This window comes from Pleuronectes platessa, chromosome 15, assembly GCF_947347685.1.
Source record: "Pleuronectes platessa chromosome 15, fPlePla1.1, whole genome shotgun sequence".
NCBI classification, from domain to species: domain Eukaryota; kingdom Metazoa; phylum Chordata; class Actinopteri; order Pleuronectiformes; family Pleuronectidae; genus Pleuronectes; species Pleuronectes platessa.
In genome coordinates, this window is record NC_070640.1 from 10,714,639 (window position 1) to 10,836,534 (window position 121,896).

Below are 121,896 nucleotides of genomic sequence, written 5' to 3' on the forward strand. Positions count from 1 at the left end.
TAGTGGGCGTGTTGGAGATGTATCTTACATGTGATGGACGCAAAAGTGTAAAAAACTAAGGAATACAGTGATCTCAGGTTGAAAAGGAGTCATTCAAGAAGAAGGCGGCGATGAAGTTGTAAACCTGGAAAGACGAAGAGCTTTTGGTGATAAGGGCCAACGGCGCTGTCAATGTGCTGTAAACAAAAGCACACAATCTATCCAGGTGCCACTCCTCACCTGAACGCCCGGGACATTTTCCAGTTGGCTGACCTCCTGATCTCCTGCTGTGTTCTTCACATGTGAAAGTCATCTCCAGGAAATGTCCACCCCCAATATTCTGGACATTTTCCAGAGTTCATGTGTGAAAACAGCTTTTAAGAAAGAACAGTAAAGTACTAATTCATACACCAGCAACATTACAGGCAACGTCCCTCAAGGGTCCATTCAGAGGATAATTGTGTCTCTGCAGCAAAGACTGGCTTCACTTTCAGTGAAGGAAATTCTTAATGCTCCATTATGCACTGATACTTAGACAAAGCTTCACTGTTTAAAGAGGATAGTGCACAGAGTTGAAATTTAAGTTTGGAAAACTTGACGGACCTGCACAAAGTCCTGACCTCCACAACACCAACAGCCTTATGGTGTAGTGACTGGGAGTCAGGCACTTATCCCACTTAAGAATGGTCTTAAGAGCAAATCCATGGTACTTTTTCCCCACAAATCTGCTAGAGAACATTCCCTGGAAAGTGGTGGTTGTTATGGGGGAGGGTTAATGCTCATGGTTTGAACGTAAACTACTTCAGAAACAAGACAGGATATGAGTAATAAGATGTTTCACAAAGTTGGGTTGACCTGTTGACCTCCCATAAACAAAATAAGCATAGGCAAGATGGTCCACAAGCTGTACAATTTATTGATCGGACTAATTCTTATAATATGCATTGAATAGGGTTTGTTCCATTCCCGGTGGTATTTCTTATAAATATCCAGAGTGGGCAAACTCCACCAGTTCATATATTTTGCCTCTAAGAAATCCTGTTTTCTTCCTTCCAGTTTTTATTATGGAGAGAGACAGGATGTGTCTGGGAGGTTGGGGGCAATCACAAGCCACAAAGGTCCTCGTCAGGATTCAAACACGGTTACATGATACCTGCTGGAGTCAAGTGAGCCTCCAGGATGCCACGAGGAAATGTTTGACCAAAGCTCTGCCTGCTGCAAAATAAAAGCTCCAAATAAATCACGAAGCAGGGAAAAGCCTGTTGCACACTCGGTTTATTTTTATCAGCGGGTCAAACTCCTCATGTGGCTGCGGTATGAGGCCTCTTAGCAGAAATTTATGTGTTGAAATAAATGCCAGATTTGACCTGTGACACTGTGCTGTGCTACCTCGGGTCAGACGGACCTTTACAGAGAAAGTCAAAGTACACAAATAAACCAGGTAGAGTGGAAGTCATAAAGTAGATAAGAGCTGTGCTAAAGCCAGCTAATGCTACGGGTTTGACTGCTGACTCAGCCGCAGAGTGTTTATGTCATACCTGAGCGTGTGTGTGTGTGTGTTTGTGTGGTTGTGCGTGTGTCAATACAGCGGGACTGACGAGCACAGATTTGACTAATGATTAATTGGATGTTACACAAGTTTTCACTGAATTGTCTCAGAAAGTAATGAGGTGTGTGTGTGTGTATGAGTGTGTGTGTCTGTCTGTGTGTCTGTCTGTGTGTCTGTGTGAAGCTATTTATTTCAATGAAATCCCACCTTTGTCTAATTAGCACAACAACAAGGTTCAATAACATTAAGACCGCTGTCCCCTCCCAAAACACAAGTATCTTACATTATAATCTGCCCACACTAACACACACACACACACACACACACACACACACACACACACACACATACACACAAACACACATAAGAAATAACAATGGTGAAAAGTAAGATTGTGTTTTCAACATCTTAGTTTCAGATGCAGGAAAACTCTGTTAACCTGTGTAACAAGATTTATCAACCCAGAGTTTCTGATAATTTTAACATTTAAGAACCTTTAGAGTTTTGGTTCCAGTTTCTGCCGCTGTCTGTAAATACATATGTTTCAGACATACATTATTTTAGATGTTTTTGTCCAGTGTCTTTCCTCAGTTTTATGCACTGCACAATGTTGTGAACACTTTTCTTGTTTTACGTTGGATTGAAATTCTGTGGTTTTCTTTGGCACATTTTTATGAATAAATAGAAAACTATATTTTGTGAAAGTTGACAGAATCCAACCATATGGATCCAAACATAATTAAATACATAGAAATATGTTGATTCACAGATGTTACAGAACAATTTACAAGAGACAAAAACATTTTGACAAACGTGGCTCACTAGTAAAGCACTAAAAAGTAAATCACCTCACCAACATATAACTTCTGACTTTAAATGTTCTCCCCTCCTGTATCCAAACACTGCTGATAGAATCAAAATACCTCAACTTCAGATCTCCCCCTTTTCCAGGACCAGACCCTCCATCCCACCTCTTTATCTGATGACATCAGTGATATGGTGGATCCCTCCCGACCCTCCCAGCGCCCCCAGGTCCAGATAGCATTGATAGCCGGCTGCATACTGATGTTAATGCTAATGGGGAATACCGAGGCTGGTTGGTGCCTGACAGCTGATAACAGATTGTGGAGGAGAATGAGGTGATATCGGGGTAAAGGATAATTGTCCGGGTGAGGTGAAGTTGGGTGTGTGCATGTATGTGTGTGGTGGAGGGAAAGTGAGGTAGAATAAAGGTCAGGAGGAATGTGTGAGGCGTGGCGGGTCGCTCATTAGTCCACCTCACAGCAGGGACACATTATGGAAACATCAGGACCTGTTTTCATTTAAATTCCGACTGTAAAGCTAATGCTCCTCTTCAGAAAGACCATGTCAACAAGAGAGCGTCTTACATTAAAAGAAACTCTTTTGTTTTAGACCTGCAGCCAGACACAACTCTACTCCGGGATCCTAAAAGCCTACTTTTATTAATCGTGGCTGGAAAGAGGAGCGAGAGGGCCGCTGAGGATTTTAACGTTGACCCAGGAGATCAATACACATATCGGAGCACATATCAGGTGTGTTTGACAGACAGCTCTGACAATAAACCGTCTATTTGCAATGGAGATAAATGTGAGGACGTCTTGTTTTCTTTTCATTTACGAAATGTTTGAGTCCAGCACTCATTTGATTTGTAGCTCGGGAAACAGCAAATCAGACCACTGGCTAACACTGTGTGATCAGTGCATCCAAGAGATTAAACACTGTGATGAACATAAAGTCGAGTGAACAAGCATCAAAACTCAGTGCAGACTTTATTCCTTATGCTGACATTTTGGCACAAGCATGAGCTTAAATATTAAACTACATCACATCATAAATATAAAGATTAGGTGGCAGGAAGTGCCAGTGAATCCGTGTCTAAAGGAAAATTACAGCAAATAAAATCTTAAGACCATATCATGTATCCTTCAGTCCCACACAGTGAACTAAACAATTTCTCAATGTGAGATTTGACAACTGAAATTTTAAATGTGTTGAATGTAAATACAGTGTAGATTGTGCATTGTAGAAAAACCTGTCATTCTGTGCAGTAGTAGAGCTCCTACAATCTCTGAAAGGAAAATGTTGAATGGGGAACCTATTACTTGAATATGTAAATGTGAATGCAACATATCTGTCTTTCCATCTAGAGCTTCTATATAAAGCATGAGAGATGCCCAGGTGCAATCAGGACTGAAGTGTGACACTGTTATCGCTGACTTGAAATGACAGATCTGCTTTTTTGTTTTCTTTCTCTATTTTTAAGTTTAAAACAATGAGATGAGTTTCTCTTCATGTTTTTGTATTGTGAAAAAGTTAATAAAACATTTTTGAGATGAACTAAGGCTACCACACTGAAGAAAGGAAATATACCTATAAACACCAATAACAGGTATCACTATGAAACCTCTCATTGGTGCGTCCTTATAGTGAGTCTCACTATGAATCTCATAGTGAGTCTCATAGTGAGTCCTTGTGCCTTGTACATAAGAATCTTTTTATTTCTTAGCTGATGTATTCATCTCTTTCCGTTCATCTGTCACCAGAGTGTTTACTTAATATCCTGGACTTAAATCTGAGTTTTAGACGATTTCCCCCGACCTAGGAGCTTGTGTACAGAACACTGAAGGGGTTTATTTCCATTTTTCTTTCCATTTCTATAAAACCCTACCGTACGGGTCAGCTTCGTGAACGTCTGCCCGCCCACGACCTTAAGGCCATCGACTCCAACGCTGAAGCTCCCATTGTTGTGTGTTTGTGTTAATCATTACCTGCGATGTTCGCAACACAATGGGACAAGCTGAGAGTACGGGCTTTGTGATGCAGGGTGAGCGCTGCTGCCAAAACACAGAGCTGAAAGAGCGGCGGAGGGGGAGGGAGTAGGAGGAGGCAGAAAGAAAGGAGCAGAGAGGGCAGGGAGGAGAGTCCCACAGCAAGAGGGCTGCTATTAAAACATGTCATCTGATGTACCGGTGCTCCTGTCAACACAAACTCATGCTGTGCAACCAAACTTTCGGTCAACCCTCAGAACTTCATTACAGAGTTTAGAGGAGATTACAAAGTTTCTACAGATACCAAATATGTCACAGTGAACATTCGGAGGAAATGTCTTTATGCAAAATAAGACATCCAGGTTAATACTTGTAGACTGTGGCTCTTTAGTTTGGATATTTCACTCAGTGTAAACGTCTCATACAGGAGCTTTAATGAAGAGCTGGAACCGGCTCACACAGTGTGGGCTACATCCAGAACGTGAAGCAAGAGAAGTTCTGCTGGGTTTTCTGCACATGCTCTTCACAGAGGAGTTCGAGTCCCATTTTCAACTGTTGCTCAACTTCTTAATAAAAAGCTTACATGGGTTTTGACGGTTTTCTGCACAAAATGCAGTTGGAAATGTGAGATTTTGAGTTTTGATCCAAACACCAACCCAGCAAACAACGATTAAATTATAAATACGTATGAAAAATAAACTTGTTATGGTTTACAGAAAATGTACAGGATAGAATTAGACTAAATGAATTCCCCAGAACATAATATGAAGTATACAAGCAACAAAACAACAAGACTATACACATATAAGTTAGATATTAGATATTGTTTATCCATACAAAGTTTTCAATTTGCCGTTTTCTCAGATATGTGATAAAGAAACATAGCAGTTACCAAAAGACCCCTCTTATGACGCGTCCTTGTTTCTTTTAGACCCATCAAGCCGATCACGTCACATAACGTGTGACACAACAGCAGTGGCGTCATGAGCAGTACATTCTGGTTCTCCCTTTCACACAGTCACTAATCCGGCTCTGCAGAACAAGCAAGGCTCCCTCATTCATACCTTCTTATGCCGGACGGCCAGGCGGAATAATGGCACAATGTTCCTGCCATGAACGGGCTGGGCTAGGGGTCAAAGATGCACACACCTTCACACACCCAGCTGTTTACATGAAGATGGATATCAATGACAGCCACTATTTTCCCTGCAGCAGGGGAGACCCATTCTCCCCTCACACACACAGAAGGCTGAACCCTGCCTGAACCCTGCTGCTTTAATTAATCTCACTGACTTTGTTAATTATTTGTTTGGCTGGCTGGCTGACTGCCTGTGTGTGTGTGTGTGTGTGTGTGTGTGTGTGTGTGTGTGTGTGTGTACCCCCTTTGAAGTATTTGGGACGTATGCCACGGCTGAAACAACCCCACTGGCCCGGCACTGATAACCCCGAGCAGCGGAGGAGGAGGAGGATTCCCTCTCAAATTTTCTCCTCTGTGACGTCACTTTTTTCTCCTGCTTATCTGCCGAGGAGAATCTCACCTGTTCTGGTTTGTTATTGGGAAAACTTTATGTTTTAAGTTTTAATTATGTGTTTGGGTCTGAAGTGATTTGCCTCTTGGACCAGGAGACAGTGATCGACAGCATATGTATGAATGGATGAGGTCGACATTTGTGTCTTGATGTTGATGTTGTTAGAAAGTTGAAAATAAAAGTTTTCGAGTAGATGATGTGAAAATCCTACAAACGGGCAAAAAAACAATCAATTATTAGATTTTATTTTCTAATATATCAATGTCCGTATTGCCAAAGCTTTGGTCTATTTGCAAATTTAACAGTGTTGTTTTATGGTTAGTGCTTCTCTAATGAGATCTTCTTGTCTCCTGATTTACTGATTGTGTTACATTTGACACCTAAGAGAGTTTAACATGCTGGGAGGTCACAGCCCCATGGAGGTGGACAACATAAATATGATATGAAGGTTATAAATCAGACTGGAGGAGCTTGAGGATTTCTTTAGCTTTTACATTGGCCTATTGGGGAAGAACAACAATATTCCAGATTATCAGAAAAATAATCTAACACTGAGTCATCCACTAATACAAATTAGAAAATAGAAAATGGTATAAGAAATGTTAAATTATAAATGAATAATAAATGAATTGATTACAAAGGTTTTGAATGTTTTTGACTTTATAATGAAACACGACTAAGTCTACATCCACACTAATAATCCTCGGTCCAGATGAGCGTCTTAGCTCCGAATTAAAAGCTGATCACATGACCTCTTAGCTACACATGTAGGTTTTGTGCCATTATAAACAAGAAGCAGAATCCCGCAATGCTGCCAGAAAGACAATAAACAACTTGACCACCCAAACAAGTTTAAGTAAGTAAGTATTACCACCATTTTATACTGTATTTCAATTTATAATACTTTACAACACTACTTATTGGAAATAACAATTTTCAGGGAGCAAGCATTCAAAAGAAAGACGAGCACAGGATTACTTTAGATTTAATTCCCCCCAAAATGATCAACATCAAACATGGAAAACCAGGAAAATAAGTATAAACCTGGGGCCACAAAAAGATGTAAACCGAACAGAGCTATACTCTGAAAAAACAGGACATTGACCCAAACAACTGACATGAAAAACAGAAGGATTGATATAAACTGACTGATCAGACAATTTGGAAACGACAGTGGGAAACAAAATAGACAACGACTTCAAACTCGGAAACCCTTATTCCCCCCATGCTGATGTAGCACATGGTCCTGTCCATTTACTGGTCATGTGTATTTAAACAGGCTCCACCCACGGCCTCATCTTTTGGCTGAACCATGAAGAAAGATGGATGCTGGAGACAAGGTAACTCAAAGGAAAAGAAGTAAACCAGTGTAAACCAAATGTGCCTCATTCAGAACACAATGTACTGTCCAAAATATAGAAAAAGAAAAGATTTAAAAACTGAAAAACAGTATTTGTGAAGACTTTCTTTGTGATTCACCTTTTTTGTATAGACCCTTCACATCCAGGTAAAAACATGTATTAGTATATAAAGGTAACATAGGAGACATATTGTAGGAGAAGTGTTCTTGTTCTCATGTGCTCCATTGTTTTGTTTTTCCTTTTCCTCCGAACTGTACAATGCACAATGAGGACCATTCATATAGAATACAGAATTACACTCTGGAAGAAAGGCTAGTACTAATATACATGTATGTACACACCGTATGCTTGCTGTGAAGTGTCTGTGATGTATGTTTCCATGCACATAAAGGGATCCTTGCATGTAGTTTATTCACGTGTGTTGTTCCAGATAGACGGCCGGCTGGCAACAGAGGGATTACAGTCGTCCAAACGCACTGTGTGATATACCCAGGATGTACGAGCAGAGACATGTTTGGTTAACCTCAACACTGGGGCTTGAGTGAACACAGACTCCCGGCTGCAGCATTCTGGAGGAAATCCGGTAACGTGTCACATATGGGGGGTATTATTCATGATTACAGTTCAATAAACAGAGAGCGAGGATGGAAACAGATCTGGGGTCTTACTCTTCCTCTTGACCTTAACTTAACTGGAGAATCTTCTGCTTCCTTTCCTGTGCTTTTTTTTTGGTCCTCTCTCGCTGGGACGGTCATGAATTTCTCCATTTCATCTCCCCGATACAGCTAAAAATAATGTCGCAAGGCTGTTTTACAGTAAGAAGTTATTCTGGTCTGAACATGAGTTTTCACTGGAAGAAACCTGAATATCATCTGTACAATGTTTTAGTTTCCTTGAGGCTCACAGCTTCACGAAACGGGAAAGGGAGAGGGTCACAAAAGCAACACACAACTAGAAATGAACTGTAGAGAGAGCGCCAGACCAAAAGTCACATGTTAGTTTTTTTATTTATATTCATGTGAGTTTGCTGTTGGAAATTAAGAAAGCCTTGTCTCAATTTCTGTCGTTTCCAAAAAAATGAAATAATCGGAATTCGTCCCCAACCTGTAATAATCCTTTGACCACTTTATTCCTCGGTGGAAACAAGTTGTACCCTCAACCCTGACTTATCCTCACTTCCTAAATTGATATTGGAAACTTGTTAGTGTCATGATCAGGCGTTTGACCTGCTTCCTGCCTGGACTCTTATTATTTCCTGTTTTATTTTGAAGATGTCTGTCTCCTCTTGTTTTATTTTCTACCCTCATGTGTGTTTCCTGTTTGAATGATTTCCTGCCCTCTCCAGATTAGTTTCACCTGTTCCTAGTTACCCTGTCCTCTCTGTGTTCCCCTTACTCCAGGTCAGTTTGCTTCCTGTATTTGTTCCGCAGTTTTCCCCCCAATGTACCTGCTTCCTGTTTGGAGTCAATTTTGAGTGTTGTTGCCCGTGTTGTCTGCCAGTCGACTCATCTGCCTGTAAGCCTCTTTTATTATTGTCGGAAGTATAAGAACTGTATCTACCAGCCTTTGTTTGTCAGCACTTGGGTCCAGATATCACTGAACTCTTAAAGTCTGTATTTTACTGGTCAAAAAACTGACAAACACCAAAAAACATCTGGATTTTCTGTAGTGGGAATTGATACAATCAGCATTCCCTGAGGTAGACAAAGGTTTTTATTGTTCTGGCTTCGATGGGTAGTAATGGAAACGATATATTCAGATGAACCTGCTAGTTTGGCAAGTCTGTGAGTTGAGAGAGAGTCAGTTTTTGGTGCCATCGAACATGATGCACCTAGGGACAACAACTGAAATTTCTTCCCTGGCAGTCGAAAAGACATCATTTACCTCTTTTTAGCAGATTAAGACACATTTAAATAAACATTGTATACTTGCTAATTTTGGCAAAACATTTTGTAGGAATTTGTAATTTCTTTACACAACCAGCAGCCATTTGGCGGCATTATCATTAATTTGAATGTTTGTGAATGAATATCCAACAGTCACTGCTTTAAGCTCCATTTTTGATCACTACCAACTCTGGCTTTTTAGCTGTTGAAGGCTCCACTATGTTCACTGCTACTGTGTTGAACTGCTGTTTGCTAGTAAGAAAGAAGTGCAACAGTTTTAAAGCAGTTGCCTGCTGTGGTGGAAAACGACACTAGGAGAGTGAATATAAACAAAGGAATGGCTGGACAGATAAGCGGTTAACTTAATCTGGCTTTAAAGCTGAGGAAATGAACAGAAAACACAGATGTAACATAAGATGATACTCCTCATCCATTCCGTCTTTACCTCCCATATCCCCACCCTCACGCCCATAAGGACATCCTGCTTTAAGTGTTCAGCATCACACTGCCAATTAGTCTTATATACTTTTTTTTTTTAAAGCCTTTTTCCTTGCCACAGCTCCTCCCACTTCAACAGCATGTTATTGATCTGGGCATTTTAAATATCACAAAATCACTCTGAATAACATCAGGTCTGACGAATAATTATCTATGTTATGTTCTTGTGTTTTAAACGAAAAACATAGTATATGGATGCAGCCTGAGGCCCCTTCTTTGTAGCAGAATTAAGCACTTATCCTTACAGCATTTCAACCTGCCATTGCTTTAACCATCCTCTCATATATGCTTATATGTTTCCGGCGTTACTACACCTTCTATCTCCCATCCCTGGATCTATCCTTTTACTTTACTCTTCTTCCCTGCCTTCTTCATCCTCTCACCTCCTCCCCCTCGAGGATGCCCCCTCTCCATGGTAGATCTCTTGCAGTAATCCCAGGGATCAAGCCCCCCCCCCCCCTCATCTGAGCCCTCCCCTCCTTATTAGATCAGGCCCTCTGTCAAAAAGCAGGGATCTGGGGCCTCATTGTTTGGCCCCTGATTAAGAGCTTCTCACACTGGAGGATCAGGTCTTTACACAGAGTGAAGGAGAAGGCGTTGGGTCAAGAAAGAGAGAGGATCTTTCTTTCTTTTTGTCTGGGGGGGTCTTATGAGCCACATTGTTGCCGGGTTCAGAGAGGGCTTCTTTTGAAGGTGGGCTGGATTTGAGAGACAATGGGAGGTTAGACGATGAGGGATTTAAATCTTAAGCTCATACTTTCAGGGCCTGTGGCTGTCCATTTGTCCAGGAGATGTCCCAGTCCATCCTCCGATGCTAAGTGAGCTGCTTTGGCAGATGATAAAGGCAACATCTCAATATAAAGTGACTGGTCACATCAAAACATTCCACTATAAATAGATGGATCGTCTTTGCCGGAATCCTTTTAGAGTCGAAGGTGGACAATTACCCTATTTCTTAAAAAACATGGCCTTTTAATACAAATCCTCACAAACAAGTAGTTTTTAAAACAGAGCTTTTCTCCTTTTCCTTCAGACTAAAGCTGAGTCTATTAAAAATGGAGTTCCACAAGGTTTTGTTTTGGGCCATGAATGGTTTTCAGAGATTTATGACAAGAGTAGCAGTACAAAATATACATTTCATTTCGGAACGTAAAGATAATTATTTTATACAAAGATGTATTTTATATCATAAAAACAAGACAGTGGCATTGATGTTCTCTTTTAAGGCACATTTTAGCCTATAATGATCATATTTTGGTAAATTGGTGTGGATGATGACGTCCTCTAGAAGTGTGTATAGCTTCGATTACCTCCTCCCTAGTCTTGGATACAGTGCATAAGAGCATACCAGGTGTAACAGGTTTGTGTTGTTACCGTAACCAAGATGGTGTGTGACCGACCTGTGTTTTATCGACCTACCCATCCGCCTCAATCTCCTTCTCATATGGACTTTGTTACTTTTTATACTTCCTCACCTGACTTTCCTCTTGCTCCCGTCATATTTACTACGCCACAAGAGGTAACCTAGCTGTAAAACCTATCAATGTTATCATAATACACTGCTGATCTATGTGCTAGATTTAGCAGGAGATCAGTCTCTCGCTTTTTGATGTCGTCTGAAACTATTATTTAGTGAATATTTAGGGATTTAGATTACTATAAAACTGTAATGCAGAAAAGAAGATGGGGGGGAAAAATGAATAATGAGCAAATGGCTTAACTTCCATTCATCCATCCATTATGTATGCCCATTAAACCCTTTGCAGGGTCACAGGGGGAATGAGCTTATCCCAACATGCTAGACCCCAGACACGCTGCCAGTTGATCACACTCACAATTATAGGAAATTTGGATTTTCCCATTAATATATTAGTGGAGGAGCATGTAACCTTAGAAACAACCTAAAGTGAATAAATTATATGCTTAAATAATAAAACCATTATTTAAAAAATAGCTTCTTTTAGCAGCAGCATGATTGCAACAATATCAACAGGTGGCAAGTAATGGATGGAGGAGCAAATTATATTTTTGACGGAAATTACAAAGAATGACATGAGCATAAAGAACAGAAAGAACTTTGTATCGAACATCCTCATTTTAAGTATTATTTTACTTTTAAAAATATTGCTTGCTTGAGGAAATGTCGTCTTTTATGTTCGAGCAGTTTAAAGCTCAAGCCTGGTGTTTGACGGTAAAGTGAACATTCAAACCCAGAAATCTCAGAAACTATTGATGACCAGCCTGCAGGGCTGTGAAGATATGCTGGATAGTTAATGGGATCTTTTTGTGTTAACTTGCTATTGTACCAGGATTTTTATTATGTGGAAACGTAAGCAGTCCTTTGACCCTCCTCTGGTCCAGACTCGTATTCTAATGAGGCCTGGTTGTAAAGAAAGACGTTAGTTTGAAGGGACAGTGATGCAGCATTCCAGAGGGATTGGGAGGCCATGTGGGAAAAGCAAACTGAGGTGTTAATCTCAGAAGAGTGACTCCCCTCCCTTCATGTTCTTAATCCTACAGTCTCTGTGGCATCAGCGCATTCACTCCCTGACATGAACCGAGGCCTCATCACCAGATACACAAAGGGTTAATTAAAGCTGGTCAGGCTGGAATGCAAGTGGTCGCTTCTTGTTTAGTTTATGTAGATACTGATTTTCTAGACGTCAGGGAACACATGTAGAAAAGAGCTTCAGTTTGTGCTTCAGTTGGAGAGTGGATTGAGAAATATGTGAAATTGAGAGGAATTTGTGGATGATGACGTTAAGTGGACTTGGTTTGATAGTGTGATAAAAACTTGGGCCAGAAAAGATAGAAGTTGATCGAGTTAACAGTGATTTAATACAATGCTGATATGGTAGTGGAAAAGTGAACAGGTAACAATTAAGATAACATCATTAAGATAATACAGTAACTCACTGTGGCAGCAGACCAGGCCGGGGGGGTTTCACCACAGCAGCCAGAGACAAACCATTCAGGTTTTAAAGCTTTAACTTTCTTTATTCAGAGACCAGGTGCAAACATAAAGTTAAAACTCGACACACAGAGGAAAGCAGTCTTGGCGTGTTGGCTTTGCAGCTCAGCACTAACGTCTCTCATGAGTCTCGTGCTCCTCTCGTCTCTGTCTTTATTCCTCTTGCCCAAGCGTCTGCGTCTCACTCGTGTGTGTCTGTGTCTCTTAGTGTCTCCCCGAGGCAGCTCAGCAACTGCCTTTTAAACCTGAGGATCAATCAGCCCTCACCTGCACTGAGTGATCCTCTGTACAGGTGAGGGGTGCTCTCCCTGTCCCCCCCCATTTCCACACACACACACACACACACACACACACACACACACACACACACACACATATGCATTGTTTCCTGTGATTAGTTGGGCAGTTACACATTTCTTATTTTACACATTAAGGTTTAAATTAAACGATGGGTGCAATACTAACTGTCAGAAGTCACAGATCACACCAGTGTTTTCAATTCACTTGACCCGTTCAAGGCGTCAGTGTAAAAACTAAGTTTTTCATTTAAATAAAGTCACATATGGTCATCGGCAGTGTTGTGCTGAAAAAACAAACCACACATTGTCATGGAAAAAAAAGTTGATGTGGTATGAAGGAAAATCACAAGCATCCAAAAACACTCCAAAGTCTGAGCTGTAATTTGACTATGGTTTGGATAACATACTGTGTAGCATAGACTATACAAGTCTAGTCTGTGTGTGTGTGTGTGTGTGTGTGTTTCTCCTCGGCTCATGCTGTGTTGCTGTTGTCAGCAGGTGTGTTGTTGCAGGGTCCACAGATCAGAGACGCCGAATCACCCGGTTTATAAAGGCACAAAGCGCCTGCTAACCACCAGGCTTATGCGCACACACGTATACACAAAGGCCCTATCATTAGGCCACACACTAACGGCCTGTGTGTGTGTCCATGCCACACTAACACAACCACGTATCTCTAATTATTTAAAAACTGCTACACACATTCAGAGGTAGATCCCCACCTGAGAGACCATCAGGGCCTCCAGCAGGTCACAAGGAACCAAGTTCACAGGTTCACCAGAAGGTTCTGGTTCAGTAAGAGGAAGCAGCTCGACTGGTGGTTTCTAAACAGATATAAGATGAACTGCTGTGGATTTTGCTACAGACATTCATGTTCCCCAGGAGATGAATTCCAATGACTCCCGTGATGCCCTGACTTCACCTCTACCACACCCATGAGGTTAATGGTTTTCTTCCTGAGGGAAACAATGTCAACACCTGATGAGTATCTGAGAATGAATCATTGTGAGAAAACAAAGCAGAACGACTGAGTGTAGCCAGGAGTGGTTTCATTGCCATAAAGTGAGCGCTCATCATCGAAGGTGCACTGAAGTCATGTCATGAGGATTCCTAACAAAATCATGAGCCTATTATCATAAAATTTGGTGAAGGGGTGGAGCATGACTCAATAAATAACGTGTTCAATTTTGGAGTGTTCTGGATCCAGGGATTTCTTTCCCTCTCTTTGACATGGCGAGATGGAGCGTTAGCTTTGTAGGAGGTTTGCACTCGCCAAGCAGCTTTCTAGTTGGGATATACAACTGTCAACTCTTTACCAGTTTTGCACACCTTCTATTTAGAAAACGGCAGATCTCCTGTTTGTGGTCTGACCGCTCGCTTTCAGCTGCAGCATTCGGTACCAATCAGCAGACAGACACTGGTGGAGATTAGCTGGTGAACACAGTTGAGCATTTACCAGATAGAGAAGCTGATATTTCCCTCAGGAGTTAAAACAAAAAGGCTGGAGAACCAAACGGAGCTAAAAGAAGTGAATATTCATGGTTATAATATTAATAATAATAATCTATTATCACACTCACACTACTTAACTGTTAAATAGGGGAGAATCAAGCCCCCCCCCCATACAAAAATCTCCCACTACTCTTTCCCATCCCTGACAAAAGAACCCCATCTCTTCCCTCCCCACCACTGTCATAAATATCTCAGTTCGGAGGTTGACAGTTCAAGCTTGATTCATTTTCACGCATGTACATATTTGTATTGGATCCCTGTCAAAAACAATTATAATGGTCCCCCCAGGATTTCCAACCCCCTCTCCCTCCTGAGAGGCGTCTGCTGTCAAAACTGCTTGGATGATTTTCCGGAGTCGGGGTGTCCACATCTGTGACTGATTAGCACAACAATAAGGCCCAGCAACCCCGACTTAATGAGAAGGCATCTTCAGCCCGGGCTCGAGGACCCCACTGACAAAGAAGCTATACAACCACAACACAAGTATTTTCCTCCAGATCCATTAGGGAGAAACCTGCCACTGCTGCAAAACATTTTTTTTTTTCTCTAAAACTATGAAACGCGTGGTGATTCTCAACCAGAAAACGCTCCTGTGTGCTCCGACCTGCATGAGAATGTAAACTGGAAAATACAGCGAGGGCAGACGTGGAACCAGTAGGAATGAAAGCATCACCCACCGCCAAATTAGAGGGGAAACCTGGCTCCACAATCTGCTGCATCAATCTTTACTTTTTCATTTAAATGGCAGCTTGTGATGCTCTGTTTTCCTAAAGTCAAATTACCAAAAAACTTTCCCATCTGTGCAGCCTGTTGTTAAGGTCACCTCCGCGAGAGTCTGAGAAGGCTTCTGTGTAAAAGTAGAATACAATTACACAGGAGATGTATTCCGATGCACAAATATACAGACACACATGTTTAAAGTCCTGGTGTTTGACTCACGCTGTCTATCCGAGGGACTCACTGACTGAGGAGAAGTCGAGCTTCTCTACAGCTGCTTTCAAACGTGCACTGAACTGTATGTGAGAACGCAAATACAAGTCAGTTGCTCCAGACATGTTCTAGAACCTTTCCCAGCAGCCCTCTGGTGAAATCTTCATTTAAATGTCAATGTGAAAACATGTGAGAATACAGAACTAATCAAAAAAATATTATTTACAAATGTGAATATCTCAGAATGAAAAAGAAGTGCCACATGAGGAGAAGATGTCAACTTGGAAAAGAAAAGGAGATATAAGAGCTTCTGGGCAAACGGGTTAACACCGATATCCTGTAAACAAAAACAAATGATTACCTCAGTGGAATTTACGCCATGTCCTGCCTCCTTCCGTCCCTCGGCTGAATGTTCCAGACGTTTTCCTGTTGTTCTGAATTCATCAAAGTTATACAATCTCCTGCTGCGTTCTTCATGTGTGAAAAACAGAATCTAAAAAACATGTCCGCAAATTGGGTGCAGACATCGAAAATCGCCTATGACGACTGGCTTTCCATCCAACCATTGACTGTGGCCATTTGGATCATTTATAAACACTTTTGCCTTTTGGCATGATCGAACAACACATCGTTTGTGGTATTGTGTTCATCAGAGTCCTCATAAAAAGTACAAATGTGTGTGGTTGAAAATAGTCAAATCATAGGACATCAATACGGTTTCAACTTATTTCATTTCCTTTATTTTTAATTTCAGGCAGATTGTTTTACTTTGCGTAGCAGAGGTTTAATTTGAAACTCTCTTTGAAACACAAATAAAACTCTGAGCTGTTCCTCGTGTCTTTGTCTGGTTGTCATGTTGTCCACTCATCTTACACTGCACGCTCTTTGTGTGAAGAGTTGTAAAAGAGACCAGCAACTGATTATTACAATAATCGAAGCATGAATATAATTGTCCCACAAAAGTTTTACATCAAGATAAATACAAAGCAGATGTTTGTGGTTCTCCTGCTCCACACTTTTTAATCTTATTTTAAAGATGGGAGCCATTGCAACAAACAACATTGAAATATAGGTATTTTTTCTTCTTTTGAGAAACCATTGACTGATGTTTGACTTTTCTCTCATGCTAACCAGAAATTATACCAAATTGTGCCAAAGATGACATTTGGGGCCAGAGTCTGCACTGTAGCAATTGGGCGATGGAAATACATGCGGTCGACCAATCTGGAGTCCGTCTCATGACATTTTACAATGCTCTTGTAATTTAATGGAAAAATGAACACTTGAACAAACCTCATTGTGATAATAACTACCTAAAATCACAGAAAGCAAGTTTTGAAATATTTATTTTTGAATTATCGTTTGTATTTTCACTTTGAGGGAGCTGTCATGGCGTCCATCTTCATACACAGTCTATGTGAGAAACGATAACGCCTTCACTAACTCCTCAGCTTTCAAGTGTTTTTCAAGTTTAACCCATAATCTTTGTCGTTTACTGCGTTCTGGCACCATTTTAATTAAAGCAACGCCTCTGAATATGATATTACTACACTTTTCTATACATTGTTTCTGGTGTAAGCAACACACAAGCTCAAAGTCAACCCGGCTGATCCAGTCAGCAGAGTTTACCCAGGCTGCCTCCTCCCTATTGTTGTAAAGGGTCAATTAATCAAAATCTCTCAGCTTTTATTGGTCTCCTTTAGCTAAATGAGTGTAGACTTCTCCTCCCTCTCTTGGCCGTAAAATGAATAAATGGTGTTGGGAAAAGAGACTTGCTGATTGGCACTGGCGCCCTGTGTGGCCTTGAAGGAGAGACGGGAGGTGGGGAGGTGGGGAGGTGGGTTTCTCTGTCAGAAGGGGAGTTTTATGAGCCCCTGTAATCACCAGGCGTTAAACTCAACAATTAGGAGCTGCTATTTTGTCGCCGCTTTATGGCCGAGAGGCTAGTTAGCTGCTGGGATCTGCAGGCGAGGGGGGGGGGGGGGGGGGGGGGGGGTAATGGTCTGAAGCGGAGTAAGGGGTGTGGAAAGAACACAATGCGGGATTTAATTGAAAACACTGGAAATGATCTCAGACTTTGGTTTGATAAGGATGCACAAATAAAAGTTTATTTACACGTGTTGTTTGTCGGATCTCTTAAATCTTCTGCTTGTCAGCATCATAAGAGTTTGCCTTTCTGATTTTTTTTCTGCTGACACATGATTCCCTTCACAAACACACGGGAAAGTGAGGAGCTCTCTCACCTTAACAATAAGTGGATAAACCTTCATGGCTACTTCAGCACCAACAGCCGGAAGGTCAATGTCATAACATTGCAATATCTTGCCTTCCAAATTAAAGGGAATGAACTTAGCATGTTCATCCGAGTGTCATGTTTCCATTTCTGCCAATCGGAGCCGATAAAAACCTGCGTCAGATGCAGAGTCATCTGAACTGGGAGTGAATGCCAAGTGTTCCCATTCATTGCAGACAACAGCAAGTTGTTTGTGGGAGTTAGTGGTTTAGTTGTTTCTAAAAAACTTTTATCTTATTTGTTGAAATCCTCTTCCTGTACAGACAGTCATGAAATTAGTCGCTGGTGTACCTGTGTGCCACTGAAGCTGCTTTCAGACATGCACTGGACTCTGCAGCTCCTCCGTATCCGACACACACTCACACACACACACACACACACACACACACACACACACACACACACACACACACACACACACACACACACACACACACACACACACACACACACACACACACACACACACACACACACACACAGACACACACACGCTGGGGTCAGTGAAAGGATCGGCCTCCACTCTAACAGTTGCAGGTGTAGCTGGGTCCACTCAGGCCTTGGAGGCAGGAATGTTGTGTAATTACATGTTTCATTGCGTGTAATCGTCTGCGTGTAACGGAGACGATCTCATGCAGCAGCTCACTGACTTCAGCTGGTCACAGACGTCCTCACTTCACCGCACCGGACTTCACTTTCTCTCAGGTAACGTCCGATGAGGAATGTTAGTGGTTTCCAGCTCTTTATCTGTGGAGACTTACAGTATCTGCTTTCTGTTTTTTGGACAAGTGGAGAGGATCAGGGGTTAGATGAGCACTTCCCTTCAACCCACTTGTAGAGAGAGGATCAATCCTGCTGCCTATCTGCAGACCTAATACTTGCCATTTCTTATACATCTAATAATACCGATGAGTCAAAACCTGCAAACTAAATATGCAAATTATAGTGTGGTGTTTCCTAAAATATCTTTCGGACATACACACATAGCATTTTATGGCTTTCATATTGCATAATATATTTCTTCAGGTACTGTTCTTGCTGACCTGACTGCCATCTGGACGTTACCATTCCTCAAAGACTGAGAACTGTCTGAACATGCAAACTGTTGCTTTAATATTCATAATAAATTGAGCAATATTGTATTAGTGTCTCAGTCTCTAGTTTAGACTGTTTACTGACTAGAAGTATTACATCTATTATAGTAATATCTTGGGTTTGTAGTCATTTCTAAAGTCGGTTTTCTCTTGGTATGTTGAAAATGTGGAATCCAGAGTTTCCTCCCTTGACCTTTATTTATCTAACCTCCCCTCACCCTGAATGACCTGCCTGCACCCTCCTCTCATGATCTGCCTCTTTCAGGTGACACCCATTTCGCACCTGTCACCCAGAGGTGCTCCAAGTTAAAAATCCCCCCCGAGCAAACACATCATTCTTCTCTGACTGTCCACACTCACGATGTAAAGTTGACACCTGCTGACATTTTGTGAGAAAATCAATCTTTTGTAGTTTTTCAAGTGAAGAGCTGCTAAACTTATTGCTTAGATATTGGTTAGAGTTAAATTGTCTTATGGAAGTTTAACATGCAAACAGCAACTGTTTGATTGCTGAATGGAAAGTTGAAGCATATCCCGACCTGCAAAGACCTTATTTCCTTTAGATTTGGCTTCACTGTGTTCAAACTGTTGTGCCCTTGCTCTGATCGAGCACTTTAGAAGTGACTCAGTACAGCTGCAGTCACGCCACCTAAGCACAGACTATATGGAACATGATAAACAAGATGTTAAGAGTAAATTACCTGAACTATCACAAACTGGCTCTTATGCAGCTCTGATACTGATGAATGGAAGGGATGTGTGGTTGTTTCGAGTGAAGCTGAAACAGAACCATGTGGTCAGATCTGTGCAGCTGAACTCTCCTGGGAGTCCCTCAGGTCACAGAGGTCAGGGGTCAGAATGCACATGTTTACACATGTGCACGATTCCACCCATGGAAGCGTATTGTAGTCTGTGCGTATGTTGGTCGGTTTAAGTGAGTGTCTGTGTGTGAGTGACATGCTGTCATCGCTGTGTGCAGAGTCACAGCTGCAGTGCAGCTGATTGGTCCTGTGGGACAACGACAGAGGAGCTTTCTGTTTCTTCACTTCTCACACACATTGCTCTTGTCTTAAAACATGGTGATTTGCTGCAGAGCAGGAAGCAATGGGATTTATGGGAAATTTGGTCTTTGCTTCGAAACATTCAACTTTCAGCTGAGACACCTTTTTACTACATTTTCAAAGAAATGAGATGATACAGGTTGGTCTTGGTTATATTAAGCTGCTAAAAAGTACTGATGACTCTCTGCTGCTTTCAGACATGCACCAAACTCTGAACGATGAATGTGAGAACTCTAATGTCTGAGTCTGTTGCTCTGAAAAAAAATTCTGCCAGCCCTGAGGTAAAGTGTCTGAGTGAGCCCATGTGAGAATACCACTAAGTGGGTTGATGACGTCTCTTACATGTGACAGACACAAAACTGGAACAACACAAATATCTGAGGATGAAAAAAAGGAGTCATTCACTAAGAAGATTCAGATTCAGATGTCATCATTTGAGAGTTTTAGGCTAAAAGGGCTGGCGCTGAAATCCTCAAAAAAACTGCAACGACAGCAGAAGTGTTGGTTTGAATTTGGATGTCATGTCCTGCTGAGTCCACCGAGGCTCCACGCCTAACCTGAATGCTCTGGAAATTATCTTGTTTCTTCATATGTGAAAAACTGCGGATGATGTCCAGATCCAATTTTCCAGAGATTTTTTACCACCAGATTCAACAAAGGACATAAATGTGCCATCTAAAGGCCCCTTCTTTAAGTTGTCCTTCCAAGGAAGGTAGAGCGGTAAAATAAGATTATCCAGCTTCACACATGAGGCCTGTAGCTTATCTTCAGTTCTCAGAGATGCCAGTTCAGTGAGAATTATATCTAGAAGATAAGATAAGATTATCAAATACCAGAAAATGACCATGAATATTTAAAATTCTCCAAACTGCTTCAATTTGCTTATTTAAACCATTTTCCGACATGGACTCAACATCTTAAGTTATTGATCGTAATCTCATACTGCCTGATTTTCAGTGTCGGGGAATTGAAAACAAAAAACTTGATGGTTTGTAGTTCACGTTTACACAAAACACTAAATAACACCTTAAAGACTCAGCTGCACTCTGACCGGAGATGTCAGACTCCCACCGGACAAAATGACCAAACTGTGGCATTAAACACAAAATACACCTCACGCCACACAACCAAAGGTAACTCAAAACCACAGGCAACGTAACCAGACTTCGGGAGACATAGAGAGTTGCAGAGTTCAGTACAGAAGCACTTTGGTCTGAGAGGTGAACCGTGTAGTTTCTTGGTGCCATGCGTCTTCCCCGGTGTTGGTTTATGGATGTGTGGCAACATAAGTGATTCCAGGCGTGTGCGGTGGTGCCGTGACGCACGTGCAGCCAAAGGACTCCCCTCAGACAGACTGTGTGTGTGTGTGTGTGTGTGTGTGTTGTTAAACCTTTATCTGTGAGAGCAATGTGTCAGAATGTGAGTGTGAGGGTAATTGGTTTGTGTACTGGTGCTGAAATAGGGACGTTTTCTTAATTTCGTCACATTTTAAAAGCTGTAAACACTTTTATTTTGGTCAGATTTACCAAAAGATACGACATCGGAATAGAACAAAACGTATCCCAGGCTAATGTGTGGAGGAGGATCACTACGTCCATGCACGCACGCGCTCCCCCTTTTTTTCCCCTGCAGAATTGCTGTCATTATGTCCATTAATTACCTGTGAAATGGCTCTCAGGCGGAGGCGGGCCTGCTGCATTCAGGCTGCCAGCAGGCGATTTGGGCTGGCACTGAGCCATAACCAGGGCAACGCACAGATACATGTTTAGATTTGATACTTCAGCCCTCAAGCACATAAACCACAGCCATTTAGTGTGACTGCTGAAAAGCCTGTTATAACAAGGAGAGCTCAGAATAAGAAATCTCATGTGTACGGCTATACTTTTGCAAATGGAAATATGCTTTTTTGTGCCGTTGTATATTTTCTTTGAGGGTCTTTACATTTTATTAACCCACCAGAGACTGAGGGTATCAGCCTGTAAACCTAAACCTGAAAAACATTTTCAACAACAGACGGCACAGTGGTGCAGTGGTTGGTTCAAAGATTCTATAGGTTTAAATCTCACTGACTTTCTGTGTGACTTGCTGTCCACCATGTCCAGCCCCGTACAGGTGAATTGGGAGAGATGCCAACAGTGGGACACAAAGACTTGAAATTACACAGGAAAAAGTGGGGAGGGTACAGTCGAACAGTGACAGCAAAGAAACTGTATCTAAACACAGACACTTGTCCCCATGGTTTGGATGAAACCACCTTAATCTACTCACTCATGAACAAACAAACACACACTTCGAAATGGCCACAAACGTTTACTCGTTTATACACAGTAGCCAGCAGAATATATGTCTGTGACAGTCTGACCACACACATGGAGAAACCCAGTGGAGCTACTTGTGTTTAACGTGACACACACACACACACACACACACACACACACATACAGATATCATATTGGCTTACATTGATTTCCTGGGAACTTACTGTATAGCTAACCATAGTTGTACTTTACTAACCCTAAACCTTACCCTGACCTTTACTTTAATCTAATCTTAACCTACGCATAAATCTAAACCATCCCCATAATGTGACTATGTAAATAGATTTGGGTCCTCAGACTATAGAGTAACACCTGTACCACACACACACACACACACACACACTAACACACATACACACACACACACACACATTAAGTTCCACCATTGTTGAAATTTGTTGGTCTCGCTTGAACTAATAGCTCCACTGCCCCCCCCCACGAGCTGCAGTGGTACTGCCCATTTCGTCTGTTACGTCCTGAGATCTCAGAAGACGCACACAGATACGGACAAGATGAACGCAGAACGAGGACAGAAGGTTCTCTCTGTCTCCGTACACATCTCTACTGTTGAGCATAGATGAGCATGATCTGGTTTTATTAATCTGTTATCATGAATCACAGAATCTAAACAGAAACCGGAACTTTACCACCGTAAACTTTTGTCTCAGTGACTGTCTTCAGAGTGCCCGGGCCCCTCCCAGCATGCAGTGCAGTGAGGCCCTCAGCAGCATGCATCCTCTCAGTGAAAGAGCAGCCAGGTGGAGAGGCCTATTCACTGCAAACTGACCTTGACAGCGTTTGATTGAATCCCGCTTCCTCTTGTTGCTTCCCTCCTTGCTGCCCAGATGGCAGGGGGTCCCCTGCCCTCTCCTCCCCCTCTCCCCCCCCTCCTCTCCACCTCTACCCTCCATCGTTCATTCACCTCCGCTGACTGACATGTCCCATCAATGTGCTTTTTGTTCCCGGCTTGAGAAGGTTCTCCCTCTGTGTGTGTGGGTGTTCACCCGCTTCTATGTCCATCTTGTTTATCTCTTTTCTCCGCCTTTCTCTCCCGCTCACCACTTTCTCTCTGTCTCACCCCCAACAGGATGAAGATATTTGATACGCTCCACTGGTTCTTGTCTGCGTCCTCTTCCTCTGTCCCTACATGCATCTCTCTGTTTGCTCTCTGTCTCCCTGTCGTCCACTCTTTCCTCCGGAGGATTGAGACGTCTGTTGCAAACTCTCACTCTTTAATCTGACGTCACATGTACTGCTTGATGTTCAAAGCAGCCACGTTTTTTAAATAATACTAGTTCATTTATCATTTCTTAGAGTGACACACTCAAAGGCAAAATGAGTTTGAAGAAATTTTACAACTTTGAAGAAATTACTTTTTATGTTTGTCATGTGCATTTAAATGGTTTTTGATGGGTTGGTGTTTGTGAAACCAGTTGATGTTTCCCATCATTTAATGAATAAACCCACCAAGAATCCATCGATCCATTGTCTTCCTTATGTCCAGACTCGAGTCGTGAAGGAAGCTGACCAAATATCTCTCTCCCTCCAAGCTTTCCAGCTCTTTCTGGGTGATCCTGAGGTGTTCCTATATCTGACATATGGGAGATGGAGTCCCATCAGTGAGTTCTGGGTGGACCACGGGGTCTTCTCCTGGTTGAAGGAGCAGAAGGTGCCTAGGAGACATTCAGAGTAGAGGCCCAAAACACCTCAACAGTCCCCTTTCAACATCGAGGAGCTATTCTAGTCTAAGATTCTACAGTCTGAAATCCTCACCCCTATATCTCTAGGGCTGAGCACCCAACGTGGAAAAATGAATGTCAACCACTTGTATTGTGTTTTCGTTCTTTTGGTCACTGCCCAGAGCTCGTGACCACAGGTCGACCAGTAAATCCAGAGCTTTAAACCGGCAGCAGGAGTTGGACGGATGGCCATTGTCAGTGTAAAAAACAAACTCATGTAGCTGAGGCTCCAGAACAGGCCTCACAGATTCATGTGCTGCTCTTGTGATTCTTCCAGGTCTTTTCTGATCCAATCTGGACGTGGAGATCACAACATGGAGTTGATAGTACATTTTTCTCCTGTCAGACTAAAGTCATATTTCAAGATGACGTTTTTACTTAAACTTAAACAAATGTTGTTTTGGAGCATTTGCTGACTTTTCCATTCCAAGTGAGGGATGAGAAATATTAAATGGCATTTATTGGAGAATCCCATATATAGCTTCTTTTTCTTTTTTTCATCTAGACAATTTTCTTTATGTTGCACTGATTTAACTGGTAACAGTGTTTTTCTGTTTTGGCTGTCAGTCCACAAAAGATTAAGTTTGAGCTCTTCCAAGGTGTTATGTTTTCAAATAGTTTTAGTGGCCAGTGAAACCATTGTTTTCGGAGGGGCAAAAATGAAAGCAAATTCTCGGGGGTAACATGGGCTTAGTCGAGGCCTGAGAGGAAGGAGGGCAGACGAGTGGAAGTGACGCCAAAGTGAAAGTAGGAAGTGTGACACGTTTACGTCCTGGATGCTGAGGACGGACGTCTGTCGACTGGCGCTTGAAGAGAGACAGATAAAAAAGACAACGAGGAAAAGAAAAGAGAGAAAGATGGAGAGACAATAATCCAGGGGTTAGTTGCTGCATGTGTTCAAATGAAAAAAATCAAACACTTTGATCTTTTGCTCAACAAGTTAGGTAGAAATATACTGCCGGTTCAGATTTGGACGTTTTAAGAATGAATACCTTTCACTATTGAAAACACAAAAACCTTGGGAATACAGTCACATCATGTAACACTCGAAACTACATGATGTTGTTTTCTAAGCCTTTCCGAATGCATGTCCATGAATCTTTACATCTCGACACATATTTAGCTTTAAATATGTGTGTTTGTGTTGTGTTTCTCTCTGTGCCCTCTTGTTATTTAGTGAGCGTGTGTGGAGCCCTCGCAGCCGGCCGTTATCAGCCCTGCGTGCGCTCGCTGATCGTCTGCAGCTGCTGGAACAGGCCCACTTATCAAAGAGGGCATGTGTGTCCCTGTGATGTGGCCCTTCACGTCCATATCACAGGAAGAGAGTCCCCCCCCAATCACCGGCCAAGACGCCCTTTAGGTGGGCAGTTTTATCATGGAGCATGGCGGCATAGTGGGAGGGGAAGGAGACGAGGGGAGGGAGTCAGTTCTGGAGTTTGAAGGGAGCATTTGTGATACTAAATTACTTTCCTCCCTTTAAGTAAATCTCCTTTTTTACGATATGTCTAGTTCTCAGTTAGTGAGAGGAGAGCGAAATATGTTTGGTGATCTCCGACCTTTGGTGAATTTATCTTCAAGCAAACGCCTCTAATCCAACAAGACCGCAGGAGATATAACATGAGTTTAATTCATAGGCTACAAAGATAAGGATAAACGATTCACCTCCATTTCAACCCACTGTACAAACATGTATAGTTAAATTATCACGGATACAGGTGCGGACCTCTCGCGTTTTTCATGACATTTTGAATCTGCACAGTAGTGATCCAGGCATGGAGCCAGGGTATCAAGGTCCTGCCGCTACGAGTGCTCGACCAATCACGAGTCAGCCTCAGCTGCTAATGGTGACGGTTCATTCTGTTTTTAAAGCATCATATGACCTAAAAACAAAAAAAACACTTGAACATAGATCAGTTTGATGAGGACAACTACAATGACAGAACCCATCTTTAGAGGAAATTTAATTCACCTGTAGTCTGACCTTCTAGTTTGGCCCAACTGGTAACATGGAGGAGGCAACCTATTAAGACCTATACTGCGGCCAGCCACCAGGGGATGATGCAGATGATTTGGCTGAGTCATCCATCTTTATACACAGTCTATGATTTATCCTTGTCTGAATCAAGAGGCTAAGGTGCCACATGCTGTACAGATTTAAAAGAGTGTTTTGTGATATTGGGCTATAGTAATATAATTATCCTGATTTCATCACTGCAGGATTGTTTTTGAAAGCCACTCCATTAGAAAGCTCACGTTGTTTTAAAGTACAAATTTAAACAACATGAACAAATTGCTAGTGTTCGATGTCATATTGATTTCTTTAGAAATAGAAAAAAATAAGTTGTTTGGCTCAGCACTTGGCAGCAGACACAAAACCATGACACATGTTTTAAAAGTGCGAGTCACTGTCGGACCTCTAAGGAGGAAGAGGAATAAATCACTGCAAGAAAACCGGACTGATGTGAACCTGTGATTTCTACAGTGCACACGTTAGCTCTCACTCAGCCTGATGATCAGTCTGAACAAAGTGACTGAAGATTTAATGTTGAGAGCTTCCATCCCACCAGAAAGAACAAACGCTGATCGTATCCCTCATTGTTCCTGTTCGCCAGACGGTGAAGAGACTCAATAAGCAGCTGTTTCTTCTCAAAAACATCTGTGTCATGTGGACGTGGAGTCCAGCTTCACATATTAGACAAATGCTGACTCAACTTACGCCATTTCCTCCTGCAGGTGTAAATTTGCGGTAAACACTTGTAGTTCTCTGGTGATGTTTTGGTCACTGTTGGAAACACGTGGACATGAAATCCAATAAAGAACAATTGGCTAATTCTTCAGAGGAATAAGATTTAAAACTTCTTTGACTCCAGACGTTTGACCTGTGTTTGGTTAAAAGAATTTGGTTCCACTGTCGTTTCCCATTGATAAATCTCAGCAAGCAGCGTGAGAGACAAACCAGGAGGAGGTCTCCTACTCACAGAGATAAACTGTGGTATGTCCAACACACACACACACACACACACACACACACACACACACACACACACACACACACAGAACTGATAACAGCGCCCTGCTCTTTTATGTGGCTCCTCAAGGGAAGAAAGATTGAGAAGAAAAAGAGAAAAGAGTTATCCAGAGGGAGGGAAACCGAGAGAGATTACAGGACTAGCTTCAGGGTTGTTGTTTTGTGTTGAGTTACAGACCCTCAGCCTCTCACTCACACACACACACACACACAATTTAACTCTTATCAGTGCACCTTCATCTTCTTTCCTTTCAGGTGGAAATTGAGTCATCACAAGTAGCAGCTTAGAACAGATTTTAATACTGACGATGTTTGGTGGCCAAAAGGCTTTTTCATCAATCCAGGAAACGTTCTGGTCCTAGAGTCTGGATTTTATTTTTCCTATGTCAAGAAAGACCATTAAATTAGTTGGAGCAGAACATTTGTATTTTTCATGCCTAAATTGTTGCTTCCTTCCTGTATGTTCTCTTCATTATTCTTTTTCAGTTTGTTTTTAAGCCTGTAAAATATTAGAAATTCCCTTATGAAGATATGTTTTCTAAATAAGATCATCTTAGGAAGTCACACTTGATGATTTTGGTGAGGACATGAAGTAGTTTCTTCAGTTGGTTCAGTCGACCTCTGTCCCGTCTCAAATACGCTCCCTCATATTTGACATATTTCTCAGGTTCATGTTGTGGTGTCCCACATACGTCTCCATGGCGACCCCTGCATACACAGACCTGTGTATATAGACACTTTGGACAAAAGTATTGGAACACACCTCTTAATCATCACATTCAGGTGTTTCATTCAGTCCCTTTGCCATTGGTTGGTTGGACTCTGTGCTTTAGTTTCAGTGAAGGGAAATCGTAATAATCTTAATTTACCAAGACATTTTGGACAATTCCATGCTTCCAACTTTGTGGGAAAAGTTTGGTGAAGGCCTTGTTCTGATCCCTGACTTTGCCTCAGTGCACAAAGCAAGATCCATCCTTGCATCCTTGATGGGTGAGTTTGATGTGGAAGAACTTGACTGGTCCGCACAGAGCCCGGATCTCAACCCCATCAAACACCTTTCGGATGAAGTAGAATGCAGAGATCAGTGGCTGACCTCACAAATGCTCTTTTGGATGAAGGGGCAAGAATTCCCACAGACACACCTCTTGTAGAAAGCCTTCCCAGAAGAGTGGAAGCTGTTATAGCTGCAAAAGAGGGTGGAGTAATTTAGGTGTAGGAGTTATATGTAGGTTCCTTTGTCCATTTAGTATATGTTTTTAGGGTTCAGGGTTACTGGGCTAGACACACAGCAGCGTTGATCCCAAAAGAACAACATCACATGAACAGCAGTTGGTTTCTTAAGAAGATGTGCGGGTGATCGGATATCATCGATGTGAAATCACTGATATCACTGTTACCGTTTGCAGGCTTTAGTTTAAAATTGGTAAATATTCAGCCCTTGTTAAATCTTTTCTTTCTTCATCTCTGTCTTTTGTCAGTAATACGTAATTTGTGCAAGACCACACAGCGAGCCGTTTTATCAAACACCGAATACGTCGTCTGTGAGCCTGGTCTCGTCATCTCACTGAGGCCTCACAGAGCGAAGTGTTCTGTTTCCTTTTTTGGTTCCTTTTTGGACCTGTGTGTTCACCTCAATCGGGACTTTGTGGTACATGTTGTCGGCCTGTTGTGGTTGTGCTTGACAACAACAATAAAATACAAAAGGAACGAGTTGATGGACCTCAGGATCTCTCTCTCGCTGTCGTGTTAAAAATGCCTTTTCCACGGATTCAGCAGAAAGCAACGTGTTCCCCAGAACCGGGTGAAGAAAACCCAGTGTGCTCACATTGTTGGAGTTTTATTAATATGTGAGAACTTTTGCTTGATATTCGAAATAGATTTAGAAACACAAGATAGAAGAAGAACTTTTGGGGGGAAATAATAATTAATGATTTTATTATTTCATCAATTTTTCCTAGATCTCTTAAGGAAGTTGTGGTTTTGGTAAAACCATCAGCATTCAGCCATTTATTACCTACATTCCTCTTGAATCTTGAAACTATTTTAAGTGTGCGAGATGTATCATTCCCATAAGTTTCTAATAAACCAGGAGTTGGACGAGTAACTGCTCAATAAATTTAACTAACACAGTCTCTCTCACACACACACACACACACACACACACACACACACAGACGTGCATACCTTCCTGCAGGATGTTGTGCTGTGAAATTTGAGTATGAAATGAGAAAAGGGGGAAAGGTGTGTGCGTGTGTGTGTGCGTGTGTGTGTGTGTGTGGGTGTGTGTGTGTGCGTGCGTGCGTGCATGTGTGCTTGTTTACTTCCTGTAGGATGTTATGCATTGACCTCTCAGGATGAACCTGGAGTGAGTGCGGAGGCTCTTCACTGCATCCTGACACTAATAAGATACCTCCGTTTGTGTATGTGCGTGTGTACATTTGTGTGTGTGGTTGTGTGTGGCTGAAGAAGCCTTGATAAGTGTGTGTGGAGTGTGTGTCTTCACTGCTCAAGTATCTTGATAAACAAATGCCCAGTTGAAAGCAACACAGGCCCAAAATAAACAACCAAATATTTTCTATTGGTTGTTTACACTTGCATGTCCTTCCTCTAAGTAGTCATATCCTGGCACACTTTAGTAGAATTACGTGGTTTTTATATATAACCAAACTAACTACCAGAATTTAATTAGTTTACTCACTTAAACTATTTATTTTCTTGATTATACGTTGTGTTAATCCAGGTCATTGTTTTTTCTTGAGAGCATCCTCCAAACAACATCACTCTCGACACGGTTTTCTTAACTCTCTTCCTTCTCGCCCTGCATTCATCCCTCCATCTTCTCCTCCCGCCCTGTCAGCGCCTCCCCTGGCAGGAAAAATAAACTTGACCCCTGCATTCTGGCAAGATGTGACCTTCCGCACCTCAGCAACCCCTGAACACACACACAAACACTCCTCATTCCTGCCCCTCGCCTTTCTCCTGCGCTTGAATTTCTTTCATACGCGCTTTATCTGAACCTCAGCTGTCTTCTCCTCTCCTCCCTGTCACCCTCTGAGTCTGAATCGCTTTAATCTTCTCTCTGCCTTATGTCCAAAATTAAATCTTTAGCTCTTAAAAGGCACTTAAGTGCATTTACCCATCTCTCATGAGGGAGGAGACGAAAGGCATCCTCCAAGCAAAGTGCTTTTCAGATCATCTGAAACAGACACTGGACAGATTAAGCCTGATTTAAACCTAATTTTAGAATTAGGGTGAATTTAAGACGGATTGGTTTTCAGTTAAAATGCAGTTAGAGGGAGGCCATGACAGCTGATTGTCACCCTGATCAGCGATTATGTGTTAGGTCATTTATCTGAAATTTTGTTCAGCTGTGTTTTAGTTTGTATACATAGACCAAAATACTAGTTTCAAATAAAAAAATTGCAGCAACAACTTTGTCTAATTTTAAGACTTAGTTTTTCAACGGATTAATACAAGATCATTTGATTTAAGAATATTTATTTCAGCTGGGCAGTGTTATTGAATTGATTTTTGTTTTAATGACATTTATTATTCAGTATCCAGTTAAAATGCATACAAAAAACACAAAAAGATTTAAATGAACACACAAACACACAAAGAAATATATATACAGTATATATAGAGAGAGACATATGTAAAGAAGGATGGATGGATAGATAGATAGATACATCTAACTAAAATATTGTTGTAGTATTATTTTAGAAGCTGGCTAAAAATGGAGAATTTTTCTATGACTGAACTTCACAAATGATAGATCATAGTAAGTCTGCATCTTCCAGTCCCTGCGGCTTCTTTTTTGTCCTCTTATTTTTTGTGATGAAAGAGTTGCACAGTAACATCAGTTCTTCTTTTACTCAACATTGTCCAGACACAGCTCTCTTATCGGAAACAGGTTTTTAGTGGATTTATGTTAAATCCACTGCTCGGAGTGTTATCATTATACCGTCCCAGATTCTGGCCCAGCAGCAGATTAAAACACGTAGAATGAGTTAACGCACGTCAACAAGACGAATGGACAATGAGAGAATGTTGTCCACTTCATAACAACTGGTACAGAGGTTAGAAAGTCTGCAGGGTTTAACACCGCTCACAAGCTTCTAACACCCTGAATGCTTTCAATGTGAGACCTTCTTTTACAGCATGTGGTGTTAGCCCAGCTTGTACAGTTGATGTGTCGAGACTAGAAAGACACAAAAGACACCGATTTGCTGGACTTTCTGAAAGGCGCTGCAGCCAGGAGCAGGCTTTTCCCATTCCGCCTGTGAATGACCATTCAGAGCAAGTGTCAACACTTCTGCCATTAGACATGGTCGGACAATTCCTCACACACACCGGTTTTATTTCAGGTCTACAGCGGCTTTACAGAGTCGTGGAGACGAAGTGTGTAGAGGCAGAGATGCTGTAAAACCTGACTTCAGTCAATTGAGGAGAAAGAGTGGAGGAGGTAGAGGAGGAAACGGAGGAGGTAGAAGAGGTAGAAGAGGCATGGAGAAGGTAGAGGAGTACAGCAGCAGCAGCAGCAGCAACACATGGTCCCAATTTCCCAGTTGTGGACGAAGGAGTGCCGGCGGATGCAAGGGCAGGAACAGGCCTGCAATCTGGAGACAGTAATACCTCAGTAATAGTCACATTCACTTCCACAACCGGGAAACTGCTCCTCTAGACCTATTCTGTATGTGTATGAATTTGTGTATGTGTTTGTGTGTGTGTGTGTGTGTGTGTGCGTGTGTCTGTGAGGGAGTGTGTTGCCCTCTACGACACAAATTCTCTCCACTCTCTCCTCCTGGCAAACACACCCACTCCGTTGATTTCTGTACACTTTCTCCTTCCTCACTGCCAGCCACTGCTTTACTCTCACGCACACACACACACACACACACACTGAGACAGTGCAGACCATAACAGAGTGGTAAAGGCATGTAGCGGGGCAGAGCAGGACACAGAGCGCCAAACTTCCTGTGCCTCGTGTTCTTCCTGAGCTCTTAATAAGATCTGTTGCAGTAAACCACCTCCTCCTCTTCTTCATCCATCCATCCTCCAGCCCTCCTCTGCCTCCTTCTTTTTCCGGCTCCCCTCAGTCCCCAGTTCTCCTCAGTGATACGTTGCATTTCAGCAACTGGATGTCACATCTGCTAACTTCCCTGCGTTGGTTCACTCTCACTGATCTTATCAGCGCTGCAGCAGGAAGCTGTTTTTAGTGGAACGGCTCTACAGTCCCTGTGAACACCACCTGCTCAGGATCAAACAGCCGACAGACACATTCAGGGACAAGCCGGTGACCTGCACAGGAAGATTTAGAAGCTGCGGAACCAGATATCTGTCTTGAAAACTTGGTACAAAGCAAAGCAGGAGCAAAGAAGAGAATCAGTAATCCACTAAAGTTTGACCCCAAAAAAGGACATCATCAAAGTTTTACTCAACACAGAAACCGGGGGATAGTTTTCACTGCTACACTTGTGCAATCTACAGACCTGCATTATCAGCAGAGAGAAGTAAGATTTTTTTAATTTTACTAAACAATTGATAAGAAAAGTTTTGGAATACATTTCTTCTTAGAAAATATGAAAGAAAACCTTCCTAACTGGCCAAAATGTAAAAAACATTGATACTTAAAAACGTTTTCCTACATTTGTTGACTCACACTGTGCGAATTATCAAACTGAGTCGGGCCGTCACGGGAAAGTAGTTTTTCTCTAAATGGTTTGAGGAGATTCAAAGTTTCATACATCAAATGGGCCTCTGTTCCGTGTCTGACTCTCAGGAAAAACGACTTCTATCACGAACACAGAGACACACACATAGACCCGTGGTGTCCGTCAACACTCTCACCACTGTGTGCGCCACTGCAGCGCCTGGACTGTACCGGAGGCATTTCATCAACGTCAGGGCCGGTTTGAAAAACGTCCTCTGTCAGGCCACACTCGCCGGAGACGCCGGCTGTTTAAAGAGAGCCGGAGACCTGGAGACATGCTGAAAGAAGCCCTTGGTATGTCAGTGGAGTCGCTCACTGGGAGAGGGAGGGGGGGGGGGGGGGGGTGGAGAGTGGATGTAAACAGAGAGAGAGAGAAGTGAAGGAATAAGTCTGATAAAATCTTTCAAGTGGAGTAAAATCGTCTGCTGTATTTTCTACCCCATCAATATCACTCCTCTGATTCTCTTATGGGTTTGATCTAACATACCCACATCTTTTAATACACAGTAGGATAAATGCATATTATACCACATGACAGTCCTCACCTCATCCACATGACAGGTACGCTAACACTTGAGCTTTAGTTTATGTATTATAACCTGACACTTTATTGCCCCCCACACCCAGCACTCGTCCACATAACTCAACCTCTCCCCCACCGCTCAACCGCACGCGCTCACATGTCGCTGCTGCGTCAGCTCAGGCCCGAGTGGCGTCCTGCATGCTGTTGGTTCAGACCACAAAACACACACTCCTCAATGGTCGCCCTTTAATCGAAGGACTGACACACGCCCACAGCGCTCCGGGGGCCCAGGCCTTTAATGATGCAAATAGCCTCCAAACACAGAGGAGAGAAGATTCCGGTGGTGGCACTGAAGCTCTGAAATCGGTCAAACCGTTCAACCAGGAAAAATGTTTGGCTTTCATCAAATGTATGACTTTGGTTTTTTTGTAGACAAACCAATCAACCACCTTTTTTTGGTTTGTTTTTCCTATAAAAGTCGAACTTTTCCAAAACAGTCAAACGTGTTTAAAGAATTATCAAAAATAAATTGTATCAATGGCTTTAAAAGTGACGATTTCGACAGTAGAAATTCATCAATCAAACTGATTTGTGCTGGAAACTAGTTTTATTAGGACTCAACACGAACATCAATAACGATCAGATCATGTCTGCAGGCAGATTTGATTGAAATCTTGACCCTGGATCTTTCAGTTGAGGAAGAACCTTTGAATGTACTGCGGCTCTGTCCTGAAGCAAACACAAGTGTCCGGAGTGATGAGGGCCGGGCTGGAGCACAGTCACATCTCTGTGGAGCTGACACATCTACAAACATGCAAGGATGATTTAGAACTCCGACCTGAAAGCCTTGCTGTGGTGTACAGAGTGGAGTAAAGAACCATTCATGCATGCACCTACTAAACTGTAAACTTGATATGTGTCATACATTTTCTGGAGTTTGCCTCTCACATATGAAGGACACAACAGGAGATTGTGTGGGTCAGACGTGTTCATAACGTTTTTTCTTTACGCCAAATCGACCCCTTATTGCCAAAAGCTCTCAAATCTAGTTGTGTTTCCAAGTTGTGTCTTTCTCGTGTACGGTTCCTCTTTTTCAAACTAAAATATTTGTATTCCTCGTGTTATAAGCATTGTTGACACATCCACTCACTGCATTAACTCACTCAGACATTTCCCGGACATTTTATTGGGAGCTAGCAGGAAAAGTTTCCAGAGCAAATGAGTCGGACATATCTATCCATCCATCCATCTATCTATCCATCTATCCATCTATCCATATATCCATCTATCCAGCCATCCATATATCCATCTATCCATCTATCCATCTATCCATCCATCCATCTATCCAGCCATCCATATATCCATCTATCTATTTATCTATCTATCTATCAGGCAGTGATTTAAAATAATGGGGGTGGAGGTTGGAGGGATGAGGGGGACAAAGTCTGGGTCTAATTTATGGTCCTAATAAATCCCCCTCTCTTTACCCTCCAACCCCTGAACCAGCCAGGCAGCTCCTTAAAATCTTAATCACTCCCCTGCCGGCCCCCTCCATATCCTCATGGGGCGAGAGAGAAAGGAAAGAGGGCGAACAGTGGCCATATTATTCTGCTGTAAAACCAAATGGCGTCCTTGTAATCACCTGACTGCACCATCAGCCAGACAGCCAGCGGAGCAGTGAGCCGGTGAGACACTTTAGTTATTCACGGAGCTGTAGGTCTGGCACCCTGGCTCGATGACTTATAGAGGCTCTTTTAGCTTCAGCACACACACACACACACACACACACACACACACACACACACACAATCACACAGATTTATCCAAGGTAATTTTCTGCTAATCCCAATGGGATAAATCGGAAAATGATTTTTTCTATATTAATTGTAGCCCTTCAGTCACACCCTCTGCTACAACTGAGCCTTTTACTGCAGGTTAATTTGAAAACGGTTTCTCAATGAAAGGCGGCTGGAAACATTTGCTCTGTGTTTCAAAAGCACTGAGGGGTTTTCCACCTGGTAAGGAAATGTTATATTTGATTTGGTGAGTATAAGCTTGTGATAGTTTCCACTACCGTTCGTACCATTTAGTTTCTCTCAACAAAATGTTAGGACTGTTCCTCGGCTCCAGTTGATATAGATGCATCACTGAGATTTACAGGACACTGAGATCATTAGTTCGAATCCCGGTTTGGCTGAGTCCTTCCTGTGTGGCGTTTGCATGTTCACCACGTGTCTGCGAGGGGCTTCCAACAGTCCAAAGTTATGTTTATTAAAGTTTAGGTTAATTTGAGACTCTAAAATTGTCCGTAGGTGTGAATGTGCCTGTGAATGATCGTTGGGTTGTTTCCAGAGTGCAGCCTTACCTTCCATCCATATGTGTACATAAAGGAAAGAAAGGTGAGAGTTTTCAAACAAACTTGACGTTGACGGATAAGCACGAGAAAAAACAGGCTTCCTCATTCCTTTCAACGAGGGTACATTGACACTGCAGGGTTCACACCAGACATCCTCCCAGAGACAAGTGACCAAGACGCTCAGATAATGAACATGTAGTGTACATTTGCAGATAATGTAAAGAGAGGTGCAAACAACTGTAATGGTGCCGGGCACGCAGGCTGCTGAATGCTGCCCTTACGATTCCCTCACCAACAGGCTGGCTGTTTGTTATCTGACTGACAGCAGCACTAAGTGAGCGGCCGGCGTCGTCCTGCTCGTCTGGCCGCCCGGCCGGCCAACCTGTCTGCTTCGCTGTCAGCCTGCCTGACTTACTGGACTCACAGACTGACTTGTTTCCTGGCTGGCAGAGTGGCTGTGTCAGAGTAGATTTATGTTGCCTGGCTGTGGTGATAACTCATTTCAGACACACTGAGCTCCCCACAGGGAAGCAATTAAGACCCCACTAACTGAGTTAACCTGCCTCTCCCGGGTTTAGTGAAAGCACGCCGGACGGGAGTTGTTGACGGTCACTTTTCACTTTTCATCGGTGGCTGATATTTTCATTCAAAGTCCCTGAAATCAAGACGAGAATGAGTTAAAGTCAGAATCAAACCAGTGCAAAGCAAATAATATACGTCTCCATCCTTATGATGTTGTTTTTAAGATGTTGGTCATCGTATGAAATTATACTGTTTTTCATTTATAATGATCTTCTCAGCTTCTACACACACATGATTGACCGCACTTTCTTTCCTTTCTTTAGTTTTGGGTCAAAACCATACTTATGTTTCACAGGTAATTTGTTTACCATGTCAAGGATAGTGTGTTCAACATATTGATTAATGCAGTATTTAGTCATCCAAAATATTTTGGTGAACTCTTAAAAACATTTAATACTATTTAATGATGTAAAGATGAGAAGCAGCAGGCGTTAGCATTTGTTCAGTGCATCTCAAAGCTCCTGAGTCAGGAGGTTCGAGTCCTTGACCTTCAAGGACACAATCACAAAGGACGTTGGCATTTAGGAGTGCGGTGTCTGAGAGACCCAGTCGTGAGGAAGCTGCAGCTGTAAAGACAAAAGAGGAGCCCACAGGTCTCATAAATCACATGGTTTTTTTAAATGCAGCCCTCACACCCACTTTCAACAACAACGACAGGCCCTTCCGTCGAGGAAACCACACGCACCAATAACAAGTCGGGAGGAGGATTCTTTCAAAGAGGAGCCGGATGTTTGTCTCGTCTGCCGGATCATCCACAAAGGCCCGAGCACGGCACCGACAATGGCACGTTGAGAGGTTTGATACCTTAAAGTTTACTATGTCAGGTGTTTGTGAGTGGGCCTCAATCTACTCTCACTGTACACAGACCACAGCAGCTTATTCTGGGTTTTAAAAAGAAACCGCAGATGTTTACGTTTACAAGCAGGTTGGATTCCCTGTGATTCTCTGTCTCTTCCTGTCGCCTCAAAGAGGAAACAAGTGGTTTGGTTCTTCCCAAAAATACAGGAAGTTAAACCCACTCGTTAAAAAACTCTCCTGCAATTAAGACATTTAGTGAAAACGTGTCTGTGTTGTGATCGATGAAAACACCTGCAACAATTCTGAATGTGCACATTCAACAAGGCGACGGATGAAAGCTCACAATCCTTATGCAGGATGCTGAAAGTAGAACTGCACAACAAATCTGAAGCTACAATTTCACCCACAACAGAAACTCAAAGGCCAAAACTAAATCAAAACCACAGCCGTGTTGTGTTTATAATGTGAATTTGGTTTTTAATTGTAAATATACTGAATTTGTTTAGTGCTTTTCCATTCTTTTTGACTACACAATACACTTTACATTACAAGTGAGATTCATACAACATTCACTATTTTTTCTACACACACTATGACACACACACAAACACACTGAGTCGTGTCTCCATGAATTCAGAGGACATTACATTGACTTGCATTGGTTTCCTGGGGAATTACCTTAACCATAGTTACTACTTGGCTTATCCTAACCCTTATCCCAACTTCAACATTAACTTATTAACCTTAAAACATGCAATGATCATGTTGTGGTGGATTTTTCTTTTTGTCCCTATAAGGAAAAGCAGTCCCCGATAATATGACTGTGTACACAGGATCGTGTCCCAACAACATGAGTAATACCCGGACCACACACTCAGAGCGGATCAGAGAGTGAGGAACAGCAAAGGCGTCTTCCTCACTTTCCCAAAATATCCACATTCTGTCGGTTCTGAGCTAAAAATTGTCCTATTTGGAATTCAGTATCTTTTCCAAGGACATAAAACCATTGAATTTCCAGTAAGTGGACGACCCACTCTACCTCCTAAACTCTCTATACAGAAATCTCTCATGCAAAATACACAAAACTTTAGGAGGAAAATGTCCTATTACTTACAGTAAGGCGGTGAAGAAACAGGTTAATTATTATATCATAGTGAGCTAATTGCATTAATGGTATCATAAATTACTCAAGAACAAAACTGTGAACACTGGGATCTTTGTCATGCGACCTTCACCCTGGCAACATAGGGTTGTGCACTCAGTTTAACAACAGCTATACGTCCTTTAATAATGTACATTTGTAAACAAACAGGTTGTCTGGAGCTTTAATGAGTCATTACTGAGCTGATGTGAACGTTTAGCGTCCGCTGCAGCCGGGCAGGCCTGTAATCGTTTGTGTATGGAGCCCCGAGGATGTGACTGATTGGACGTCATTATGTCAAATGTGCGTCAATGGACATGTAGAAAGTGTAATCCAGTCCAACTCCCTCCGTCTCAACCCTGCACTTTCTCCTCAGAGGGCGCCTAATGGCTCGGGAGGTCCAGGTGGCAGTTTAGGCCTCTCCAGTTTTAAATGCTTCCTACTGTACGGCACACACACACACACACACACACACACACACACACACACACACACACACATCAAGTTGTTGCTTGCTAAACAACACAAGTGGGATTGACATTGCAAATCCATCACCAAAAGAACATTAATCAATAAATATATTTTTACGTTGAGATTAGAGTATCTTGGTATAAGCAGGATATGACCAAGAAATATGTTCCTGTGACTGAATATGATGTTTTACTTTATGTAGCAGAATTTTATTTGTTTAGAAGGGTCCTATTTTCTGAAAATCTTTTCATAGATTATCATAAATTTGTTCGCTTCATCTAAACTAGTTTTCCTAACAACACTGTGTTCGAAACACAAGATAATTTTATCTTGATAACTCGTGAAAATGATTCTGTAATTTTCTCAAATAACCTGCCACAATCAAGTTCCACATTCCCAGGGGGTGTTCTGACAAAATCTCAGAGTATCAGAGTATAAGTTCAATGAATTTAAGGAAAATTGTGGCAACAGCTGTGCTGCGTTCCCGTGCCGTTGCGTGGGAACGTTTCTCTGAGTCCGATCTGGAAAGCCTTCGCTTCCAAAGCAGACTCCTGTAGACCAGAAAAGCGACTGAGGCACCAAACAGATGATTCAGATAATAACTCTCAGTTTCACGCTGTTACATCCACGTAACACATGAGGAACATTTTGGATCCATTTGGATCAATTTTGCAAGGAAGATTTGTTTTATTTAGAAATAAACTGGCTTTTGGCAAAATTGTTTCTTTAATTTAGCATAATTACTAACATACATTTAAATACAGTCTCTGTGCACCACTCAGTACACAGTTCTTTCCCACATCTAAAAAAACATGTTTTCTTGTGTGTGTTCATGCTCGGAGTGTTTTCTGCTCTTTGCTCGTGATGTTTCCTGATGTTTTTTGAAACAACTCACTCTGGGAGGTGTCGGTCTGTGTGTGGACTCTGTGACTTGCGGGCGCGGTCGTGTTTGTGGGTTTCATTCCGTGTTGGTGCCTCTCTGACAGCGAATCGAAAACATGTTCAAAGACCTCTGGAGGGTTTTATAACGCTGCCATTCCATGAGACTTTTTAACGGCCGAAGTTTACAACACGAGCCGAACACAACAAAGAGCTGAGAGTGTTTCTGTATATGGACCAACCAAGTACAACAAATCCTTTGTGTCTGTAACCACTGTCTGTATGTGTTCCTTATTACAGCTTTGCAAGACTAATCCTGGCTCTTAATTCTCATACTTCGATGCTCACACTGGCCAGTTTGTGTGCATGAGTACATTCACACCATATAATGTAAATGAGGATATATGATGCGTCTTCACTTCCTCAGATTTTGCAGAAATTACGGCAAAATATCCCAGATACAATCAAATTTTTTGTACATCTCGTGCATTTGAAGCCAGATGCGATAAGGGGATGTAGCCGAAGTAGTGAGGTCCGACAGAAGATGCACACACTCAACAATAGTCTCAGTTGTTAAACGCAATATTTCACCCCATTTTATAGAACAAAATAATTAATTACATTTTTATTTTTAATTGTACCATGTCCCATCCACGAACATGGAGGAGGCAGGTGGTGAGTGGGACACTGTCTTCACTTTTGAGAGACTGTCATATTCCACATCTTTTAAAACAGTTCACATTAACAATTGCAGCAATGTGTGGTTCACTGATGATGCACTCAAATCGGTCAAAGATTTTGAAAAGTTAACGAATATATATTTTTTTTAAAAAGGCATCAAACCTGATTCCAGGTGGAACCATGGAGAGGGGAAAGAAAAGGACATCAACCTATTTTCGAACAGCCCGGGAAGGACATGTCATGGTTATATTTATGAGAAAGTAACGTTATAATATGATTTAAATTGTGCTAAGCAGCCTGAAGATATGTTGGTAGGAAACAATATCGGTCAAATGTTCATCATTTGCACACAGACTGTAAATAAAGATGGACAACTTGTCTCCACGTCCTCCCACTATCCACAAACAAAGCCAAAATATCCCGGATTCCGTCGTGGCCATTTGTGAAGCGACAAAATACAGCATGTGATTATAGTTTCATGTACTTAAACACCCAGGACAGACAGTACAGACAGGAAGTTCAACCAAAGCATAACAAACAAGTGTCTAATTAAGTGAGGACTGCAGATAATGTTTTTTATCACTGAAAGCCGGGACAGTTATTATAATACATTACAGAGTGAAACACAACGCAAAGCCTCCGAGTCTCTGTGAGGCCGAATGGAAAAATAGGAAAGAATATAAAGAAAAAACAAAGAAGAAGAATAAGGCTGTCATCACCCGCTCCTCATCCTTCATCAGTGAAATATATAATTATCAGTCCGGAAGAGCAGACCTCCTCCTCCTGTTTACATGTTCTCTTCTTTCCTGAGTGAATGTGTGTGTGTTTGTTTTCTCAGCCGCCTTAAAACCACTCACTCTCTCTCACACACACACACACACAAACACACACACACACTCACACTTCATAAACAGACATGTCTGATCCTCTGCTGAGCTTCAGTTCTTTGTCACAAGCACTATAAAACATAGTGGCATCAAGAAATCTCACAGCCAAGAGCGGCTCATTCCTCCCTCTCCCACAATAATCAAAATCCACTTTTTATTCTCTCGCCCACATTTAACAACAATCTGTTATGATTGTGAAAACAGACGATTCTAAGATCTGGATTTGTGGGACACAGTATTTTTAGCCACGTTGGGGACGGGGTTCTGGAGATGCTGTTATTGGTCCACCATGTTGTACAGCCACAGATTTCGTGACAATGAAAACTACAGACTTTGGTGAGCATGAGTTTTCCTCCAGCAACACCGGCTGATCAGATTTGCTTCATTGCTTTTCTTTTCTTTATACAGTAAGAATGTGAATGTGAGGGAAATGTTGCAGGTTGAAGGAATAACCTTTTATTTCCTGGAGACGGATGATGTCTTGAAACAGTCTCTATTCCCAAGATTAGGCTGATGAGTCGTTCAAACATTCAACAAGTTAATCAAGGTTTTATTACTATCAACAAATCAGAACTGTCCTTACAAAAACAGATTATAAAAAGGAATTTTAAATTGACCAATTAAGCCACGGTGGCCACATATCATCCATCGTAATTATAATAATAATAATAAATAGCTAATAAAAGTCATAGATATCCTATGAGAAAAGCTTTTTTATGAAGATTAAGATCTTAAGAAGTGAGATATCAGGTAACCAATTCTACAAGCCTAATCTCTTCTGGTAGATTCTTCAAAGTGAAGGAGCAAAGGCTCTGTGTCCTTTGGGTTTCAGCCTATAAAGGACAAATATGTCTCACAGTTGGACCGTCTCACCAAAACCATTGTTGTGTCTTCACTATTTCCTTCTGCAGAGATATTCCAGTTGTTATCTCCCGAGCTTCCGAACTCAACCTTAAAAAAATGATTGCAAGAGTGAAAAGGGGACTCAGATATTTCAACATGGATTTACTGTCATCCTGGATTAGAGAGGCCCCAAAATAAGACGATGTACTAAGAATAAAACTAAGTTCTCAAAATAGACAGTAACAGACTGACAGCATAGACCTTAACAGTGATCCCCTGGCTGACGTGCCACACAAACATCTGGAAGTGATCAGGCTAATCCAATGAAATTCTGACCACAGTTAATTCCATCTGCTCATACACTTTCATTAACATGTGATTTTACTCATCCAGGGCTGCAATAGAGGGTTTACAGCTGAGCTTGAATGCAGCATCTGAGGGATGGATCGTGTTTTGGGCAACACAAAGATCTATTTAAACATTTATTTAAAAAGTCTATAATATGGAAACTTTAACACCAGGTATAATTGTGGTCCGTGTCTCGTTTCCAGTCGTGTCTTTTTCGGTTTGACCAAGTCGTCGCTATTTCTATAAACGTTGTGTCGAGGGGGAATAAAGTTGAACATTTTCATGACAACTACTGAAAACCGAAAATACCAGATCACTTCAGCAGACAGATCAGGATCAAGGTCCCACATCCTGTCCCTAAAACCAGCTGCAGACTGGTCCACCTCACCCTGACTGACGGGAAACGGTCTCTAAACTTGATTGTTTGGCAAACAAACAGGTTTAACAGTTCCCATTGTGAAATTCAAAGACTTCCCATCAACATTTTGTTTACATTCCCTCGGTAAGTCAAACATGCTGCAGCGGAGTCACGTGTGTTCCAGGATCCAGCAAATAAAGATTTCCCCGGGAGTCCCGCCTCCTGCCGGGAACCAATGGGGTGGAGAAACTGACAGTGACGGACGCGCGGGGAAGAAGATCGGCCTCTTCTCTTATTTTGTGTTTTGCTCTGTGATCTACATGATGAATGATGGACTCTCCTTTCTAACATAGTGATTACATGAGTGTTTGTGTTGTTTCTCTGTTGATACAGCCTCAGAGACCTCCACTCCCTCCACCTTGAAGAGAGGTGGGCACCAGCAGCTCCGACCACACGTCCCAGTAGGAGGTTAATTAAAACAAACTTGTAGCTCTTTTGTAGATGTAGGTGAAACAACTGGAAACTTAAGGTCCTGCTGTAATAATAATGGCCATGCTCAGAATACGTAAAATGCACTTATTTGCTATCTTGGTGAGGAGTTTAGAAAAAAATCAACTTACCAACATCCCTAAAGCTCAGTTAACAGTAAATTATATTTCAACCATGACAATGTGTTTACAAGAATAGAGCCTGTACCTCCGTCAAGGGCTAACAGTCACCTAAATCATTCACATTATTTCATCAAGATCAATGAAACACTAGCTGGGAAAATGTCAGAAAAAGGCTAAATCGCCCAAAAAGTGAAAGAAAATTCCTGGATCAGCCATTTTGTCCGGATCATACTGATTACTGGGTTTTTCCTTTGCCCATGTTCGAAGTTACAATGAAATCGATTAAATAGTTTTTGCATAATGCTGCAGAGAGTCAGACACACACCATAAAAACATGACCTCCTGGGCAAAGGTAAATAATGAACTAAACAAGTGCTGGTAGGTGAAACCTGCTATTTCCCCCAGTTTCCTCTGTGCTAGGCCAATCGCTGCCTGGTTCTATTTCATGATATTCCAAGTAAATTCCTACAGTGGCTGCTTAAAACCTTGATTGTGTTATTTTCTTACACTTACAAGAAGAAGCTGTGGACACAAAACTGACAAATGTCACATTATTAAGTTCATATATTGATTGTCAGCAAATTGTTGAAAATGTACACATCAGGCAACAAGAGAAAAATATTATCTTTCAGGAAACCAAGACAATTGAAAATCTGCTTAAATTAATTGTAGATTAGATTTTCAGGAAACTTAAATTATTTTTAAACCCATCTTCTTCAGGAGGTGGTGTTGAGAAACAAGCAGCTAAGAGCAGAAAGATCTCTGAGAGAAAAGGACGTGACTTTAGAGTTTGTCAATATTAGCGCAGGCACGAGCAGATGAAGATAAGATCAGACAGATGTTTGTGTCGTGAAGCTCCGTGGCTTGTCAGTGATCTTTGTGTTTGTGGCGCTGATGACAAATCAGCGTTTCTCCCGGTGTTTGTTTGCCTTCGCTTTGCTTTCATCTACCAACCTCCGCAACAAGATGAGGACCAGCTGGAGGCCAGAGAAAGTGACCCTCTGCTCTCACCCACAGGTCAGGGGTCGGCCATGAGTTTGGGAGCGGGGTAATCCCGATGTAACATTTCTAAGCCACAAGATTTCGTGAACTTGACAAACGGTATATATCTCTGTCCAGAAGGTAAACGTTACATTAGTGCTCTAATTATTTCCATGGTGGCCTCATCAAGATTCTCACCTAGTGTTTCTTATATTTTATATAAATTGATTCCTGTTTTTTTAGGTTTATTGTCGAACAAATATATTATCTAAACAAATCAAGCAAGTGGGATAAAGCTTTGTTTGATTGTATCAGTTATTAACAGACTAATAAGTGGGAATTTTTAATGCCTTTTCTTACTTCTGGTACAGAACTCTAAACTCTAAACTTCAGTGATGCTACAGCAGTGTCTAGTACTGTGTATGGGGAATTAACATGAACATACATACACACTAGATGAACATGGACATATATATACGGCTCACTATCAGAAAATCATAAGGCATTAAGAAAATTGGATATCAATATATATTTGTGATTAGAGTTTCACTTTTTTTCACAAACTGATTGGAGGTAAATTAATAATTTGTATTTACACATTTATTACATATAAGCAATAGATTTTGTTTGTATACTGATTCATTTAGGTTTATTTTCTGATCGCTGAATATTCTACTAGATTTAGTCAGTCTACAGCTTCCATACTTATAAAGTCAAGTCATGTTTACTTTTCATATATCTAATCACAACTCCCTGTCCTAATCTCAACCAGTGAGATGAAGAAGATGAAACGTAACCACCTATGGGACACAAACCAGATGTGACCTCTTTGATCACATCCCTACAAACCTAGCATTCCGTTTCTTTAGCCAGTTAAAATGTGAGAAAATAATACAAATAAAACAATAAATACAAACATCCTGTATTTGACTGAATCAGGTTAGGGTATATTACTGTAAGTTTTAGGAGACATGGTCATAAGCCCACCCACCGGCATCAACAGGCCTGGGTTCACTGCAAGTTGAGGTGCTTTACCGCGTCAAGGTCTGCCACTTATCAAAGCACTGATGCACATCAGTGCTCCGGAAAAACAGCAGTTTTATCAGTGATTGTGATCAGTCAGACTGGGTTCAACGTCCAAACACCAGTCTCTGAGAGCAGCCATGAGCTGCAGGCACCTGCCTGTCTCCAGGCCGCGCCGAGCACTGTGGGACTGAGACAGTCTGGCGAGAGCCCTGGTGACCGGGAGGCTCAAACTGTGACCGACGTCTGCCCACACAGCTTTGGGTCAGTCTACACAGAGACAGACAGGGAGACGGCGACCGGGGTCTCCTCCAGAAGACGTTAATGATCCGGGGACAAAGAAACAGGCCAGAGACAAACAAAGAAAAACAAACTGGCAGCAGTTTCTTCCAAATGTTATTCATGTGAGGGAGAGTCAGCACAAATGATCAGGTCTCTGTCTGAAGCTCGGTGTTTAATTGTCTTAATTGTTGTGGGTTATTTTAGTGCAGCTACAAAGCATGAAAAAAGTGAAGAAAACAATGAAATAGTGGAGTTGTTTTTGAACGTCTCTTTTGTTGATGCATTTGCAGAATGGTAAACCGAATTGTCTGATAACGTGTCTCAGCAGAGTTTGAGGAAAAGAGGCAGAAAAGAGCGTGTCAGAGCCGATGAAAAAAACACACAACACCTCATCAAAACCACGGCGGCCCCCGGACAAACTCGCCACATCTGAGACATGTTTGTGAAGCGTGTTATTTATTGCCTTTTAAATGTGATGTTTTTGAAGTATGAGACAAGACGCATCAAACCCACCTCCAGGTCTTTAAATATCTTGAGGGAAAAACATGTTTTGCTCTATGTTTAAATGTGGCTTAACCCCACTGTTCGAATACTAGCTAACCTGCGGCTGCTTTATGCAAAGTTTCTGACATTCTTTCAGGTTTGTACACTGTAATTATCATTTTTGGAGGGGATCATTTTTTGATAGATATCGGATAAAACCTGAATCTGTTTGCAACAGGACTGACAGCTGTTAAAAACAGTTGATGAAGCAAAGCTTCTTTCGGTCTATTTTACATTTATTTCTATTTCATTCTGCAACTCAACCACATCCCGGTATTTTGTTTATGTTGTGGTTAAAGTCCGTCTTTCTAAATCTGGACCGAACCTTCCTGCAACACTTAAGCAAAATCAAGGAAAACTTTGTGGCCCGTTATGTTTTAATGTATATCAGTTGTGTGCCTATTGCATTTTAAGTTGTATAATAAAGAAGAAAAAAAATCTGTTTAAAATGAAGAATGTCAGATATAAAAAAAACGGTCTTATAGGGAAATGAGATGATTTCTCTGGGCTATGGGATCAACAATATTTATATACTGTAATATATCAAAACAAACTGTATAATGTTAAAATCATACATATGTATATATAGTTTGCTAATCCTAGCCCTTCAGATCCTGAATAATATTAAAGAATGACTACAGGAAAACCAATATGTATAAAGGTAGCATTAACTAACTATGTAAACAGAGTGAAATCGGATGAAACTGAATAATAAATAAATAAAAATTAAATTAAAAGGAGCAGACTATGAGTGTTAATTCTGAAGAAAAAAAAGTTGTTTGGGCTCTAACCATTCGTTTTTTGATTTAGATCAAATCTCCTTTAAGTTGTCTATAGACTTCAAACAGGGCGGAGCAGTGAGGTCTGGTGAGTCCAGCCTAATGTCAGAGTTGATGATTTTAGTTTCTTTTGGAGAGGAGACAGCAGCGAGGCTCATGGTCGTCTTTTGATGGGGCCAGATGAGACCTTCACCCACATTCCTGGTCAGGCTCCTGGGCTGCAGCTCGCCACATTACTGCCTGCTGTCCAAACAAACAAGGCCAGTCGTAGAAGGCCTCCCGGGCCGTGCCAAGCCAAGCCGGGACAAACCGCCCACCTCTGACGCTCCTAAAATATAGACGCTCTATTTTAACTCCAGGAACAAGACGCTGCTTCATTCTGTTAAAAAACAAAGTCGTTCCACATGTTGCGGCACAAGTTGTTGTTGTCGCCTCTTATGTCCAGACGTCATCCTCCACTGAATCAACCTGTGTTCTTCAAAGATAGAAATTTAAATGTCAACAAGCTCGTCAGACATTTTGAGGAATCGCACACTGGTGGACACGGTCCTAGGAAGAGCAATAACCTGCATTTACAGATTCTGCATTCCCAGAACAGACAACCAGCCAAAAAACAGAAATTAGTTTTTCTGTTCTGACCCAAACTGTGTTGCTAGCATCTAAAGCACTATACCTAAAGTACAGTAGTGTTCCAAGACATGAGGGAATTGTTAGCCACATTCATTTTGTGGGTTAGTTTATGACTAACACATCAACTGTGTTGTATTTTGTCACTGTCTAGAAGTTGGAGTCGAATTTTTCTTTTGACATACCTGAAAATATACTATTAAACAAAATTAATATATATGTTCTCTGAATAAAAATTGACATTTTCGGAGGAACAAATTGTTGAAATTGATTCAGGAAACATCTTTTCTGCGATGTTCGAATACATCTGGATGAAAACAGCTCATGTTTTTTCATGCAGGCTTGTGTGTGTGTGGGCACAGAGAGGATGATGGGACATGTGCGACACATCAATGAGGTCTAACAGAGGCACAGCACAACTTGTAAACTAAAACATAAAGTCCAGTCATGGTATTTGGATTGACCATAAAACTTTACTGGATCTTTGGTTATTCTTGAAATGTGCTCCCACAGTTTGATCAAGGCATTGCTGCATGATAATAGGCTCGACCACATGCTTTTTTTAATTCAAGAAGATGTTTTTATTAAAACGGGAAAAAAAGAAAAATAAATTAAATGTGTGGTGTAGTGTCAGGAGAGACAAACTTAACTCAACAAAAATAATTCAAGGCGCCAAACATTTCAAAATGAAGATCAGAGCTATAAAAAATACAGAAAAACTTTTAGCTGAAACAAATTTACAATTTTAAAGGTCTCATCTCTTTATATTGAGGGAGACCTTCAGATAATGAGGCTCATGCAGGTAGAGACCTGCTGAGTATAAGGATCATAAGTTCTCACAGTAACAAGCTGAGCAAACGTTCACAATTCACACCCAATTCCAGTGTAGGATGAAATATGTATTTTCACTCAGTTAATCTACCGCGACCACAAACCTTCAACAACATCACAAACATTTCAGAAAGTGAGAGCGTTGAAAAGGTTCCTCTTTGAATGTGATCTAATGTTTTACAGAATCGCCCCGACATGTTTTGATAGGGTTCTTGCGTCATCAAAACTGTTCCCTTCAGAAGTGTGCAGACAATGTAAATGTTATGTTGGCAGAAGGAGCAGAGAAAATATTTCTCCTCTTGGCCTCCTCTCTGCGGTCTCCTGTGATAATCGTGCTGATAGCTTCCTTTGTGCCTGTGAAGGTTGAAAACTGTCCACGTTGAAGTCTGTGGATGCAAATCCGTGGCGGAGCGCCCTCCAACTTTGAATCTCAAATGAATTTTTACATTTTAAACAAATTATTATATTTACATCAAACCAGACACAAGCAAACACAGATGGTTCAGTACATTTTTTAAACCTTTTTGTTTGTTTCAAATCAGAAGAGCAAGTTTAGTGAATGTCTTTCAAATTTAAAATGAAAACTTTTCTCTTTGATCAGGCTGCAACTAGATCTTGCTCTTGTCCAAACTCCTGCTCAGATCTCTAATTTTCTTTTAAATGTCATTCTAACATGTTCTTGTGTTTCTTAAAATCTGTTTGCTTCTTATTTTGAATTATATTTGTACATGTTTATATTTTCCTCTATATTATATGTAAAGGACTTTGAGCTGCATTTATTATGTATCAAATCAAAATATTTAATTATTGTTATTATTATCATATAATATGATCTTAAAAGTGTGAATTACCAAACTGAAAATAAGATGATTATTAATAATTATCTCAATAAATAATTTTTTGGGATGGGGTAACTGGGAAAACTGGGAAAATCAATCCCTGGCAAACTTGAGATTGCCATATACCTACCTACAACTTCTACGGGGGATCAGAGGGTCAAAATAAAAAAGCATTTAGCTTTGTGTTTAGACCTCGAGGGCCACTGTAGATGATTTGCATTACGCTCTAAGCCCGATGACATGTGCCTTCAAGTCAGGGCTTCTGCAGCTGCAGAGACACAAACTGTGTAACTGGTCAGAATTTGGCTTCTTGTATTTACTCATTGAAGTTTCTGATGCAGATTGTTCAGTGTGAAGACGCCATGGAACATGTTGTACAAGGTTCAGTTACCTTCTCCCTGTCAGCAACACACATCTAGAAAAGACATTTCAACTGCAACTCCTTCTCTGCTAACTTCTCTTTGGACGATTACAAATAGAGTTGTGTCTTTGGAAAAACGCCTCGTGATGCAGCTTCATCTGGTTTGGAATTCCTTTTTGTTTTGTGACTGACATTGAATTAAAAAAAAATCTTTATCATGGTTGTCAAATCAAATTGACATGTAACCTTTGAAAGAGAATCTGTCCGAATGCCTGTGATTGGGTCAGCACTGTGTGTGTTGGTATTGTGCGTGTGTCTTTGTGTCTGCGTCTGTGGGATAGACAGAGACGTCATGTCATCAAAGAGGACAATGCGTCTGGTCCAGGGTTGAACTCTGGGAGATGGAGGCAGACAAAGAGATGGTGCGATAGGTGGAAGGAGGTGCCGGAGAACGAGAGGCCAGTGGGTGACGCTGTTTGTGTCGCCACCTGCCCCCTCGATGTCTGAAGGACAAGCAAAACTGTCACATTGTTCTGTTGTTGGTGAGGTTTTTACCCATCATCACTTTCACTCAGACTCTGTTTGGGATTTTCAACCACAGACCCAAAGGAGGTTAATCTGAGGAGTTGGTCTCTGCCTCTTTGCAGACGATGGAGCTTCAGTGGACTGTGACCTCCTGTGAGCACTCTGGTATTTTGCAACTGACTGTAAAGAATCTCTCGACCCGGTTTCATGACTTGCACTGAACTCCATGTATGTGAGACCACAAATGACTGAGAGAGATCCTCTGGAGATTCTCCTGCTAGCTTGTTATCCAGAGTTAAGTTAAAAACTCTGGATATTGTCCAGAGTGAGAAAACAGCCAAAGATCCTCCAGAGGATTCACCGCCAGTGAGTGGGCGTGTTGATGATGCTTCTGACACGTGACAGGCACAAAAATGAAAAGAACAAAAAGAAAACAAATAAAAAACGGTGCCACATATTTACAAGACACAGAGGAAGATGTCAACAGAGCTTTGGGTAATAAGATGTCGGAGTGTTATAAACAAAAACTTGTGAATTTATGCTCTGGAGATTTCTGTGTTGTTGTGAACGTGTCACAGCAGAGAATCTGGAGAACTGTTGAGAAAGTACGAACCATTTGTGCAGACAGCCTCCAGAGTTTGTGTCTAAGGCCATAATACTTGTGTCCTGCCTCCTCCACTTGTGTGGAAGTTGCTGCTACAAGTGAAGGACTCTAGCATCTAAAGCCTGATGACAACTTTATTCCCTTCACATTGTAAAAATAGAGATGTTAACTAGCAGATCTTGTACTGACAAATATAATTAGTCGATAACCATCTTGGAATTGTGCACCAGCTTTGTCGCAGCTATTTCCTCCACCACCTGTATCTGTTATTCCTCCCCACTGATCAGTGAGCCATCATCCCGTGCCCCGATTGGTCCGGTCCGTCTGCTGCCATGGCGCCACGGGGGCCGTATTATGGGGGTGTCACTCAAACCTCTCAGAGGAGAAAATGGAGGGAGCTGATGTGGCATTAGGTCATCCTCGCCCCTCCTGCCCGCCCTCTGTGGCGCTCTGACAGGTCTCATCATATAGGGGACCTGCCGGGCAGATTGACAACTCAATGAGACGACCAGCGCCGGGCTTTTACAAGCACCATTTCACGGCTTCAGTCTTTGTATGACAAACCCCATACAACTCCCAATATGCCCTCTGCCACCACCCCCCCAAATTTTGTTTTTCCCCCTCTCTTCTTTCTCTCCACAACCCCTCCCTGGGTTAATACTGTCCTACTTCTGTGACACTGGTTTTTAATGGGATGTAGCAGCAGTAATTATAAGAGAAGCAGCCATCAAGAGGAACTAAACAATCCACTAATAGAAAAGAGAGAAGACTGAGATGTCTTAAAATTATATATTCACAAAAGGGAATCAAGTGCAGTAGTGCAATGTTTTTTACCTAAGAAAGATCTTGAGTTATTTTTATATTTAAGTGCTATACTTCCACTTCACATCATTTTATTTTCATTTATTTATTTTTATTTAGTAGGTAAATTGTGATTAAGAACAACAGATATGATTGTCTTAAGTATAGGTTTAACGACCTTCAGCTATATTGCAAAAATTTTAGCTTTTCATATGAATTAATAATCCAAGAATAAGACACATCATCATTTATCATTGAGAGAAAACAAATGGAAAATAAAACAAATGGAAACTTCTCAGTTTGAATATGAACAACAGAGAATATAGTAAATCTTTTCAGGGACATTTTGCTAAATCTAAAAAATCAAAATATTGCAGAGGAGGTGGAAGAGTTTTTTTCAATAAAAAGGAAGATACAATAACAGGCAAACATCACGGAAAACTACAGCTGAAATTTGTACTTTTTACAATGAAGTTGCGTTCCAGGTGAAAGGCTCCAAGAGAGAACACAGTAGGATTTATTCTTCCATGGAAATTCAACATTGTTTTAAGGTACACTTGAGAATCACAAACCAGAAGACGACACCTTTCATTAACAAGCTTTAGGTCTGTCCACAAACCACCTGACCTATGACCTCCACATCTTTACTCTTCATCTTGCTGAGCCTGGAGGTGCCAAATCACCCACAGTTCTCAGGGATACTGGCCTGATTTGAATGTAGAGGTGGGAGGATGGAAGGAAAGAAAACACGGATGTGGGGAGAGAGGAAAACACGCAAGGTGGCGAGGAGGGAGAGGCAATGAGGAAAGGAGGGAAAGTGGGAAGCATGGAGGGGAGGGGATATACCGTCACGCTTTGGTGCCTCTCAATTGGAGTCTGAACAGCGGCCACAAAACCCGGCTCACTCCATATACCTCATCTTTGCATGTGAAAGGTCGCTCCATTGTCCGGCTCTAACTGCACATTTAACCTGTCTGGACCGAGAGAAAGGGGACATTTCTCTCCCTGTCTCTCCCCTCACTCCCTCTCTCATATTAACAAACTAATTAGCCGGTCATTCCACCTGCAAAAACCACTTCTTTACACTCCTGCTAAATAGTGAACAACCAGCTTTTGGATGTTTGATTTCGAGCCTGGAGCCGAAAACAGAGCTTAATTTCTCTTGTTTATTAGGATTTGACCTTGAGGATCTCCATGGAGATTTAATGTGGGTTTAATGCCAGTAACCGGTGGTCATGTGACCACAGGACGTAAATAAATCTATTGATTGTTCACCTTCACATTTAGACATTCAGAAATTGATTCTGATAAATACATTTTAATAAAATAAAAGTATAGTGTCTTGTTAGACTGGATCTCTGATGAAATTCACCATTTTGTTTTTCTATACATTTTTCAGCTGCATAGGCCATAATAGACAATTTTAGGACTTTACATAAAGTTTCATAAAGTATTTATTTTCATTACCTTCTCTCCTGACAAAGTTGAAAATTATTTTAGCAGCTGTGGGTGCGTCCATGGAATTGGAACTTTTATAAACACAAAAGTTTACTTTTTAATATCTTTAATTACTACTTAAAACATACTCACTTTTTGAAACCATGAAATTCTCATAGGTTTTATCTAAACCGTGGTGAGATGTTGGGAAGTGCTGCCATTCTTGTACTTACAAGTTAGGCAAATTTGAAAGATCTTTGTCTCGGCAGAGGTCAGTCCAGGCCACAGCCCACTGTAAGACGCCGTGGACTGGATTGTCAGTGAAATGCCAAAGATGTGAATGCAGACATAAGCTCACCACAGACCACTCCCCCAATGCCCCGACATGAATACCGGCTTCCTGAGGAGCTGCGTCCCAGAGAGAGGACGCCATCTCGGTGCCTGTGAAGCCGTCAAACAGCCGACTGCTGGGCTTGTTTGTGTCGGCAGCCGAGTCCGTCCTCAGCAAGAGCTCTCTCAACACAATGTCCGACGCCCCCGGCTCTCCAGCTATGAAGCTCAGCCGAGGGGCCAGCTGTAAGGAAGACTCAGCCGGGGGGCCCAAGGCCAGAGCAGGTCCAGGGACTGGTGCTGGGGGACTCTGACAGGGGCAGCTGTATCCCAGCGGCCCCTCACCACTCCTGCTCATTCTTCTAATTAGACACTCAGAGAATCAATTCACGCGAGGGGTCTCCCTACACTCCTCCTGAACTGAAAAAAAAAAAACTTGATCATTTATTCAGTTTTTCAATTGACATTTCACTAAAAGCACTGATAGTCTGTCAGTGTAATGAAGATATGTACTGCACTGGACGTGACCTCTTTCAGCCACATCCATACTTTTACATTTTGAAAACAGAAGTTTCAAACTAAAACGACCTCTGTCCCCACTCTGTCTGCGTTTTGACTCAGTTTTAATCTCTGTCCATACTAACACTTTCAATGTTTTAGAGTGGCTCTGAAACTCCAAAGTAGGGTGGACACCAAACATATCTGAATGATATGTCATAGATGAGTTAGGATTCAGCCTCAGTCATCTGTGACCAGTTGACAAGCCCCACATCTTTCATCACAGCAGCACAGGTGGATTCTGGTTCATCAGCCTGGGTCGTACATCATTGAGCGAATTTTTCTATTTTGCTGCAGTTTGTAGGACCACGTTCTTCCACCTTAGTTTTAAGTTTAGGTTTGTATCGGTTGCTCTTCAAGAGATAGAAATAGAAATAGAAATATAAAGAGAGATGATGCAGAGGATGCTGTGAGTTTTTTTATCTTCTGTTACAACAAGGTCATAACGTTTAAACACAGTAGCTCCCTTCCATTCCTGAACTTAAATTATCAAATGATGATGTAACTTTGAACGCTGATCCCTCAGCCTCATCAGCACACATGTTAACCTGTGATGTTCATGTACCGTGCTAATGTGAAGGAGTCAGATGATGTGATGCTGCATCGAACCATCTTAACATCAGTGTTTCCACCTGCTGGAGTGCAAATACAGAAAATGACTGGACATGTGGAACCATGTTTATCAAACCTTTGATACACTGTAACTCTACTGCAGTGACAATGCATGGAGGCTGTTGTGAAAATTATTACTTAGAATATTTAACATTTGGAGAATTTAATTTACATGTTTTTCTCTGACTGTGCAGGGACATTTTTCCACTGGCGCTGATTAGTGTGAATGTTCTGCATCTTAATTAGCGGGGATGGGAAGCTCCTCCCTGCTCAAGTCCCACTTTGTGAGGGCAGGTGCAGCTTTAAATGACTTGTTGACATTTTTTGCAGTGTGCAGAAGGTGGCAGGTTGTGATCCTACAACCCACATCTCATATACATAATCCAGCAGGCAGGCGGGCCCCTGCTCTTGTTGAATGGGGGGACTCTCCCTTCCTCTGGGGACGTTTCGGGGCTGAAAGAGAACCCTCACCACCCGACTACCGGGGGCCCGTGGGCGCAGTGAGAAAATGAAGACCTCTGCGCCCCTCTAAATCCCAAGGAATTTCTCATTAAACATAGGTCCCGGGCCCTCTGGGCCCTCACCCACCCCCCATGAGGGGTCTCCCTATCTGGCAGGGAGAATGGAGCTCTCCACTCCACTTTGTGCTGGCTGCCGGCTACTAGGGCCGGTTATTCACCTTTTCCTTTCTCAACCACACAAGAGCTTTCTCCCAATCATGCTTTCAAAGCCCTCAGGATTTCCTCTTCCTTTCATTCAGTTTTTACATAAGTGTGTGTGTGTGTGTCTGTGTGTGTGAATGTGTGTGTGATGTCTTTTAAGGCGCAAAAGAGAGAAAAGCATAATTGAATTTGACATTTTTTAATGGTCTCCTGAGATATTTTTGTCTGGAGGCGTCAGAGCTGGAATGAAGCGGACTCTCATTTCAAAGAGCTTTTTCTTCCTTTTTTCACATGTTGTTCATGAGCACAAGTAGGATTAATGAGGATTATGTATATGAGGAGAGGTAATGAGTTTTGATGAGACTAGAGAGGATATTTAGTGTAAGATTTCAAAACATCTCAGTGAGTCAGGACTTGGCAGCATCAGCGGCTCCCGACTTTTCCTGCTGTTTTGAGTCGCTCCATTCTCATGAGATAATGAACCGAAGGAAAAAACATTCGAGAATCATTTTGTTTTATTTTCAGAGAATAAAATTCAGAAATAAGATATGAAGGGAGAAGCCGTGTGGTGTTTGAGGTTCTTCTGAAACAGATGCTGTTACCTCCCCTGTGTGGAGAAGAACTGTGCTGCATCCCGACAGACACACCTCATCCCCAAAAAATACTGCAGATGTCAACAGGCTGATTGTCTGTTCTAACATATTGAGCTGATCCAAACAACAGCAGCAAAGACTTTGACATTTCATGATATACTCACTTTCTCGTCTGCTTGGAGGCAAAGTATTTAAACTTTGCTCTTGTTTCGAAAAGAACAAATAACGTTATATAATATTTTACAGCTGTGGATGAATCTGTCCAATTTTGTGATGTGTTTGCAGCCTGCAACAAGTCTAATATTGTTCTTGTTCAGTGACATCCATGACAGATGAGGGATTTATCCACCAACATTGAAAGAAAAGAAATGAAACAGGTATGAATCCGACCTGTTGAGTTTTGGAGCTGCAGTTGAACGATGCTCTCGGAGCTTTGTTGTATTTTTCCTGTGGTGAAACTCAGTGGGGTTGTTCACTGCCTCCCTGGCCTGTTTGTCAGAGGGTTTATCAGTAGAGCAGCTCCCTATGCTTCTCTCACTCAAAGACATTGATCTGATGATTGACATGCAGGGCGACCTCAAAGGCCGGACATCTATCTCCATGGTGATAAGACTATTCAGCCCCTTGACCTGAGTCCCCGCTGACCAACAACACAGATGCTGACATTTGTGTGTTTCCTCTTGTGACGTGTCCTCGATTTGTCCTCGCTGCACAAATAAAACATAAAGAACCGTATGTGTAAAATAAAAAACAGGCGAGAGGGCTTATTTATATCCTGGTAATGTGCTGATAGGAGTTCTGGGTTTGTTGATTCAGGTCGCTGAGATGTTTTTATATGAAGCTCTAACAGTTTTATTTAACCTGACCCACTGAAATAAAAACAAACAGGTTCACGATTAAAGCGACACAATCTGCAGACGACAAACAGAGATGCAACGGGAGAACCCATTTTGGACTGAGATGCTGACACAAAGATTTTCATCACCTTCTGAAAAGTTTACAGATGAAATGGTCAGAGATTTGTGTGAGTATGATGGTGCGTAACAAGGACATCATTTCAGGATTAGACCAGTAACACCAGCATCACTTTCATCAGTGTTATCTAAAACCTGCTCTGTAGTTTCATGCACGCATCGATGAAAAACAGTCGTGGGTTTCCAAATAGCTTAGGTCTCTACTCAACAGAAGCAGTGCCACTCTTCAAGACGTGGCTATCAGAACTTTTTTCTCTATTACATATGGAGAAGATCCGATATAGTTTGACAAACAATCTTAAACAATTCTACAAGATCTGGCAGCCATTCCTGGACCATCTTGCTCAATTTGATGGAGATCTAGAGCAGCTATGAGACTCACAATAGGCCATCACCTCTTTTGTTTTTTTTGTAATGTTTTTAGTGTACTAGTGATGCATCAATACATTTCATTGTCTTGAGTTGTACGCCCTGTTTGTTAGTTTTGTTTGTTTGTTTGTTCTGTTCTGTTTTTATGCCTTTATTTTATTTTATTTCAATTGACTCTTTTTTTCTTTCTTTCTCTGTTCCTTTCATTTTGGCATAATTTATTACTTATTCCTAGTATTTGTCTGTTTGTACTTCACTACCTGAAAAAACCCTAATAAACATATTGAACATAAAAGGTCTCTACTCAACGAAACATCTCGACCAAAATCGGACCTTATGTGACCTCACACTGAACACTGTGTATTTCTATCTCGGTCCAGGAGGTTATTTCTTCATCTGTGTTATTTTGTTAGTAAGCAGGATTATGCTAAACCTGCTTAACCAATTTCCATGGAATTTGTGGAAGGGTGGGGTGTCAACCAAGGAACAACCCAATAAATGTTGGAGCGGATCAGGACGAAGGGGCAGGTCCAATAAACGTTTAACATTAACCTTTATGATTGTGAGACAGGGCGCTTTGAGTGTGTTTATGTGTGTGTCAGTGTCTGTGTTTGTGTGTTTATGTGTCAGGCTATTCTGGTTGGTGACATTTTGAACAAGTATGCATATGTGTACTGAGAAGAACTGGAGTTGATTTAAATGCAAGCGGTGGTCCAACCAAATTTCTATTTGAGTTTTTCTGTTTACTACACTTTGTAGGGATCTAAATAAAACGAATAAAAACAAACTACTCATGGAATTATTTCTGAAATCGTCCTCACGTCAGTTTTAGTACTTAACTCTTGAAACACAGTCCCCGCAGTACAAGTGAACAAATCTGCAAAGTGATTCATGATTTCCACCTCCGTCCGGGACATGAGCGATAACTCTGAGAGGAGAGGAGTGAAACTGAGACGAAAAAGAAAAGAGTTAATGGAGAGAGCGAGAAGGAGAGAGGGAAACGGAGTGAGAGAGAGTTGTCCCATGAGGCCAGGACAGCTGACAGCTGGGTTCAGAGGAGGTCAGAGGTCACGGATTGGCAGCAGTGGGGGAGAGAAGTGGAATCTAAAACAACAGGAAGACACAGACACACAGACACATACACACAAGCACACACACACACAACCACACACAGGAGATGAGCGCAGGCCTCTGGAACATACTCTCGCTCGGACTCAAAATTCATCAGTGTGTGGACTGAACACCCCCTTCCAAAGAAGCTTTCACTATGTGTGTGTGTGTGTGTTTGTGCGTTTGTGTGCGTGCGTATGTGTGTGTGTGTCAGGCTGAATTACCACCAGTGCTCCGGGGGCCCCAAAAGCCCCAGGTTGTCTCCATATCATTTAGACTCTACATAATTTGATTAAATACAAATTTGCACCACTGAAGTAGAACATTAGCTCTGTCCTCCATCTTCCACTTTGTGGCCTCGACTTATCGTTTTTTTTGTCTTCCATTCAATTACTTCAGGTTTTTCAATGGCGAGCAATTAACATGTAAGAAATGCCGGTCAGGGTCGCATTATTCCATCATGGAAGAAGAGTCACACTGCAGGCAACAGTTATTTTCTTTCTTTTATTAATGCAGTACATGTTCCTGATTTCCTGTGTTAGTGTGTCAGTGAGGGAGATGGTGGTAGATGCCACATTTTGTCTTCCTGTTGCATGCCACCTAAATAAGACATGTTTCATAACTATAGAATCATGGTTTCATTGGGGATAACTGAGGACCATGATAACCACTTCACTATGGAACCACATGAGAGGAAAATCATAAATACATTCCCACACTTCGATGTCTTAAACCTGCAGTAATGTTTATGCTCTTGTCTCAAGCTGCTAATAAAAGTTAAAACATATTTATATGAGCTGACATTGTATTAAAACAGATATGTGGTAAATATGAAACCTATGCAGGGAGGTGAGACCCTGTTTTAAAAAGGAAATGTGCAGAAGTAAAAATAGATCATACCAGTGACGGTGTCCCCTTCTGGGATTCTTACGTTGTCAGTCACTGTAAAACTTGATGTATTTATAACCTGAAACCTGAATTATTTCATCAGGTAGACAAATAATGTCCAAGTCAAATAACTACTTCATTCAGGTTGAGGCTCATTGACAGAGAAAATGAATCCCAGAGATGTGCTCGCGTCTGAAGCCTCCACTTTATATCGTGTGCTTTGCTGCCCTTCAGTGGACGTGTTGAGTCATTACAGATTGTTTTAATTGATTGAATAAAACAAATTGAGGCTTTCATCAAATAATAAAAGATGTATGTTGTTGTTCTGAAGCGATGATAACAGAGGACTCAGCTACTAGTTTAATTATGTGTTAGTTCAGTGAACTTCCCAAGTGTTGAATCTCAATGTGACAATAATCTCAGACCCAGCCAACTGGGAATCAGCTACAAATGCTCACATCATTCAAAATCGTACCTGAAGAGAAAAATATATAAAAGTATCATCAGTGAAATGGAATCAAAGGATCATTGTAAAAATATTGCTTCAGCAGAATAATGTCCCCTTTATGTGATTTTCACAGTTGACATTATACGCTTGTGATTACTGATGCATCTGATGCCATGTGTAAGCAGCAGTTTAGTGTTCTAGCTGCATTGTCAAGGAAGTGTAGATAGTCCAGTGGTTCCTAATGTAGGGGTCAGCCCCAGGCCTCTGGGAGCCAAAGTACCGGGGCCCTGGAGGCCCAAAAAGCCCCAGATTCACATGTCAGTTGGTTTGTGAACATGGTGTACATAGTGTTGAACTGGTTACTTGAAAACTGTAATCGATTACTTATTTCCCTTTACTTGTATTATTAAAGTAATCTCAGAAGCAACAGTAATGGGTTACATTAGTCTTTGCATTATGGTGAATACATTAAAGGTGCATTTAAAGATCTAGTGTGTAAGATTTAGGTTAGAGGGAATTTTATACAGAATAGTTACTAATCCCAGGGATGTTTACACTGTGTAATCATCTAAATTGTGCAAATTGCTTTCTTTATCCTAAATTTGCCCATTTATATTTAAATTCTTTATATTAACAAATGGAGCGGGTCCTCTCTACGGAGGCAGCCATGTTTTTGACTTAATCCAGACTGAGTTGAATTTGGAAAACAACTGTTTTTATGACAACTGAAGGTTTCCACAGGTTCTCTTTCATGTTTGTAAGGGGAGGGGGGTGAGGAGTTTTCAGCTGCAACATGCAACTTAGATGACTCTAAATTCTACACACTGAGCCTTTAAACCAGACAACCACATGACACATCTTTTGCACATGTGACTCATGGATCCAGCTGAAACAGCCTCGGTGAAAACACACAGCTCTCCACAAGTCCAACCTCAGGGAGTCACTGACCCTCTAACTCTAAAAGAAGGTGACTGCTGAATGGAGGCGGAAATGTGACATATACCAAGAACACCAAACTGAATTTAGACCAGACAACTTTGGATTGACCTGAGCTCGTATTTCGGCTCTTAAGGTAGAAGTTACCTACTCCTCACCTCAACCTTTCACACACCAGTCTGAACACAGAAACTGACCAACCCTTCATCCACCAGACTCAGTGACAAGTCTGCTCCCAGAGGTTAAACAAAGGGTTACCGGACTCCTAGCTGTAATGTAACTACTGAATATATAATCTCCTACACTATCATTACTGAAAAAAGTTGTCTTTACTTCACAGTGACATGTTACTTACTGTTTACTTTGTAATCTGTTGCTACCAAAAACTGTCTGGAAACCAATTATTCCTACAAATGTTACAAACAACCTCCGGGGGGAATTTCACCGACTTTTAAGGTTTGTTTACAGGTTGTTTGAATGTTGTTCACAGATCTGGGGAAGAAGGACAACTGTATAATAAACAAACTATGATGAATATTATTATGGCATTTAATTTGTTTTACAGAGGTTTATTTTACTGTGATATCAAATTTATTTTATTAGGTACAAACATATTACAGATGAAGGCATATTATTAGAATGTATTTATTTAAGTAAAAACGTATAAATCAGCAGTTTTTAAGTAAAACCCTGATCTTATAGAGCAGTTAAATCAAAGCAGTATTAGACAATAATATCTTATAAATTCTTATAATGCATCCATAGTCTAAATTCGAGTAAATCCGCGTCCACTGGATTAATGACGGCGCACCAGGGGGCGATTCGCGTGGCTGCCGAGGCGCGGCGCTGTTTCTGCGCTGCTCAATCCCGCAGCAGGCCCCGTCCTGTCTGCCTGTCTCTCTCTCTCGTCTCTCCCCTGTCTGTCTCGACGTGTCTCCCCCTTTCTCTCCTCTTTCTCTTTCTAATCAAACATTTCCTGTTTGAAAAAAAAAGACGGAGGCTGAAATTCCACACGCAGCTCACGCAGATCACGCGTGTTTCCGCCCCAGCCGAGTGAAAAGCAAACAAGAGGCGAAAGAGGTGGAAGCTGATGTTATTCGCCGTGTGTGGCCGCCGGAAACGTCACAGATACTCTTATTATACTCCTGCAGGGACTCGTCTCTTCCTCCATAACCATCCAGTGGAGCTTGGAGCTGCTTTCTCCCCACGTCACTCTTATGTTTCCCCTGAGTTTCCCTGAGCAAGAGGTCTGTGCGCCGCGGCCGCGTCGATCATGAACCGCAGCTTGTCCCCACACCGACACCCGGTGACAGGGCTGGACTGAGAGGGGGGGGGGGGGGGACTGTATTTTTGCACCTGAAACATGCCCCTGCTCGTCCCGTGTGCCCTCGCTCGCACACCGTGTCCACATCTAACACATGTGGAGAAATCCTGCCCCAAGAAAAACCAAACACACCAACGCAGAAACCTCGCAGTGGATCAGCTCCAGTCTCGAGGCTCTGTGGCTTCCTCTCTGCAAACACACTCGTTTCCCCTCATGTGCATCAAAATGAACACGATCGAGGTTTTTAAGTGGCACCAAGTGTCGTTGTTCATGCTGTCAGACGATGTTTTGGCACATACACGCACGGGCACACACACACAGACACACACACACACACACATACAGCAGAGTAGTGCTTGTGCCTCAGTCTCCCTGAGTCGTGTGTCAGGAGCGCACATGAGCCTTCAGCAGCCCCAACATGTAGAAACTACATGTTTCTGCCGTGGCCAGGACTGATCCAAGACCCTGACAGGCTCCTCTGACACCTCCAGGGCGCGGGAGTGGTGCGCTTTGTGGGCTCAGATCCTCCGTGGCTGGGTGAACTTTATATCGAGGCATGCATTAACACTTTGTGGCCTGTTCTTCTCTCTCTGTGTGTGTGTGTGTGTTTTTTCTTCCTCCTCTAAAAGACTGGAGGACTCCATTTTGAAGGCACCGGGTGAGCAGCCAGAGCAGTAACACAGCAAGTCGTCTGAGGGGGAAGGAAACTCATCTTGTTTTTCCGGGTACAAGGCTGCAGCACCATTTGCACTGCTCCTCAGATGGTGGTGATAGTGATAGTGATAGTGGTGGACCTTTTTTTTTTGCATCACTTCATTTATTAGTGTTTTCATCTGATCTCCAAGTGCGCGTCGGGGTGGATGAGGAGGATGGTGCCAGTTGTTGGCACAAGTTTGGGCATGTGACATGTCCTGGTGATGGCCGCCTGGTGAAGGTTAATTATTGATGCTGGTAATTAGGGGAGAGGGCGGGGCGATTATTTTCTTGTTGAAGATGTCGTGGTCTTTGCCTTTTTTGAGCTGTTTGATTTTTTTTCCCTTTTTTCTATCTTCTGGAGAGATTTACGGCCCCTTCCTCTGAGATCCACGCGGTGGGAGGGAGGCGGTGGTGACGGTGCGCACAGCACAGCAGAGGAAAAGAGTGACTTTCCTGGGGTGGGGGGGACAGGCGAACAGCCTCTCAGCAGAGCAGATATCCACAGGCGGTGGATTATAAAGTTAAGGGCATCATCACTGAGCAGTAACAAGGGGGAGTGTCGTTGGAAAGAAGCGCAACACTCTCGATGTTCTATTCCAGGGGCCGCTGGACCAGGCTTTAGCGCATGTAGAGAGGAGGAGGGGGGTGAGGAGGAGGGTGAGGGAGTGAGGAGGGAGGGAGGGAGAGTGAGTACGTTTCACAGGATCCAGGCCTAGTAGTATTGCCGCCGGGACTCTCCTCATCCGCTTTCAAATTTTGGCAATTTGGCGCATTTAGACGCCAAAATGTGCGGGTTGAGGCCCGGTTCTGCGGCGGGCGACACCGGAATGGTAAGATTCCCGCGACGGATCCCGCGTCATGTGGCGTTTTCTGCGGGATTTTTGTGTTGTTTGTCTGACACACACACACACATCGCCTGCATCTGTCGGAGGGAAGCCTGTAGAGGAGTGTGTGTGTCCGTGTCAGTGTCAGTGTGTGTGTGCTTGCGTGAACTTGTGCGCCGTCGTGTTTGCATGTTATGTGGCGTTTGTGTTTGTGCAATCGTGGAACCGCTTGCACCCCGCGGACGACGCGCGAAGTCACACACACACCTACACTCTCACGCATCACGCACACCTTGGCACACGCGCGTCAGACACACGCACGCGCACGAGCGGGTCCATTTTATTTCCAGGTCGCCGGCGTTTTTCCACGTCGGGCTTGACTTTTCACATGACGCGCCATAATAGTGATGATAACAATCCTCCTGCAGGAGACGATACTGTGAGTTTGCAGGCGGCTGACCTTAATCGGGGTTGATGTCATTTTCATCATATCGCGATATTTGTTTCCTGGGAAGGCTTTTTTTGTAGCGGGGCTGCGGCGTTGGTGCAGAATCTCTCCAGAAATGTCACATTAGGCGGATCAGCTGGTCAGTGAGTGTGTTTGCGCTTTTATTTTGACATGATGTCAGGGTACAATGTCTTCACTGATCCGTCTGAGCTGTGCATCTCTGCTGTCACTTTGAATTTCCAGCTACTTCACTAAGATTGAAAGAAAGACAACATGATGCCCTCTTATGGGAGCGACAACCTTCTATCACATCTGATTTTCACATGTGATTATAGTGGAAGTCCCTGAATAATAATTATTAGCTTATTGTAACAGTGTTTGGTGCAAGAAGAACCATGTTTACGTTTTAAAGTAATACAAACCGATGTCTTCCTGCTACCAGGAACGCGGGCCTCACACTGACATCCTCTTTTCACCTTTCAGGAAGGAACCATGCCAGCATGAGTGGGCCTCATGTAGGCCCTGGACGAGACGCCCATCAGTCCATCTGCCCTTTGACCCCAGGCCGTGACCTCTCCACCCACTCAAACTCCTCCAGACATGACAACAGGTTCGGCCTAACCATGTCTGCTGCTGCCTCATCCCTCAAGCATGCATCCCTCTATGGGTTCGCACAAAGGGACCACCCCTCCTCCTCCTCCTCTTCATCTTCCTCCTACAGTCCTCTGAGGAGGCTGCAGCATCTCACCACCATGGTGAGCCAGCCTGACCTGGTGCTGCCAGTGAGGGAGCCAGAGAGGAGCTGGGAGTGGGGGACACCTAAGAAGGAGAGGGGGAAGGAGATGGAGATGGACTCCTGGGCTGATTGCACCGGCCGGGATTATTCTGTAACCCAGGGTACCAGCAGGGAGGAGAGCTTTGGTCACTTCTCTGCTGGACGAAAACAACCTGAGGTCCAAAGTGGAAGTAGAGATACGCCAGCAGCCAATCAGAGCGATCCTGTCACTTCAGAGAAAAAGACGGACAGTTGTTTCTCGGGCCCACCTAGCCCGGCCTTCTCACTTGATAGCAACAGCCCCTTCGCGAATGGCTTCCTCCATTTTGAATCCTCTTTATTCGACGATGACGACACCAATCAGGTGCAAGAGACGGTGTCACCCATCGAGGTCTTGCAGGAAAAAAATGAGAGGGCAGGGAATACTCTTCAGTCAACTCCCGGAGATGTAAATCTGAACTCCAGGGACACAACCCGGTCATCCGCCAAGGTCGTCACCCGGTCCCAGTCCTCGGGTCAACGCAGGAGATACTGGGACGGCTCAGATGATGAGTGGGAAAGCGACACTGGTCTGCTCCTGTTTATGGATAGTCCAGCAAAACATTCAATGGCAAGTTTGACCCCTATAGGCATATGGCTTTCTATCTGGTGCAGGGAGACACAACATAGTAACATTTCAATATTGCCCTTTGTCAGCAGAACATATCTTTTGATGGATCACATAACTTTTTTCTCATGGAACTTGGAACAGTTCACTGCTTTAGACCTGTCATAACATAATATTCAATATAGACGTGACCTGGCTCCAAATTTGTAGCTCTGTCATTCATAAACAATGGTCAAGACGGTTACAACTTGTTTGGCCAAAACACTTGTAGCTCTGACACAGCACATTGAGTGATAATACATTTTCAGACGTCTCATTGTTCTCCATGTTGTCGTCAGCAGAACAGCGTGAAGAAAAAGTCTTTGCCGCCTGTGAAGTTTTTAGAGGGCGAGGTAATTTGGGCAAAGTTCAGCCGAAGACCTTGGTGGCCATGTGAGGTGATCGTTGACCCCGTACAGGGAGTCTACCACAGACTGAAAGGTGAGCCTGGAGCATTGTTGACCTACTGTTATAACCTGTTGACTTACTGATACTGCCTGGCCTAGGTGTGCGAAATGTCCTATGGATTTTTTTTAAATATAACATTACAAGAACAAACCCACAGCAATATTTATCTTTTAATCATATTGTGACCATGTAACAGCATTTATACTGTGTTTTAATATTATATTGAGTTGTTGCATTTCAAAGCTTCCTGTGGTTTGTCGATGCAATCATGTACTTCCTGTGCAGGATGGTGTGGTGCTAACTTGCATCTCATGAGATTGAGGCTGTGTTGTTTTCCTAGAGCCCAGTGACCGGCCCTGTCGGCTTTACCACATCAAGACCTTTGGTGAGCCAGTGGAGCACGTCTGGTTGGAGGAAAAATCCACGCACACTTTCAATGGAGGCTTTGAATTTGAACAGCTCCTCCTAATGCGTCGGAGGGGAAAGCAAACGGAGAAGAACTCTAAATACACTGTAATTATTATTTTACTAATAAGGAGTCGCTGCTGGCATACTAGAATAAAATGTTGGTGTCATTCATAATAAGTGTTTGACAAAAGAAAGCATAAATACTAAAACCAAATGTGTTTTTTGTCTTCTGTAAGCTGATACATTTTTTCTATGCCTGTCTGCAGATTGCAAAGCGTTTTCAGGAATCCTGGAAATCCAGTGTGGCAGAAGCTGAATCTATTCTTCCAGAGAGATCCAAAATGGCTTCTTCCATTTCTGTGTCCATGAATGATGGCTCCCACATCAGTTCCATACTGGAAAAGGAGAGCAAGGCCCTTCCAACCTCCTCTCCATCGCCTTCACCTGTCTCCACCCTGCCTGAAACGCTACACGGGATCAATGGATCCCTTTCATCCCCTGTTATTTCATCCCCAATAACAACTCCAGCAAAGTTAAGCACTTTAAGGAAGTCTTCTGGCAAGAAGAAACCAAGTAAATCATCAAAAGACACGAAGAGTAAACACTCTAAAGGATTGTTGCGTAATAGCCCTGACCAATCAGAGAGAGATAATGGAGAGTGTCCATATTCTGACCTGGAGTCGGTGCCGAAGATTTTGTGTCCTAAAGCACTTGAACGTCAATCTAAGCTACTTTCAACTCCACCGACTGTTACAGTTGTCAAAGAGGTGAAGAAGCAGCCAGAGATTCAGAGTGGTCTTTGGTTCAGTAAATCAGGCAAAGACAGGAGACCTAAAACAACCAGTCCGATGCCAGACCGCAATCTCTTTAGTAAGGCGTCCTGCAAGAAAAAGAGCCTACCTGCTGTTAGTAAAAAGATGCTGGTTACATGTGTCTCATCTAGTGGTGCTATCAGTGACCAGTCAGGGACACCAGACAAGCATAAAACTCTGGTACCTGCTGAAGCAAATCTGGCTGCTGGACGGTCAGAACAGCTGAAGTGTAAAAACCCTCATGTTTCCAACAGGCTATTTGGTAAAACTGGCAGTATTGCTGACCAACCAGGACTGTCAGACAAACCGAGGTTCCGGCTCTCTGTTGAGGCTGGTGTGCCCGATGACAAGTGTGGATACTCAAAGTTCATACAGACACCCAGTAATATAACTGACACTGTTATTGACATGTTGTCTGACCAGTTTGGTAGCTCAGATGATAAAAAGTGCCAAGAGCACAGTATGAAAGTTGGTATCAATGACCAATCCAGACTTTCAGAATGTCTCGGTCAAACTGAACACCCTGACAATACGGTTAATAAACAAATTCATGTAATTGATAGGATTTCTGACCAAGCAGAAGTAAAAGAAACAAACAAAACTCCAAAGCTATCCACTTTAGATGTTGACACCACTGACCCACTTGCAATTCTCGAAAAGCAAACCGGTCTTGTCTCTAAATGTAGGCTGCCTTTTGTCAAATTAGTTCGCAAGGAAATAGAGGATAAGAAGTTCCAAAACGACAGTGTAGCCATTAGTCCAGCTGACCAACCTGGATCTACAAAGAAGAAAAAGACCAGAGACAAGAAAGAGACAAAAATGTCCTCTAAAAAGTCGGTCTGGTTGGATGACAAGACAAGTGTCTCTATGGATAAGGCATCCAGTTCGGAAACCATTAATGTCTCAGTTGTGAGGTTAAAAACAAGTGGAGGGAATGGTATGCTTCAACCTTCATCAGAATCATCTCCACAGAAAACTACTGTGGTCTCGGATGTGGCGAGTGTGTCTGCTGATGAGTTAGGTAGCCCAGAAGCTGAGAGGAAATCATTATTCAATGTCAGCCCAAGCATTGTGACGTTTTTTTCCCTTAATCAGTCATACCAGTCTGAAAGTAAAAAGATTCCCTCCTCCAATGCAACAAGCATGTCTTCTGACCTGTCAGGCAGCTCGGCACAAACAATAACTTTGGTCACTAGTAAATCTTCCAATGCACTTCCTGCCACTCAAGGAAATTTGGTATCTGGGAATGCTTGTGTTTCCAAAGTCCTATCTTCTGGGAAATCCAAGAAAGTTGTCCAGAAGTCAAAGCAGGTTCCAGATGAAGTGAGTAAAGTTGTACTTGAGCAGCCTGCCCACCTCCCAGCTAGCAGTCGACTGCTGACTAGAGCCCTCAAAGCCATGCAGGAGGTGGAGCAGAAGAAGCAGGAAAACGCTAAAAAGCAGGCTGAGCACAAAGAACTCTTACACGCACTTAGGGAAGTTGAAGACTCTGTGTGTCATTCAGCACGTAACTCATCTCGTGGTCCAAAGGCCAAACTGAAAATCAGCACAAAAATAAAATCTCTTAAATCTAAAGACAATGGCGAGCATAATCAGGGCGCTTCTTCTAGCCGTAGCATCCCCCCTGCGAGGTCTTCTGATTCAACTGACATTGAAGCTGATGTAAAAAGTGAAGCAGAAGACCACTCAATATCCTCGACCCCGCCAATGGACTTCATCCCCCTCACTTCTAAGGTGAAGGAAAAGAATGACGATCATTCCTCTGCCTTATGCTCCTCATCCTCACCTTCCTCACCATTCTCTTTCATGAATGCCTTTAAGAACGTGGAAGAGGTATCCTTCCAGTCTGTGACGAGTGAGGGTAATGGTAAACCCGTCTCTTTCAAACCAGATACAAACTACAAGTTTAGCACTTTTCTCATGATGTTGAAGGACTTGCATGACACTAGAGAGCGAGAAGGAACCCCTTTAGAACTGGACATTGGGCCACCAAGTACACATGTCAAGGAGGAGCCCTCAGTGATGCCTGGGGAGGCTAAGCCAGCAGGGCAAGATCAGCAATTTAAACATCTTGGTACAATTTTGAATTTAAGTCCCGACAAAATCCCCATCACAAACAGTGTAGACAGCAAAAGTCTGACTTGGAAGAGGCCCTATAACAGAAGGAGCAGCTGCACTGGAATGAAAAAGAGATCCAACCGCAAAGTGCCTTGCCGTCCTGCCAGGTCTGGACCTGGTTTCCCAGGACTGGAGTCCACATCAAGAATTGCATCACTACCAACAGCGGAATCTTCATCACGCATGGACTGCTTATCCCGAGTCCAGTCCCTGTTGGGCATGCAGGCCAGCAGTTGGGAGAGGCTGCCTGAAGGCGGTGAAGGAGTGGTTCAAGATGAGGCAGATGAGAGGTGGAGCAGGGTTAATCTACAGAATCTACAGAACATGGTGCCTTTGGAGCAGCAGGGATCTGACACAACGCTACATCTGGGACAGCCGAATGGACTTTTTGCAGGCCGCACCAAGACTAACCCAAGCTTCACGCACAACGCTGGAGGACGCGACAAGGCTACAACGGGTAAGTCTAGTTGGGTTGGCCCAAATCTGCAGAATTGCTACCTAAGCGCGCACTAAGACCAGCCTGAAATGCAAAGAGTTTCAAAATGATTACAACATGGTAAATCCACACCATCCAGGGGGATAACACAAAGGTATGGGCCCAGTCAACAACTGGGCAGTTCAGTCACATATGATATGATGGGTTTGATTTCATGGTAAACAAAAGTTGTAGTCCACATCTAACTCATTGTTTATAAGAGGTCAGATGGAGGTGGTGTTGGTGGCACATGGCCAACTGTTTCAAACTTTGAAAACATAAGGTGCAGTCAAGTAGCTCACAACATAAGTTACAACAAAAGCGGTGCATGGTGAAATACTTATGTAATTTTGTGTTTGGACAAAGGGGAGTGGATGGTTCTTTGGAAGTCAACCCTAACCATTCGAACCAGGCAAAGGCCTAAGCCCACTCTATGGGCTTTGGCATGCTGGTGCTCTTCTTGGTTGAGGTTTGGTGTGTTAGAGAATTGGCAAATGTTGGTTTAATCTGTTAAGCTACATAACAATGTTTACCAGTTACCTAGTGATTTTGAAAAACAATGTGCTGTGGAAACCCATTACCTCAGTCGTACTCAATTAAATATTGAGATCACTCAGCTCACGAGACTCTTGGCTTTCAAAGATGAACGAAGACCAAAGGAATCACTCATCTACGGTTTTATACAGAAATCCAGCTGATTGTCAAAATTTAAAGTGTCCTGATATAGACACAAATTTACTCCTTGTGTATTATCATTTATTAAATAGATTATTGTCTATCCATTATATCAGCATTCGAGTGCACTGATAAGTGGTTCAGAATAGGTAGACGTTTTATAATGTTTTGAGACTTTTCTTTTTCAGCACATAAGCGAATAAGAAAACCCAGCAAGCGGCTGATTGAGTTGACTGAAGAGTACGATCAGATTTTCTCCACAAGGAAGAAAACCAAGAAGCTTCTCCAGTCAACTGGAAAGGTAAAAATCACACAAAGTCAGATCTGTTCTAACTTTCTTATTACATTGTCGTTATATTTGCATAATACTGGCATTGCTATTATCATGTGAAAAATGTATCAGATTGACAATAAAATCCTGTCGTTTGTTTTCTCAGGTCACTCAAACCATTACCTCCACGTCTGAAACCCCGGGATCGGACAAGAACGCACACGACCACCCATCCTCAAGCTTACTTCCCGAAATACAGACGCCACCTCCTGAGGAAATTGCTGCCACCACGCCCTGTGAACTACAAATCCCCAGCACTGAAAACAAGTCTCCCCAAGATGCACCGGTGCTTTCCATCGACACACTAACCCCTCCTCCTGAAGCTGAACCCTCGCTCTCAGGAGGCCTCGTCAAGGACAGCGGTGAGGCAGCGCTTGTGTTTCTTGCCGGTTAACTGCATTTAAAGTCACAAAGGTTTTCTTTTGAAAAAGAGTCGGCTAAAGGGAAGTCTTCTTGGTAAATGTGTGGACACTACATGGCCAAAAGTATGTGGACAGGGCAGCCAGAGGGGCATCACATTGGCAACAGCCATAGGTGGAGGCAGAATGTTTTCAAGTTGTTCCTCTATTCTATTCTCTTTTAAATACAATATAAGAGGACCACAGTGAGGGAATTCATTCAAAATTGTCAAGAATTTTTCATTAAGACGCACGGATAAACGGATTAGAAATTCGTGTCAAAGGTCAACGTCACTTTGATTTCCCAACACACATTTTTCAACCTCTTTTATGCAATAACTCAAGGCTGTTTTGAGAGAATCTATTCATCTTATGCACAAACATTCATTTTTACCTAAAAAATCCCAAATCAAGATCATTTTGATCCGTATTTATCAGGACGGAGGGAATTTCATCACATCTGGCACGATCATGGATGTGCTTATTTGAATTTAGAGGTCAAAGGTCAAGGTCACCTTGAAGTCACAAGTCGTGTTACTGGCAATATCTCAAGAGCTGATTTCTTTTGTTCATTATGTCAATATACCTTCAGTAGCACGACTGTAGAAGTTGTTCAGGCTAGTAAGGTACACAAAGCAGAAAATTCAGTTTGTCGCTTTGATTTGTGCCGAATAAAACTTTTACATATTGTTTTAAAAATGTGGATGATCCTCTCCATGTTGAGTCTTAACCTGACTGACGCTCGGTTGACAGGAAACGCTGTTCTGCTGGCGAAGAAGAGGAAGAGGAAACCCACTCAGAAGATCCTGGAGTACTGTCTGGAGGCCGAGGCTTCAACAGGCCCCAAGAAGAAGGTACAGCATGGCCATGTTGTGTTGTGTGTGTGCAATGATTCACGTGTGGTTTTATCTGGGACATCTGTCTCTGAGTGATTATACTCTGAAGTACCAGCGCAGTACACTCCTCTGTACAATCCAGTGAGGTCTGATACAGTAGCTCTACTATAATACCTGATATAATGAAGATGTTCATAACACAGTTTATACCTTCAATATTTAAACAGCTAATTCAATGAAGATGGAAAAAACTGATATTTATTTGTCTTCTCTCTTGGTCAGACCAACACATTATCGTGGACTGTCCTTGATTTTTGATGTTTCTCTTGTCATAGGTCAAAACACTGAAGAACAATTCAATTGCTGCCCCTCAATCAGGTCGGTCATCTCAAAACAATATATATGGTGGTGTAGTTCATCAAAATAGTATTTTTTAATTTAAATTTTTACATCTCTTGAACCTTCATTAGTCGTTCTGTCTTGTCTGTGATACCTGATTCTAACATTTCAATTTCCCTCCCAGATTCAGGACCACCATCTCTAAAATTAAAGCGTAAGCGGATTACAGCATCCACCTCCACACCGCCCGCCCCAGAGGTTCCCACCTGTACGTCCACTCCCTCCATCCAGACCTCTCTCACTCCCAGCGCTCCTGCACCCGCCGCTCCTGCACCAGCTCCACCCGAACCCAACCGGGTGGAGGCAGCATCCGAAGACGTGGATGCTCCTCAGCCAGAGGACTGCGAGGCTCGGGAGGTCAAAAGGGACACGGCAGAGTCAGAGGTCAGACATCTTTACTTTGGTCCGAGATTTGTTTTTAACTCAACTAGCCATAAATTCCAACTGACACATATTTCATCTCTGTTTTTTCAAAAGTTTGTGTAAATTAACCCTTTGTCAAACCATGTGTCAGAGAGCAGAGGTCCCTAACCCACTGTGGTTCAGGCAGAAAGAGTCTCTAAGCAGTGGAATGAGTTTGGATCCTTCATTAGTTTATTTGGCTTATTATTAATTCATTGCAACAACAAAAACATTTTGCAGTAGCTGTATAAAACATTGCTCTGACGTCGCCTCGGATATTGACTCATGAAAGCTTAAATGGTGAGGCTGGTAATATTTAGCTGAACTGCTGAAGATATAACCTTTTTTAAAAATTGCTAAATGATAAAACATCTGGGGAGAGTAGGTTTCTGAAAAGAGAGAACATAGTGCATTTGTCGGGTAATATCTCAGTCGTGTATTTGTAGTGTTGTGTGTTTGTTTAAGCAAAGTCAGCCAGTGCGACTCATCAGTGTGTTTTTAAATAGTTTTTGGACAACATGGATACAGTATATCAAGTTTAATTACATAGACAGTGCTTGCAAGCGGAATACCATTCATTATTGTTTATTTATGGGATTGTTGATTTGAATTTTGTTTTTGAATGTAGAAAGAGATCAGACTTATTCTTTAATGAGAGCAGAGCCGGGTGTCTTATGTGTATTGGTGATAAATACATCAGTAAAGCTGTGTCTGATGATCCTTTGTTCCAGACTAAACATTTTAGTGAGTATTATTGTTGCAGTGCTGATAAATGTCCCATTTAAGATCTGTAGTGCATTATTTCTCCTCATCATTACTTTGCCCCATATATTCATTTATTTACATCCTACCTCCTGATCAACTTGCAGCCTGATTCCTGAGTGAATCTGAGACATTTGATGAAATTGGACTCTGATTTCTGAACAGTGAGTTTATCCTCTGTCTCTTAAGGGCGACACGTCCAGCCTGGATCACAGCTTCTCCTCCACCAAGGATGACTTGATGCTGTGTGACGACCCACGTTCACCCTCAAGGAAGATCATAGGGGACCGAGGAGGCCCCGCCTCCATGAAGGAGAACATATGTCAGGTGAGGTCGATTCACAGAGATGACTCCTCTTCACCATTTCTGCAAAAAACGATTTGTTATTTGTCCTAAGCTCTTCTTAGGACTTTGTTATCTGATATGTTTGTTGCTGTGTCTTTTCGTTATTTAACCAGCAGAGTGTTGAACCAGGATTTATTGTAAAACACACTGAGAAAGTACCTTTGTCAAACTGAACTGATAAAATAAAAGAGCAGTAGTTCAGTGTTCTATGGTACGACCATGCATTACATCTCAAGTAGGAAATTATATTTAGTGAAACTATATAAATCAGGCATTGCCATTTTTTCTCGTGACACAGGCAACAGTCTTCTCTTTTGGTAATGGGTAGATCCTTTTAACAGCATTGAGACAGTTTATATTATAAAGCATCATCTTATGTTAAAATAGAAAACAGTGTTTATTTTGGTCACATCCTTTAACAGAGCTTTTCCTAAATGACTTTACCCTAAGAACACATTGTACCAGTCTGTGGCTCCCCAGTGAAAATGAAGGGATAATACCACCCATCAGACCACAGGAAATTATACCCCAACACACAGGAACACTTTCGTAGCTTCTCTGAATCACTGTTTTTATGGCCTGTCTTAACAGTATGCTGTGATTTTGTGTCAGGTGTGTGAAAAGACGGGGGAGCTGCTGCTCTGTGAGGGTCAGTGCTGTGGAGCCTTCCACCTGGCCTGCATCTCCCTGGCCCAGGCACCGAGAGGGAAGTTTGTCTGTCCAGAGTGTAAATCAGGTCCGTCTTTGTTATTCTATCAATTTACAGTGAATATTTTACTACCTGCAAAAATATAAGAACTTCTTTTTTTTAAATTTAGAAAAAATATAAATAATAATTTTAGCATTTAAATTTCTCACCTCAAAGTTCTGGACCTCCAGAACACTTCATAAAAAGGTTTGAAGAAAGGAAAATATTTCAAAAAATCTTTGTTCTGATATAAACCTTTACTATTTACTGCACAAAGAAATCTACTGATAAGGACTAAACCACCTTCATGAACTTTGCTTCTCCCCCAGGCGTCCACACCTGCTTCGTATGTAAGAAGCGCAGTGAGGACGTGCGGCGCTGCATGATCCCTGTGTGTGGGAAGTTTTACCACGGGGAGTGTATCGCCAGCTTTGCCCCGACTGCGCCTGTGACCCGGGGCTTCCGCTGCTCCATCCACGTGTGTCTCACCTGCTTCATCGCCAACCCAAACAGCTCGTCCATCTCTAAAGGTAAACAGAGGACACGCTGTGATGACTCCCTCGCCCTCTGCACCGTCCTTGTATCGACCGCCCATCTGTCCTATGGTCGTTGTCTGTAGGTCGTCTGGTGCGGTGTGTCCGCTGCCCGGTGGCCTATCACGCTACAGACCTCTGCATGGCGGCAGGCAGCGTCATCCTCTCCAACAACAGCATCATCTGTCCCAACCACTTCGCCCCCAGACGCGGCGTCAAGAACCACGAGCACGTCAACGTGAGCTGGTGCTTCGTCTGCACCGAGGGTACGACTTGAATTGTGAAGCCTCAGATCAGGTCAAACAAGGAGTAGGAGCGCTGTTTGATGTGTTTCCTTCTCCTGTGCTCCAGGGGGCAGTCTGCTGTGCTGCGAGTCCTGTCCCGCTGCCTTCCACCGGGAGTGTCTCAAAATCGAGATGCCTGTAGGCAGCTGGTTCTGCAACGACTGCAAGGCTGGGAAGAAACCTCGCTTCAAGGACATCCTCTGGGTGAAGGTCGGCCGGTACAGGTCAGTGACCTGGTTTGTTGATTAACTTTAAATTGTTAAACAGAATAATTTTCCTGTCTTTTTCACTTAACATAAAGGATTGTTTATCAGCTCGTGCTGTTTTCAGTTAGCATCGCTACTCATATGTGGTTCATTGCAGACATACACGTTCCCCTTTTTCATTATGGATTAATCTGCTGATTAACTTATCAGTTGTTAGGTCTTTGTAAGATCAGAAAAAAACTTAAAATGACCATATTCTGAATCACAGTGGGACTTTATTTACAATCTTTCTTTTAAAAATGAGTTTATTTTCTTGATACTCAGCCTAGACGGTGCACTGTGCTAGTGTGAACATTGCAGCTATTATAACTTTTCCTTGTCAAAACAAAAGTCTCTTATTATTTCACAAAATCCACACAGATCGCTTTATATATTAGACTTTTAAGAAAATAGATGCGTACAGTGTGAGCCATCAAAAGCTTATTTATATTTATCTTTTTCCACCCCTCTGTAAAGATGGTGGCCAGCAGAGGTCAGCCATCCCAAAAGCATCCCGGAGAACATCCAGCGGATGAAGCACGACATCGGCGAGTTCCCCGTTCATTTCTTCGGCTCCAACGACTACCTGTGGACGTACCAGGCCCGAGTCTTCCCTTATATGGACGTGGACGCCAACAGCAAAGAGAAGATGGGCAAAGGTGTTGACGCCACCTACAGGAAAGGTATCCAGCGTGTTCAGCAACGTGGTCTCTTTAGCATATCCTTAAAGTTTGTGTCTTATTTTTCACCTGTTAGTTTAAACCCGGTATGATGACTTTTCTCTCATCAGCTTTGGAGGAGGCGGCCGTGCGGTTTCGAGAGCTGCAGGCTGAGAAGGAGCTTCGGCAGCTTCAAGAGGACAGAAAGAACGACAGGAAGCCTCCTCCGTACAAACATGTTAAGGTCAGGGAGGAGACTTGTGATTTTTCATATTTGACAAAGCTGCATGGTTTAGGGTTTCCTCAAATTTACAGCAGTGTTTGAGTTTAAAGTTTGATTTTAAATGATATTATTCCCACTGTTGCCTCCAGTTACGAGCCCTAAACGTTTTCATCCTTACGTCATGTTCGCTTCTACTTTTCTCACTCATTCAGGGGAATCGACCAATAGGAAAGGTCCAGATCTTCACAGCCGACCTATCAGAGATCCCGCGGTGTAACTGCAAGGCATCGGACGAGAGCCCCTGTGGCATGGACTCCGAGTGCATCAACCGCATGCTGCTGTACGAATGCCACCCACAGGTACAGAAACTCCTCCATCAAAATAGCACAATGTCTCAGAGCAACGGAATCATAACGGATCATTATCAATAAAGTAAAACTGTAAGAGCATGGTCAAGACAAGGACCGTTGTGGTCCTCTTGGTGTTTTCTGCTTCGTCTGTCTTCATACTATGTTTTGGGGTTTTCCGTCCAAATGCCCTGAGCACGATATCTCAAGAACAACAAGAGGGATTTGTTTCTAATTTGATGCAAACTTTAAGTTGGACTCAAGGATGAACTGATTAAAATGTGTTGGTCAAGGTCAAGGACATAGTGACCTCATATTCTTGTGAGTGTGATGTGTTGGTAGCTCACCCATTGAGAGTTTAGGCACATCTGGCACAAACATCCACTCGGACTCAAGGAGGAGCCAATCGTCGAAAACCCTTTCGACGATTGGACTCAAACTTTAACTGATAAGATTTCAGTTGTGAGAGGTCACATACATGCAAAACATGTATATCGACTGAGACTGCACTGGTCGATGAAGGTACACAGCCGCAGGGTGGTAACTCCAGTTTGATGTCGACCCTCTGAACCTGCAGGTTTGCCCGGCAGGTGAACGGTGCCTCAACCAGGCGTTCAGCAAGCGTCAGTACAGCCAGGTGGAGATCTACAGAACACTGTCCCGAGGCTGGGGCCTCCGCTGCGTCCATGACATCAAGAAGGTAAATACATCCCTCTCAGTAATGGTACTACCGCTGCTAATGCTACTCGTTACTGACACTGATACTTTTACTGTTGTACCGTAGAAGTACTGTGGAGACTGGCTCAGGCCAAATAGTGAACGTCTGGCGTCCTGTGTTGTTCTCTCAGGGTCATTTTGTGAGCGAGTACGTGGGGGAGGTGATTGACGAGGAGGAGTGCAGGTCCAGGATCAGACACGCGCAGGAGAACGACATCTGTAACTTCTACATGTTAACTCTGGACAAGGTACGCCGTGTGTGTGTGTGTGTGTGTGTGTGTGTGTGTGTGTGTGTGTGTGTGTGTGTGTGTGTGTGTGTGTGTGTGTGTGTGTGTGTGTGTGTGTGTGTGTGTGTGTGTGTGTGTGTGTGTGTGTGTGTGTGTGTGTGTGTGTGTGTGTGTGTGTGTGTGTCTGGGTGTGGTCGCATCACAAGAAAGCTTGTTTCAAACATGTCTAACCTGTGGTGTTTTTTCACGTTTGTGTTAGGACCGGATCATTGATGCCGGGCCGAAGGGGAATGAGGCTCGCTTCATGAACCACAGCTGTCAGCCAAACTGTGAGACCCAGAAGTGGACGGTGGGCGGAGACACCCGGGTGGGACTGTTCGCTCTCGTGGACGTCGCTGAAGGTACATGCAGCTTCATTTACTTTCAAAACAAACGCTCCCAACAAGTGGTTTGATCCACAGCTGTCAATGACTGAAGTGAGCTGCTGCTTCTTGAATCAGAAACATAACATAAATGCTTAGTGTTTACAGGTAAGAACCCGGAGGCTACTTCAGTCCACTTGCTGAATCCACTTTGAGAAAAACAACTGTTGATTTGAGAAAACAAGAAAATCATGGAACCTCATGTGTGGATGTTTATAAAGATATTTAATTTCACTAATCTTCAAATATTAACATTGTTTTTTGTGTCTGTTATGTTACATTTAATTTTGTACATTTTTTTGTCATTGTGTATACAGAAAAAAACTTCACAGGCCTGTTTTGTCAACCATCCTGTCCAAGCAGTTGATTCTAATTCTAGCTGAAATTGCCATGAGGCTCCAGCAGTCTGAGTCAAATCTTCCACAGTTGCAGCCTCTCTCATTTGTGTGTGTGTGTGTGTTCAGGCACTGAACTCACCTTCAACTACAACCTGGAGTGTTTGGGCAACGGGAAGACAGTGTGTAAATGTGGAGCACCAAACTGCAGCGGCTTCCTGGGCGTCAGGCCAAAGGTGAGGGCGATGACACAACATAAATACCACTCTGTGATGTATTGGTTAACAGTTCAGGTTATTTTGAATGATTTTTTTTCCACGGTAGTGAGATGTGAATTAGTGGTGATGGGAAAATTGTCCGGACTTGGAAAGAAAAATCACAATCCAAGTAGAGCTATTAACCAAGTCCTTTGTCCTCTGGAACCAGAACAACCCTCCGTCTGAGGACAAAGGTCGGAAGAGGAGAGGCTACGGCAAGAGGAAGAAGAAGGTGGTGGTGGCCAAAGAAAGAGAGGACGAGTGTTTCAGCTGTGGAGACGGGGGACAGATGGTTTCCTGTAAGAGACCTGGATGTCCGAAGGTTTACCACGCTGACTGCCTCAACCTCACCAAGAGGCCAGCAGGTCAGTGACTCTGCAAATCATTTTCAATGTTGCTTTTGCACTGTTATCGTGTTTTTAATTAATTTGATCCTGTTTTATTGTATGTATCTTAGCTGTTTCTGCGAATTGGCTAAAAATCTTAACATTTTCCTTTACGTTATTGTCTGTGCCTGTATCATCGTTTCAGGTCGCTGGGAATGTCCATGGCACCAGTGCGACATATGCTGTAAAGAGGCAGCGTCGTTCTGTGAGATGTGTCCGAGTTCTTACTGCAGCCAGCACCGTGACGGTCTGCTCTTCATCTCCAAGCTGGACGGGAAACTGTGCTGCAGCGAACACGACCCCTGTGGGCCCGACCCGCTGGAACCGGGAGAGATCCGGGAGTACACGCCTGAACCGAGAGCCCTGCCCTCAGGCCTGGGTATGGCCGTCATCCCCTCTGCCGCTCCTGACGCAACCGCCACTTCGAACCCGACCACCAGAAGGGTCCGGGAGATCGGCACCGGTGCTGCCACGTGTGCTGCTGAGTCATTTCCTGCTTTTTCAATCCCGGTGCCCATCACCATTCCCGTCGTCGCACCCGCCGCCTCACCTCCTCACCCGAGCAGCTCTGATGCTCCCAGCAGCCCGCAGGTGTTCGACCTGCCGCACTATTCGCCCATTTCCTCGTATGAGGAGGAGAGGGACGTCTTAGAAGAGGAGGAGGAGGAGGAAGAGGAGGACGAGGGTGAAGAGGGGGATGAGGGGGACGAGCTGGCAGAGGTGGAGGAGGATTTAGTGGAAGAGGGTGAGGAAGGGAGGCAGAAATCTGATTCTAATGAAGAGGATGGAGAGTCAGTCATGGACGAGGAGGAAGAGGAGGAATACCTGGAAATCAAAGATGATGAGGAAGAGGAGCAGGAGGAAGACGAAGAAGAGGAGGAGGAAGAAGAAGGGGCGGAGGAGGAGGGAGGCGAAGAAGAAGAAGAGGAGGAGGAGGAGGAAGAAGAAGAAGAAGAGGAGGAGGAGGAGGAGGAGGAAGAAGAAGAGGAAGAGTGACATGTAGTGGATTATTATTTATAGTTGCACAGGACTTTAAGGCAGAGACAGGCTGATGTAAACAAATGGCGATCAATCAGTCACATTACACATGCAGCCCAGTCTGTCACTGTTTGAATCCGATGGGCAGGGGAGTGTACGGAGGAAACAGGACTCACTCCACGCTCACTGACCTCGGATCACGGGACCTGCTGTAGAGACGGTTCCTGACACAGTGACTTTGCACAAACTGGCTGCACCTTCACATGTGAGATCCGATAAAGACAATTATCTGGAATGTAAAACGTGGTGTTTGTGAACATATTCCACTCTGATGTTTTCTTTCTTTTTTTCACCAACTTTTCCCCGCTGGTTTGTTTGCCTCTGAGTAGTAGATCAGGTGTCGTTTCCTGTACGTCAGCTGAGTCGACCCGCAGAAACTTAAAGTAGTTGGAGACAAGTTGTTGTATCTGGTGTGTCTGTGTTTAGTGTAAGATTATCGACAGAGTCACAGCAGCGCCCCCATCTGGTAAATGACTTCTCCTCAGTACATCGCTACAGCTGGATGGCGGCGGTGTTCACAAAAGTATGAGAAAAATAATAATCATGGATTTGTCCGTAAATAAACCAGTTGCAATGTGCCGTTGGACTTTGAGTTCAGTGATTTGTGAAATTTGGGTTTTTATTGGACACATACAGGCTGAGTTGACTTCAGTCTACAATAAAGCACCTCACGCAGGAGTCTCCACTTCACCTCCGGTTCTTCTCCACGTCTCAGATCATCAGACGGTGCTTCAAGGTCAGACCCTTGACGGACATGTGATAGCGATAGGTTTTGGAATCCAAGCTGCCAGGGGCCGGCTGAGGAGGAAATATTCTCTCCACAATCTCATGCCAAAAAAAAGTGTTATGACGATGTGAGTCTCTTATTTAAACTGAAACGTAAAGGAAACCAGGCAGTCAATCGGCAGCTCCACGGCTGAGGCAGAGTGGACTGAAGAAAGCTTGTAAACTATTGTGATGCACAAATGAGGGTGAGTGGGGCAACAGCGCCCTCACTCCTCAGGCTCCATGTAAAAAACAAATCTCCACAACGGAAAATGACGGACTGCTGCCATGTTGCTTGCACTTCTGTACGTGTTCTTGCATCATGTGTTTCACTCTTCAAGCTTCTAATATCATCTGTGTGTTATCTGCCAATGCCTTAGAGTGTTTTTTTCCTTTGGAGCTATTTTGAGTGGAATGCTTTGGCCCCTGTGAGAGCCAGGTTCCCCTACTAATGCCTTTTTACAGTTGCCCAACAAGCAATGTTTCATTCCAGTGTAATTATGACCTGTTAGATCTCAACCATTGACCTGTTAAACTGCTATATAAATATATAAGAAGAAGAAGTTATAAAATAAGCACTTTGTCCTGGTCTCATGCTTTTTCCCCCCTGCGGCGGCAGGAGGCAGTAGGTGTTTTCGGGTTGTCCATCAGTCCCATTGTTTTGAACAATCAAGAAGGCCTTCAGGGAATTTCTTTAACTTTGTTGCAAACATTGACTTGGACTTGTAGGTCAAGGTCATGTTGCGATATCAAAACCTCTTAATTGTGATATCTAAAGACTGCCTTTGGGAAATGTCTTCAGCTTTTGATCAGCTGTCACTTGGGCTAAAACATTAACTGAGTAGATTTCTGTGGTCAAAAGTAAAGGTCATAGTGACCTAATCTGGGGGGGGGGATGCGTAGACGAAAACTGCACTGGTTGGTGGAGGCATACAACTGCAGTGCTATTTCTTTCCTTGGGCCCTGCACTTTCTAAGTAGTCTATCTAACCTGTTTTAATTGTACAGAAAATCAACTACACTGCAGTTCAACTTATTTATATAGAGTAACATTGTAAGATGGTATCATTTTGAACTAGAAGGGAAGATGACTAAGTTATTCTTATTTATGTTGTTTTGGTAGTTGGGCTGGTTTGAGTTGTTTTAACTTCCTTTTTTTGAGCCACATTAACTTAATATTTTTTAATTGCCCTTAGAATTGATTAATACAAATATTTCTTTATCACAAAATTTGCATGAAACAGCTGACTAGCAGATAAACTAGCATAAAATAAATTCTGGATCAATTACAGTAAGATGTTAGATTCATCAGAGCAATTTTCTTTCAATAACCTTTTAATTTTACAGAACATTTGTATTTTACACCAGTTTCTTTAACAACCTGCATTAAAAAATATTGTGCATCAAAACAATCCAACGCAGAACATGAACGCATCAGAGCATCAACATGGAGAAAACTAAGATGGCGTCTGTTTATTTTCCAACATCTGGCAGCACAAATAAAATAAAAAAAAGGCAATAAATTAGAGGCTTGAGTGTTGAATAGAGCTGGAGATATTGTTCTGAGAACATCGAGAGATGACAGTTTGTACAATGTTACCCCATTCAGCCACAAGGCTTCTTCCTGTGTTGGTTAAATCGGTGGTTCATCATCACAGCAGAGGGAAGCTTAGATTAGTGGGTAGAGCGCTGAAGGATCGCTTCACTACCAGAAATGAATAGTCATATCTCTGAATGTGTCACATCCATTCAGAAGTACAAAGCAGAACATTTAGAGTTTAAATTTAGAAACGATCCCGGTCAGTTTAGCTTTTGCTGCCAAAGACTTAGATGTGTGTTGTGCATACGGTCAGCATGGATGTGTTACAAGAGCCGGACTGTCTGTGAGAAATGTAGCTTCCTGGTTTGCGTCTGTGTTGTTGGGCCCTCTGCTCAAGTATCAGTGTTTGTCTCGCTGACCCCAGAGACTTTACATCGGGAGGGCATCACACAAAACGGCTTTAAAGATTTGAAAATATTTCTCGTGTTTTTGGTTTAAAAAGTCATAATAAGAAGCGTGAACAGTTGTGGGTATCCTGTCCACAGTTTGACAGACTTCTCTTTGATAACCCTGGTCTAATTCAGTGTCACAAGCAGCCAGAGGGGAGAAATTAGCAGGAAGGCTCCATGACTGCCCAGCCTCAGCTCTCTTATTACATCCATAGCGGTCACATGGTAAAAGCTGTGGTAAACAGTAGCGAGCCAAAGCTCTAGAAAGCTCATTTTGGACGCATGCATGGTCCTGTCATTTCTACTGTGCATATAAATGCCTTTATAAAGATCAAGATACCAGATTTGCAAATGTTTCGTTAAGGTTCATTTCAGTGAAGTACGACTGAGGACCTTAGAGTCATACGTCCTCGTCTTCACTACATTTGTGTAGGCGTCATTGAAGATGTGCAGGCCTAACGGATTGGCTTCCACAACGAGCTTAATAACAGTTTGATGTAAACAAAAATGAACTGCTGTAAACAAACCATTCACCACCCTGTAGCACTGTCTGTACTCGCCACATCAATAAACAGCATCATTCAAGTTTTCTCTGCCAGTCTGGGTTCGAGAGGATCTTCCTCACCACTGCAGGTCACTAAAACGTCAGGTTCACTCCCATGATGTGGTCCAGCTCAGAGCTACAGTGACCAGCTGATGTGGGGATATAACACAGGACATAACTGAGGGAAAAGGTGGAAGTGTTTTTTTGTTTTTTTAAATACCTCCCCACCCAGAAACAGTCGCAGCTGTAGCAAATCCTTCTCCATAGTCTTGCAGCCTTTTGTTCCTTATGGCACAAAAGAAATAAACATATCTAACAAAGAACAGCACTGTTTGACCTCTTTTCCTTCTGTGATTTGGATTCCAGATCCAAAGCGGAGATATCCGACCCCCAGCCAGGTTTGACTCCAGCTGAGAGACGGTGACCACTTCTGTTTCCCTTCGTGTTGCTCTGCATCAGTTGTTGTGACAACAGGTGTAGAAATAGGAGTCTTTCTTTTGGCCCAAGTCCACGCCAGTTTCTTCTGCTTAAACAGAGGAAGAGAAAGAGCCCATTTTACATCTTGTATCCAGCAGGTAGGTAGAAGAAAAACCCACTCAGATAATCTCACAGTTTATCAACACATTACAAATTGTTTTAAACACTAAATACTGGAACATAGCACGTTAATCTGCTTTCAAAACATTTTATATTTCCCAAAAAGCTAAAATAATCCACTAACGTCCTGAATTTGACCTAGATTTGCTCATATCGCTCGGCCAGAAATGTCTACCAGAGATGTAATTTCCAAAATCTGCCCTTAATTTCAGTAGTGGAAGGTCAAAGGTCATGGTGGCCTCAAAACCTCTTAATTGTGATATCTCAAGACTGCCTTGGGGAAATGTCTTCAGCATTTGATCAGCTGTCACTTGGACTCAAACAACTGAGTAGATTTCTTTTCACATCAACAAAACTATGAATCAATGATGAAGGACTGTCTGACAGTGAGCTGTTATACCTATTTTTAGAGAGATGACCATGACCATGGACACTTGTGTGATTGTGTGTGTTTCAAGCATATGCTGGCCTTCAGTGGAAAAATAGCAGATTCAAATTGAAATTTTTACCTGGCATCTCTACGGTATACAGATAAAATACTCACCCGTCATGTACTGGAAGGCCGTGCTGTTGTAAACCTCAGCAACCTTCTGGAATAACTCATCTGGCAAGCAGAGGAAGAATAAGGCCTGTCAGTTTCCATCAGTTCATTCACATATAGACCTGATCCGCCCAGATTCCAAAGATCTGGTTGACAGTAAACTGTGCTGCACACAACAACGACACTATTTTTAGCTGACATTGTGACAGAGGCTCCAAAATAGGCCTCCTCAAAAAGAAATCATGACTGTTCTTGTCTTGTTCCTTCTGCAAATCTCAAACTGGTATCAACAACGCTTCCCTCGAGAGCTGACTCTTATCTGCTTTGTTGGTTTTCAATATTACAATTGTGAGGAAAACCCAGTTCCTCAAAAGACAGACAAAAGACAATGTGGTCTGCAGATGACGAAGTTGTGACTCACCCACGTTCTTTCCTGTTTTACTGGAGGTCTCAAAGTGTTGTGCACCAATCTCTGTGTAAGCAAAAAATAAGTATGTCCTTTATTTCCCTATTGGTCAATAAAATGGCTTCACTTGGCCTGTTGGGTTTTTTATCATAAGGACATGGGAGTGATTTCATCTAAACTAGGTTGGAAAAACAATAGAAGTGACCGGCCGCCATGTCAACACACCACAGAGATTATGTTAATGTGTAAACTTTTCAATGTTCCTTAAATAAGCAAAATGAGCAGTAAAGAAAGCAGGTTTATAACAGTGCGACTAAGTGAGTCGAGACTTGGTTACCTTCAGCAAAGTCCTGAGCATCATGGTAGTCGATTTGGCGCAAGCTCCGGTCTCCATCAATCAGATCACTCTTAGTGCCGCACAAGTAGATTTTACAGTGCTGGAGTACACAACAGAGATAGAATACACAAAACCAAAACAAAGTTGTTGAGAGACTTGGACCTTTCCATTTCAATGTCAAGTAGCTGAAGTTAGACTGGAAAAACTCTTTTACCTCTTCACAGTTTTGCAGCTCTTTCACCCAGAACCGAGCTCGCTGGAAGCTGCTGCTGTCAGACAGATCTAAAAATCAAAAGTATTTCATATTCCCCAGAAGATATGTACAGAATATAAACAAAACCCTGCTTACAGTAGAGAATGAGCTCAGCATTTGTTAACTGGAATCCACAGCCTGTCTAATTGAATAGTCAAAAGTCAATGATTAAAAGACATTTGAGTAGGAGGCACAATCATCAATTTGTGCAGTTGCGGTTAAAAAGAAACAGGATGTAATAAAATACTGGTGAAATAAAATCTACAGATAGAATACGGAAGGTAAAGAAGAGGGCAAGCTGACCTTATAGAGGGCATTAAATTAAATATGACAACAGTGTGAGTAATGGCCGTCGGCTATTTTCTAACAGGCAAAGTTCCCCGACATGCAACAAAAACACAGTCTTGAAAACAATTGAGAAAATGTGGCTACAAGTCAGTCTTAAAGAAAAGACAATTCACAACTGTGAGCAGTTTTATTACATAATATTTACTGGTAAGATTTCCAGTTTGACATCTGAATAGGGTTGCAAAATTCCGTGAATATTCAAAGCTGGAAACTTTCCATGGGAATTAACGGGAATTAACGGGAATAAACTGGAAATGTGTGGGTAATTTATACTAACTGTATTTACCTTGTCATATACAGACATAGATATAAACATTTTGTTTTGTCATAGGCTGATTTGAGCCCTGATGAAACTTTGGGCACTTGACTATATGCTTCTGCATCTTTGTGTCATTCTTAACATAGGTCTTTGCACAGTATTTGCAAATGTACACAACCTTTGCTTCTACATTGGCTGGGGTGAAAGTTCTCCATACATGAGATAGTGCACGTGGCATTGTTCTGTAGAATAAGGTGAGAAAAAAGCTTGTAAAAAAACACTAAAGCAATGCCAGAGATATAAATAGTTGGCCAAACAATTGGAATCGTCTTAAAAAATATTTTACAAATGATGGATAAGTGAATAGAAATAGACTAGATGAACAGATGAACAATCCTCAATCAGCATGCTTATATATTTTCCACAGTAATATCATCGAAACTTCCCTGACTAGTCCGGCACACTACAGCAGGCCTCAATAGCTCTGCTGTAGTGTGCAGGATGCTGGGAATTATCTGTGCATGTGATGGAGAAATGCACAGTGCAGGGTTGAAATTCAACGTGCAGCGTGTGTTGCATTCCCTACATCTTTAAAATAGAGTTTTGAATGATGTTTTTAGTGCTCAGCGTTTAATTTGTGTAATTTTTTTTCTCCAAAATTCCCGAGCTTAATATTCCAATGGAAAGTTTCCGGAAATTTACCGGAAATTTTCCACCCCTTTGCAACCCTACATCTGAACAAAACTTTGTAGAATGATTTTATAGATGAATTTGTGTAAGTTTGTTTAAAAGTAAAGAAGTAAACTGTCGTGGATTTATACACAGCATCATGTGCGATTAGACTGTATTCTGCTATAATTATATTTCTCTTGGTAACTCTGTTTACATTCTTATTTGAGGGAGATAATTTGTTCAACTGATTTTGTCTTAAATCTCAACAATATATACCTGCATCCACAACACGCAGGGGAAAACACAACAACCAATAGTCATTTTTAAAGAGGTGGACACCAGCTGGAGAGCTCATGGCTGATGTTCACCACCAGCCTTTAAGTCACGACCCCTGAAGGCTCTCTCTAACATGATTTACCATAGCAGACCAGGGCCGCCCGGGCTCCTCTGTAGTAGATTCTGCTCATAGCTTCGTAGCGCTCTGATCCCGCTGTGTCCTGATGAGAAATGGAGAAGACAGGGACTAATGTAAGAAACTGAGATCCAATCGGAATGGAGTCACAGTAATGTGATCCAGGAGAGAAACCCCTGCTTTCTGTTAAACAGCTTAAATGTAGTCATGTGTGTTTCTGGGCCGATCTCCCCTTACGACGACAAAGTCGTGGAATGACCCAAAACGGTGATTAGGAAATTTCTGAATTTCTTCTTTTACTGACTTCTTTTTATCGAGTTAGAGTAAAGAAAAGTGGAACAAGTAATGGACACTCACCACTACAAGAAAGTCATTATCATCATTAATTATTTACATCCTCTGAGACAGTTATGCAACCGCAGAATTCACCCTGTTACTTCCTTCGCAAATTTCACATGTATACAGTGAGATGGACGGAGAGTGTTAGTAGGTACAGAGGTCACGTTGTTGTGCACATTTTACACTGATATGATTAATGCTTGTGAATGCAACTTTTTAATCAATTAGAGTATAGTAATATGTCATAAATGTTATCTACAATAAGATCTATTTGTAACTACCACTTAAAAAAATATTTGTAATGCTGTATACTCAGTTCAGAAGATTATTATATTGCCAAACAAATGCAAACTGGAGTGACTGCACGTTTTTTTTAGACCTGATTTAAGACCAGATTACGACTCTCTGACATTTTAGTGACAACAGATTTGAAAATTAAGGTTTTCATTTACATATTATCGGCTTTAAGGGTGTTATGGGGTCACATTTTCAGATCTAAAACTCTGGCCCTGACGGCAAACTCATGTGACGTAGCCTCTTACTCACCCATATTCCCAGGGTAACCACTTTCTCTCCCACCTGGATCGGTTTGGCAACAAAAGCTGCGCCGATAGTCTGTCAGGAAAAGGAGAGAGCAATAAAGCATTAGACACTCATTTGTGGAAGTCCCTGTTGACTGTGGGAACTGTGAAATTTGATAGACCACACACTTAATGTGCAATAAAGGATAAAGTAGGTTTACACTGATACTTGTGTGCAATCTGAGTAAATAAAGTCCCTTAATCCTGTAATTTAAGTAGCTTAAACTTGTATATTCTTATGTTTAAAGAAACCTACCAAAATGTTACAGCATCCAGAGTTATTATTACCCTTTAAACTCTATGATGGTCACAGACGCCTCTTTTAAAACAATGTCCTCAGGGAATCAGCAACGGACCGACATGGCAATTATAGCGGAGCAGCTGACACTCACGTTCTGATAGGGCCCGACCAAGAAGCGGTGATGAACATATCTCTCCACCAAGCTGGTCTTCCCCACGCTCTCCTTTCCTAGCATCACCACTTTGGCATCCACACGCATTGCAGTCATATTAACAGTGTCTGGAAAAGGTGAGACAAGGCCACGGCACAGCAAACAGTGCGGGCCAGGGGCGGTCCACTTGTGAGGCCACTAGGTGGACTGGTCAGTGTGCTGAGTGAGGAAAGGACAGGACACACAACAGATGAGTGACAATAATTATCAAGTCATTAACATAATTTGCATTTAGTTAGAAGGTTATGATAATTTAAAGACTGAACATGATGACAGGTGGGCTCTCTATGATGCATAACTGCTTGGAATACAAATCCTAAACCCCTCCGGTAATATTTACAACTCTTTGACTTCCTCTGACTTTGTCAATCTGACAGTTTGCAGAACTCCAATCTATTTCCTATTTTTACACACGAATGACTTCATAATTAAGTTCCGTACTTTCAACATGTGTGAAACGAGTTAGAAAGTGAAACCAAACTATGAAATATCGAAGTCTCAACTTTCTCTTTCACACCTGTGTGTAAGGCTGTTAAAAATCCAAAATCCAATGATATTCAATTTACAATGCTACAGAGAAAAAGGGGGAATTTAGAGAAAATCTTTTTGCTTGGAAATTACATCACTACAACTATGAAAATCAGTCAACTGACATATTCTTTAACTCTACCACTGCATATGCCTTTAAAGTTAACAAAATCATGTTCACATCACTGGAACGGTTCAAACACCTAAAGTATTATCATTTATATCTCTAAGTTATACATGAATACTATAAGAGTCGTAAAAGTTATATAAGCAGAATTAACAGTTGATAAATAACCTAATTATACTGATAATGACAAATAAAATATATTTGATTAGTTTTATTTGACTTTAACTAACGACACCGTTGTTTTTCTATCTATCACCCAATAGTACACTTCGTACCTTTGTATTTTCTACTGACAATGTCACGAGTAACCAGCTTTTAAGTTCCTACTCTTCTCAGATTGTTAAACTTCTTTATCTGAATCAGCTCCAAGGAAACAAAAAGTGAAGTTTTGATTAAATTAGATCAGATCGTGAGTCGTTCAGTCAGCTCAACGTGACATGGCCACAAACATCAGCCCAGCAGCACTGCAGCGGATCTGGGAGCTAGCCTAGCTAAGTTCAGCAGCGTACACAAACACTGGAAACTCACCTTGGAGCTAGCTTGACTCAACGAATCCTCAGCACCGGGAACCGAACCGGGTCGGTCTTCCGTGACTACCACACTTGTCTTAAAGAAAAGCCTGTCACCAAACCGCTCGTCATCTCTGCCCAGCTCAGCTCAAATATAAAAGCCTGACTGCTGTGTGTGTGTGTGTGTGTGTCCGGGCTCAGACTGTACAGAGCCAGCTAGCTAGCTACACCCAGCCGATACAGTTGTTGTGCAATGGTTGAAACCAGGAGCAGGTTAGATACGGTGACAGACACAGGGGGTAAACATCGTCTGTGGTTTACAGAGGATGGAGCTCCTCCTCTGGAAATGTGTCCGGCTGACAGACCGGCTGACAACAGACAGAGCTGCTACGTGTTTCAGAGGACACACACAATATCCAGCTGAGCTTCGTTTGTTTGGGTGGGAACCACAGAGGCGAGAGGTGCGGTTTCCAAGAACAGGAAGTGGCCCGGTTGCATGACAGAATCACGGGAAGTTACGTAGCCGCGTCGGTTGGTACGATAGACCCGGGCAAACCAGGAAAATACCCGAGTTTACTTTACACAGTTAATCACTTTGTTAAACAATCAGATTTTCATAACGAGCATGATTGATGCAATAGTGTCATAAAATTGGGTCTGAAACACAACTTTCGAACGTGTAGGGAATGATTAGGAAAAGAAAAAACTTTGAAATACCACTACGGACCAGCAATAATCTAAATGCAATCAATAAAGCCGAAAAAGGCAACTTTTGAGAAAAACGTTTATTAAATTCACAGCTCAGGAAAAGCATGACTATGCAGAGAAAATACTCTAGCACAAATACCAGGAATTAAACACAAAAGGGGCGGCAACAGGTGATGACTTGGATTTACCGTTCAGTATTTTTGAATTGAAGCGAGACATTTGTAATGCACGACAAACTTGTCCAGGTAAAGATGAAGTAGGTTCCAGGATTTCAGATCATACGAATAATAGCACACTTGAAGAAGCATGGAACGGATGGTTGACACATCATCTAGACTAGAGAGTAAAAACGTAGTCTCTGGTTATCAGAGTGGACAATAGACCTGGTATATGTCCTGAATCATATATATATATAAAAGCCCAAACCCATAAAGAAATGGTTATTATGACTTGGGAGCTAGCAAAATGGCACTGCTAAATATGTATCAGGCTCTTGTGAGAGCAGCTCTAGATTATGGATGCATAGCTTGCATAGCTGCTGCAGAAACAAACTTAAAATAACTATAGGTGGAACAGGCTCGTGGGCTCTCTGGACCTAACCCTCGACCCGGAAGGACACATCACTGGAAATTGGTGATACCATCCAAAGACACTAGACGGCACCAAAAACTAACAAATAAGACAAGAAGGTACAGAAGTGTGCAATAGTGCAAAGCCAAATATAGATCAGCAAGCACGTTCACAGATAGACCCCTAGTGGAGCTCAAGCACTGGCCCTTTTGCTCTGGATGAGAAAAGTGCCCTTCTGATGGAGCCCAATTTTTTCTTCATTCATCAATATTTAAGAATAAAAATTACTCTCTCTGTCATCAATTCCTCCCAAATGTGTTTTGATATCTGACGGGGTATTTATTTGAGTTCTTGTGAGAATTTCGCCCCGACATACTCCGCGGCGCTCACAAGTGAGGTAAATTGTGGTATATTATTAGTGTAATGCTGCTTATGCTTCAACTCGGTCAGAAAACAGTAAAACAAAAAATATTGTGTACTGTGTTGTCAGCTTTATAGAGATTATGTAAGTCACTCTTGATAATTATGCACAACATTGATTTATCTCATTTACTAAATTTGCAGCATAATGCCAAGAAAAGAGAGACTCCAAAAGCAGAAGGACAGGGAACTGCAGCAAGCAGCTCAGGGTAGCAGCTCTCTTTTATCTTGGATCAGGCCATGAACTTGTAAAACAGATGAGGGAGAATCAGTAACCCTACCTGGTCCAGAGGAGCCCATCACATCACTAACCCTAACCCTAACATGTTATTTGGTTATTCAATATGGCCTTGTTTTGTCTGTTTTTGCCTGTTATTAATTTATTTATTCAAATTGATAATTTGAGTTAGTTTGTTAACAAAAACAAATATAATAGTTGAAAATATCCTACTGTGTTTTTTTAATTTATTTATTATTATTATTATTATTAATTTCATAAATAATTTTGGCAATGGGTGCCCTTTTTTTTTGGTTTGAGCACCTGCCCCCCAAAATGTCTGTGCACGTGCCTGTAGATCAGTGTCTGCATAAGTTGTTTATATTCACAGATGCTTTAAAAGAGCCAGTCAATTGGCGTACAGGTGCTGCCATCTTCATTCTGCAGTTTGACATGGCAGTTAAAAGGCGAGTCTCAGGTCACCTGTCAGTTTATACAGCAACAAAATATCACGTAAAAAAATGTGTTAGAAAAGTCACCAAACTTATATCACTATGATGTACTTTACTTAATAGTCATAAAGAGGGACCCTGTGTCAACTCTAGTTTTAAAACAGTATTTAGACTACTTTCTTTGCATTTTAATTTAAATATTTAAATGTATTTCTGTTAGTAGTAGTAGTGGTTTATGATGCACTTGGTGTAACATGCAATACAGTCCCATCTCCCGTTGGCTGTAACAGCCAGGTGTGCTTCCTCCTGGGCAGATTTATCGTAATGGCAGACAACCAGGTTATAAGAGAGAACACATCAATTGTAGAGGAGGCAAAAGTCTGCTTGTGCCGAGCCGCAGAGTTCAAAAAGAGTGTTTGTGTTGGTCGAAAGCACAAAAATTGAAGAAAAAAAAGATGTTTTAGCCCTTGTCTTGACATGCTCGAAATTATTTGGCCCTTACACAAAGTATTCGGGGAATGCTGCTCTCTTTTGCTGCGGGTTGCCAGCAAAAGACTCCTGGGTTATGCCAATGAGCTGTAGACTCAGAGCAGAAGATGGAGAAGTGGTTTATCGGCCAAATGGATTGTTGGTTTAGAAGAGTCTATACCATAGACTGCATATACGGTGTAAATATTGGCCTACGTGCTGTCTCTGGATTTACAGGGTCTTTCCTGTTGGTAAACTAACCAAGATCAAGCGATTATACGAAATGGAGAAATTATGGAAACAGTAACGACGTGGAAGAGACTAAGGAGCAAGGAGGGAGAAGGGAATTTAGAAAATGAGTGAAAAGAGAAACTGAAGTGAGAAAAATGCAAATGAGAAGGAGAAGAAAGTTGTATTAGTTTTATCTAGGTTCACCAAATCGACTGAGAGCAAATAATAATAATAATGATAAACTTTATTTAGATAGCACCTTTTTAAAAACAGAATTTAGATAGTGCTTTGACAGCAAAGCTAGAAAAGTTCATATAAGTGAATTAACAATGAGCAGGGTGTAATGTGACAAGGGGCCAGAAAAGGTGGTTGGAAACCAGAGAGTGTTCAAATTGAATGAATAAATATAGAGCTGTGTCACATGAAAACTTGAACACATGAGAGCAGTAATATGACAATGAAAATAAATAAAAGGTGAAAAGAGAAAAACACCACATCACGTGAAAGCAAGTTTATAAAAATGTGGGTTTGAATAAGTGATGTAAAAGAAGTCGCACTAAAACAAATTAGAACAAATGAATCAGAAATTTTAATAAAACAATAGTTCAAGTTGTTTCAGTTATTTGTATTTTTGGAATTCAGTGAATCATTAAAACATATTAAACAATAATGAAACTTGGGTCAGAACTGAAGTATATACTTAATGAAGATCAAGTGTTGTGAATATATCATTATAGTAATTCTTATAAATACTTCTTTAACTATCCCGCAGATAGAGGATCCTGATTGGTCTACAGAGTTCACCGTTGGCCCTGAGGCTGCAGCAGGGATTGGTTCAGGATCCGCCAGATCCAGCCCGACGCTCACCCCGTGCACACAGAGGCGCCGAGTCACAGAAGAGCTAAAATGGCTGAACCAGAGGCGAGCGAGCTAACTTCTGTTGGCCTTTTCCAGGAGATCTTCACCTCCCCGCTGAACCTGACCCTGCTCAGCCTCTGCCTGTTCCTGCTCTACAAGATCTTCCGCGGGGACACACCGCCGGATGTCGGGGAGGTGGAGCCGCAGCTGCCGAAGCTGAAGAAGCAGGACTTCACCCTGGCGGATCTGAAGCCCTACGATGGGCTGCAGGACCCGAGGATCCTCATGGCCGTCAACGGGAAAGTGTTCGACGTGACGCGGGGGAAGAAGTTTTACGGGCCAGGTGAGAGGTTAGCCGCGGGTCCGGGGTTAACAACGAAACGGCGGGCTCGCGCGAGGTGCGGTTTTCTTGCGTGAAATTTCGCCGGATACTTTATCGAGATTAGAGTCGGACATGTTTTTAAGTTGACTTTTGCCACTGGACGCTGACGCCACACCCCCCTCCAGCAGATCGCATTTCACAACACATGCACCGCTGGAGCCTTGAAGCCGCAGATCGTCTATGCGAGAGGATGAGTCGCTCCGGAGTAATGGGGGAAATTATAACGGGGACAACTTAGCAGTCGCCATGTTTTTAAAAGTGCAGCGAGAAAGTGACCTATGGCTGTGGCCTACTTTTTAAGTGCATTCGTGATTCGCTGCTCACCAGAGACTGTATAGAAATGTGCTGTGTCAGCGTCCAAAAGTGAAGCAATAACATCTCGATTGCCCCCTGGTGTCTGACTGCGGTGTAGATCATACACACACCCTCCATGTTAGCAGATGGGACACAGACCAAACTAAACAAGTTACGGACATGTCAAGTCATTCTTATCACACTGATGTTATGTTTACAGATAACTTTGGGTTTTAATAAGTTGTTTGATACCTTAACACTGGGTGAAACGGGTGGGTTAATGTGCGACACCTTGACACCACCACTCCACTTTATGATCACTGCTTGCAGACTCTGGCTCCACAAGAGGACAGGAGCACAAGATGGCAGCGCCTGTTCTCAGGATGTTTTGTCTTCATATTTTTGTACAGTTGGAGAAAGTAGAGCCATGCGTCAGCCATCTTCATTTCATTTGAATTTGAGCTCTACACATGGTAGATTCGTTTTTCTGTGTTATTGATTTTGACAAAAACGATCAATATTGGGTATCAACCTTAACTTTGACTAGTATCTCTAGCTTATCGGATCTGAATAGCTTGGTGTCCAGAAGGTTGAGGATGAGGTGAGGGTTCTGCATGAGGTGATTGAACTTAAGTCCAAAATAGCACTTCTCTGAGTTGTGACTCATCAAATCTGAAGACGCAGACATGAAACATATGTTGTTAACATTCAGAGTGACTTCCACTTCTAGGAGATATCGTTGTTTCTGGTGTCAATAAAAAGAAAAAAAAACATACATTTACCTAGAAAACAACAAAAAAAGTTTATCTTCAGAATGAAAATAAGCCAGTGATAGTTGCACCCAGTAGTAAATCAGACGGGGGAGTTTAGCAAGTTTTCCAGTGTCAGACGATCTCTGAATAATCTTGTCTGTCATGCTTCATTTCTGTCCACTGGAATCAGACACAGAGTTAGACCTCTCTGTTATTATCTTATCTCAGATTGTAACCTCTGTTATGTGTAACCTCTGACCAACTTGATAGCTCACAGTCCTGTAAACTTGTCAGTGTAATACACACCCACTGAAACGCTGCCTCCTTTTACTTCTTTCAGGAACAGCTGGTTTATAATTTGACTTCAGGCAGCTGGTTCTGTGTTTTGCTCAAGGGCATGTGGGACAGCGGCAGGCTGTTAATCTTATAACATGTAGCAGGTGTGGGTATCGATTGAAATTACCGGATGTGAATGATACACTGACGCAGTGAGATCAGAGGTCGTTCATGTTAAGCAGCCGGTCGGGGACTTTGTAGAAGAACAGTGAAATACAGAGTTTCTCTGGTCTCAGCTGCTCAGTGATCAGAGCAGCAGCTGCAGTTGGTTTGAGCCAAGCTGGAGTTTCGGTGTCCTCCTCCACTCTGCTCTCACTGGAACTAATAAACACTCATACATTAAGTAATTTAGAGTTTGTTGGATTCGCAGACATGATCCAACACCATTGATTCACAACCAAACACAAGACTGTACGTTTGTCACCTAAATCATCCCAATAAATAATGAACTTGAACTAGTAGAAAAGAAAAAAGTTTTATGCAATCCTATATTTGCTAAAAGAAAAGACTTATTTGCCCCAATTATTTAGGATAAAGGTCATCTTTGAGTTTGATTAAACAAATAAATATCTAAATAATATCATCCTATCCTGTCTGATGTTTGCTCAGAGGCATAGCAAACAGACAGACACATTTAATTATGGTTTGGTAGGTTTTAGTTTTTTTAATTTTATACCATTTGGACTTGTCATCAATAGAAAAACAAATGTTAAATGTATATATCCAGCTTCTGTCATTTATCTCGCCTTTCCCACAACAATATAAATAGAAAATGGAGATTTTTCGGGCATTTTGAAATGGTGATTAATCCGCTAAAAAACTGTAATCGTTTATATAGCCCTAATAATAACACAAATGAAAGGTATCACACCCATCCTTGAATGTGTTGTATACCACAGTCAGGCTATTCTTTCTACTTTAATTTTTAAAAAGCCTTTTGATAAAGCGAGGCACTGTTGTTCTAGGCATATGTTGCTCAAACAGGCGTTGACTGTGTGTTGCAGAGGGGCCCTACGGCGTGTTTGCTGGCAGAGATGCATCAAGAGGGCTGGCTACGTTCTGTTTGGAGAAGGATGCCCTGAAGGACGAACACGACGACCTGTCCGACCTGAACGCCATGCAGACGGAGAGCCTCGCTGAGTGGGAGGCCCAGTTCACATGTGAGTAGAGATGAGACTGTGTCACATTAGAAAAAAGCCGTTTGCAGACATCCCGTGCAGATGAAGTCTAAAGAACTGGGTTTTAAGACTTTACCAGCAGTTTGCTTTTCACATGTCACAAATGTTATGGACGTTTTCTGGAAGCTGGTGAAAGTAGAACTCGGGCAGCAGCTGATGTCTTATGCAGAAGAGTTTAATGTAGACTTGATCCATCAAGGAGACCAGAAGGTGGAACAATATGAAAACACTAACAGAGCAACATGAGCAATTGTCACTCCCAAGTCTAAAGATGTCTCCCAAAGTTTCCCAGTATATCTCCCTCTACATGCGTCAGCCATTCTAACAACACATCCATGAATGGCTAGAATTCCTCTCACTCTCTATGTAACATGTAGGTGTTTGCATCTTATTGGATAGTCAAGCCTAAAGTAGGCATTCCTAAATCATGCTGTCCCAACATCTTACCACCGGTGAAATACACAAAAGAGTTGAAGTTGGAGCCTCTCTTTCTCGCACATCTGAGCTAGATATGAAAGACCCTGAGCAAAGACACTAAAATGTACTGTTGGTGGGCCCTTTATCTATAACCTGACCTTGGGTACTGCTTAGAGAGAGAAGGGAGTATCTGTGGAGTTAGACGGGCACTATTCTCCTGTATAGATGTCATGTGTAAAATACAATATACATAACATATAATTGCAGTAATGTGTGAGGATAGTCAAAACTTCCTCAACAACAAATAAGTAACGTATTAATTTTGTTGCAAAGACCACATGATCTTATCACTGTGAATCCAGTAGGGGGATTCCCAACTGTGCTCTCACATCGTGCTCTCCTTGCTTTGGGTGGACTTTATACTAGGGGGCCAGGCTCGGAAAGTCTGCAGACATTTGCATTCACATGTAGACCTCTTCTGGAGAAAGTACAGAGAATCTATCCAAACATAATCATGGTATTTTATTTCCACTTTTATATATAACGCACCTTATAGTGCTATATATACATAAATAATTATTATGAATAATAATTTCTTATTTTCTTTATTCTCCACCGTTCCAGTTAAGTATGACTACATCGGCAAGCTTCTGAAACCAGGAGAGGACCCCGCAGAGTACACAGACGACGAGGACGGAAAAGACAAGAAGACGGACTAGAACAAACAGATGTGACCAAGGGGGAAAGATGATAGATGCCTTAATGTTTGTAATTCGATGCTGGTTGCTTCCTGTTGGGGCCATTCAGAGAGAACGATATGCATTCTAGTGTTTTTGGATAACGACAATCCTGGATTTGATATGCCGGCTCCGTTCATCTCCATTTTAAGTTATGTGAAGGTTTGATGGCATTAACAGTTAAGCGTACTGCATTCTGTTGTAGAAATGAGCAGCGCTGTCAGAGCTCAGATTAGTTGATGTAAATATGAAGCTGCTGATGGTTAAATGTTCGGCAGGTTGAAGTTAGTCGGTCTCAAGTAAGAGTTCTGCTTTGTTCGGCTCACGTCAGTAACAGCCCTTCACATCAGTTTCATCATCCCCCATCCACAGCTTTGATGTACACTTTAATATGGCTGCTGTTCTGTTGCAGGTTATACAAATTCCTCACAATCCTTTCATTCATCTGACCCAGTTTGCTTAGAAATGAACGATCTCAGGAGGTGTTTTGATTCAACAATAGGGAGAATATGAATGCAGATATTTTGGTTTATTCTCTATTTGTCTCTAATCTAAGTAAAATCCTGCTGTTGTAGAGATACAGGAATTACAAAACTAGCAGCAAGCAGCAAAAGCCACTTGAAACTTACTAAATAAACCTTTCTGAGTTTAATTGGCTGACAAGTTTCCCTGAAAACAGAGGACTTATGGCTTGCTTTTCTTTAGCCTTGTCTCTGAGAGAAAACTACTTAATTAAAAAAAAAGTTTATTTGTATAGTTTCAATCGCTTAACATAACTTGTCCTTCAGGGACAGAATGCACCTAATTAGACCAATTGCAGATGAGCTTAGATAATGATTCAGTTGTTATAACAGCGACGCAGCGATACAGATATTTTTAAAGCATGATGTCCTAAATAAACTACCCAGAATTCCCCAAACTTCATGTTCTGTCTACTTAAATTAGTGATTGGATTAAGTGGATTTTTTTTGTCAGCTCTCCACAATAAAACATTAAGGTCAGATGTTTGTAGCATTCCAACACATCGAATGCAGCCGCTGATCTGAACTGTCTTGCACATTTGGTAAATTTGAAAGGGCTCACTTCCACTGCTGATTTCTGTTGAGAAGACTTCTAAACTGAACCTCGTGTGATTCTCGGAGTGACGCCCCAGGTTTTTAGACTTGGATTTTGGACTCCCCATTGGGCAATGAAAAAATCGTGAAATGATTCCGTCAAAGGAAAAACCTTTTTAAAAAAAACAACACAGAAATGACTTCAGAAAAGTTACAGATGAGAGTTTTGGTGAGGACAATTAGATAATAGTTAAAACAGTTATTGCTAATCACATCTTTTTTCAGCAAATCTTAAAGTTCAAGCCGAAGTTCAAGGCTGCAAAAAACAGAACAGCCTGTTTTCACTTTCCATGTAAACAATTTCAATGAGGGAACATCTACACTATGTATGTACATACATAAACTACTATACTGTCAGCCTGTTATAATCCTGACGGATGTTTTTGATTTAATAAAGAAAAGTTCAAAAGGAGGAAGAGCCAGTCTGTTTATTTCATTGTCTTTACAAATAATGAGTTTAAATGAATTTGTCATGACTGAGAACATTTTGAAAGTGATTCTGATGCAAATGACTTCCTGAATCCACACATAATTTTCTGTCCAAACAAAAATATTTAATACATTACAGTCGGTTTAAAGCAGACAAAGGATTACAAAATATATCTGAAGTGGCATCTTGATTCTCCTTTGTTAAATTTCAATGATGTAGTACTGAGATAAATACTAACACTACACGGAGGAAATACTAATTTATAAGTCAAAAATCCCAAAAGGAGTCCCAAGGAGTTTAAAAAATATGTTAGAAGGAAAAAACGTATTTGGTGGTATTGTTGAATTGAAAATAACAAAAAAAGGAGAAAAAAAAGGAAATATAACAAATATAAATTAAATTAAATTAAATAAATCCTGCGCATTCCCCATCTGCGCAGGAGGTGCAATTTGAGCATTTTAAATCCCTCAAAAGGCCAATTCATTTGCCTGAATAATAATAATAAACATCCTTAGAATTTCAATAGGGCCTCACTGTCTGTCAGTGCCTGTCTGTGCTCAGGGCCCTAAAAAGAAAATACACAAACAAGTTAAAGCTTTAGAGTGAAGAAGAAAATGATTAATGATTTAATGAACATGTTAAAAAATGAGTGAGGAGTAAAGTAAAGCAGTGGAGATAATTCAGACATTAGTATTAAGGCTACTGCAGACTTTTGATAATTTTTTTACCATAAAGTTGATAATTATTTGGCGACGTACTGATTGATGATTTGTGTTACTGCTGTTAGTTTTTACTTTATCACAAATAAACTAAAGTGAAAAAAGGATGTCAGAAGTGGGATTTGAACCCACGCCTCCATTCGGAGACCAGAATACCCGTTTAAGCGGAAGGAGCTTATCCTTGAGTCTGGCGCCTTAGACCACTCGGCCATCCTGACACGATGTACCTCTGGTGAGCATTAAGGGTATTTATATTCTCATATATTTCTAATATTAATCGTTCAACATTAATTTCGATACCATTTACCCCGAGTCTATATTTCATTGTCCTGTATTTGAGGTAAGCTTGATCACCCTCAATCCACCTTTACGTATATGCAATCGTCACTTCCGCTCTGTGTGTACGTGCGGCGGCCATATTTGACTTCCGGTCTTCAAGGGTAACAGAAGACACCAAGCGAAACAAACATGTACCGGCTCGCTAAATCTGCGGTCAACGTTACCGGTGAGTTAACCGGTGCTTTGTAGAAATATACACCGAGTGTGTGGATGTAAGTCAGGAGAAGGGTTTTGAGTGTCCTTCTGCAAGGTTAGACGATCTCTGTTGGATCTGTGACCGCGGCCAGCATGCTAGCTACTGCTAACTTAGCTAGCTAACGTTAGCAGCTCCATATAGCAGACGTTACATGTTATAATAACGTACTTGTGTGATTAAATCACGATAATTATCTTCCCTGATTAAGATACGTCTAAGGCTTTGTAGGTTGTCTTTATATGAAAATTATTATCTTGGAGATGTCATCGTCTGAAACATTGACCTGTGCAACTTATATTAATGATGAGCTAAGTTGTTTGTCAAGATTCTCTTCTCGAGTAGTGAAATTGAATCTGCATTCATTATTACGGTAGTTCAGGTGATGACCTTGAAAGAGGAGGGTCAGTTAAAAACACGACAATATTCCCAGTTTGCTAAATAATCCAGAAACTGCTTTGAAGGGATTTGGTCTCTCAATAACTCATTTTGTAGCATTTTCAGACAACCCATCATTCTTATTTTAAAACGAAGGTCTAATATGATTTTTAAATGTAAGAACAGTTTGTTTCCCTTAGTTGACTTGTCACATTTTATAGAAAAGCAATGTGAAGATCATTTTCTTTACCTATTAACTTGTTGATTTTCCTTTTTGTTTGTCTGTTAAACTCAGGAAACATATCAGATAATTGTGAACATTTTTCACAAATGTCCAAAACCCAATTTGACATCCACAAATATATAAGCTATTAATACACTAGTGGGAACGTGTAAAAGGGTCATGCAAGGTTATGCTGTGTCCACATTATGAACTGTTGTCTGATACAACATTTCTGGTGCACATTCATTATTGTAACTATGCACACATCGGTTTTGATTTTGGTTACTTTTTACTGCACCTTTTCAGTCATAATTTATCCTTAATTCATCAGACATTTAGACACTTAGATGTAGAAGATGATACACACGACACTGATGAGTTTCACGATCATCAATCTATGAATTATAAATTGTTAGGTTCCAGTAATTTAAGAAAAAGTTCTCAGATAAATGTCCAACGTGATATCAGATATCCTGTTCTGACCCATGGATTAAAATCCAAACATACCATTTTCAATATTGTAAAACGGTGAAAGGCAGCAAATTCTTTCATCCGGGAAACTGGAATCAGATCATGCTGGAGTTTTTTTTCAAATACATATTTTACTTATCATTCGATTATCGTTGCTGATTGATTTTCTGCTCAGTTCGGCTGCTCAGACATTAATTATCTAAATAGACTTAAATTTGTTCTACTTTGGAGCTTCATATAATCCTTGTGTGTAAAGAGTCTTCGTAAAGGAAACTCGCTATGCTTGAAAATGTGAAGTCATAATATCAAATTGGCACTAGTACAGTGTACAGATGTCTGTCATTACCATAAAGGCTGTGTTTCTTTCGTCACCCAGGTCAGGCGGTGCGGCAGGTGAGGAATGGATCCACCTACCGACAGGACTTCCACTCCAAGTACGGCAACGGCCTGATGATCGGTGGAGCTGTCTTCGCCACGTCTGTGTGGTCGTATGTAAGTAGGGCCGTTGTGTTTGTCCACATCAAGTTTAATTATAAGAATGACCTGAACTGACAGCGTGGTCACAAGGTGTATATGGAGCAGCCTGGTTAAATTGGGTTGCATTAAAATGAAAGGATCAAATAAAAGCATATGTCATACTTAATGACTTCTAAATTTAACCAGAAGGTCACATTTCAATTTAATAACCTCTGAGGCCTTTTTGTGTTTTACCTGTAGTTCTTATTTTGGCGGGTTTTAGATTTAAAACTAAACAAAAATTAAGTTTAAACCCAACTGTCAGCTATTGATCATAACCACTGGAGGGCGATCTGAGGTTGTTAATTGTCACGCTATATAGCCCATTTGACCGTATCTGACTATAACAGAGATGCATGTTGGAGAAAATATTTGTGTCTCTGTTTACATGATATCTAAGAACTCGTGCCCTGGTTGTCTTTTTTCCTTCAAATCACTTGTGTAGATTGTAAGCATTCTTCATCAATTTAATACAAACAGTCTTAAGTATGTTAATAGCTTTTTGGGGATATTTGAAATCACTGATTTCTAAAAAATACTGTTTCTTAAATCTTTGGCTTAAGTTTTATATCAACAAGGTCTAGAGTTCTAAGTTTGTGAGCAACACTGTTATCTATTAGCAAACTGATACCGTAATAAATCAATGTTTTTGGTTAATTTCTGTGTTTCCTGTCTTTGCACAGGTGCTGACTCAGACCGGAATCACCTGGAATCTGTCACCCGTCGGAAAGGTCATGCCCAAAGAATGGAGAGAGGCTGAAGAGTAAAGAGCCATTATGACTGACTGATAATGGTTTCACCTAATAAACCCTCTGGTTGTACAGATGAATAATTAATATCTGGTTTCAGGATGCAAACCCCTGCTGAGCTTATTCCGACATGTTACAATGTTCAAATAAATTAAACCTGATTCTGCGGACTGATTGTTCCTTGTTTTTGAAGCTATGCATTCACAGAGCATCATTACTGTCTCCAGCAGTTAGCAAAGTTTCTGGTCGTCCAAGTTGACATTTCAATGTTCAAAGTCATCATATAATGTTAATCTAGCAATGGGGGGAAACTATAAAAGGCAGCAGATTTAGAGAATCTGTGATGTCATTAGGGTTGCAAAGGGGCGAAAATTTTCCGGAAACTTTCCATGGGAATATCCAGCTCGGAAATTTCAAAAAAAGATATATACGCAAATTAAATGCTGAGCAATAAAAACATCATTCAAAACTATTTTAAAGATGTATGGAATGCAGCACACGCTGCACGTTGAATTTCAACCCTGCAACCCTGCACTGCATTTCTCACTTGTGCAAATAATTCCCAGCCTATATTACTGGGGAATTAATTGAGGATTGTTCATCTGTTCATCTAGCCTCTTTCTATTCATTTATCCATCAATTGTAAAATATTTTTAAAGACGATTCCAACTATTTATATCTCTGGCATTGCATTAGTGTTTTTTTACAAGTGTAGAAGGAAAGGCTGTGTACATTTGCAAATACGATGCAAAGACCTATGTTAAGAATGACACAGATCCAGAAGCATATAGTCGAGTGCCCAAAGTTTCCTCAGGGCTCAAATCAGCCTATGACAAAACAAATGTTTATATTTATATCTGTATATAACAAGGTAAATACAGTAAGTATAAATTACCCACACAATTTCCCATTAATTCCCGTATATTCCATGGAAAGTTTCCAACTTTGAATGTTCCCAGAATTTTGCAACCCTAGATGTCATACTATATTTAAAGTATGTAATTGATCATTTACAATTCCACACTTCAAGGGACTGGAAACTCAAAAGCTGTTTCAGTTCAATTATCTGAAAATACACAGTCACCCCTCAGGAACATTATTCACCTTTATGAGATGGTTGCTGCACATTCACCTGAACTGAGGAATTCTTGTGACCCCAAGAGCATGAAAGTTAGATACTTAAATTCTTAATGTTTCTTAAATATCTCTCCCTTTAATTTGGTTTATTCAATAACAAAATGTAAATCACACTAAATAGGATCTGTTATTGGTCAGTATGAACAGTAGGATTGATTACAGCAATAACTTACAGCGTTCACATGGACCTGACTATAGGCAATATGGAAAAACTCTAAACATTTTCTCAATTATAACTTGGGGGAATTATAACAGCATATAATTATTCTAACCCAAACAAAGGATTTGAATACTTTAACCACCAATGTAAAATTCATACATTTAAGGGATTTACAATACAGGAATCTATCACACTTTATAAGCTCTCAGCGAAAAATTTAATTTGATTCATAAGAGTGCGTTGGGTAACTCTTTGTTCTCCAAAATTCAAAAGCACAACTAACAACTATCCTAGAAAACAATTTACATGATTTGTGTACTTGATTTTTAATTATTGGTTTGCAGCCGCTGTGTTTCCGATTATTAAAAGAGTCATAATACAACTATATCAAACTGTTAAAAGATGGAATAAATCCAAATCGTGTGAAATTAGGAGATGGGGGACAGCAGCGGAACTCTCGACCGCGTCAGATAACAGACAGCCACCGAATCCAATCCAATGAACTGCCCTTACTTGCGCTGTAGCCAATCACGTACGGGGGAGTGTTCTCTGCCCCGCCCCGCCGGTGTCCATACGCGCTGCACTAAGGTCAGAGGTGTCATTCGGTGTTTAACCAGCAAGCAGCCGAAGGAAGCGGAGGAGACTGATCCAGGAAGGTGCAGGAAACAAGCGGCCACAGCAGCAACATGAGTCTGTCCAACAAACTCAACCTGAACACGGTGGACGTGAAGGGGAAGCGCGTCATCATGAGGTGAGCGTCTCTGGTCTGCCTGTTAGCTTCTGGTACCGCCGAGGGCTAGTCGGAAATGGGATTACTTAACGGATATTACACCGTGTACCTGATGTAGCTAGCTGTAGTTCTGTGGTGAAGACACATCAGTGATGGAGCACGATGTGTGGAGCAGTTCAGTCCATTCAATGGAGGACAGGAAGTGAACTTACTGGTTGTCACGCTTCCCAGCCATGTTACGTGCCTGTGGGGAGATGCTGCATGGATGCAACCATCACTGCATCCAGCGGGAATCAAACTAGTGACGTTAGACCAGTGGTTCTCGAATTGTCTGAAATCTACCACGTCCTCCAGTTAGAGAATCACTGCGTTAAACCAAGATCACTGCAGACACAGGGTCAGAATTAGATTAAACTAACATTACTAAATACAGTGAGACTCAGGCTTAGATTCAACTAACATCACTGCAGACACAGGGTCAGAATTAGATTAAACTAACATCACTAAATACAGTGAGACTCAGGCTTAGATTCAACTAACATCACTGCAGACAATGAAATTTAGTATTTTGCATTTAATGCTATCATTGCATGAAGTGAATCCGCTCCTTATGTTGAATAAACATCACTGCAACAATCCAGCCGGTCGTGATGCAGTAAGACTTGTAAAGGTAGTTGCTTCATATCCATCTGAGCCCTTAGCGAGGTCTTCACATTTTCTGAGCAGCAACTAAAAACTACAAACTAAAGATCAAATGTTGAGGCGCTAAGAAAATCAGAAAATCAAAAGAAAATCTCCCATGTTGCATCAGGGCCGGATGTTGGTTTAACTCCCCTCCCCTCCATGGCTCCTATAATAAATTCTGTCACCTATCTGACAGAAAGTTGTGTTATTTGTACGTACTATTGTTCTGCCACCTACTCTCTGGACATTTCTACAAACTGTGAAGTTTCAAGTGCAATTGGCAGCCCCAATTGCACTTGAAACTGACACTTGTGTGGAAATGTCAGAGGGCCATTTTGGTTCACTCAATCTGGTGGTGAAACAACAGTCTGCATAGGACAAGGGTCACTGGCAGCAGCCCTCCGCCTGCACTGCTCAGTGTTAAAAGGTCAAACACATGTTGAGTTAGTCTCAGTGTGGACTGACGGTGTGTTGCACAGAGTTACCTCGTATCACACCCAGGGCCTGTCGCAGCATGCAGATTGAACTGTAGATGGATTGCAGGAGAGGCTTTTTGTGAGCGGCTGGTCCAGAATTAAAAAGAGGGAAGGTTGCTGTAGAGACCTGGCAGTGCCCGACAGAAACCTATTCAGCAGCCAAATTCTAAAGAGGCCAGATATCCTCATCGGTCTTATTGGGTTGAGTTTAACTTGACTTGGAGCCTAAGAAACACTTTTTACTTTCCAGACAAAACCTACGAAACTCCAATGAAAATGTTAACAGGCAAACAAGGAGTTAGATACTGTTATAAAGCCTGCAGCTCCCTGCCATTGGTGTAAAAATAGCTGTCTGGCCACACCGAGGTATCTTGATCAGTTTAGTTCTTTGTCTTGGCCCATCAAGGTTTAACTCTTCCACTAGGCTTATTTCAGCCTGTGGAGCAGCTCAGCCTCAGTCTGAGTGTGTTTGTGTGTAGATGAACCTCCAGTGATGGGCAGATCCACGCTAATGACAACAGAAGGAACAATTAAATATCAGTTGGTAGTTGGCCGAGCGTTATCTGTGTACAGGAGCTGTTGAGCCACTGAACTGCTGACTGCTGGGTTTTTGACTGAGACAATGGATTGCTGCTTCGATGGCACTGGCAGTGTGTGCTAGGTGTGTGTGTGTGCAGAATGTGTGTTAGTGTGTGGGTGCACTCTGATCATGTGTCTCAGTGCATCACGTTCTCCGACAGGGAGGAGCTTATGTAACCGACTGGAGTATGAGGGATGCAGCATGTTCTCATTAACTGTATCACTGCAGAGCTGGAGGAAGAACCAGCTCAATGGGCAGAACAGCAGTATATAAGCTAACCCTGCCAGTAAAAAGTTGATGAAAGCCTTTCACTGGATAGAACTGTCTGAAAAAATATAATTTCACATAATTACCCAAAAGGGGCGTGCCCCTGTAGCCTGGGAGAGGAAACTATGAACTGCAACATCCCTTATTCAAATTCAACTGGAAACAAAGGAAATCACCAAAACCTCCCTAATGCACTGCTCACCTCAATAGTCTCATTTATTCCAGGTAATCATGTTTGTTCTCTTCCAGGGTCGATTTCAACGTCCCCATGAAGGACAAGCAGATCACAAACAACCAGAGGTAAAGCCCGTCTCATTTTTTACAGCAAATATTTGTAAATTGCAAGTTCCTGAGGTTCGTTGCAAAAAGAAGTAGAGAAACAGTGTCAGGAGGGAAATCTCACGTCAATGTTCCATTATTTTCAGGATCAAGGCGGCCGTTCCCACCATCAAACACTGCCTGGACAACGGGGCCAAGTCCGTCGTGCTGATGAGCCACCTGGGACGCCCTGATGGAAACTTCGTCCCTGAGAAGTACTCCCTGCAGGTCGTCGCTGTCGAGCTCCAGACCCTGCTGGGAAAGTGAGTTCATAGACTCGATTGCTTACATCCGGTTTATTTCTAAAAGCATAAAATGAAGAAATAGCTGGAATATAGTTTTTTTTTTTTTGCACTGAACAAAATTATAATTAAGTTTTGTCTGTCAAAATCATAGACTATTGTGTTTGTGATAAGATGATTCATCCTCACTGTTCCTCTGCGGTTCTTCAGGGACGTGACCTTCCTGAAGGACTGTGTGGGAGCAGAAGTGGAAGCTGCCTGCGCTGACCCCGCCACCGGATCAGTTATCCTGCTGGAGAATCTCCGCTTCCACGTCGCTGAAGAGGGAAAAGGCAAGGATGCCTCAGGAAACAAGGTGAGTCTCTCAGTCGGCCTGTTCTGGTTGAGGACATGGTTACTAACGTTCGGCGGAATTTGGTGCGTCATGTGTTTTGGTTTACATTAAGTTAGTAGTGAGAATAGCAAATACAGTTTATATCCATTAAATATGACCATTTGTTCACTTCAAATAAGTGCATTATAATTTAAGATTTCACTGACCAAATTAAAGTGTTGTTTCAAATTAGCTAGTGATTGTGCTCTGTGTTACCAGACTGGACAGTGTACTCATCACTGTCCACTTAAAGGGTTTTTGGGCAACTTGTGATTCGATGTGTGTTTAACCAGCCAGCGATCGGCTGAGGCTCAGGAAGTAGAGCAGGTTTTTATAGAGGGTGGTTTCCATCCGTGCTTCCAGATCACGTGTCAAAGTGTCCTGGGGAAAGATACTGACCAGTAGGTTTGAGGAATTAAATCACTATGTTTAAATGTGTTTTATAAATGTGTGTGAGTGGTTGAATGTGACAAAGCGTAGATAACTGTAAGTGGGTATTGATACTGGTCAACTACAAAATAAATGCATTCTAGGTGTTTTTCTCATTGAAAAGATTAAGGGTTGAATGAAAGGATTGAAAGAATTTCTGATTTTAGACAAAAATATATATATGACTATTACAAACTGGTCAGAATAACTTAATTCACTGCAGTTGTAGCGGTGGGTAGAGTGATGTGTCTGGATCACCGGTCGTGCTCTGGCTGTCGGTCACAGACTATTCACAGAACTTCTCACTACTGGGTCACCTGGAGAAAAATGCATAGTCACTCCAGCTGCAGTGTCTCTCGAAAGGAGCTGAGTCACCGTCTATTGATGTCATGGTCTGGAGCGCTGCAGTGACTGCGAAGATTCACTTCAACCGGTCACGTCGTCAGCTTTTTGAATTTGAAGTTTGCTTGTCACCGACAGTAAAGATCACAGCGCCGATGTGCAATCTTTTCATTTATACCCTCTGGAAGGAACCAGGAAGAGACTTAGACATCTGAGTGATGACAATGAACTTGTTCTTCTTCATGAGATGCAGATATAGGCTCAGGACTCTGTATAAAAACTGATCCCGGTCACTCAGTGGATCAGCAGCCTTGTCCTGCTGACATTTATACTGAAGGTCAGTGGGTTGTCCTGGCTGCATGTGTTGCTTTTCCTGTCCTGAGGGCCTGGTTGGTATGTAGCCTGAGTGCTTCGGTTTCTACTGTACCGCTCTACTGTATCACACTCGTCTTATATAAAATCCTTTCTCAGAGACTGAGCTGCTCACGACACTGAATTCACTTCACTGTTTGTCAACCCTTTGGTGAATGAAGGGGAGTAATTATGAGTTTCCAAGCTCCACATGGTAACACTATAAAGTATGAAAGAGACTCATACATATTTTGTAGATTTGTAATTAAATATAATCTGTCATGTGAGCTGAAGAGGGAAACTTAAAAAGCAGTGACTTGTCCGTCTGACATTTGAACGACACTGAGGAGCTCTCTTGACCTTTCTCTGGCCCCCGGTCACTCAGTCATGACCTAACTGTTAAAGTGCAGCAGGAACCTGATCCATCATGACTGATTACTGCTTCTCAAAGATGGTTTATATACGCTGGAGCCACATAGCAGCAGGCGTTTTTCATTCAGGTGCTGGTATAGATGGTGTTCTGAATGACATGGACCATTTTGCTCATTGGTATGATGTATTAAACTAATAGTCATGTGAGCAGAGACTGTTATTTAATCTTGCATTGGGATGATAAAATAACAGGAGCAGCGTTATTAAACGTCAAACAATGGCTCAGTTGTGCACAACAATTTTCCTTTGTGGCAGGAAATAATGACAGAGAACACATAAGCCTTGCTAAGAAGTCAGAATTGTTTGTCTATAAGCAAATTGTAAATCATCCCTTGTGGGTAAAATAGAGGTGTGAAAAGAAACTCAGACTTCAGCAACTGATACTGTTTACTTTGTTCCCTCAGTGTTCATCTTCTTCTCTTAGTTTTTCTCATATTTTCTGTCCCTCAGACCAAGGCCACCCAGGAGCAGATTGATTCCTTCAGGGCATCTCTGTCCAAACTGGGAGACGTTTACATTAACGACGCCTTCGGCACAGCCCACAGAGCCCACAGGTGAGCGGGACTCAGACTGACTGGGTACAGTCATTATGGAGATCACTAGAGAAGATCTCTCAAATTCAGTATACAAGGATTTTAAAGGTTGCAATCTACATGGCATTACATTTTACTTCATGAACTGTGCAGATATGACCATGCTGCTGTAACGAAAATTGTCTGTCTACATCCTCTACTGTTTCTATACCTCTGTTGACCCCTTGTCTCCCTCTCTCTCCCTCCCAGCTCCATGGTGGGAGTGAATCTGCCCCAGAAGGCTGCTGGTTTCCTGATGAAGAAGGAGCTTGACTACTTTGCCATGGCTCTGGAGAAACCTAAGAGGCCCTTCCTTGCCATCCTCGGAGGGTGAGAATGATTAGTTTCAACTTCTCATCAAGTTTGACCGTGTTCGTGGGTGATGGGACTGAAAACAGAACTCTGGTAAAATACATTTTAGGGGCTGTGTTCCGTGGTGTTATTCAAAGGTCCCAGTGAGGCATGAAAGATTATCCAGGAAGTCGGTTTGGAGTAAGAGATTAATTCAATTAAAGGCTTATCAGGCACCAAAACAACACAACGGTTTGCAGGACGACTCCAAGGTAAACAATAGGGAAGCCATTTTTTTTGCAAGTTCACTGAATGTCCGCTGGAATCATTTCACGAGCCAAACGTCTGTTCAGCCACGTCTAACAACAGAAATGGAAAATGATCACAGACCATGTTTTGTCTCTCGGTCTCTCACTAATTACAAAAAAGTAAAACTGGTTTTGCTGTAAATGTGTTTAGACAAAGTCAGTAACCAATGAAATGTAGAATTTAAACACATATACCATGTAAATTGTTACTAAATCAGGGCTTTTATACACGTTCCCATGAGACACTTCAGAATTGTATGATTGAGCGATGAAGGAGCCAGAATGTGACACAGACTCTTGCAGCAGACCTAACCTGTTATAGGAACCTTTCCCTGGAAGAACCATTTTTAATGTCATACACTGTGATTGACGTTGGGCACAAGCTGTTTGGATTTTCACTCCAATCTGCTGAAGGGCTTTACAGCATAAATCAAAAGGACGGTTGTGTTTCTCTGGATCAAACAGAGTTTAAAAGATAAGACTGACACCAGTTTTTTTCGGAGCTAACATTTAGTTTTGAAAAGACAGTTTAGTTTCCTGCTGTTCACACTGCAGCCTCTTGTTAAAACACCCAGGTTACCATCCAGGAATAGACTATAAGCTCATTATGTAATCTGTGGTGTCACAGTGCACCGCTTTCTTCAAGACACAGCCGTCACTGCTCAACACTTAGTGTGGAGATGACAGCTCATTTAATGTATATTTAAAATTTGTGTTAATTGGTAAACACTCCATTTATATAGAATATTTTCAGTCTTTGTTGAATAAGTGGTTTTATATTTGAAGGGTGCTCGTTTACTCTGTTAGTCCAAGTTGTGAATGAATAAAGAGGAAACAATGTGTGAAGCTGCTGTAATACTCAGTTTAGCCAAGCTACCATTTGGCCTCATGTCAGAGTCCATATTAGTCTGAGTGCACTGTGCAACTGTCACATCCGCTCAGTGTGGAGCGATGCAGCCAGTTCATGGACAGAGGGGACGAGTGTAATCAGAGGTCCGACTGTAGTGAAACAGATCAATCACGAGGTCGCAAGTAGTTGTGACTGAATCTGTCTGTATGGTCAGAAATATGTAAACATCTCGGTGTTAAATTCAATGGGCTGTATTGGTTGGGGTTGCGTTTCTTCAGGATCCAGAAATAATCCAGTATTTCCAGTTTAAGTATCAGATTAATGTATTTATCAGCATCTAACACACGGCACAGTGGTTCATAATACTGTGGCACAGGATTTCACCGCTCCTGAAAGCTATCACAGTGTCAATTTATATTTCCACAGCTGTCTGAGTGAAACTTTTTATTTGAGGAACATTTATTACATCATCACAGGAAACGGATTCAACCTGGTTTAGTACTGAATGTAAATATCGACCACCTTTCTCTCATGTGGGCCGCCTCTTCTGTTCCTTATCTATACTGACGTGTTCCGCCTCTCTCCTGTCTGTTTCTCAGAGCGAAGGTGAAAGATAAGATCCAGCTGATCAACAACATGTTGGATAAGGTCGATGAGATGATCATTGGCGGAGGCATGGCCTTCACCTTCCTCAAAGTCCTCAACAACATGGAGGTGAGCCAAATCTCAGGAAGGGTACATCAAGGTTTTGGAAATCCAAAACACAAATAATCGATAAAGCTCTGCAGAGCTGAGAAGTGGAAATACTTAATTCACTTTTTCACTTTTGTGTCCCTTGTTATTTGTCAACATATCACAAAACCAGCTCAGCAACTCGACACTAGTCTTTGGTTCATATTTTACTCCCGTTTCCTCTCTTCCTCTTGCCTTCATCAGATCGGTACATCCTTGTACGATGAGGAAGGGGCCGGCATTGTCAAAGACCTGATGGCCAAAGCTGAGAAGAACGGCGTCAAGATCACGCTGCCCGTCGACTTTGTCACCGCTGAGAAGTTTGACGAGAGCGCCACCGTTGGCTCTGCCACCGTCGCTGCAGGCATTCCCGCTGGCTGGATGGTGAGAAATCTATATTTATTTTCATCAGTATCCAATTCAAGTTTTATAATTTTTTTATATATTGGTTCTAATGTTTTCTTTCTCCACTGCAGGGTTTGGACTGTGGACCAGAGAGCATTAAGGCCAATGCAGAGGTGGTGGGCCGGGCCAAGCAGATTGTGTGGAACGGCCCAGTTGGTGTGTTTGAGTGGGACAACTTTGCCAAAGGGACGAAGAGCATGATGGACAAAGTGGTCGAGGTGACCAAGGCTGGGTGCATCACAATTATCGGTAAGAAAGACAAGATGGTGGATGGAAGCGTTTGTTGTTTGCTTGTTTTTAGCCATGTTATTCAGTTTGTTAGTCTGCAAACATTTACACAAATTCAAGTCTGTTTTCAGAGCTGTTCAAAGTAAATAGAACCTAAGATAAATTACCTTCCAACAAGAGTCTTGTAGAATTTAGAAGTAAACGATGTGTGTTTGTGTCCAGGTGGGGGCGACACTGCCACCTGCTGTGCCAAGTGGGACACAGAGGACAAGGTCAGCCATGTCAGCACCGGAGGCGGTGCCAGCCTGGAGCTGCTGGAGGGTGAGTGACAGAAAAACAACACAATGCTTTGTCCTAAAACTTCAAAGATTGAATAGATTTGAATTGCGTCCCCAATTCTTTGTCACAACATGACTGACTAACTTTACTAATGGGTCAAGAGGGCATGCATTCAGTCAAGTTGATCGTGAGCGCCCTCTGCTGGATCTTGGGGCAAACTACTTCAGACAGTCTGATGCTCTTTTAGACTCAATATTTTAAACTCAAACGGGTCATTACAGATGGAAGATATATGGACTCCTCTCCCCCCCATTCAATTTCAATTAAAAAGTGATAAACCTCACAGGATGACGAACGAAGACAGACTTAATTTCAGTGCCGAGTTGTACTGAAGGATAACAATGATGTTGACAGTGCTTTCTCTGTCCCTGTGTCCTCAGGTAAAGTCCTGCCCGGCGTGGATGCCCTCAGCAGTGCCTAAACTTTCCATCAGCTCACTGGTGTGTGTGTGTGTGTGAGTGATTGTGTGAAAGGTGTGTAGCTGCTCAGCCAGATTCCTGTTTACTCCTGAAACCTTCCCCACCCTGCAAAAACACCCACCGGCTTTCTCTGCCATTTCATCTCGTATTCAGGCTTTGTGTTTAAAGTAATGTCAGCTGTGATTCACGGAGATGAATCCTTTCCTTTGCCTCTAATCCATCGATGATGGCTGTAACGAGTAGAGCCCTCTGCCTTATTTTTCAGAATTAAGACTAAAACAGATCAAATGGCTTGTTGTGGTGGAAGTAGTTATTTTGCTCAGGTGAAACATTTCCCTGTTGACCTACAGAAGGTACGTCTGAAACATCCAAAGTGTTACCGTCACAGGGTGTCAGAGTTCTGCTCTACTTCTCTGACTCGTCTGGAGGACTGCTGTGTTTATTAAACAAATCATTAGATGAGTCGTCGGTTCACCTCCGAGGAACTTGAACACTGGCTCTTGAGTGTATGTGCGTGCATGAATGTGTGTATTGCTGCGTCACTTTTCCATAGCTGCCCCGGAACATCACTGCACTTCCTTTGACAACGTGGTATACATTCAGTATATATATATAGAAATGGTTAATGTGTGTGTGTACCTTGACGTCATATTTTCTGTCTGTTCACACTGACGTCGGCTCGGTCCTCGTCTTCTCTGGCTGTTGGTTTGAGCAGCGTCAGACTGAGGTGTGTCGCTCTCAGTCCGATCTGTTCAGGTTAATAAAACCGTTTCTGTGTAAAACTGTTCTCTGACCTGTTCATTTATTCTGAAGGGCTTTTATGATGCTCAGTGTATTCTGTGATGTGTCATTATCTGCAACACAGTTAATCTACCAGCTGAGATACAATGATAATACCTTGTCTTTGTATAACGTTGGAGGTTGTGTCTCAATTTCAGAAAAATTTGTCAGAAAATATCCCGGGCATAAGCGCTGCCATCTTGCACCAATCACATCATGTGGAGCCAGAATTTGCACAGCAGCATTCAGGGGATGGACCGTGATTCAGTATCATGTCAATAATGACTATTTTCTTAGCATCAAAAAACAGATAAATCAGAAACAGTGTAAAAACTACTTGAATGAAAACTGTACGAAACAACCCTTTTAGTTTATACTTATGTTCCATCCACTAACGTAGAGGAGGCAGGGTTTAGGACGTAGACTGCCAACACTGGTTTCACTTTCAGGGAGCAGTCATATCGTTTCTACAAATATCTGAATCAAAATGTAAGCGTACAGTTAATACACTTTGACGTACATGACTGCTTCATATGACCTTTAGTTCTCCATCTAAAACAGTTGATAGTTACAATGACTACATACTCTTTGAAACCTTGTGCTCCTTTAAAACGCGACATACATTAACTACAGAGATTATTTCTGTTCCGACTTCTTGGAGGAGATTTTTGGACAGAGAGAAAAGAGTGCATTTTTTTTTTTTTTTATGCATTCTTGAATTTGAGAATTAAACTGGTACTTTTTTCCAACAGTATTTACATGAAGGTACCAATTCATTTCCACCTTAATACTCAAAAGACAAATTGTTCAATAGTTCTCATACCCAAATAACCACTGGTATCGAAACAAACGCACAACAACATCAAAGAATTACAACATGTTTCCCAGGAAGTGGCAGTTGCTCACGTGCTGTAAATGTGGTGAGACGAGGCATCGCTTGCCCTATATAACTCTGCATGTTTTGCAAATTGGTAACCGCTAGGTGGCGACCTCCTTTTTCACAGACGATACACAATGAGGGTTCATGAGAATTTATTCACACAGCTGTCCACATAATTGGCACATGACACACACAACAGACACACAATAAAACGGAACAACATGTACTTCAGCCCAGGACAACAGACAGTAGAGGCTGCCTGCGTCATTCAATGGTGTTTTCTGGGCATGGTCCCCCTCGGGTGCACAACCCGGCTTTCATTCACATAATCGAGCTCATCTGTCACAGGGAAATAAATGGTGGAGAAAGTTGAAAAAAGGCTGAGAAATGTCACATTCAGTGTAATAGGTGAACACAGCAATATAGCAGATGTCTATACAGTATATGCACCAACAGCATAAAGGGTTTTATGCTAAAGTAAATGCCGTGTTACATTGTGTATGAGTCAGCTGTAACATCAGGGCATCTGTAGGTCTTAAAGTCTTGAAAAGCAAAAAGAGTGAAGTGTACTAAAGACATTTTAGGGTATTAAAAAATCATAATTTACAAAAGTATAAATACATATTATCTCTATTATTCCACAGGCAGCAGTGTTAATGTCATGATTTTGTTTTTCTTCATTTTGAAGTACAGGATTACATTTGTTGTGATTTCTAGGTTCTGACTCGGCTGGTGACCTCTGATCAAACCCTGAGGACTGGGGTCGTCGTCATCTCTGTCAGCTTTTTAACAAGTCGATTGTAACTGGCCTTAGACGTTATGTAACACTCGACAGGAATCAATGGATTTATGGGGGGGAAAAACCACGCTGGATAAGCTGCTGGATGTTTGACTGTTCGCTCCTGTTAAGCTGTTAAAGAAAAGTAAAGTTTGGATGATGGAATCTGATTGGTTGGCTGTTTGGGGTTGGCCGGGCCGGTTTCTATGGAGTTTCCAGGCAGTTGAGAGGATTGATTTTGTGGTTGCCAGGGTGATTCAGGGTGATTGCTCAGGACGGGTGAATGATTTCAATGTTCAGTGTGTGTCTGCTGGAGAGTTCACTCAGGTGGGGGTTTCTGCAGCAGGTTTAACCACATTAATCAGAGAACTGTACACAAGTTCTATGCTGAGACACTGGTGCACTTATATGTTCTCTCTGTTTCTACCTCAGTATATTCCAGTTACTAGGTACATTACTTTTAGAATATTTTTTAGTACAAGAGTTCAAGGTTTAGTCTGAGAAGGAACAGCTTTAATATGTTGAATAAGTAACCGTTTCATTGTTACTGTACTAACTCACCTTTAAACCTTCACATTTTTCTCATTTGTTTTTCAACTCTGATTTCAAAGTTTCACATTCACTTCCAGTAAAAAAAAACTTACGGCCAATGCACTGCATTCAAGGAAAACATGAAATACCAGCAGTTCATTCAACTATGCTGCAGATGTAAAAGAGTATTACATTATATTTTATAAATTTTCTTCTTAGAGTTGAAGTTAACAATATTGGTTACAAAATAGAAAATGGACCCTCCCTTCAGCTCAGGGAGGCTACAGGGAGTCTGTCATTTAATGTTAATTACAGATAAACAATGCATAACACAAACAAATACTGTTTGTTCTACTCACCATCTTCTTGTTGCTGCAGGAATTCAGAGTTTTCATAGTCGTCCTCATCTGTTGGAATGAGTCGAGCTTTAATGCACTGGAAACCATGAGTAAGCATTTCTTTCTACCAGATATGTTGATACAGAGGACAGGGGACGTACCATCTATTATAGGCAAGGATTGGAAAAAGTTTTCATACACACCCATTGTTTGATCAGCATCTAGAAAACAGACAACAAATACGTGTTTGTAATGTAGAAACATTCAACTGTTTCATTTTGAGAAACTGGTGACAAACACATTTTCAGTATTAAAGGGTAAAGAGAACAGGGACAAAAAAAAGAATGCTCACCATTTTCATCTTTTTGGACCATGTCATTTCCATAAACTGCGTTCGGGATGGGAGATCTAAAAATAATACACACACATGACATTCGTGAACCCGATGTTCTGTATGTAAATAGTTTTATACATGAATGGCCACATAGGCTACTCCCTCATTATTCAGGGATTCAGACTAAATGTTAAAATGTTCCTCATGGATTTTGATTCCATAGAGTAATTCAATTTCAATAGAAGCAAACATTCATAAAAACACATTTAATAAGGTCACGTAGTTTTGGTGAAGGTTATTTCGTTTTTGAGTTTTCTGAATTTTGAGCAAAACCAGTTTTATATGAAAAATAATATTGAAACCGTTTTACTTTATTATATTTTGAATGAAAAAAAGGTGTAGACCTCATACTTTATTTAATTAAATGCTAGGACAAAAATGATTATTAATATAATTGATGCAGAAATAAACTATTTGTCAAAATGTATCCACATCCATTCAGTACTTTGCATTCTCTCTGTTTTTGATGAGAAAGGGAATGAGTAGAGCTGTATACTTACACATATGTGTGTTCCAGTCTTCCTGTGTGATGTGCAGCTGTGACGACTGACACAGCACAGCAATGATGCAGTCAGACAATGATATATAAAAAACACGTACACTTGACGATGAATGTACTGGACGTTAATGTGTTTCTTGTATATGTAAACTTACCGTGTTTGATATTTTCATAGTCTGACTGATCATCAGCTGCGTCTGTAAAACACGGTGAAGGATAAAACCCTTCAGATAATTCATCTCACTGCAGGTTTATGTCAAATGAGAGCTGCTAAATCTTTGTCTTAAAACTGAAACCTTGAGGAAATAAAAGATAAGCTCACCTTGTGATGGCTCCTCTTGAATATCACTGAAAAACACATGAAACAGTAGTTTTCTGTATAGAATACAACAAACACTGCAATACACAGAGATGAGAGTAGCTGATATATTGTAATATACATACAGTGTGGTTGAAGGTATCTGATTGGTTCTGGTGACTGGGGAAAATATGTCAGAGTTGGTTTAATATGCAAATTAAAAGTGAACAATCAATACAAATCCGTGTAGGAAATATCTTTAATAACTTGTGATCAACGGATTCAAGGTCTGAAGCTGGAGCTGATGTTCTTTACCTGGTCTTGACTGCATCACCGCAAAAATACTTCCCCCGCGTTGACTGTCGAGATAAGAGTATTTAGATGACAACATTTTATACAGTAATAGAAAAATGACTCATTTAGTAAGAACATTCTAAAACACTTATTTTATTATTAACACACAAATTTAGCCTCCCATATATTTACTGTAATGACGTCATAGGATCCATTTTACACTGCGATAGCTTCATAATAGAAAGTTTTGATATTCATTTTACAGTTTCTGCTGAATATCTTTAACTAAATTATGCCACAACAATTAAACTGATGTTGTGTAATGTTGTCATAAACAACAGGAATATTTACAAATGACAGTAATGTGCAAACATGGCTTAAAGAAAGTTGACTGAATATTAGATACTTACAATGTCTGCAGGTCATATGTGTGATCCTCCTCACGTATGACCTCTGCAACAAATAAAACACAGTGAAACATTTTTAACTCTGTAGTCAACAATTTAAACTAAGTTGCATTTTAAGAAACCGGGCTCAGACGTTTGATAAACTCATTTTGTGAGTTTTCACGTGGACATTTTCAAACTCGACTGAGTTGAAAAGTTTGTGTTTCTAAAAACTATGGAAGCAGACGGTGAACTATGATTATACTAAGTAGAGCACAGACCACCGCCGAGTCTCAAAAGTCTCCTTGATTTCAATCAAACGGCACCAAATTGCATTCACTTGTAGATATCAGATCCCTAAATGTTTTCTCAATCAAGATCCATAGAATACTCCCTGGGAAAATAGGGATGGATCACTTTTAGTTTTAAGTGACTGAAAAGAGAAGCAGCTGCAAAGTAAGAGATGAGGTAACTGACTTCTTTACTGAACATTAGAGCATGTAAACCTCTTCAAGTAATAACTCAAATTAAAATGATGAGTCATGAATACGAGAAAAACAAACAAAACAACACACAAGTTCACTGTGTGTGAGGCTGCTGTTTGTCAGCTGCACTTACTGGTCTTCCTTTTACAGCAGATACACAGAACAGACAGGAGACTCAGTGACACCACTGACACCATACTCAGGACTGCAGCCAACACACTGGTGTTTTCAAGCATACCTACAAGAGACACAAAAGACACACATGACCATCTGTCCTATTTGCTCAAACACACTCTCTGCACTGCTCAGTAACTGTCGGCCGGCTCACAAGTGGACCGATATGTCAGTTATTGAGTTATTGAGAGTTAATCCATGAAGACACTGCTGGTCCATTAGTCAACTCTCCACTTCTCTGTCATGGTTGAGGTAGCTGCTGTCTTCCTGTTAATAAAACCGATGAACAGGAAGTGGTTGATTGAAACAAAACTGAAACACAGTGTAGGTTCTATAATGTAGACTAACACCTACATGCAGGGGCTTGACTCAATAGTAATGTGGTACAGTGACATTAACTGCTGTACAGCTTTAAAGTCCTTATTTATATCTGTATCTACAGGCAGCGGACTCACAAAGGTCTGGTACACTTTGGCTTTTGGTTGGGATTAATTTAAGTTATTAAAAGAGATTGATAAATGTTAAATGTTACACGTTAACCTTTAAAGCACAACTTTTACACCATTTCAGTCCCTGGGCTTTGTTTCTAAATCGATACTACTGATGCAGAAAACAGGACATATCTTCAGTGTAGGTACTTCTGCAAGTATTAGCAGAAATTAAATAGAAATTAAAAAGTGCATATGAAGAAATAAAACATTCAAAATAAAACATTCAAAATAAAACATTCAAATAAAACATTCAAAATAAAAAATTCAAAATAAAACCTTCATAATAAGAAAATAAAAATTCAAATAAAAAAGTTTACTTTAAAACATTAAAAGTAAGAAGCAAAAGAAGAAGAAGAAAAAGAAAAGAAGAGACTTTAACCCCGCTGGCGATAAAGAAAACAGGGGTAAAAGTCTTGATTCTTGATTGAAGTTCTCATTCTCTGCTTTTATGCTACGAAACGTGATCAGAAAGATCGGTCCACTCCCACATGTGGCTTGAGTTTCTTATTTTATCTTTGACACTCTGCTGTAAAGCTGATGGTGTCTGATGATAAAATACGTGTTAACAATGTCTCTGATTGACGGCCACCATACTTCTCCTAAAGACTCCATCAGAAGACTAAATTCTCATCAAAAACACAACTGATTGCTGTCCTGGCTCCTAAATGGTAGATTGAGCTCCCCATGGACATCCAGATATCAGAAAGATCTTCTGCCGCAAAGTAAAAACATACGTCTTCCGACTATACCTTGAATAAAATTTTAAAACTAACAATTTAGTAGCAGTAAAATGGCACTTACTTATAGCACTTTGTAGTTTAGCTTTTTCTGAAGAAATTGTACTTTCTTGACTCTTGTTGTTCTAGGTCTGTACTCTCGGGGTTTGAATGCACTTATTGTAAGTCGCTTTGGATAAAAGCGTCAGCTAAATGAAATGTAATGTAATGAAAGACAAGTTGTCGTGTCCGTCTTGAACGAGTCGTTTTTATGTTCACTGACAGCATTTCAAAAAATGTAAAATCTATAATATCTGTGAATGCCAACAACGGCATGGTTAATGTGAAGGAAAGTGGTGAGTTGTTTGTCGGTGATGGGACACGGACTTGTCTCCAAACTGCAGTTGTCCTCTCGTCAGGAGAAGACCAGGCAGAGAGTAGGACTTCAGCATGTGAAATAACAGTGTATTATATTAGAGTTCGTTTCACACTGTCCAGGGTTGCCCACCTCACGTCCAATTTCAGCTGGGAGTAGCTCGGGTCCCACTGTGACCCTTTAAGGTTAAGCAGTACAGATAATAGATGGATGGATGGTTTTACAGGCCTGACAGAAATATTACTGTCTCCAACTGTAACATTATATTCAGGTCAAACACACAAACGTATTAGAGACATTGTTCATCGATTTCTAAAGGTACAGACATTAGTGAGAGATTGTGATGTGTGAGATGTTGCCGTGTTACCTTCAGTGGTCCGGCTGCCTTCATTCTTCACGAGCAGCAGAGCAGCCTGTGCTTCCTCTTTCAACACCTCGCCACATCCGTCACTCTCAAGACAGATGAGAAAAGACCTCCCCGAAGCGCACGCCTGTTATCTCCGTGTGGTTTCGAACTGGACACACAACCGCGCCTGCCTCTTCTTTTACTTGATGCACTTCTTTATAAAAAAAGCCTTAGTGGTGAGACTAAGTTTCCACTTTAGATGTGTTTAAGTTTTACAAAGTGCAGTAACGAAGCAGCCTCCTACGTATCAGGCAATTTATAATTTCAACGAGTTAAAAGATCAGCATTAGAAATGTATGAGACATTAAACTGTTGTTACTGGAATCCTTCCTCTTGAGGTGAGCTGGTGTCTGCATGAAAACTTTAAACAGTTTGGCCTCAATCATATTGAAAACCTGGTCTATAGTCCTCGGGTTCTCAGCCTGGGCCAAATGTTCCCCTCTAGCAGGACAATGACGTTCAGCACATGCAGCCAATGCAGGACAACTCTGGGGGTTTCCAGAAGCCCTGACATGTAACAAAGAGCTTATAGGCTCCTTTATAACATTAGCTTGAACTCAATCAAACCTTTCCAGAGAGACCTGCAAATGGCTGTTCATTGATGATCCCCATCCAACCTGACTAAGCTTGAGAGGTTCTTCAGAAATGAAAGAGATCCTGTTGTGAAAAGCCTGTGGCATCATACACAAGAAGACTTGATGTTGTAATGGCTGCCAAAAGTGCTTCACCCAAGGTCTGTTATATAACTTATATATAAGACAGGTGACCAATTAGAGGATAATCCAACATTAAGTGTCTTAGTAAAGTGTTGGCCACCATGTGTTACCACATCTTTATTGCATCTTGCATTGAATGTCTGGAACTCCACTGGTGCTTACAACATTATTTAGAATCACAAACAGTATTCCATGATGAGCAAACCCTTGGAACTGTGGAAAGAATAAATCCCTCATTAGGTGGAAGAAACCTCTGGAATATTATCGACTAACTGTTTGAAACCAAATTTACCAC

General features: G+C 41.8%; 6 protein-coding genes and 1 non-coding gene across 13 annotated transcripts; 4 read left to right on the forward strand and 3 right to left on the reverse strand.

Moving 5' to 3' along the window:
• Positions 1-61,783: 61,783 nt before the first annotated feature.
• Positions 61,784-80,923, forward strand: nsd1b (nuclear receptor binding SET domain protein 1b). Of its 5 annotated transcripts, none has more exons than XM_053440944.1 (24): positions 61,784-62,122; positions 63,916-64,817; positions 65,156-65,294; positions 65,602-65,774; positions 65,936-69,056; positions 69,938-70,050; positions 70,187-70,442; positions 71,232-71,332; positions 71,650-71,692; positions 71,838-72,097; positions 73,067-73,204; positions 73,835-73,958; positions 74,240-74,440; positions 74,530-74,709; positions 74,795-74,951; positions 75,450-75,655; positions 75,763-75,875; positions 76,067-76,213; positions 76,779-76,901; positions 77,050-77,166; positions 77,405-77,546; positions 78,032-78,138; positions 78,329-78,524; positions 78,691-80,923. In XM_053440944.1, the coding sequence occupies exons 2-24, from the start codon at positions 63,933-63,935 to the stop codon at positions 79,539-79,541; spliced, it is 7,893 nt and encodes a 2,630-aa protein (XP_053296919.1). In that variant the 5' UTR covers positions 61,784-62,122; positions 63,916-63,932; the 3' UTR covers positions 79,542-80,923. The 5 variants fall into 5 exon arrangements, with proteins under 5 accessions (XP_053296919.1, XP_053296917.1, XP_053296918.1 ...); XM_053440942.1 differs by having other exon boundaries at positions 61,785-62,018; XM_053440943.1 differs by having other exon boundaries at positions 62,071-62,189.
• Positions 80,924-81,664: 741 nt separating this feature from the next.
• On the reverse strand, positions 81,665-89,719 carry rab24 (RAB24, member RAS oncogene family). 2 transcript variants are annotated; one of them, XM_053440946.1, is made up of 9 exons: positions 89,261-89,719; positions 88,018-88,236; positions 87,591-87,659; positions 86,712-86,790; positions 84,976-85,043; positions 84,762-84,861; positions 84,440-84,490; positions 84,022-84,081; positions 81,665-83,403 (listed from the first exon to the last, which is right to left on the reverse strand). In XM_053440946.1, the coding sequence occupies exons 2-9, from the start codon at positions 88,132-88,134 to the stop codon at positions 83,336-83,338; spliced, it is 612 nt and encodes a 203-aa protein (XP_053296921.1). In that variant the 5' UTR covers positions 88,135-88,236; positions 89,261-89,719; the 3' UTR covers positions 81,665-83,335. The 2 variants fall into 2 exon arrangements, with proteins under 2 accessions (XP_053296921.1, XP_053296920.1); XM_053440945.1 differs by having other exon boundaries at positions 81,665-83,406.
• Positions 89,720-93,156: 3,437 nt separating this feature from the next.
• pgrmc1 (progesterone receptor membrane component 1) lies at positions 93,157-98,788 on the forward strand. The gene is made up of 3 exons (XM_053441489.1): positions 93,157-93,508; positions 95,934-96,089; positions 97,149-98,788. Exons 1-3 carry the CDS (start codon positions 93,214-93,216, stop codon positions 97,241-97,243), a joined length of 546 nt encoding a protein of 181 aa, XP_053297464.1. The 5' UTR covers positions 93,157-93,213; the 3' UTR covers positions 97,244-98,788.
• Positions 98,789-99,632: 844 nt separating this feature from the next.
• trnal-caa (transfer RNA leucine (anticodon CAA)) lies at positions 99,633-99,743 on the reverse strand. Its single transcript has 2 exons — positions 99,706-99,743; positions 99,633-99,678 (listed from the first exon to the last, which is right to left on the reverse strand). It is a non-coding gene; the product is annotated as a tRNA-Leu (tRNA).
• Positions 99,744-99,911: 168 nt separating this feature from the next.
• LOC128456937 (cytochrome c oxidase subunit 7B, mitochondrial) lies at positions 99,912-102,564 on the forward strand. The gene is made up of 3 exons (XM_053441377.1): positions 99,912-100,030; positions 101,506-101,621; positions 102,329-102,564. Exons 1-3 carry the CDS (start codon positions 99,994-99,996, stop codon positions 102,410-102,412), a joined length of 237 nt encoding a protein of 78 aa, XP_053297352.1. The 5' UTR covers positions 99,912-99,993; the 3' UTR covers positions 102,413-102,564.
• A 1,670-nt stretch (positions 102,565-104,234) lies between these two features.
• Positions 104,235-113,841, forward strand: pgk1 (phosphoglycerate kinase 1). The gene is made up of 11 exons (XM_053441852.1): positions 104,235-104,442; positions 106,678-106,728; positions 106,854-107,009; positions 107,199-107,343; positions 109,366-109,469; positions 109,698-109,817; positions 111,536-111,650; positions 111,873-112,052; positions 112,145-112,322; positions 112,524-112,622; positions 113,021-113,841. Exons 1-11 carry the CDS (start codon positions 104,378-104,380, stop codon positions 113,059-113,061), a joined length of 1,254 nt encoding a protein of 417 aa, XP_053297827.1. The 5' UTR covers positions 104,235-104,377; the 3' UTR covers positions 113,062-113,841.
• A 1,013-nt stretch (positions 113,842-114,854) lies between these two features.
• si:dkey-183i3.6 (LAT2 domain-containing protein) lies at positions 114,855-121,005 on the reverse strand. 2 transcript variants are annotated; one of them, XM_053442223.1, is made up of 12 exons: positions 120,847-121,005; positions 118,856-118,960; positions 118,262-118,304; positions 117,873-117,916; positions 117,704-117,737; positions 117,582-117,607; positions 117,415-117,456; positions 117,261-117,306; positions 116,719-116,774; positions 116,570-116,587; positions 116,388-116,435; positions 114,855-115,058 (listed from the first exon to the last, which is right to left on the reverse strand). In XM_053442223.1, the coding sequence occupies exons 2-12, from the start codon at positions 118,956-118,958 to the stop codon at positions 114,988-114,990; spliced, it is 531 nt and encodes a 176-aa protein (XP_053298198.1). In that variant the 5' UTR covers positions 118,959-118,960; positions 120,847-121,005; the 3' UTR covers positions 114,855-114,987. The 2 variants fall into 2 exon arrangements, with proteins under 2 accessions (XP_053298198.1, XP_053298197.1); XM_053442222.1 differs by having other exon boundaries at positions 116,528-116,587.
• Between the last annotated feature and the right edge of the window lie 891 nt (positions 121,006-121,896).

Bases quoted from the DNA above. Each gene is read 5' to 3' on its own strand.
- nsd1b (XM_053440944.1), top strand. From the start codon at position 63,933: ATGAGTGGGCCTCATGTAGGCCCTGGACGAGACGCCCATCAGTCCATC. The intron at 71,333-71,649 runs GTACAGCATGGC...CTCTTGTCATAG, and splicing joins CAACAGGCCCCAAGAAGAAG to GTCAAAACACTGAAGAACAA. The intron at 78,525-78,690 runs GTCAGTGACTCT...TCATCGTTTCAG, and splicing joins CCTCACCAAGAGGCCAGCAG to GTCGCTGGGAATGTCCATGG.
- rab24 (XM_053440945.1), bottom strand. From the start codon at position 88,134: ATGACTGCAATGCGTGTGGATGCCAAAGTGGTGATGCTAGGAAAGGAG. The intron at 85,044-86,711 runs GTAAATCATGTT...TTTGATTTTTAG, and splicing joins GGCGGCCCTGGTCTGCTATG to ATCTGTCTGACAGCAGCAGC. The intron at 84,491-84,761 runs GTAACCAAGTCT...TTGCTTACACAG, and splicing joins TGCTCAGGACTTTGCTGAAG to AGATTGGTGCACAACACTTT.
- pgrmc1 (XM_053441489.1), top strand. From the start codon at position 93,214: ATGGCTGAACCAGAGGCGAGCGAGCTAACTTCTGTTGGCCTTTTCCAG. The intron at 93,509-95,933 runs GTGAGAGGTTAG...TGTGTGTTGCAG, and splicing joins GAAGAAGTTTTACGGGCCAG to AGGGGCCCTACGGCGTGTTT. The intron at 96,090-97,148 runs GTGAGTAGAGAT...CCACCGTTCCAG, and splicing joins GTGGGAGGCCCAGTTCACAT to TTAAGTATGACTACATCGGC.
- LOC128456937 (XM_053441377.1), top strand. From the start codon at position 99,994: ATGTACCGGCTCGCTAAATCTGCGGTCAACGTTACCG. The intron at 100,031-101,505 runs GTGAGTTAACCG...TTCGTCACCCAG, and splicing joins ATCTGCGGTCAACGTTACCG to GTCAGGCGGTGCGGCAGGTG. The intron at 101,622-102,328 runs GTAAGTAGGGCC...GTCTTTGCACAG, and splicing joins CCACGTCTGTGTGGTCGTAT to GTGCTGACTCAGACCGGAAT.
- pgk1 (XM_053441852.1), top strand. From the start codon at position 104,378: ATGAGTCTGTCCAACAAACTCAACCTGAACACGGTGGACGTGAAGGGG. The intron at 106,729-106,853 runs GTAAAGCCCGTC...CATTATTTTCAG, and splicing joins CAGATCACAAACAACCAGAG to GATCAAGGCGGCCGTTCCCA. The intron at 112,323-112,523 runs GTAAGAAAGACA...GTTTGTGTCCAG, and splicing joins TGGGTGCATCACAATTATCG to GTGGGGGCGACACTGCCACC.
- si:dkey-183i3.6 (XM_053442222.1), bottom strand. From the start codon at position 118,958: ATGCTTGAAAACACCAGTGTGTTGGCTGCAGTCCTGAGTATGGTGTCA. The intron at 117,608-117,703 runs GTATGTATATTA...TGTGTTTTTCAG, and splicing joins CAGATACCTTCAACCACACT to TGATATTCAAGAGGAGCCAT. The intron at 115,059-116,387 runs GTGAGTAGAACA...TCCCTGTGACAG, and splicing joins CCTGCAGCAACAAGAAGATG to ATGAGCTCGATTATGTGAAT.